The sequence below is a fragment of the Meriones unguiculatus genome, chromosome 8, assembly GCF_030254825.1.
Source record: "Meriones unguiculatus strain TT.TT164.6M chromosome 8, Bangor_MerUng_6.1, whole genome shotgun sequence".
In the NCBI taxonomy this organism is placed as follows: domain Eukaryota; kingdom Metazoa; phylum Chordata; class Mammalia; order Rodentia; family Muridae; genus Meriones; species Meriones unguiculatus.
The window spans coordinates 18464671-18586566 of record NC_083356.1 but is presented as its reverse complement, the minus strand read 5'-3'; the positions used below and the strand labels follow the sequence as shown (position 1 = coordinate 18586566).

Here is a 121896-nt window from a genome sequence, read left to right as displayed (position 1 = left end):
ACCTAGAAACAGTGTTGTTTTACTGTGGTGAGCAAATGACCTCTCCACGGGAAGTCCCTTTGAGAAAGTCATCACCTCTCCCTAGCCTGCCCTCTGCTGGCAGCTGAGGACTGCTCCCTGCCCTACATCTGCGATGTTCCTGTGTGGAAGTCCCTTCTCATTCCCTCAGCTTCCCAGCTGCCTTCAGGGCAGGGCCTCCTCGGGAGCCCCGACCCCCAGCCCCCATCACTTCTCTAAGAACACCAATCTTACCACTGTTGCTTCTCAAAAGCATTCAGTGGCTGCCTAGCACCTACAGAAAGGGTCCAAACTCTTCAGCCAGCCAGCCAGCATCCTTTACCATCTGCCCCCAACCCCACGCCGCCATCTTTTCGAAATGATCCCACACTATTTCCTAGCTTCGCATACTGTTTCTGTTCTCTGTTAGGCAGAGAGCAGAGCTTGGAAAACCAGCTCCCTGCAGAAGCCACCCCACACAGCCCACATCGGAAAGGATGGAACATCCCCTCCGCTCTGGCCTGGAGTCTGGGAAGTCTAAGAGGATGGGCAGCAGGGTCTTAAAAGGTACAGGAAAAAAAAAAAGGCAACTGGGGTTGAGGACTTAGCACATTCAGTATAGTACTTACCATGGAAGCATATGGCCTGAGTTGGAACCACTGACCTCATAGGAAAAATAATGGTGATGGATGCTTACGATACCAGTTCTGGGAAGGTGGAGACAGGCAGATCTCGAGGGCTCTATGGCCAGTCGAGTCTAATGACTGAACTCCAGGCCCCAGTGAGAGACCTGTCTCAAAAACCCAGTAAAGCTCACTGCCAAGCCTGCCGAGCTGGGTTCAGTTCCGGGAACCCACTGGCGGAAGGAGATAATGGACTCCAGAAGGCAGAAGTCCTGCTCCACACAAGCCGCTTGGCATGAGCATGCCTACAGATAAAGTGAATGAAGACAACAAAAGTAGGCTGGAGAGATGGCTCGGCGGTTAAGAGCACTGGCTGCTCTTCCTGGAGGTCCTGAGTCCAATTCCCAGCAACCACATGGTGGCTCACAACCATCTGTAATGAGACCTAGTGCCCTCTTCTGGCTGGCAGGCATACATGCAGATAGAGCACTCACACACATAAACACACACACACACACAACGGTAAATGACTTCTGAAGAAAGACATCTGAGGTTGTTCTCTGGACACACCACACATACACAGACACACACATTCATGCTACAGCAACAATGTTAACGAACACCATTCTCACACTTTTTTTTTTGTTTTTGTTTTCTGAGAGACAGTGTTTTTCCGAGTAGCCCTGGCTGTCCCAGAACTAGCTCTGTAGACCAGGCTAGCCTCGAACTCCCTGCCTGTCTCTGCCTCCCTGAGTGCTGGGATTGAAGGCGTGTGCTACTACCGACAGGCCTGTTCTAGCACTTTTTAACCCAGTGTCTTCCCTTCCTCAGCCATAGGAGGCAGGAGGCTAACTACCATCTGGCAGATGTGGAAGCAAAGCTCAGAGAGGCTTAGTAACTGCCTTGTAGTCACTCAGCAAGGCAGCTAAGCTAGACTCCTGGTCCTGCCACTGAGGAGCCATTAGCACTAAAATCTTGCCCATGTGTCTTTCAGTTCCTAAACTCACACATAGCTAGAGAGTGATAAGAGTCATTTCCACACTCCAGGCTCACGCCCCTGGGCATTGTTCCACTGTTGTGACCAGGTGTTTCCTTGCTGTTACACTCCCTCTCTGCTTTTTCCACTTGAAAGCAGTCTCCTGCCTAGAGCCACTCAGGAAGTCACATGGTACCTTCAATAGCACCTTCTGCCCCTCAGAGGCTGTGTGGCCCGTGAGAAGTCCCCATCATTCTTTGCGTCTGTCTCCTCTTGTCCAGTGAAGGACAAATCTGTGAGGGTTAAGGTGTCTTCTTGGACCCCGTGATGTTCTACCTCTCGGGCTAGCTGCATTTTTTATTAACTCAGTGCCCATAAGGCTTTGAGAAATGGCATCTGTAAAAGTCATTAACCGTAGCCCGGCTCAGTGGGGCATGCCTGTGATCCCAGCACTCAGGGAAGCAGAGTCAGGTTCAGAGTTCCAGGCCAGCCTGGTCTACAAAGTGAGTCCAGGACAGCCAAGAATACACAGAGAAATCCTGTCTCCAAAAGAAAAAAAAAGTCACTGACTGTATCATAGCCCTGTCCAGTGACACTGGGGCCTGTAGGTCCTTACCTCACTATGGAAGGTGGCACAGAGCCCAGGGCTGGCTGCCTTGAGACACTCCCTCACACACCTTTCGTGCACCCCTCCCAGCCCCTGACATACAGGCTGGTCAATCTGTCTACTTGCAAGGTAAGATCAGGCAAAGCTCCCGTCAACCCAGGGAGGGATTCAACCTCTCCTAAAACCCAACTGTGTCCAAACGCCTCATTCCCAGAGACTGAAACTAGGGTGTCTCGGGAGAAGGAGGGACCTACTGTAGGCTTAGAGTAGCTCCAAGAAAGCGTAAAGTTGGGGTTCTGCTCTTGAGTGGTGCTGTGGGTGGCAGGAGGTTCTGGTGGACTGTTAACAACCTTATCCACAGGGCAGGAGCCCAGGCAAGAGGCTGGGGCCTGACTGGTGAGCCAGCTGTGGTCCCTGTCGGCCTAGTTGGGGTGAAATGGGCAACCCATGACTTGGATAGCAGTCACACTGTTCCCTGCTTTAGAATCACTGGATTAGGGGCTGGAGACACGGCTCAGCAGTTAGGAGTGCTAAGCGCTCTTCCAGAGAACCCAGGTCCAGTTTCCAGTACCCGTATGATGGCTCTCAACTGTCTATAACTCTGGCCCCAGGGATCCAATGCTTTCTTCTGGCTTGTGTAGAAAATGCATGAGCCCGGTACACATACATGTATGCAGAACACCTATAAAAATACAGCTTTAAATTAAAACAAACAAACAAACAAAACACAGGACAGTTGGAGAGTGTTCCACAGGTGGTAACCAAAGTCCCAGGACAGCCTTGTTCAACATGACTGACTCCTGGCTCTCAGTGCTTTCTTCTTGGGAACAATGTCAGAGGCCAGGAGCCTCCCACCCATGCCCTCCTCACCTGGAGCAGCCCATGGTGCCCCAAATAGGACCTCTTAGTCTTTCCCTAACACCTGACATTGTTTCAGGCTACTAGGGCCTGAGATCTAGAAAAAAAGGTTGAACAGGACAGGACAGGGTGACAGACAGGAGAGCATTAGAGTGGGAAAAAAAAATCAAGGTAACCTTGCTCCTGGATGGAATTTAGGGGAGGGCATTAAGGTGCCATGAGGCACAGCTGGAGGAAGGTGCCCAGTGGGCTAGGTGACAAGACCCGCCAGCATGGAAATGGCCTGGAGGTTCTGGGCAAGACTGACCTGTTAACAGCTTCCTTTCAGCCTGCCAAGCTCAGGGGGGAAAGCTCCTGCCCATGCCCTCTTCCCATGCTCTCTGTCACCCTGGAGGTCACAGTGCCCTCCACCTCTGCCTACAAACTGCAAGAGTGCCACCAGGTGTCACAGAAGGAGGGGCCTGCCCTGCCTCAGGTGTGCTATTCAGAAGGGAAAGGGTGAGGCTGGAGGGAATGGGAGAGGTGGGACATGGAAATAGACCAATGGGGAGACGGTGACAAAAGGGACAGCATTGGGGTGATACAAATCAAGAACACTTAGTTCCTAGATGGAATTTGGAGGTGTGTGTGTATGAGAGAGAGAAGAGGAGGAGGAGAAGGAAAAAGAGGAGGAGAAGGAAGAGAGGAGAGGAGGTACAGGGGAGCGGAGAAGAGGGGAGACCATTGAGATCCCAGAAACTCAAGGCAAGAGGCACCAATGGACCAGCTGCTGAGAGTGACAGGGTTCCGGAGCGGTGACACCAAGCATGAGCTGTCAGCGTTGGCAGTAGGTGGGCCTATGAGAGAAGATCAACAGTGAACCGCAGCTGACTTCAGACCTACAAGGCAGGGTCAGGGGGAATTAAGCCTGAGAACATATGGACAAACCAGAACAGGCGCCGCGTCCACTGTCTCCTGTTCTTGTTTTGACATGAAGGTTTTTGGTTGTTTTGTTTGTTGTTGTGGTTTGGTTTTTGAGACAGGATTTCTCCTTGGAGACCAGGCTGGCCTCGAACTCACAGAGATCCATCTGCCTCTGCCTCCCAGAGGGCTGACAGTACAAGTGTTGCCGCCACGCCTGGCTTTTTTTTTTTTTGTAAGATCTTAAATTGGTTTTATTTTATATCTAGGGTTAGATAACACTTCATTCCACAAAATAGAATGTGTTCCTGAAGAATGCTGTTTCTAACTTCAAAGCTTTGCAGATACAGTTGAAACTAGGAAGAACGATACAAGAAAAAAGTATTTTCCCACAGGAAAAGCTTCCTAAGCGAGAAAAGGAGAAAAGGGAAACCCCAGGGAGCTGTTACCTCATAGCAGGTCCTGAAAGGTCACAGGGCACTTGGATGACACAGCTCACATTGAGTAACACAGTGAAGAGCTAGGTGTCAGGCCAGGACCCTGTGGCACGGCACTCCAGCTCCACAGCAGACCCAGCCTAGGCTCCACCCCCACCGGACCCCGACATGGCCTGACACGGATGTGAAAGTGTCACGCAGAGGGAGTGTGCTGGTTTATTGGAGAAGGATGGCCCAAAACCCAGGGAGAGAAGAGGTGTGTGAGCCTGAGGGCGATGACATTGTGGAGGGAGCCAGTCAGGCAGGAACCTGGACCAGATGGCCTAGGACTGGCCCAAGCACAGGACGGCAGCAGACCCATATTGGAGAAAAAGGCTGCTGGACAAGGGTAGTCCCAAGACAGATGGTTACTCTAGCAGAGACTTGGGTACCAGACAAGGGAGGCAGAGTAAGGGGGCTGAGGGTCCGGGGGCCACAGCACAGGCACCACAGCAGTCCCTGTGGGCAGACAGTAGGTTAACCCTGGGACAGTTCACATGTATCGTAAGTCATGAAAATAACTAGACACATGGGACCCACTCATCCCAAGGGAGAGTAACAGGACTGTCATCCCGGAGTCCCAAGGAGGATGAGTGCCTGAGCCCTGTGCTGGACAATAAGCAGGACCGTCTCCCAGCTCATGGTTCCTCAAGGGCTGTACCACCACCACACGGCAACGCTTCTTCTGGCAGATGTGAGAAAGAGGATAGCCGGAAGAAGAGTACAGAGAGGGGAGAGAAAGCAGCAGAGTGAACCTGGCCAAGGGGGGATGGGAGGTGGTGAGAGAGGAAGAGAGGAGAGGGCCAAGAGAGAGCGAGCAAGAGAGCAAGCCACACAGAGAGAGAGACACACACACACACACACACACACGCTGGAGGGGTTTAGGGTAGGCACCAGGGTGAGGAGAGCTGAGGAGCCACAGGTACTGAGTGAGCCTGAAGGCCAGGATGTGCTTTTGGTATGCTAACAAGAAGCACAGTTAGCCATTTGTCCTGTCAGGTGCCACCAGGATCTCTTATTCTATATTGTAAGAAACCAAAGATCCAAGAGCCATGGGGACCACACAGATCACAACTAATGAACACAGAGCCAGACCTTAAAGCCCGGGCCCGAGTCTGGTCACCAACACATAGCACTGCACCTAGGTGACACATGACGCCCAGGGTCCTGCGTGACCAGGAAGTCACAGAGAAGAATCGCCGGTCCCTTTTCAGATGCTGGCTGAATGTGCTGTGTGACTGCTCCTCTCATCTTGCATGGCACCAAGCACACTGCAGGGGACCTTTCCTTTATTAGCAATGACACGTTAAAAACACGGACAGGTGTGTAGAGAGACATAGGCACACATGACATGACATGTTGATCAGCACAGCTGGACGCAGGGGTCTTTCAAGACAAATTCCAGGTAGTGACTAGCATACCAGGTGACAGGTGTCGGATGTGACTGTCAGAGAGAGGCTGTCATTAAGAACCCCACTTGTGCCAGGTGGTGGTAGCAGACGCCCTTAATCCCAGCTCTTGGGAGGCAGAGGTCAGCCTGGTCTACAGAGCAAGGTCCAGGACAGCCAGAGAAACCCTGTCTCAAAAGACCAAAAAGAAGCCCACTTGCAAGCGGGGCTTATGTATGTCAGAGCTGGTCCCCCATACTCCTGCGTCACTGATGTCCGGGAGGAGTCCTTGTAAACTGTTGCTGGCTGGCTGCCAGCGGTGACAATAAAGCCAGATGCCTGAGTCATCGCAACCTCCCCTCGGGATCTGTCTGTGCCCACCTGCTTCACTGTGCCAGCCTTGTCTCCAAACCAAAGTGACAGAAACTGGTCCCTCAGCATAGCAGCAGGGGCCTTGTAAAGATAAATGCCTGTCTGCTCTGTGATTAAGCAAGAGGGAAATGAAACAGAATGGCTGTTAGATTAAATTTTTTTTTTCACGGTATCACGGCTCCATGAAACATGTGAAGTTTGTTTAGCCTTTTTTTAAGTGCAAAGTTTAATGAATGTGAACAACTTTTAAGAAGCTCCATCACGGTGCCCGCCTTTAATTCCAGCCCACTCAGGCAGAGGCAGGTGATCTCTGTGAGTTTGAGGCCAGCCTGGTCTACAGAGATCCAGGAGGGCCAAGAATACACAGAGAAACCCTGTGAAGAGGAAGAAGAAGAGGAGGCAGAAAAGGAAGAGGAAGGGAGGGGGAAGAGGAGGGGGACAAGAAAAGGAAGAAGAGGAAGAGGAAGGGGAAAAAGAGGAAGAGAGAGGAGGAAGAAGAGGAAGAGGAGGAAGAAGAAAAGGAAGGGAAGAAGGGAGAGAATAAGAGGGGAAGGAAAAAGGAAAGGGAGGAAGAGAGGAAGGAGAAGAGGAAGAAAGAAGAAGAAGAAGAAGAAGAAGAAGAAGAGGAAGAAGAAGAAGAAGAAGAAAAGAAGCAGCAGCAGCAGCAGCATTATTAGGGGGCAGGAGAGATGGCTCGCATTTACAAACACGTTGCTCTCACAGAGGATCGTAGTTTTGTTCCCCAAATCCACTTTAGAGAGCTATCTGATGCCCTCTACTGGTTTCCTTGAGTACTCTACACGCTCGCGTGCATGCTCGCATGCATGCTCGCATGCATGCACAGATAAACAATAAAGTCAGATGTGGTAGTGTACGCCTTTAATCCCACCACTTGGGAGTCAGAGGCAGGTAGATCTCTGAGAGTTCCAGGCCAGCCTGGTCTACATATCGAGTTCCAGACCAGCCAGGGCTGCCTATCTCAAAAAATAAAAATAATAAGATAATTCTTTAAAAAAAAAGGAAGTCATATCTCACACTGAAGCCGTCGTTTTTATGCGTGTACGTGAGCCCCGATGACCTGGACTCCTCCACCTTTCGGAGTGTCTTTGTTTGCAAGGGCTCGGGAAAGCGCTCTAGAAAAAGGAAGTTCCAAAAAGGGTGATGAGCAGGGTCTGGATGGAGCAGCTGTGGGACAGTCCGAGCCGAGGTCCTTCTCACGGCCGATCACTTCCAGGTTGCGAGGACATTCCTCCCGGAGTCCCTCGAGCGGCCTCCTCTGGCCCCCACTGGCTGGCCCGGGCGGTTTCTGAGGTCTCGATCAACCCCCTCACCCTGGGCCAGCTCCTCATCATACCTGAAACACATCACAAGGAGGTCTTGCTCAGGGGTGGCCGTGACAGAGGGGCCACTGGGCTGCTGCGGAACAAACAGGTCATTGGAAAGAGCTACCTAGCTCCTGATTCTCGGCACCCCCTTTCCTCTCCAGCCCACAAGCCCACAAGGGGGTCCCCCGAACACCGCAAAGGGCCACAGAGCCTGTGCGAGGAATCCGGTGACACTGCCACTGTGGACAGTCCGCCCATCCTAGCCTGATGCCATTCCAGCAGGCCTCCAGAGGAGAGCATGAGGATGCCGGCCACGGTGGGCAGCGAGAGGACTCCTGCCCACAAGCACGTCACACACCATTTCGGGGAGGACCTAACCCCATTTCACACAGGGAACCTGGTACCAGCCGACTGCCAGAAAGGGCCGGGTCAGGCTAAGACTCCTCCATCATGATGTCACTGCTCTGCTACTGTCCTCCCACAGCCTGACTTCCTGCTGGTGACTGTATCTCAGCCCTGCGCGCTGCCGAGGAACGGCCTGGACCTCACATCTGAAGAACCCGATGTAGACCCGTCGCCCATCAGCGGGGCACCTTCCCTGTGGTTCCTGAGAATGCTGAGGACCAGGAGAGATTCCTCAAAGGAGACTGTCTCTCCTCACCATGGCCTCCTACCACCCTCAGGCTCCAGATTCAGATGTGCAGAGGTTAGTGCTGTGCCTCCTGATTGCCTATTCCAAAGCTTCACCCTGAAGCTGAGCTGTGAAAAGAGCACTTTTGGGCATTTAAACTTTTTGAACTGAAGCTTATTTATGAGGGAGGGGTTTATCTATTATATGAAGGTCAAAGAGCAAGTTTCAGGTCTCTCCTTCTGCCAAGTGGGTCCTGAGGACAGAACTTAGGTGGCAGTCACCTTTACATGCTGAGCCATCTTGATGGCCCTTATATATTTTTTTTATTACATTGATCGATCGATTGATTGATTGATTGGTTGACTGAGGGCATGTATGGGCCAGGGTATAGATCGAGTTCAGAGGGCAGTTTGTGGACGTCAGATCTCGCCTTCTACCATGTAGGTTCCAGGGATCAAATTTTGGTTGTCAAACTTGGCAGCAAGTGCCTTTACCTGCTGAGTCATCTTGCCAGCCCTTCTGGTAGCCCTGGCTGCATTGAAACTTGATGTGTAGACCAGGCTGGCCTCGAACTCACAGAGTTCCGCCAACTCTGCCGCTCAAGTGCTGGGATTAAAGGCATTCTCCATTATGTCTGGCTTCTTTCTGGTCATTTTAAAGTGTTTTCTAGCCAGGCATGATGGTGTAGGGCTTTAATCCCAGCGCTCAGGTGGCAGAGGCAGGCGGATCTCTGAGTTCGAGGACAACCTGGTCTACAGAGTGAGTCCCAGGATAGCTGGGGCTTGCTGTTTGGTTTGCTGCTTTTTGCCTGAGGACCCTGAGTTATATGCAGAGGTTTGCGCTAAGCGGGTCCCATGGTGCTCTGCTCTCTGCAGAAGCAGGCTTTTCTTCTCTTTCAGAGTTTCTGGTCCAGAGCCAGACTCTGCGGGTGGTGTGGGGTCTGTACTGGGCCCTCCTCTGATGGATGACCGTTCTGTGAATGGTGCCCAGGGAGCACCAGAGCTAACGTGCCGGCAGCTTTCCTCTCGGCACTGGTGTGGGACTGTCACGATGCATCACTGCTTGGACACGCCTCAGCATTAACCTCACCGTGAGCGCGTAGTCAGTCCCTCTAGTGGAAGGAGGCTGCGCAGAGAGCTCCCCCCCAGGCCTCAGAGCTCCTGCTAGGGAGCAACTCTGGCCCTGCCAGGCTCCAGGAGTCATCCCTGTGCTATCCCGCTCTGACCTGTGCTGTGTCCGTGTCACGGACCGAGGGCGGAGTGATGCGGCTGCCTCTTATGCCAAACTTTTTAAGGGCCATCTTAGCCTCCCACGGCAGGAGCAGATGACACTCTGGTCAACCACTATCTACCCAGGTGGAGCTAGGGTATGAGCCCAGCACTGTGTGCACACTGCTCCTGGCGCCTCAGCGGCCTGCACAGGTGGCAAGCACGGGGCTCAGACCCGGCCCAGCACCTGACATGAAATGCTTCGTAAGTATCGACTACACCGAACAGACCCAAACCACTGTCTCCTCAACAGCTGTCCCTCCCAGCATCAACCAACAGACACGCTGCCCAAGCAAGCTACGACACCCCCTCCCCACCTCCCCCAAATATCCGAAGGGTGCCTCATCACAGCTCAGTCTAGAACACGGGACCTCCAAGGAGCCACAGGCAGACTTACAGGATTTCGTAGTTGCCTAGCACTTCCTTTGGGGGAGACTTGTTCCATTTGCAGTCCGGGATCTCGCCGTTGGGGACCGCGATGTTGAGGGTGTCGTTGATCAGGTTGTACTTGAGGATTCGATCATTGGCGGTGCTGGAGGTCAGGGATGGGGATGCGTTAACCTGCAAGAACACGGGGCCTGCGCTGTGACGTTTGCCCCTGTGGGCTTCGAGGCGCAGGAGCCAGGGTGGGCCATGTGCTCAAGGGGCTGGTTGTCGGTTAACACGGGCCTCGCACACCTGCCAAGCACCTCACACGGGAAGCTGTCACAGTTATGTCCGACACAACCCTAGAGCTGTCGGGTGGCGAAGCGCTCAGACCAGGTTAGCCTGTGGGCATGACGTAGGAGGCCCTTTTTGTGGCTCTGCTCCCACTGTGTGGGTCCTGGAAATCAAGCTCAGGCTGTCAGGCTTGGTGGGCGCTGAGCCAACTTGTTGGCCCCGTGAAGCAGCTTCTTCGTGGAGGACAGCCCGGCCCCGGGTGGGCCTGGACTGTGGAAGAAAGGTAGCTGAGCAAGCCAGTCAGCACTGGTGCTTCATGGTCCCTGCTGCAGTCCCTGCCTTCGCTTCCCTGGGTGATAACGGGCTGGGCCTCGTAAGCCAAGCAAAACCATTCCCCCCAAGGCTGAGTGCTTTTAATTTTTTTAAAGATTTATTGATTTATGCCTATGAATGCTCTGTTGGCATGTGTGCCTGTGGGACAGAAGAGGACATCAGATTCCACTGTGGATGGTTGGGAGCCACCATGCGGTTGCTGGGAACTGAACCTCGTTCCCGTCTCCCATGGCCAAGGTGGCGGGGCCGCTGAGTTACCTCGATCAGCCAGGGCTTCAGCTTGTCGTCGATGATGATGTCGTAGCCATAGCATTCAAAGCAGTGCTTGTCGTTGTTCATCACTGGCTGCGGAGTGACCAGCAGGTTAGAGACGGCATCCTCAGAGAGACCCTCCCATGCTGCTGACTCCCTGTCACACACACACACATAACATACACATACACACACACACACACACACACACACACACACACACACACACCAGCAGGCTGCCTCTTATCCTTCCCAGCCCTGTGAAACCAGGTGCAAACCCAGTGAGAAAAGCAGGCCTATTTTCTTTCATTTCTGGATTTCCCTTATAATTTCCAATTCACCCAAACACACTTTCCTTGTGTGCTGGGCAAGCAAGGGGTGTTGGAGAGACAGCTTAGCTGTTAAGAGCACTTCCTGCCCTTCCAAGGGACCCTAGTTCAGCTCCTGAAACCCACGTCAGCCAGCTCCCAACCATCTGTATCTCTAGCTTCGGGGATCCAGGGCTTCCGGCCTCTGTGGACACCTGCACATACCCACAGGCAGACACAAACACCTACACTCAATTAACACAAAACAATTAACACAAAACAAAACAACCTGCCTACTTAAAAGGCTTGGGAACCACCACCCAATGAAAGGGTCCACAAATGGTACCCGACGGCAGCAGGCTGCCCCGAGGAGCTGAGTGCCAGGACAGAAGCCCCTCTGTGAGGCAACTGTGTGACAGCTCTTCTCAGGGAGGAAGGCCGATGTGACCTGGGAAGCTTGCGTCTGTTTCTCACATGCTCCATGGTGATATGTCACCATTCCATGTCCCCCGGTCCTGTGTCCTCAGTCCTGCACAAGTGGGTGGGTCTGTCAGGGGCCAGCTCACTAGCTGTAGTAGTGGCTTACTAGGGCAGGCCAGCAGGCTAGCCTGCACTGCCCTCAGAGGCTGAGCTGAGGAACTCTGGGGTCCTTTGGGTGACCTCAGGGCAGGCTGGTTGCCTTCCCGTTCCCGCTGATGGAGGGGATGGGAGACAAGGAGACCGGCTTTGGGTCAGGAGCCTTTTCCTTAGCTATGGGGTCAGAGTCCCCATGATCTTGCGAGTTGTATGGGGAGCAAAGACGGCCCAGACACACCATCTGTGGAGTCCTGGAAAGAGGGGGCAGCGCACCAATGCTCATTCCTTCCTATCGCTCAAAAACAGAAGCGCACCTGTGTAAAAGCTGCAAACCACGGAGCAAATCCAAGGTGAGTTTAGGAACCAAGAAGGAGGCTAGTTTCAACCGTAAATACCCATGAAACGGCAACATTAAGCTGCCCGAAGAGAAAGCTGCTGCGAATCCTGCCCCCAGACTATCATCTCATGCCAAAGTACCCACCAAGAAGGGCTGATGGGGGAAACACAGAGGCAGGGGGATCTCTGTGAGCTCCCAACCATCCTGGTCTACAGAGCGGACTCCAGGCCAGCCTGATCCACACAACACTCTCTAGGCCAGCCTGGTCTAATAGAAGATGCCCCCAGGCCAGCCCTGATGACATAGTGAGACCACATCTCAAAAAAAGGAAAAAGGAATGAAAAAAGACGGTGTCCCCACAGAATTAACTAAGCAGGGCTCACGGGGCTCCCAAAGCCTGAAGCGGCAATCATGGAGCCTGCACGGGGCTGCAGGTCCTCTGCATATGTGCTATGGCCATTAGCTTGGCCTGGGACTCCTAACAGTGGGAGCTGGGTCTCTCTGACTCTTTCGCATGCTCTTGGGACCCTTTTTCTCCTCCTGGGTTGAATCATCCAGCCCTGATAGGAAGGTTTGTGCTTAGTCTCATGGCATCTTGTTAGGCCGTGTTTGCTTGCTCTCCCTGGGAGGCCTGCTCTTTTTTTCTGAAGAGAAACAAGAGAGGCAGTGGATGGGGGCGGGGGGATGAGGGGGCTGGGAGGAGTGGAGGGACGGGAAACTGCAGGACGTACTGTGTGTGTGTGTGTGTGTGTGTGTGTGTGTGTGTGTGTGTGTATGAAAGAGAGAGAGGGATGACAGAACAGAAGCACTGTTTGGCTAGCCCAAGGCCCCCCACTAGGCTTCCAGGGCCCACCTAGCCCCGCTCCCTACCTGCCACTCACCGCCACGGCCTTGAGAGACTGGACGATGATCCAGTGGATTTCGTCAAACAGCTTGGTGGTCACCTCTCGGCCTCGGGTGCTCTCCAGGTAGAGCCGCAGGTTGTTGACAGTCCACTTGCCGCCATGGATGTGGTTGTAGTCTTCCTGGCAGGGGGGGGGGTTAGGGGGAGGGCAAGCGGCCTTCAGGGCACAGTCTGGAGGAGCCACTTGCCCTCAAGCGCCTCCTGGGTCCGAAGAGGTACGCAGCAGCAGGGCAGAGGGGAAACCCTGTCCAGGGTGGTCTGTGCCATCTACTCCACACACTGCTAGAGGTTCAACCCCTCCTGGTGTCATAAGTGACTGTTTATACTCAGTGGCCGCCTCCCCAGAAGCTGCTCTAGGTGAATGCTTTTGGTCTCAGTGTTTCATCACAGCAATGGTGACCCTAGCTAGGACAAACGTGAGTGCCGGGAGGCTGAGGCAGGAGGACAGCCTGGGCTGCTTAGCAAGATTCAGTCTCAAAAAGTGAAATAAACACAGCCAGGCATGGTAGTAACTCCTTTCATCCCAGCACTCTGGAGGCAGAGGCAGGCGGATCTCTATGATTTCCAGGCCAGCCTGGTCTACAGAGCAAGTTCCATGACAGCCAATGAAAGACTTTAACTCAAAAACAAAAAAAAAAAACAATAAAAACATTAAAATGTCTAAATCTGTAATGTATGATTTTAAAAACAATTGAGGGATATAGTATTTCCAGCAAGACATCATCTTGCTCAGATGTAGACGCGAAAAGGTCTACATCTCTTGGTTTTCAGGCGCCTCAGAATATCTCATCCCAGCAGTCTGCAAGTGTTGCAGGCCTCAGGCTCAGCTGCCTCTTGCTTCTCTGCCTGCTAAGCCTGTTTCTCACAGGCATTGCCTGATAGTCCTCCCGCCGAGCATGCAGCACAGAGGTTCTTGGGCTTCCGGGACAGCCAGTCCTTGGCCACACCAACTCCTCTCGCCAGGAGAAGGCGTAGCTTTGCAGTGTTCAGGGTAACGACTGTTCCCTTTCTAGTTCTACTGAGGGGCAGTGGGATTATTTCACACAAGGTTCAAGAGGCAGTTTCAGAAAAGGAAGTGCTTTGCCACTCGAAAGCGCTTCGTGAGGCAACACAAACACACACACACACACACACACACACACACACACACACACACACACACACTGTGATGTTCATTGGGTTAGACGAACCGAATACAATTTCCACCTACAGTATTTTCAACTTAAGACATGTTTGGGGCTGGAAAAATGGCTCAGCAGTTAAGAGTACTTGCTGCTCTTCTGGAGGACCCAAGTTTTGGGTCCCAACACTCATGTTAGGTGACTCACCATCACCTGTAACCTGAGTCCCAGTGAATCTGGTGCCCAATTCTGGCCTCTGTGGGCACTTATACACACATGGCTTATGCTCACACATACACATTAAAAAAATAATAGTAATAATAATAGACAGGTTTAAACTGGGCCTGTTGGTGCTAGTCTGTAATCTAGCTACTCAGACATCCAGGCACTGGGAATCACAAGGTCAAGGCCTGGCTGGGCTACAGCGTGAGTTCAGGGCCAGCCTGAGTAACTTAGTGAGATATCATCTCAAAATAAAAGCAAGAAGAGGCTAGGAGGCTTGGTCAGTGGTAGAGGGCTTACCCAACAGGCACCAGTGCACAGCAGGCCCTCAAGGCCAATTTCAGCACAACTAACAGGGAGAAACAGGCTTATGAGGACATTGAACATCTCAGGTTAAGGGCCCCTTCTTTTACTAATGGAGAAATCAAGCCGACTTGCCCACGATCACAGCAGCAGAAAGGTGGGGCTTGAAACCGTTTCTCAAAGCACCACCACCCCTACACCTACCCTATGCAAGCATTCAGGTAATGTGCCCGGGGACAACCATGCCTGCTATTCTAGGACCCTTCAGAGTCTGGGTGGTGAACCGCTCTCCCAGAACTAGCCTGGTCCCGTCTTGTGAGTACCCCACAAAGCCAGGCTAGCCCCTGGAGCGTGAGGGGGAGACACTCACCCCGTGCTTCTGGATGGCTACGTTGGTAAGGTGGACGAACATGTTGTCCAGCTCGCTGGTGCTCGGCGTGTACTTCACTGTGCAGAAGCGGCAGAACCCAAGCTTGTACCTGGCGGGGGGGAACCCACACCGGGTCGTGGGAGAGGAGAGAGAGAACACACCGCCCATTCGACAGGAGGCTGGCTGTGAGCTTCCATAGCTTCGGGTTTCACTGTGTAGCCCAGGCTGTCCTCACAACTCATGACTTTTCCATCTCTACCTCCTGAGTGCTGGGTAATGCACACCACATTCCCACTTATTTCCGATGTCCAAAAAGGCTTAAGGTAGCTTGTAGGCCAACTGCTCTTGAACAAGAGCCACCCGCCTGATAGCCAACCCCGAGCCAGGCCTGGTGCCTCCCGAGTACCCCACGTCACCGAGTCATTGATAATGCTATGAGGTGAGCCTCTTACATGTAACAGCGGAGGGGTCGGTATGTGGACACCAGGACATACAGACGCAGGTCAAACTTCCTCCCGCCGATGAGCAGCGGGTTGTTGATGTAGAGCGAGATCACGTAGGCTTCTTTTGTGGACTGGGACACAAACCTACACACGTCGTAAAAGATGGGAGATTAAAGCCACAACTTGCAAACGAGAGGAGCGACGACTGGCTGGCCCCGGCGATGGCTGGCTTTCTTTTTTTTTTTTTTTTTTCTTTTAATCAATTAACTTATTTAACATGTATGGGTGTTTTGTCTGTATGTGTCTGGGCACCGCAGGCAGGCACTGGAGTTGCAGACAGTTGTGAGCTATCACGTGTCTGGGAAGCAAACCTGGGTCCTCTGGAACAGCAGCCAGTGTTCTAAACAGCGGAGCCACCTGTCCGGCATGGGTAGCTTTATTTGCCAGATTCGCATAACCTAGAATCATCTGGGAAGAGTCTTAATGAGGCCCTCTCTATATGAGGTTGGCCTGCGTGCGTGTCTGTGGGGAATGTCTTTTTTTCTGTGCGCCGCGCACTCGGTCCCCGTGGGGGTCAGAAGAGGTAGCAGATGCCCTGGAACTTATTACACAGTTGTTCTGGGGATGGAGCCCAGGTCCTCTGCGAGAAGAGCAAGTACTCTTAACCATGGAGTCATCTCTCCAGCCCCCTGTGTGTTGGGGGGGGGGCAATCTTAATTAATTATGTGGAAAGACAGCCTACTGTGAGCGGCACCATTCCCTAGGCCAGGGATCCCGAACTGTGGATAGAAAAATAAGCTATTGAGCGCACATACGCAAGACAGCATGTATGTACTAATCTCTCTCCACTCGAGGCTGTGGATGTCAACAGATGTTTCAAGTCCCCGCCCCGATGACTTTTCTGTGATGGAATGTGAGAGCTAAAAATCAACCCTTCCTCCCTCGAGCTTCGTTCTGTCAGTGTGCCCCGGCGACAGAAATCAGACAGGGACATCACTGAAGTTAGAAATCTGCACACAGCTTGGTGTGGCAATACATTCCGCAGCACCCGCCCAAAGAAGCTGAGAACCATCCCACACGAAAGCCTGCAGAGCGACGCCTGAAGCAGCACCAGGCCCGGCTGCCAGGACACGCCAGCAATCGAGGTGGCCGTTGGTAGGTGAGTGGGAAAACTGTCGGACAACAGAACTATTTATTCAGTAACAGAGAAAAATTTGTGAACAAGCCAGATGATGCCATGTATGCCAAGTACTTAGGTAGAGGCCCTTAAAAACACACAGCTTGTTTCACGCCTTCAATCCCAGCACTTGGGGAGGCAGAGGAAGGTAGATCTCTGAGTTTGAGGCCAGCCTGGTCTACAGAGCGAGTTCCAGGACAGCCAGGGCTACACTGAGAAACCCTGTCTTGAAAAACAAAAAACAAACAAACAACAAAAAACCCAAAACACCACACACACAGAGCTAAGTGGCAGAAGCCTACCTAAAAAGACCCCACACTGTGTGATTCTAGCCAGATGACATTCTGAATAAGGGAAAACTAGACAGGTGATAAAGAGATCAGCCATCGCCAGAGCATGGGCTGGGAGGAGTGGGAGGCGAACAGAGGACACTGAGCCTCCATGAATCTGCTCTGTATGACCCTGAGGGGTGGAAACATCACCACACACTGTCTAGAGTCACAGAATGACCAAAGCAAGAGCGAGCCCTGACACAGATGATAAGCCGTGTAAGTGTATGCGTGTGTGTGAGTGTGCGTGCACACACAGAGATAATAAATGTAACAAGAAATAGAAACAGAAGAATGTAATTGGTGGGCTGGAGAGACGGCTCAGAGGTTAAGAGCACTGTCTTCTCTTCCAGAGGTTCTGAGTTCAATTCCCAGCAACCACATGGTAGTTCACAACCATCTATAATGAGATCTGATGCCCTCTTCTGGTGTGCAGGTGTATCTGCAGATAGAGCACTCATCTACATAAAATCAATCTTAAATAAATAAGAATGTAATTGGGCACAAGCTCCCTGTCTCTCTCAAGGTGGGACTAGAGGTGACAAAGGGACCATGGAGGATATCTCAACTAGAAGCCATGGCAAGAATTGCAGGACAGCCCCTAGGAACCCGCCCAAGGAGGATTCTGGGGCAAAGTGTATGCAGATTGAAACCTCCTGCGCAGGAAGGGTCCTCTGTCACTCTGACCACACTGAGGCCTTGCTCCAGGAACTGCCAAGCAGCTAAGGACCCTTCAACAGCAGAGGGTTCACAGGGGTGAACTAGACCCCACCTACCAACCAACTTGCTGCCAGCTCAGGTGCCCCAGCAGGACACTCCTGCTCTCCCTCGAGCTTTAGCCTGGCGACCTGCCATTAGTGTCCCCAGCTCCATTAGACACAGGATCGGAGGTCCCCAGCTCTGAAGCATGTGCCCCCTGCCACACCCGTGCCTGCCTTAACAGGCTTGGGAACCAAATGGCCTGCAAAGCCACTGCCCAGGACCTGTGTCACGTCCCCCGAGGCTTACCATGGGGAGTTCTCTGGTTAATTACGTGTCTTCAGCCACAAGAGCCCTGCTAGGGTACCACATGGCAAGCACACAGATGGAAAGGCAGGCAAGGGCCGCCTAGCCCATGACCAAGGCTACGGGACGGCAGGAAGCAGCTAACCGGAACCCTGCATGCAGTCTGGGGCGTCTCCACTCACGAGGACGTCTTGCTGTCTCGGGACCACTTCTTGATCTGTGAGAGCTTGTTGATGAGGAAGATGCCCTTGCCCTGGGCTTTGCCGCATGGCTTCATGATCCAGGTGCTAGACGGGCTCTTCCGGAACTCCTCCACAAACAGGTTGTAGTCAGCGGGGAGCATGTAGGTGACCGGGACGAAGTCTGAAGGAAAGAGACCCGTTGCCGTAAGTGGCTGCCCACCCGGGGCCAGGGGTAGGAAAACGTCACCGTGGCTCTGGGCTCCTCAGGATGCTGTCACCACGACCCTGAACCTACGTGGCAAGACTGCCGCTTGTCCCGTTCCTGTGTATATTAAGAAGGGACCCTGTTGAGCTGTGTGAGCAGAACTTTACAGGCAGACATCACTGAAACCCCAAGTGAGCTGTCTGCTGGGTGGCAGCTGTCGTTCCCACTCAGCGGATGGGGAAACTGAGGCCAGAGAAGCTGATGATATAATTCTGCCTGGGGCCTGGAGAGATGGCTCAGTAATCAAGAACACCTGGCTGTTCTTGACAAGGACAGGGGTTCTATTCCCAGGACCCACCTGGTGGCTCACAAGTTCCAGGTGATCCAATGCCCTCTTCTGGTCGCCATGGGTACTGCACACAGGTAGTTTGCAGACAAAACACCCATATATGTAAATATGTATTATATATACACATATTATAGTAATAAAATATTGTTATTAAAATAATAATAATAATAAATGAAATCTCAAATTTTTTACATTCTGTCCTGGCATGGGATCCTAAACTGCCAAGCAGCCCAGCTTTAATCCCTAGGTAAACCAAATACACCATCCTTGAGTGTGGCTCAAGAGTGGTGACACTAACCACACTGGTGTCCACACTAGTTCTGTCTCTCAGCAACTCCACGGTCCCAGATACTCAGAGTTCAAACCCAGCTCAGCCCCGCCCACCCACCTGGAGACCCCAGAGGTTAAACAGATGCCCGCAGAACCTGCTCCAACCAATTCATCTGGCAAACCCAGCCACCTCAGTGCCTCGAGTTCCTGAAATGATTAACCTAGGGTCATGCATGGTTTTTGACAGCTTGACACAGACCTAGACATGTCTGGGAAGAGGAAATCTCAAGAAAATGCCTCCATCAGGCTGGCCTGTGTGGAAGTCTGTAGAGCGATTTCTCGGCTGAGGATTGATGTGGGAGAACCCAGCCCGCATGAATGTCATTCCTGGACCATATAAGAAAGCAGGCTAAAAGCTAGGTGGTGGTGGTGCATGCCTTTAATCCTAGCACTTGGGAGGCAGAGGCAGGAGGACCTTTGTGTGTTTGAGGCCATCCTGGTCCATAGAGCAAGTTCCAAGACACCAGGGCTACACAAAGAAACCCTGTCTCAAAAAACCAAAAAGAAAGAAAGAGAGAGAGAGAGAGACAGATAGACAGACAGACAGAGGAAGGCAGGCTGAGCAAACAGTGACAGGAAGCGAGCCAGGAAGTGGTGCTCTTCCACAGCCTCTGCTTCATCTCCGGCCTTGACATCGTGTCCTGACTTCCCTCAGGGATGGAGTGTGACCCAAGAATGGTAAGCTGAAACATACCCCTGTCCTCCCCACGACGCTCTCGGTCATTGATTTCTGTCACAGAAACAGAAACACTCACTAGGACACTGAGGTGACTTAGGACCCGGGTACAAGCGGGGAAGGCACCAACCCAGATAGATGTATTTCCCGTTCTCGTCCTTCTCTGCCAGGGGGCTTCCCTCCTTCTCCAGTTCCTTCCTGTATCGTTTAATGTTCTTCACCATCAGGTCCTTGCGGGTCAGTTCATAGTGGTTGGGGAAGTGGTTGACAATCTGGTCATCCGAGAGACGGTACCCAGTCTCCACGCTGAACACATTGCGAATGGTCTGCACACTCATCCTGAAACAGAGGCACAGAAGGGACGGGTGTGAGTGAGTGTGCGTTCAGAGCCGCGACTGCGTGCACACCTGTCCACAGCCCCGCCAGTCTCCACAGAGCCTTGGTGACTGGTGTGCTCCGTGGCCTGTGACCGGGCTGAACGACAGGGAGGGGTGGCTTTGTCCCTGTGCCTTGACACAGGCATCAGACACCAAGTAAAGCCCGTTTGTGCCCATAGGCTGGCGCCAGGCTCACGGATATATATGCCTGGAGGTCCAAAGAGGCACAGGATCCCCTGAAACTGGAGTTTCAGGTGCTTGTGAGCCACCAGGTGGGTGCTGGGAATCAACCCAGGTCCTCCGGAAGGGCTCTTAATCGCCGGGCCATTGCTCCAGCACCCAGTCAGGCTGATTTTTAACACAGCTGACAGATAAGGTGGGACATACCCTTTCAGAAGCTAATGTCAGGATATTAATTTGTACCCAAATTCAAGCATCTAAACACCAAGATCAACATGGCAACCTGAGCCCCCAAGTCGACATATCTTAGTCTTGGGCTCTTAAGGGCTCAAGAGGAGAGTGATATAGATTCACTCTTTTGTTTTGTTTGTTTGTTTTTGGAGATAGGGGTTCTCTGCATAGCCCTGGCTGTCCTGGAACTGGCTTTGTAGACCAGGCTGGCCTCAAACTCAGATATCCACCTGCCTCTGCCTCCCGAATGCTGGGATTAAAAGTGTGTGCCACCACCGCCTGGCTGGGATCCGTCCTTATTCTATCATTTTTCACACTGTTGGGGATTGAACCCCAGGTACTGCACGTCCCACTGAGCTCTTTGCCCAGCCTAGAAATGGCTGCTCCCTGATCTTCTAACGAAGCCACCGTCCCTGTCAACCTCAGGGACGATATGTGAAGGAAGGCGGTTGGCTCGAACCTAGGAGGGAACCTCTGAATGGCAAATCAGGGCAGCTTGCCACAGGCCTCGTCTGTGGACTCCGTCCTCCTCAATGCCACCCCACCGACACAGCAAGCCGAAAGAGCTGCCCACGGTACCCATGATGACTGACACAGAGCGCCTCTTCAAATGTCCCGTTATAGGAAAGACTAGCCACACAGAACTGTCAAAACCCAAGGCTCAGCTGTCACAGCTGACAGCACAGGGATTGGTCCCCAACTCACTTCCCACGGTTTTCCTTCAGAAGAAAAGTCGTTATAAGAAATTTCCAGATAGGATTTCCCTTTGCCCAGAATATTTCCATCTAACCTTCTCTAGCAGTTAAGGGCTCCTTTTTATTTTTTTTACTAAAAAAAAAGAAAAAAAAATTAAGCAGTATTTCTATATTTGTGCCTATGGGTGTGTGTGGGCGCTCATGTGAAAATTATGAGGACCTGAGTTTGGATCCTCTAGCGTCCACATAAAAGGCCAGGTGAGAGCCGGGTGTGGTGGCACACGCCTGTGATCCCAGCACTCAGGGAGCCAGAGGTAGGCGGATCTCTGTGAGTTCAGGGCCAGCCTGGTCTACAAAGTGAGTCTAGGAAAGCCAAGGCTACAAAGAGAAACCCTGTCTCAGAAAGAAGACAGAGACATAGGTCCCTGGAGTGCTAAATAATTCAGTCTGGCGAAATCAGCGAGCTCCCATTTCAGTCAGAGAATCTGTATCAAAAACTAAGGTGGAGGGTGACAGGGACAGACACCAGACACTGATCTCTGGCCTCCACATACCCTGAAACAGACACATGGAAACCTGAACACAGATACACACGAATATACACACATGCCGGGCAAGATGGCATATGCCTTTAATCCCAGCAGCTATACAGTGAGACCCTGTCTTTAAAAAAAAAAAAAAGTTCTGAAGCCTGTGGTAGCATGCACTTGTGCTCACAGCTATCTGGAGGTTGAGGTAGAAATGAATGAACCCAGAATCTGAAGTACTGAGATCCCTAACCCCTTCCTCTAAAAAGGTAAAATAAAAAGAGCTCCAAAACATTCCTTACCTGAACAAGGAAGGCATTCAATGCCCTCCCCTGGCACTGTGGTTCTAATGAATGACCTCAATGGGTACCCGACAGAGACAGACAGCCCAGCCTCAAGTCACTGCTCAGTTCAGCCCTCTCCCTCAGAGCTCAGGGGGAGAAGCGCTTACTTGAGTGTCCAACTTTTCTGTTTCCGTAACAAAACACCATGACCGGGGCAACTTATAAAACAAGGCATTTAACTGAGGGGTCACCAGAGGGTTAGAGCCCGTGACCATCATGGTGAAGAGCCCTGCAATAGGTAGGTAGGCAGGCAGGCAGGCAGGCAGGCAGGCAGACAGGCAGGCAGGCAGACAGACAGGCAGGCAAGGTTCTGGAGCAGTAGCTGAGAAAGCTCACATCCCTATTCACAAGCAGGAGACAAACAGGAAGAGAGACAGGGACAGCAAGGGCGAGCTGACTGGACTCTGGGTTTTGCCACACCAGCCAAGGAGGAAAAAGCACAGATGCAGACAGTTGGGCAAGAGAATACAAAGACCCAGCAGACACATGTGGGAGAAAGGCCTAAATGAAGCAGCTCAAAGTTTAGGCCAAGCCCAGCAGCCTGGTCCTGCTGGGTGAAGCTGCAGGTGACAGTCTGGAGGAAGCTCCCAGACAACAGCCTGGCCTCTGAGACGCTGACTGGTCACCAGTCCCTGGCCCGGCCAGCCCTTCGAGAAGCTCCTTAGTTAACTGGTTCCAGGCACTGAGCTCCGTTTATTTACACAGAAACACAAAAGGCGGAGATGGCTGAACCGGCTCAACTGACTATATATTTGGAAAACACAAAACCCGGCTTTTTACTCTTACCAGTAGAAATTCCAGTCTTCATTTTCTGTCACTTGGACCCACCCTCTCTTCTCGAAGTTGTTGATTAGTACCGACTTCTCGATGTCAGTCACCCACTTCACCCTTCCGGCCATGATCCTGAAGGAGACCCACGTCATTACACTCGGAAACTTCACCAGCAATCACCTTCCCCCCTAAAACCAAGCGGATCCCCAAAGTAGACATACACAGCCCCCTCTACCCAAGGGACTGCTGGTAATATCTAGAGACATCCTAGTCACCGTCCATGAGAAAGAAGGAGATCCTTAGGACTTCTAGTGTGACAGGGACAATGGTCAATACCCCACATCCATTCCTCCATAACCCCTAGCCCCTATGTCAACCAGGGCTAAAAGAGGTTAATTAGACAGTCACCCACAAGCATCCAGTAGCACCAGGGAGTCAGGCTCCACAGGAGAGGCATGAAGGGGCTACGAGGGCAGGAGGGGCGCTGTCCAGAGCAGATGGGAAAGGCTATTCTGAGATGTGGACCCCTGAGCTGACCTCTGATGGAGTAGCTTGCGTATGCTGGGCATCGTCCTCGATCCTACACTGCTTACCTGCTTGCCTCTCCTTTAGCTTTCTCATTTTTTTTTTTTTTTTTGAGACAGGGTCTCTCTGTATAGCCCTGGCTGTCCTGGAACTCACTCTGTAGACCAGGCTAGCCTCTAGCTCAGAGATCCGCCTGCCTCTGCCTTCCAAGTGCTGGGATTAAAGGCAGGGGTGGTCACCACCACCCAGCTACTTCTCTCATTCCAATCATGCTCTTAAAAAAATAAAAAATAAAAAACTTGTAAGATTTTTATTTATTTTTCTTTTATATGTATGGGCATGGCCACTCACAGAACGCCTGGCACCTATAGATGTGACATACACCCTCATCCTCATCCTGGTGGGCAGGAAGCGAGCCTGGGGCTTGGGAAGCCAGGGCTTCAGGCCCGCCACCCAGTGCTGTTTCCAGACATCATACACACACATTTCCGGTTCCCTGGCCGCCATGGCAGTGTCAGCACTTACCATAGGTCCTTCTGTCGTTCCTGGAGTGCCCAGACTCTCTCAGCGTCACTGACAAAAACACAAGCAACACGGAGCTGATAAGTGACACGTTTATGGAGCAAAAGTTGACCAGCCAAAGAGATACCAGGGGATGGCATCTTGTTTAACAAACGTGCACAGAACAGGCTCTTAAACAATAAAGGTTTTGGAGTAGCCAGCCATGGCGGGTCACAGGTCATCCTAACAGGCGGAGGGCAGAGGCAGGAAAATCCCACAAAAGCTAGAAGTTAGCCTGATCTATATGTAACGTCCCGGCCAGCCAAGGCTGCCTTGTCTCAAAACAAAATACAGCCAGGCGCTTTCAATCCCAGCACTCGGGAGGCAAAGACATGTGGATCACTACAAGTTTGAGGCTGGCCTGATCTACACAGTGTCAGAGGGGCCTACACAGTGAAACCCTATCTCAAAACAAACAAATAAGACCAAAGAACCTCTAAGGTCATGGTACATACACACCCGTATGTTCATAGAGGTACATATGTGCAAATAATAAAAACAAAATCTTAAAACATCTGTGCATCATGACAGCTTAAGTAAAACAAAGCCATCGGAGGTGACCAGCCACAACCAGCCAAGTCTACTGGGCGATTACAGAAGATAAAATAGCACCCACCTGCCCCAGGTGACTGGGGACAGTCTTCACAAGAGGGGGAACAAGGTTTCCCATGGCCACCCACAGCCCAGCTTTTAATCTACCTGCTGGGCAATGATAGTCCCTTGGCCCAGCAGAGAGCTGACTGTGATGGTCCAGTCCCAGAAATGGTGACACACACACATAGGGCAAGGCGCCTTAAGAAACCAGTGACAGTGAGATGGCTCAGCAGTTAGGAGCACTGGCTGCTCTTCCAGAGGTCCTGAGTTCAATTCCCAGCAACCACGTGGAGACTCATGACCAGCTATAAAGGGATCTGATGCCCTCTTCTGGTTTACAGATGTACATGCAGACAGAACAAGAATACATAAGAAAATACATAAACAAACAAACAAACAGACAGACAAACAATACTATGACAAAGCTCAGCTGAGGTCCTGGAGGGGACAAATCAGGTGTCAGCTGTGTCCCAGAAGAGCACCCCTCCCCCAAGCCCATACAGGGCTCTCCATAGGCCCCATAGCTCTGCTGGACGAACACAGCAGGCCTGATGGCCATCCCAGGCCTGGTTCTTAGACACATACATCAAGTGAAGCCACCAGCCATCAACCCTCCAGCGTCTGGGCCATGGTACCCATGATAAGACCAGCAGTCTGCTCATGACCTGCAAGGCATAGCCCTGTCTCCCTTCACCCCTTACTCCTCTCTCTCTCTCTCCAGCTCCCACCTTCCTTCATCTCATGTCCACCAAACTGACTGTCCGGAGCCTGTGTTCTCCCCACGGATCTGGCCCCTTCTCAAATGCCCGCTCCCGAGAGTAAGCTTTTCCTGACTGCCCAGCTTCAATCTTCCCGACAGTGCCATGGTCACTTTACAGCGGTCCCCCTACCGTCCCCAGAGGACGCCCTCCAAGCCCCTGGTTGACGCCTGGAACTCTGGTGAGCACCAAACCCTACAGGAAGTGTTTCTTCCCATCCAGGCACCTATGACAAGCTTGTATATCTCCACCTAAGGGAAGCACTTTCCAAGCAACACTCTGGGGCCTGCTACTAGGAGGAAAAGCACTGTGATAAATCACTAATGTGGATACAGTGGTTGACTACTGAAATGGGAGCTTATGGACAGTGGCTACACCGGACAAAGAATAAAAGTACTGTTTCACTCAGGACAAGGCATTACAGTGTAATACTTTTTAACAGTAGCCACAATCACAACCATTTGCTCAGAAACTCAGTAACCATGTATTTCTTGGGGGTGGAGAGATGGCTCAGTGGTTAAGAACACTGGCAGGTCTTGCAGAAGACCCAGATGGGTTCCCAGGACCCACGCTGCCGCTCAAAACCGTCTGTAACCCCGTCTCAGAGAATCTACACCCTCTTCTGTCCTCCACAAGCACACTGTACGAAAGACACATGTAGGCAAAAACACCCAGTAATTGTAAAAGAACTAACTGTTTATTCCTGGAACCTTCTGAAGTCCTGGAAGGCGAAACCACGGATACGGGGAGTTACTATATTTTCTCTATGGCATGCACGCCATACACTGGTTTAGCCTGGCTCGTACTCATGTTGTGCTCCAGGGGCCATGGATCAGCAACACAGCACTACGTGGTCTGGTCAGAAAAATGGCCTTCAGAGGCTGGGTGGTAGAGTACTTGCCTGGCATGCAGGAGACCCTGGGATTCCTCCCCAGCTCAGGGAAAGGGGACACCAAGGAGGGAAGGAGAGGCAGAAAAAGGACCCAGGGAGCTGGGAGATGATTCTCACACACGCTCAAATGGGAAACCTACTTGTCTACACAGACAAGTCAGCACGGGACTATGACCATGCCATACCTCCTGCCGAATCCCCAGCCCCAGAACAGTGTCCAGTAACAGTCGATACTTAGCAAGTGCCTGATGAATTGTGCCAGGTGCGGTGGCACTCGCCTTTAATCCCAGCGCTTGCGGAGGCAGAGGCAGGTGGAGTTCTACAAGTTCAAGGCCAGCATGGTCTACATAGCGAGTGGGCTGGGAGGATTGGTTAAACAAGTTAAACGGGTGCAAGCCTGGCAACCTGAGCTTCATTCCTGGAAGGCACATGAAGGTGAGAACCCATGAGGCAACATTATCCTCTAATGTCCATGTGGTGGCATCAGAGTATTCACATCCACACATCATACACATAACAATAAATAAATGATAAATAATAAAAGAAATAGAGTCAGGCATGCTGGCTTACACTATCCCAGTGCTTGGGAGGTAGAGTCAGGAGGATCAGAAGTTTAAGGTCATCCTCGGCTACGTAGGGATTTCAAGGCTAGCCTGGGCTACATGAGGCCCTATCTCATAAAACCAAAAAGTAAATTCCCTCTGTATAGGGTCAAATAAGTGCTACTCCAGCCAATCAGTGAAGGAGAGGAAGTCCAGCCCTATAGGGCTGAGAGATCAGCAACAACTGCCCATAAAGACTTCGCTGACCAGGAACATGCAGAATGTGACTAGGGGAAAATCGCCAGCTCAGAACACTTACCTGTTGGAGTATGCCTGCAAGCTCAGGAGGACAGACACAGGCACCAAAGAGCTTCACCACCTGCTGTGATCACAGCCCTGGACAGGCCTCAAGACAGCCTTCCTAGAAACAGCCAACAGAAACTTATCAGTCTCCTCACCGTTCTATGTCCAGTCTCAGAAAACAAGGGCCCTCTCTGCTTTCCACAATTTGACATTTTTACAAATCAGTGTCAGTGACTAAGTCCCAATGACACCAAGATTCCCAGTATATTTTTTTTTTCCAAAAAGCTTTCAATGAATGAATGAGAGAGAGAGAGAGAGAGAGAGAGAAAGCTATCTCTATAAGAAAACAAGAGCTCAGGGGCTGGAGAGATGGCGCAGCTGTCAGAGCAGGTACTGCTCTGGAAGAGAACCTAAGTTTGGTTCCCGGCATTCACGCCGCACGGCATGACAACCTCCTCTAACACCAGCGCCAGGGACTCCCACACACCCTCTTCTGGCCTCCACTGGCACCTGCACTCTCGTGCACACACCCACACGGACACACATACATATACACGTGAGCAAAAATTAAATAATAAACAATACTGCACAGCCATGTCCTGCATCTGTCTCCACACCACCGTTGGCTGCCAGTGCCGAGGTCTACCAATGTCTCCATCCCTTGAGAGAAGAGCAGGGCCTCTCTTTCTGTGCTGTCGCATGCCAGCACTGGAATATGCTCTTTAGAGGTCTCCCGAACAAAGCCTGCTTTACCAACTCCAACTCGGCTTCTAGCGCTATGCTTCCAGCCGAGGACTCAGTCCCTGCAACTCCCCACCACCACCACCTCCCCTGCGCGCTCCAAACAGGACCACAACTCCCGGACCCCTCTCCTAACAAAGATGGCATCACCTCAGCTCCGTGCAGACTTGCTAAGGAGCGAGTGGAGCTGCCCTGAGTTCCCCTCGTAGGTGTGGCGACCTCTGCCCACCCCGCAACAGATGCCACCGCAAACAATATAGGCTGCGGACGCACTGAAAGCCGAGGGGCCCGAGAGCCTGGAGCAGCCCGTAAGAAGGATAAGATGCATTTACGCCAATCGGCCGGCACAAGGCGAGTCTCGGGAGAGGGAAGGACGCTGAGCTGCACAGACCTTGACTAGGAAGCTGGAGCTAAACCGCCCGCATCCTCCACCGTCGCGCCCGCCCGCGCCTGCGCAAGCTCCGCGCGAGGCCACGCCCACGACGCATGGGACCCCGCCCCGTCTCTCTCTACTGCAACCAGTCAGACCCGCACCCTCTCCACTTCCGGACAGGTGTCCTAGCAACAGAGGACGCGACCACTGGCTGCCCGACTGCTTCCGGATCTGGCTTTTCCTGCAGGGTGTCTGAGAAGATTAGGGACTAAGAAGCGCTGGGCAGCTTATCCCTGCACCTTTCAGGCCTCAGAAGTGAGACTTGCAAGGGCTAGAGCCAGCGGGTAAAGGCTCTTTCCACCAAGCCTCAGTTCGATCTCTGGGACCTACCTACGTGATGGGAAAAAAACAAAAAATGAGACACCTGCAAATAGTCCTTTCACCTGAACTTGCGTGCCATGCTGAATGCCCACACACATACAATACATGTAATAAAAACAGTCTGTCTTCCTTCCTTCCTTCCTTCCTTCCTTCCTTCCTTCCTTCCTTCCTTCCTTCCTTCCTTCCTTCCTGGTTTTTTGAGACAGGGATTCTCTGTGTAGCCTTGGCTGGCCTGGACTCCCGAGCTGTAAATCAGCCTGGCCTCGAACTCACAGTGATCTGCGTGCCTCTGCCAATCCCGAGTGCTGGGACTAAAGGCGTGCACCATTGCTCCCGGCTTGTAATAAAATAATAATAATAATAATAATAATAATAATAATAATAATAATGCGTCTGGAGAAATGGTTCAGAGGTTAAGAGCATGCTGTGGACCTGAGTTCAGTTCCTAGCACCCGTGTCAGGCTGCACACAACTACCTGTATGTAATAAACCACTCTGACTCCCTGAGACCCGAAATTGGCGTTCATGTGCATCTGTACACATGTGACACACACATGCATGCGCACACACATATGATTAAAAAGTAAAATTGGGCTGGAGAGAGAGTGCTCTTCCAAAGGACCCCAGTTCGATTCCCAGCACCCACATTGCGACTCACACCCTTCTGTTAACTATGCCTGTGGTGTACTGAAATAACTGTAGCCTAAACACGCACACACATGAAATAAATACAATGAAAATTAAATTTAAAAACGTAAAGACAGGATGCAGGATAGCAGACTGAACCTGGCATCCGGAGGTGAAGGGGCTGGGCAGGGGAGTGATGAACCCAACAGCTATGAGCAACTCCCATGTGCCATGCCAAGGACACTACCCTTTCTAGTTGGATAAGGTCTCGTGGTATAGCTTAGGCCAGCCTGGGACACCCCATCCTCCTGCCTCAGCCTCTCCAGTGCTCATGTCACAGGCAGGCTTTCAACCAACTATGGGCTTATTTATTTATTTTTCTTTTCTATGATCTTCCCCACGTCCTTCATTTCCCACCTGGGCCAGTTTACCTCCATTGTGCAGCTGATACCGACCTTAGTGAAGATGCTTGAATAGAATAAGACATTTTAGCCAGGTGGGATGAGGCGCCCCTGTGATCCCAGCACTCAGGAGACAGAGGCAGGTGGAGCTCTGTGAGGTCGAGGCCAGTCTGTTCACAAAGAGAGTTCCAGGACAGCCAGGACTCTTACACAGAGAAACCTTAACCCTATCTCAAACAAACAAACAAACAAACAAAACACTTTAGTCCAAGCAATTGACTCAAGCAATCCTCCTGACTCAATTACTGGCCTCAGCCCCAACAACGCGTCTATGTAAAAGCTGTTATTCCCTATTTAATGACAAGAAAACTGAGGCCCAGAGAGGTAAAGTGACCTGTTTAAAACCACCTGGTTCTCAGAGCCGATAGATATAGATTCTGCTCCTCCCTCGCTGTTGGGTTGTTTTATTTTTAAATAACTTGTATTATAACCTGGCACAGTGGGGCATGCCTATAATCCTAGCACCTGGGGAGGCAGAGGCAGGAGGATCTCTGAGTTTGAGGCCAGCCTGGTCTACAAAGCAGGTCCAGGACAGCCAAGGCTACACAGAGAAACCCTGTCCGGGGCCAGGGTGGGGTGAGGAGTATCAAGAAGTTTGAGGCCAGATTAGACAGCATGGTAAGACCTGTCTCAAAACAAAATCAAAGCGTATATATACACACAAAAATCAGCAAGAAAAAAAACAATACAAAATAGACACCTGGGCTTGCAAGATGATTCAGTGGGTAAAGGGACTTACTGCCAAGCTTGATGACCTGAGTTCACCAGGCTCCACGTGATGGAGGAAGAAGAACTGACTCCTGAAATTTGCCCTCTGACCTTCATACAAACTGACATGTCCACGTGCCTGAGTGCACACACACACACACACAAACACACACATACAATATATATTCTTTTTTTTTCAGCAGGCAGAGGAGTGGGAAGGTGGCCCAAGGTCAAGAGCACTAGCTGCTCCACTCACAACTGCCTGTAACTCCAGGTCCAGGGGATCTGACACTTTCTCTGGTTTCCATGATTGAGGCACATATGTGGTTCACAGACTTACATAAGCAAAATGCCTGTACACGTTAAAGAACAACAAATCTTTAGATAGCAAAAAAAAACAAACCCTCAAACCTGATCTACTATTGGAACCAAAATCTAATTTTTCTCTCTGTGGGTCTTGTTCTCATTCCTTCCCTCTATCTTTCCCTCACATCTTCCTCATAAAATAGTATAATAGGTGTCTAGGATATGTGTGGTGGTCTGAATAACAATGGCTCCCATAGGCTCAGACCTGTGAATGTTTAGTCCACAGGGAGCTGTACCATTAGGAAGAATACGAAGGACTGCATGGTGCGCCCTTATTGGAGGAAGTATGTCCCTGGGGCTTTGAGGCTTCAAAAGCCCAGGCCAGGCCCAGGCTCACTTTCTGCTTGCAGATCAGGATGTAGAACTCTCAGCTCCTTCTCCAGCACCACGCCTGCCTGCATACCGCCATGCTCCCTGCCATGATAATGGACTAATCTCTGAAACTCTAAGCAAGCCCCCAAGGAAATGCTTTCTTTTATTAGAGTTGCCTTGGTCATGGTGTCTCTTTCCATCAATAGTACAGTGACTACGACAATGTGTGAGACCCGAGGTGGTTACGTAAGAGCCCAGTAACGATGATGATAATAACATTGTGCCACATGTGGGCACAATGGCTCACATGCACTGGCCCGAGCAACCCTTACTGAGTGACTGGCGGAATGAATGAATGAGTAAATGAATCAGAAGCTGAAGGTGGGGTAGTTCAGTGGGGAGAGTATTCACCTAGTATGAATGATGCTCCTCCAGATTCAGTTCAGTGTTAATAATCCCAGCATCTGAGAGGTAGAGTATGGTGGCTTAGAAGTTCAAGGTCAAGCCATGCAGTGCTGGTACACACATTTAATCCCAGCAGACATACCTCTGTGACTTCCAGGACAGCCTGGTCTACACAGAGGAACCCTGTCTAGACAAAAACAAAACAAAAGTTCCAGGTCATCCTTAGCTATTTATTGAGCTTGAGGTTAGCCTGGGCTACCTAAGACCCTCTCTCCAAAGCCACAAACAAGAACAGGAGAGATGGTTCAGGCTCTCACTTTTAAAACCACAAACAGCAAATAGGTGTTATATGAATAACTTAATTAAAATTATTTTTATTTTTAAAGTGTTTATTCATTTTTGTGACAAGGTAATCTCACTATGTCATTCTGGCTGGCCTGGAATTCCCCATATAGAAAAAAAAAAAATCACAGTGATGCAATTGCCTCTCCCTCCCAAGTGCTGAGATTAAAGGCATGTGGCACCATGCCTGGCTAAATATATCTGATTTTAAAAAAACGATCTGAATTGTTACTCGGAATGAAGCTCTTTCTCACCGTTCAGATGTCTAAAGCAAGAAACTAGTCTTCGACTGGAACAGATCTGCTTTTGGATTTGGCTTTCCGCCCGAGTGACCATCTGCTTTAAGTCTATGCCACGACTAGAAAACCAGACAACGTTCCCAACAAACAAAAACACCAAGAAATGCTTGGATGATTGTGGAAATCCCCAATTAGAAATGAGTACAAACACTCAAGAAAAAAAAAAATGAGGTTTCTGTGCAAGCCCTTCTGTGCAAGCCCTTGGATGTTCTCCCCCCCCCATTCGACCCCCTCCCACTTGCAGAAGGGGCTGTGGGAGGGCAGGTAGGTGGAAAGTTGTTTGCTGAGGCAGTCTACAAAGAGAGCAACCAATAATGTCTGACGCTCAGGCAGAAACCTGCAGGGGGGTTAATAGCATTCATAACACTTTAAGGCGGGTAGTTCTCAACCCTCCTGACACTGTGACCCTTTAACACAGGTCCTCGTGTTCTGGTGCTCCCCACCATAAAATTATTTTAATGCTACTTCACAACTGTAATTTTTCTACTGTTATGAATGTTAATATACAGATCTGATATGCGACCCCCAAAGGGATCACCAGTCACAGGTTGAGAACCTCTGCTTCCAGGAAAGCTGGCAATTTTGAGGAAGGCAAAAGAAATGAGCAAGGGCAGTGAGTGCAAGCCCAATGGCGGTGGCACACACCACCATCCCAGCACTTGGGAGGCAGAGGCAGGTGGAGCTCTCAGTTTGAGGCCAGTCTGGGGTACAGAGCAAGTTCCAAGACAGCCTGGGATACACAGAAAACCCCTGTCTTAAAAACAAAATCAAAGAAAAAAACAAAACCAAGCACACAAAAAAACAGGAGTGCAAGCAACACACTGGGCAAGGCAAGCCTGTCACCTGCTCTGCACAGATCACAGACTCATGTTTCGCCATCAGTTTGTTGACAAGGGAACACAACGATTTTAGTGCCTGTTGACCGAATGCGCCCCCTTCCTTCCTGGTCTAGATTCTTCTGCTACTGTGATAAATAATACCCTGACCAAAGGCTGCTTAGGGCAAGAAAGGGTTTATTTAGCTTACAGTTAATTCCCAGTCACGAACCATCATTCAGGAAACAAAGGCAGAAGCCAAATCATGTCACATCCCCTGTCAGCAGTGGAGAAACAGTGGTGTTTTGTTTCGTTTTGTTTAACTGCTTCTACTCTGATCTGAATGTTTCCAGTCTTACCTGGGTCAGGACCCTGCCAAGGGAACGCTGCTGCCCAGAAAAGGCTGGGTCTTTTTGAATGGGTGAACCACACACAGACCTCCAGGGGGGAACTCACAGGCCAAGCTGGAGGGCTCCTCCACGGAGGCTCTTTCTTCTCAGGTGACTTCAGACTGTGGAAAGCTCATGTGAGATTCGACCAGCAGGCTTCCATAGAAAGAACGTCATTCTTGGGCTGGGCTGTAACCCGGTGGTAAAGAAGGGCTTTGGTGACGCAGCTATCTTTGAGTCATTTCTGGTCCTGTTAGCAACCCTAATGAAACCCACGGTTCACAAAGTTAGTCTTTGGTGGTGTCTATGCTTTGGTCTATGGGGTGAACAGACTTGGGTGTAGCATCACCCCAAAAGTGTTATCACACAGCACGTGTTTAGCACATACATTCAAGGTTCTGGGCTTAATCTCTGGGGAAACTGTGGTGGTGGGGTTGTCCATTTGTGTCTCACTGTAAATCTGTGTGACCCACGTTTTGTATTCAATCTCTACTAGGTTTTTTGTTTTGTTTGTTTGTTTGTTTTTTCACCAATAAGAAGGCTGTGAGAGATGGCTCAGCAGCTGAGAGGAGTTACTGCGCTTGCAAAGGATGGGAGTTCGGTTCGGGCGTATATGGCAATTCACAATCACCTGTAACTTCGGTTCAGAGCATCTAATACCCCCTTTTGGCATTACATGGCCATCACACAGAACACCCGTACGCATAAAATAAAAATAAATACATCTTTTAGAAAAACAACAACAAGCAAACAAACAAAAAAACGGAATAGCTGGGCATGGCGGCCCACGCCTGTAATCTCAGGACTAAGCGAGGGTCAGAGACAAACGGATCTCTGTGGGTCCAAAGCCAGCCTGGTCTACAAGGCCAGACCAGGACAGCCAAGGCTACAACACAGAAACCCTGTCTCGGGGGAAAAAAATAGAGGAAGTTGTGGAGTCTGACCATTCCTGCTACAGAGTTTTCTGTCCTTCAGCGAGAGCTGGTGATTTGCCTGCGCTCTTAAATCCCCACCCCCACCCCAGCGCCTTTCCCCTAACTTAACCATTTACCTTTAGCACCATCTAGTGGAACCATTTATTATAACCGACTCGGGGCTCCAGCTTCGGTGTTGGCGGTACACTCCCAGGCCTCGCCCGGCTCCCTGCCTCCTGGAAGGTATTTCATAAGCCTTGCCCCGTGGGTGAGACCTACCGCCGCCGAGGCGCTATCCCAGGACAGGCTGGAGTCCAGAAGTGAACCTTGCCCACGGACAAGCCAGAGAGGCTCAGAATGCTATTGTCATCTCGCCGGGGAGGCCGGCAGGTGGGGAACCGGTCCCTGGGCACAGATCTGGCCGGGAACAGCCGTGGAGGCTGGAAGGCGCGAGTGCAGACCCCAGCTTACAGACCCTGTAGAGACGGGGTGAGTTCTCGAGGGCTGAGGGGCCAAGGGCACGCTTCTTACACGGAAGCGCTGCTGAAGCGCCAGTGGGCAGGTCTTCGCCTGGCGCTCTTCCAGGAGCAGCAGCTGAGAGGGCTGCTTCCCCGGTGTGTGGAGGTGGGGGGGGGGGCTGTCTAATCCCTCCTCCGCTCCCCTCTCCCCTTTCTTCTTCATTTCTGCTCCTCCAGGGGCTCCACCCCTTGTGCCCTCGCGCTGGGATCAGCCCCCTCCTCTTCATCCGGTAAAGCTGAGTAGGTGTTCAGTCCGTGAGGAGGAAGGGAGGATGACAGAAGGGATGGATTTGTACCCTGGAGAGCTGCCGCGAAACCTGTGACTAGACAATGCCTCCCGACAAGGTCCTCTTCTCAAATGGCATAGAAAGGCTCCGTTGGTTATTAATCCAGGAGTAACCTCTTCACGCAAGAGCAATGCTCACGGTTAAGGTTCCCTATGGAGTGAGGATGGGGCAAAGGGTTGGAAGGGGAGTGACCAGAACATATGTCCTCTCTATCAGACTGGGAAACCTGGCCCCACTCCTCACCTTCTAGCCCCCTCCCCACCCTCACTCCGGCTCACTGCCTTAGGGGTAGACAGCAGGAGCCAGGTGTGAGAGATGAAGCAGCTCCTCCCAAGAGCCAGGCCCTGTTCCACCCCTCGCCTACAGTAGGCCCAGGCCTCTTGTTATTTCTTTTCTTTTTTCTTTTTTTCCCCACATTGCCTGGGGGTGGACCACTGTGCAAAACACAGAGAGCAAGCAGGTACCAAGTTAAGCTTAGTAGGGAGGGGGCTCCATGTTTGCTGTGGGGGCAAGTGGACTGTTGATGGTCGGTGAGGCTGAGTGGGGAACACAGACCACAGAGGCGCAGGGAGTCTAAATGTCACCCAGCCTGTGGTGTGGAACCAGCCTGTCACGAGTCTTCTTCCCCGTCCTCCCAGGGTTGTTCGTCTGTGACCCAGAGCGTTACAACAGAAGGCTGTGAAGGACTGAGGGAAGACTGGCCTCCTATCAGGGGTTCACAGGGAGACCATCAGAGTTCCTCCAGTCCCCGGGACCCTCCCAGGACGCAGTGAGACCCTCTCTGAAGACAGTGTCTCAGTCCCAGATCTTCTTTCCTGAACCACATCCTCCAGGATCTTGGGTCCTGGGCTGTCTTGAGGAGGGGGTTGTGTACCTGGCTTTGTGTGCTGTGGAGCAGACAGGCTTTTACGGCTGTAAGCTATGTGCAGTACATGGCCCTGGCTTGTGACAAATCTTGTCCTTCCTTCAACCTCGGTCCTTTTCACACTTCCTTCCTGCGGACAGCACCCCAGGCCCTTAGAGACCAGGCAACTGGACAGACACCAAGCCAGGAGGCCTGGGAGGTAAGTGGGAGATGAGAATGGAGCCTTCCACATTAGACCTCCCCATGGCACTCATGGCTCCACACCCCAGCCCTGTGGAACACAGAAGAACAACCCCATGGTTCCCCACGTTCTCTGAGCCCCACATAATTAGCCCCAGGGTCCTATGGGAGACTTTGGCCAGGGGTTCCAGTTGAGGCGGCCTCTGCTTGGCAGGCTGTATCTCCATTTTGTTTCTTTCAGAACTCTGTTCCAGCCCCACAAGAAGAGGGAGAGTTAAAAAAACAAATCAACCAAACAAACAAACAAATAAAAAGCAAAAAACCACTTACTGCTCTTGCAGATGCCCCAGGGTCAGTTCTTAAGCTCCTACACAGCAGCTCCCAATCATCTGTAACTGCAGTTCCAGGAGAGCCAACACCCTCTTCTGACCTTTGTGGGGCACCATGCACGCGCGCGCACACACACACACACACACACACACACACACACATCAATGATCTAAACATGAAATAAAAAGGAATCTGGCCTCTATACTGGTTGTTGGACTTTACAGTTGCCATTACTCCGCTAGACCAGGAGTTCCCTGGGGATAAAGGTGACAGGCCTCCCATGTGTCCCCAGAGTCACACTGAAGAGGGTCAGGGAGCTCTGAGAATGCTCCGGTGAGGGAGGGATCTAGAAGCTGGGAGTCAAACACTGAGGAGACTTAAGGCGTGATACAGAGAAGGAGAAAGAGCAGTGACACATAGGGCTTTGCAACTGTGCTTGGCATCTATCTGCCAACGTGGGCAGCCTCCAGCCTGTCAGGGCCTGTGTTAGTTAGGGTTTCTTCTGCTGTGATTTTTTTAAAAACAGGGGACAGGGCTGACTTTGACTTACAGCGTATGAGCCCACTACCCAGGGAAGTCAGAACAGGCACTCAAGCCGAACCTGGCGGCAGCAACTGTTGCAGAGGCATTGGAGGGGTGCTTCACTGGCTTGCTTCTCAAGGCCTGCTCAGCCTGCTTTCTCGTAGCCCTCAGGACCAGCAGCCCAAAGGGCGGCGCTGCTCACCGTGAACTGGACCCTTCTACATCAGTCCGGAATCAAGAAAATGCACACATGTCACCCACAAGCCAATCCAATGGGAGTCTTCCAAAATAACTCTTAGCTTGTGTCAAGCTGACGTAAAACCAGACGGTACAGGGTCCCAACACAAGCTTCCTTAGGACTCTCTGCCCAGAACCCAAACTCTACACACACATGCTTGGCCCGGGCCTTCCTGAGGACAGAGAGACTCCGCTTGACAGTGGCTCCCTTCTCAGGCAAAGCACCAGAGCAGCTTCTTCTTTCTTAAAAAAAAAAAAAAAAAAAAATGTGTATATGTGTGTGTGTGTGTGTATGCAGTGGTACATGCCTTTAGTTGCAGAACTCAGAAGGCGGAGGCAGATGGAGCATTCTGAGTTCGAGGCCAGCCTGGTCTACAGAGTGAGTTTCAGGACAGCCAGGGCTACACAGAGAAACCCCACCCCTCTGTGTGTGTGTGTGTGCACATACATGTACATGCATGCACGTCCCCTCAGAGGTATAGGTAGCTGGGTGCCGGGTGGTGAGAGCCACCAGCATCTCCTCTATGAGAGCAGCAGCTCTACCTGCTACATCGTCTCTCCAACCCTGGTGCCCACAGCTGGGATTTCTAACCTTCCTCTTCTTGCCCGAATGACTTCTTCCCAAGTCCTTACCTGAAATAGCTAGTATGATACCGCTAAATGTCAATATTACGTAATTGACAATCAGCCGGGAGACGGGACTCTGGACATGCCTGGAGAGGGTTATCTTCACTAGATTAATGGAGCGGGTGCCATTTCCAGGCCGGGATCCGGGGCTGTATAAATGGAGAATGGCAACTGGACAGCAAAACTGTCTTCATTGCAGTCTTCTTCTTGAGTGCAGTTGCTCTTGCTGTCATGCCTTCCCTGCCTACTGCCATGTCCCCATCCTTGAGCCCAACCCTGCTGACTCTGTCCCTTTCGAACTGTGGGCAACTTTTGTTCCTTAAGTTACTTTTGTCAGATTATTTTATCAAAGACATGAGAAAACTAGAGGTGTTGGCCCTCAACTGTAATCCCAGCACTTGGATAGGCAGAGGCAAGCAGATCTCCACGAGTTCAAGGCCAGCCTGATCTATAAAGCAAGTTTGGGATAGCCAAGGCTACACAGAGAAACTCAGTCTTGAAAAAAACCAAAACAACAACAAAAAGAAAGAAAGAAAAAATAAAGAAGGAAAGAGGAGGAACTAAGATACCCAGGTTAGAAAGCCCAAACATCGAATGTTTTAGATCATCCCTAGCTGCCCTAAATAAACATGGCATCTACACCCCCTTAGAAAACAGGCCATGGTTCTGTCCCATCTTGCCTACCCTGTGTCAACTCACACTGGCTGCTTTTATTTCCATTTCTTGGGACAGGGGAGATGGCTAAATGGGTAAGAGTGCTTGCAAGTTCAGACCCCAACATCCCCACGGGGAGTTGAACACAGTTCCTTGTGCCCTGGAGCCCTGGTGCTATGGTGAGTGGACACAGAAGGAGTTCTGAGGTTTGCTGGTCACCAGCTAGGACTCTGGTTCAGTGAGAGGCCTTCATTGAGCAGTGACTGAGCAGGACATGTGAAATCCCATGGTGGTTTCTATGCACCTGCATGTATGCACACACCACAGAATATATAATAAAGCCTTCTCCACGTTTCTTTCACACTTAAGGCTACTGCAGTAACAACTGCAGAGCTTTGAAGAAAAATGGATCATTTCCTGTGTGAGCAGAAGTCCAGAAATGCTTTTCTCCCCTTTGGGCCTCTTCATCCTTTGAGGCAGGAGAGGCAGCAACAGGAAGACCCAACGGGCCAGGGATGACAAGCTGGTTCCTGCCTCCCGTGGAACTTTGTGTGTGACCTGCCTGACCTGGTGTTCCTCTGTGACAGAGGGATAACATGAAAGTCTCTCCATCGTGAGACAGGTCTCTGTTTCGGGCCCTTTGTGGTTGCAAGAAAGCAAACACTTCCACAGGACCTGCCTTCTAGCCAGAGAGGAGGGAAGAGGAGGGCCAGAAGAGGCCCTTCTCAGGGCACCCCGAGAGCAGACATGTGGCCAGCCCCCACTGTCCATGCTTGCTGAAGGTGCGTGGTGAATTTCTGGGGCTGTAATTGTTTGTGAGAAAACCTGTGCCGATAAGCTGCCTGTCAACGGATGTTATTTCTGGATGGGAGGAGATCTCACAGGGCTGGGGCTTCTTCCTGTCCGCACCCTGTGGGTCCACTGCCTCTCACCAGACCTGACTTGAATGATAACCGGGACATCCACAGCCTGCTGCTCAAGGCCTCCACGGTGCTGCGGGGCCAGCTATCTCAGGACCCAGATTCCTGGAATTGTCTGACAGAGTGGAGGCCTGTTCTCCATCACCTGACAAGCCAGGAGTGCCAAAACAGGTTATTTTGGTCATCCCAGCCACTGGCTCTTGGCCTGACACATGTCTCTATCTAATTGCTGTTAAGAAGGCACAGCACCGAGCTGAGCGAGCTGCATTACCTGTTCTGCCAGGACCGTTTCTGTCACCAAGCTGGCCTTGCCCAGACCACCACGGGCTCAGCTAGCTGAGTTTCCCTGACAGCTGTCAATGTGGACCTTGGTGATGCTCATCTTTGAGTCTGATCTCATCCTTCATGGACCTGATTCTATTTAGCATTGGTTTTTTATTTCCCTACCCAAACACGTGCAGATGGTAAGCATTTGACTCTACATGTAGGACTGTGTGTGTGACAAATGACCTCATCTGTGTCATCCAGCCGCTCTCATGTGCCCCCAGCTCCCATCTCCATTTCTTCCCCCTGTCCATAGATGACCTTTGCCTTGTTTCAGGGTTCATGTAAGTGTAACCATGAGACTAGGGAGACAGCTCAACTGGTAAAGCCATTGCTGAGTTCAGTTCCAGCACCCATGTAAAGACCTGGGTGTGGCTGTGCTGGCTTGAACCCCTGTGTTGGGGAGGCAGGAGCAGAGGGATCCCTGGCTAGCTAGGCAAGCCCCATTGGCGGATGGCCGGTCTACTAAAAAGGTATGCTATGACAGCACTCTGCCAACCAAGGTGTACCCCAGACCTGGTTTCCCTATGTAGCCCAGGCTTGCCTGAAACTCTCAATCCTTCTGCCTCAGTTTATAGAACATGGCTTGCCAGTGCCCCAGCCCCAGATTCTACCAGAATTTGTTAAACAAAGGAATCAAACTCAGCTCAAGACCAAAACTCGACCTGAGGCCAGCACTGTTCCATCCAGTGTCAGCTGGACCATAGATATAAGTGGTCATGGGCAGAGGGCAGTGGGACTATGAGGACCCAGGGGCTGCTGCGGGAAGCACCTCTGGATTAAGGCCTCCAAAGAGAAAAGGGCAAGTCCCTGAGTACGGTGCTCTTGGGTAGCAGGATGCATAGTCTAGTGGCTCTGGGATAGAACATGGGGTCTATGTGGTGAAGGAGAGAAGCGACTCCCAAGGGGTGCCCTCTGAACCTCCACATGTACATTCCCCTCCCCAACAAAATAAATCAATGTTTCAAAAGGATGTGGAAGGCAAGAAGAGGAAGTGCTGAGCCCGGACAGACGGTGGCCGCCTTCGTTATTATTGCTTTTCTTGTTTCTTGTGTCTGACCCAGGACTTTGGGACACACTTTTTTTTTTTTTTTTTTTTTTTTTTTTCAGGGGTGTGGGGCTCTTTGAGAAGGGTTTCTCTGTGGCTGTCCCAGAATTCACTCTGTTGAACAGGCTGGCCTCGAAATCAGAGATCTACCTGCCTCTGCCTCCCGAGTGCTGGGAGCTACGCTCTTATTTGAGTGGTTTTACCCCATTTTCCACCATTTGTCTCTTGTTTTTTTTTAAAAAAATTCATTTTAGACAGGGTCGCATGCACACCTGGCTGGCTTGGCACTCATTGTGTAACTGAGGGTAGCCTTGAACTCTTGACCAACTGTTTCCACTTCCCAGGTCCTGGGAACCACAGGTGTGTATCTTTCTAACTTAAATGGATTCTCGATGGAGGTCTTGCCCAGAACCTATCCAATTTCCCAGCCTCCCCAGATGTAGGGAGTTCAGAGATGGCCACGGACCAGCCCATCCCGCCATTTGATCAGCATGTTGCCTCTGGGATCTTGCAGGCTAAATATTTTCATTCGCCCCCTCCTCTGGGCCCTCCCCATCTGACCTCAAACTGGCTTTCCTCTGCCTGTTCTGCTAATGTTTATGGAACACTTACTATGTGCCTGGCCTTGTGCCTCTAGACGCCCCTGCATGCATCCTCAAACCTGTCTGGTTTTTCTGGCCTGTGAGACCCCTTGTCATTGCTTCCCGTTCTTTGAATCCATTCATCTGCAAAAAGTACTGGCAGAGAGCCCTCAAAGTTCCCCGACCCCCAACTTCAGGCCGGGGCAATCCCCTCGGGCTACCAGCAAAGATCAGGGCTAAATTCCCTACTGGCTTTGGATTCGATGGAAGAACCACAAAACTGTGGAGAGGTCAGAGTGGCAGGTTTAAAAGGCCCCTGAGACTAAAGTCTGCCTAGGACCCTGTAACATAAGGGTAGGGGTGTCTCCGCCGTGTCAGGAGAACATTTAGGGAGCCCCAAGCATCACCTTTCTCCTGATGGGAGAGGGAAGAGCTGAGCCAAATGCCTAGTGAAGCGCCCTGGTAGGAGGCACCTGCCCCAGACCTTGCTAACCCCGGAGGAGCTGACCTGCGGTAAACAAGCTTTGTTGTTGACTAGATAATGGTTACTTTGTAATTCAGTCAAGCCCTCCACCCATTACACACCACCGAGCTCCGGGTCTAGGGAATTGGAGCTTCAACTCCTCCCACTCCGCCTGTAATTCTAGATTTCTCCTTCCACCGATCCCTTTCCGTCACCCAAAGCTTTTGCTGGAGAGGGGAGAAAGGAGAGGGCAGAAGGGGAGGGAGAGGCTGGGAGGTGCCGCGGGAAGCTTGTAGCGAGACGGGGCACAGGGGAGCCACAGGCTTTGGGGCTGGTGTCTGGGAAGAGCTTTGGACATTCGGGAAGATTTAGAGACACCACCGAAAGAGCGCGGTGTTTTGAACATTCGCTTCACGCTCGTCCGTTCTGAGCCTCAGTTTCTAAGTGAGTAAGTGGTCAAGAAAAAAAAAAAAAAAAAAGTCCCGAGCCTTTAGGAGTACTTTAGGAGCACTGTGAGAACCAAGCAGGCAGCCCTTGGTAGGGCTTGGATGCCTCACGCAGACCCGGCCAGGGGCGCTCGCAGAAGAACTGGCTGGAACGCCGGGCAGGCAGGGGAGGGACGTCTGCAAGTTAACGGGCTCTCCCGGCTCTCACCCAGCGGTTCTGCAGCCCCTTAGTGGGGCCTGGGGATGCCCAGACTAGGCGGGAGGGGCGGGGAGGGGAGGGGCGGGCGGGAGCGGCCACCTATCAGGGCCCAGCCCGCCGCTCACCATAACCCGCCTCCAGCCTGCGCCCCCGACTCCGCCGCCGCCGCCTTCCCGGTTGAGAGGCGTTCGGGCAGCTCGCCCACCGCTGACCAACCCAGCCCGGCAGGTAAACCCCGGGCGGCCCCAGGCCAAGTGGCTGAAAGGTTGGGGGACCCGTGTCCAAGTCCCTCGGTGGCCCCCTCGGCGGCTACCACCCCAGAAGGTGCTAGCCGCGTCGGCGGGTCTCGCTGCGCGTCCGTGCAGTGAGGTGGCCCTTGCGCCCTGGTCTCAGGACGTGGCGCCCCTCGCTGTGGCCGTGGGCTGGGTGTTGAAACCTTAGGGGGCGCGGCTCGGGGCTCTGCCCTGTGAGGCTGAGACTAGGGCGCGGCACTGCCATAGTAGGGTGGCCTGGCTCAGCCCGGGCCGCGGGGGGAAGATGGCGTCGGGCACTTGTCCCGGCGAGAACCTGAGACTTGGCATCTGTCCTTCCCTCGGGGATCTGGGATCCGTCCTGTCCCTGCGGCGACCGGGTGGTTCACACCTGTCCCCGACAGAATCCGGGTTTCTAGTCTGTGCCCTCTGGGACCTAGGGGCGCAGGTCTTCGAGGGGCGGCGGAAGGGCCTTCTTGGGAGGCTCGCACCCAGGCGCAGGGGCCCGGCAGGCTGGACACCGTCTGCCGTGGGGCCATGTGGGGAGGGAGGGGACAGGAAGGTTGCCCGAGAGCTTTCCCGAGTACCAGCCGCTACCGCTACCGACACTAGGGACCCAGCTTCTGTCACTTTAGCTGTCCCTCTGCCTTGTGGCCTTGCAGATGCCGGTGGGTTTGTAAACTGGGGCTCCGAAGTGCACTGAGCCACCACCCTGCAAGGTGTTGTTTATTGCTCCTGTTGTCACTGCAGTTGGCAACACTGTTGCTCTGGCCTGGAGCCAGCTGCAGCTCCCTGGAAGGCTGGTCTCCTTCCTACTTTGGGGCCGGTAAGAGGCGCAGTGAACCTTACTCTAGGCTGGAGAATCACGTAATTCCTGGGGAGCCGGAGACCTCATTGCAGATAGGGAAACTGAGGCTTATGTCCCAGCGGTCACCTAGAGCTGGCTAGGTCAAAGCCCTGAGGGCTTTGTTAGTGGCCACACCAGTCTCTACACGTGGGCCACTTCCTGACTCCGTGGCTGTCTAGAGACCACCACCACCACCGTTCTGCAGTTCAATTTGTTGAGTTTGTGAAATGCATCCTGGTTTAGCCTGGTGGGGAGGAACCTGACCCCAGAGGCCACTGAGGTACCCAGCCATGCTATTACCTTGGTTTGCTCTCTATTTTGGCGTGTTTTGCAGTGTGCCCTCCAGTAGCACTTTCTGTGTGTTTATTGTTGATGTACGAGTATCCACTGAAGGCGGTTCTAGGTTGGTTGGCTGGCTTTGGATCCAGTGACCTGCCTACAGCAGGCGTGCACGCTTGACCTCCCAGCCCTACTCCTCCCCATTTTCTTCCCTCCATAGTCCTCCACTCCTCCGGGATTTGAGGCTTTCTTTTTTGTTTGTCTTGAGGCGGTGTCTCATGTAGCCCAGGCTGGCTTCCAGATAGCCAAGGATGGCCTTGAACACCGATTCTCTTACCTTCACCCCCCGAGTCCTAGGATTTCAGGTGCGGTCACTGTGCCCAGTTTATGTGGAGCTGGGGATGGAGCTCAAGGCTCTGTGCGCACCAGGTTCTTGTTTTTGTCTGTCTGTCTTCCCTTCCTTCTTTCTTTCTTTCTCTCTCTCTCTTTCCTTTTTTCTTAAGGAAGGCCTCACTATGTGGTAGAGGCCTTGCTTTCCCAGTCCTCCTGCCTCTGCGTCCTGAGGGTTGACTTTTAGTTTGCTTTCTGTTGCTAATACACCTTAGGTGGAGTTAACGTTATCAAGAATTGAAATTAATTTTGGCTCGTGATTCCTAGTTCATGCGGGGTTGCGGGGCCGTATTGGTTGAAGGCCCTCTTGCTGGCCGACGACACACACTGCTTGTGTGTGTGGCACTTCCTGGTCTCCTTGTAATGGTGCCAGGACGTGCTCACAACCTTGTCTCATTCTAGTCACCTCTCAAAGGCCCTGCCCCTAAACCCCCTTCTAAATACCTCACAACAGGGATTAAATATCAACATTCTAAGCTTTGGAGACCTTCAGGTCACGTCTGCTGTTCACCTTCATCGCTTCAAGGTCACAGAGCTGACATTGACCTTGTCTGCTGTTTCTCCATAGTTCCTCCAGAGTTAGGTTTTTAAAGGTTGCCTTTGATTTTGCTTTATTATATTTTGGAGAAAGGCCAGGCTTTCTTTGAACTCTCGATTCTCCTGCCTCTGACATTCATGGGGCCTATGATACCATGCTCATTCTTTATTTTTCTTAACTCAAATGTGTGCCTTGTGCAGAGGATGCTGGCCTCCAGCCCAAGCTCGAAAATGCAGGGTGGCATTTCCCAACTTGGTGACAAGCTCTTTGAACTTCTCCAAGCTGTCCCTTTCTTAGTATTTTAAGGTCTCCTTTCGTTTTGTTTCCAGTCCTGGGGATGGGAGCCTGAGCTTTGTGTGTTTTAGGCGACACTGCCATTGAGCAACACCCCAGCCACAGCTGACCCTTTTCTGTAGGGACATTTATTTCTTCAAGCACTGGGGGGGTTTATGAGAGATTATCAGAGTGACACAGCCCTGTGCCTGCGGGTGTCCATCTGGTTCTCCATCTTTTGATGTCTTTGCTCCATGGATACCTTCTCTCATGACTCCTCCATGTTGTCATCTTACCGGTCAGTTGCTCTGTCCTAAGGCCTTGACTGTCTGAAACCATCTCCTGTGTTTGTTCCTGTCATGCCATAGGTTCTGTGAGACAGGAACATGAAGTGGTAGGTCCCTGGTGCCTGTCAGAGGCTGGACACTTGAAATGAATCTCTCTCTCTCTCTGGACAGAGGGGTTACCTGCATGCTGAATACTGTAAGGTGGCTGGCACACAGTAATGAAATTATGACTGGATTCACGGAGAGCAAAGAAACCAGAGCGTAGCGTGGAGATGAGGCTCAGCTCAGTTGGGGCTGGATGACACACGCAGATCCTTGGGTCCACTTGCAGCAGGGCATAAACGAGGGATGGTGGTGAACATCTGTGAGGCCAGCACTCGGGAGAAAACAGAAGTTCAAGGTCATTCACTCTTGGCGGCATATTGAGTTGGGTGCCAACCTGGGATACAGGAGGCCCTGCTTTGAAAGAAAAGAGAAGCTAGCCATCCGGTTCCCCTCCCATTACCTCTCTCTTAGTGGCAGGGAGGGACAAATTGGCCAGTGAAACTTCAGGCTGTCCCCCACAGACAGCATTTCCCCCTCTCCCTGGAAAGCATCCTGTTTTGAGTGAGTCAGTTACGTTTAGTGGACATTCGATGGCTCTTGCTTCCCCTGCGGCTGGCCGAGCGGATCCCACGAGAGAGTCACTGTTTTGCTGTCTGCCTAGAACAATTCCGAAGCTAGTTCAAGGAAGCGCTGAAGCATGCCCGGCCTTTGTTGGTAATGGCCACCAGGAAGCCGACAATGGGCCTGGATTAGACATGTGTGGTTGCTTCCTTTCTCCTACCCTTGGTTGGCTGAAGCCGAGCCTTAGAAGAAAAGTGTCAGCAAATACATTCCAGGCCCAAGATTCTTGGCTCCGAGGCAGACGGGCGAGGCCAGGGCACAGGGCGGCACGGAGAGGGCAGCTGATTTACTTAGTGTCAACATTAGGTTGTGACAATACAAAACACCCTCTGGCCACTGCCAAGCAAACCTGTTTTTCTGGAGATGGGAGAAAACTCTGTGCCCAGCTACCCCGCCTGAAAGGAGGCTTGCCATGCCAGGAAGGGCAGTGGAGGAGAGCCCACCTGGCCGTCTGGTGAAAGGCTGTGTGCTGGAGATGGTGAAACTCAGGGTTCTGAGCAAATGAGGAAACATTCATGAGGAGGGGGCTAGACTGGAGAAGCTCCCCCCATATGGGGACCGGGCCAGCTGTTCCAGTACATTGCGACAGTACTGTCCCAGTCTGTTGGGACAGGCAAAGCAGTCCTCAGGTGTAGACAGTGATGCATGGGAAGCAGACCCGGCTGGCAGGAGGCCATCGGTGTGGACGTGACATCCCTCCTGTGGGCCATTAACAAGCACATATTCCTCCCTAGGGCACACCTCCAGTGGGGCCCTCCTCCTGTTCTAACAGGTGACCCCGTGGCCCAGCATGGGTATAGGTCCACTCTAGGGTCCCTCACACAGGGGCGTTGTCCGCCCTGTCCCTATGACCTGCTCGTTTTTTGCTGCTTTGCAGAGAACTCCCTCTGCTGCCCCATGCTGTCATGCCTCTCCCTGTGAGGGCAGACAGGTAAACATTTACTAAGGCCTATAAAGGGCCAAAGGCCCAATTCAGGTCAGCTGACCCAAGGTGCCAGAATGACAGAGTGAGGAGCAGTGGATTTCTGTTCTGGAGACAGGAGGGCTGAAGGGCAAGGCCTACCTGGGGTATGAGATGCTGAAGGCTCCATTAAGTGGTCCTGGTAAGAGCCCACCACCATCAGAAGGAAGGGAGAGGATGGTGTCTGCCTCCCAGAGGAGCCCAGTTGGCTCTGCTGCTTCCTCCTCAGGCTTGAACACTCCAGAGCATATGAAGAGCTTAGAAGCTGAAGCAGGAGATGGTAGCTGGTCACTCTGTCCTTCTCTAATTTAGGACAGAAAAGCAGAGTTCTCTCTCTCTCTCTCTCTCTCTCTCTCTCTCTCTCTCTTTGTGGTGTGTGTGTGTGTGTGTGTGTGTGTGTGTGTGTGTGATTCCAGACTCAGGCAGAACTGTTCCGTCCTTGTACTGGTCAGGTGCTCTACCGTGGCGTTGCAGCTCCAGACTGGAGTATTCTCAGAGAGGGTTGACCAGGCAAACATGCCTCAGAGCCCCTCTTCCCTGATGAAGAATTAGGGGTCCAGGAGGTCTGAGGGAATCCGTCCAAAGTTACACAGAGCCCAGGGATCCAGAGGGCCAGTCTTAACGGGAATTTCCCTCAGAGAAATACATGTTAAAGATGAACGTCCTTAGGTGTCTTCCTGTGATTTTCAGGAGCCAGAGGTGAGGCCACATTAGAGACCTGGAGAATGGCTGGGTGCTATGGTCGGCGATAGCATGCAATTAAAAGCTTTTTGTCAAACATTTAAGCTGGGGAGCCGGGCAGTGGTGGCGAATGCCTGTAATCCCAGCACCTGGGAGGCAGAGGCAGGTGAATCTCTGAGTTGGAGGCCAGCCTGGTCTACAGCATGAGTTCTAGGATAGCCAAGATTACACAGAGAAAACCTGTCTCAAAAAAATAAAAAACAAAACACACACACACACACACATACACACAAAACCCCCTTGGGGCTGAGGATATGGCTCAGTTGGTAGAGTACTTGCCTAGCATCCATGAACCCCTGGGGTCTTTTCCCATTACTGCATAAAACTGGACATGGTTCAGTGTGTCTGGAATCCCAGCACTCAGTAGGCAGAGGCAGGAGGATCAGAAGTTCAAGGTCCTCCTGAGTTCAAGGCCAGCCTTGAAACACAGGGTACTTTGTCTCAAAAAAAAAAAAGTTTACATTGGCTGTGTAAGCTCAGGACTGTTCCTAGGTCCCTGCCACTCTCTTCTGTAAAGTACCATCGCCCCCTTCAAAGGTGTGCTTTGAGATCTCTCTTCCACGAGATCATTTACAGTTAACTATGGATGGCTCTGTAGCCTATGGCCTGCTGTATCCAGAGCAGGCAACCTATTCTAACTAGTTCCGGGGGATCTCATGCCTCTTCTGGCCTGCAAGGCCATTTCGTGGGCAAGGAGCACATACATGCAGGCAAAACACAAGGAATAGAATAAATACACCTAACAGCATCTGTGCTCGGGGACAGCGCTGAGGTTGGTGGTGACATGGGCAGCAAGACTGAGGGGCGGGGCCTGCAGGGTTGCTTCCAGACCACCACTTTCCAAGTTCCTGGACAACACCCACAGACACAAATGTCCCTTTTTATGTCCCTTCCTTTCTCTCTCCTCCTCCCTGTCTTCCTTCCTTTTCCCCGCCCCACCCCACCCCTGGGAAGCTGTTTTGGAGATCTGCATGTTCCTGGGAAGGGGGTCCCAAGTCCAGCTCGAAAAATAACTTTGAGGCAAACGTCTCCCTTTCCCACTGGTCTGAGCCATTAACAAGAATTTTCGTTTCTCTTTGAATTGCTGTTGCCAGCCATAGGCATGGAATCAGACAACAAGCTGGCATCCATGGTAAAAATGCCATGTCCTTCCTATGGCCCATCCTGATACCTCTCCTCCTCCTTTGAGAGATAAGTGTGTGCCTGTAGGTGTATCTGTTTGTGTGTTTATGTGAGTGGGCAGGTGTGAAGGGGAGAAAAGTCAGTGTTGGGGGTCTTCTTCAATCACTCCCCACATTTTGGGGGGACAGAGTGTCTCACTGAACCCGGAGTTCACCAGTTTGGCTAGACTGGCTGGGTGATGAGCCCCAGGAACCCTCCTGTCCCTACTAAGAATCAGGCCAAGCACCATCATCCCAGGCTTGTGTATTTTCCTTTTTTTGTTGTTGTTGTGGTTGGTTTATTGTTTGGAGACAGGGTTTCTCTGTGTAGCCCTGGCTGTCCTGGAACTCTCTGGAGACCAGGCTGGTCTTGAACTCAGAGATCTACTTGCTCTGCCTCCCAAGTGCTGGGATTAAAGCTGTGTGCCGCCACTGCCCGGCTCATACCAGGCTTTCGTATGGATGCCAAGAATTGGAACTCATTGCCCCCTCAGTTTTCCCAGGGCTGCTGGGTGCCTGTGGGGCCACATGGCATACATGTTCCCAACTCAGAATGTGCCTGCATGTAGGCACTCTTTTAAGCTCTATTTTATTTGGGGTTCCTTAAGCCTCTACCTCCCTTCCAACCCCCCAATCCTAGGTAGGAGAGAAAGAAGGCTAGAAGGGAAAGGGGACATAGACCTCTTTACTTCTTCTGACTGGTTAGGGTTGTCAGGTATTTTAGGGGGGACAATACCAATCTCAGTCGTCAGGATATCCAGAAGCCCGGGTAACCAGCAAATCAGCAAATGCAGCAAGCAGTCTTCTTTCTTCTAAGCATTACTGAAGCGGTCTCTTCATCCATCAAGCCATTGTGTGTTCTCTCACTCTGTCTCTCTCATTGTCTTTCTCTTTCTCTTTCTCTCTCTCTCTCTGGGCCCTCATATTTATACTCTCCCAGAGTCCTCAGAACTCTACTAACTCCAGCTGGCAAAGATCATGTGCCTCTCTGAGCCACACGAGACAATCATCAGCTGTGGCCAAACTAAAAGCAGCTCCATATCCCACACTTGGGGTTAAAACAAAACCTGTTTACAAATTATAACAGTTTTTAAAGAAACTAAAACTTCCACTAGACACGTGCAACTCTGGTAGCTGTCGGTTGAGTCCTCCTGAGAGAGGGAACTTGCCTGTTCAGAGTAGAGCCTGGGGGCTCTGGCTACTCGCTGACTGTGTTTCTGGCTGCTTCAGTGGCCCAGCTTTTGGAGGCCTGGGTTGGTGACAGAGAGTGGGCAAAAATGTATGTCTCTGTCTTTCCATCTTCTTAGTAGCCCTGGTCCTGGGCAGGAGACTGTATCAGTTGGGTCCGGAGAGGTTTGGTGACTGGTCTGTGATCAGGAAGCAGGGACAGAGTCGGAACTGGAGCCTGGGTCTGTCTGTCCATAAGTTCAGGGCTTTTCCCAAGTTGGGCATGCTACAGGTGCTTTGTGACATGCCAGCTAAATGGCCCAGGGCCAGCCAAGGTGGTGCCTGGGAATTGCAGCAAGGAGTTCTGATGGTCGAGACCAGGAATGGCATCCCCAGCTGCACCCGTCCAGGTGACTTTGTGGCCCTAGGCTGACCCCATCTGCTCTTGGCTTGAACATCTGTGAGGTGGGCAGCAGGGTCCTTACCCCATAAGGACCATAAGATGTAACATGGGTGAGTCTGCTAGTGTCTGCAGGCCCGAACTGGCCAGATCTGTCTTTGCTCCTGGGAGAGAGTGCCCTGTTTCCCAGATGAGCTTCTAGTCCCACAGCTGAGGGCACAGTGGGTTACCAGACACAGGCTGGCCTGTGGGAGCTCACTGCATTGTCTACCTAGACTGTGGTGTGGGCAGTGCTTGGATCTGCATCCTGACCTCACTGGGTAAAACAGGGCTCCCACCTGGCAGCAACATCTACCATGCATGTGTAGTAAGGTCACTGGGGGCTGTAGCCTGGGTGGAGACATGGGTGCCTATGTTCTCCTCTCACTGAAGGACTCCAGTACTCATCTGTAAACTTGTTGGAGAGGAAAAATAATAAAGAGAGAGAGAGAGATGATGAAAACCAGTGCTGTTTCCTAGAGTCGCACTGGGTCTTCTGGGAATACTCGGCTTTATCCACTCAACAAACACCTGCTCTGTGTCAGGTCCCATGTTGGAAGTGGGACCCAGAGACTAATAGCTGTCCTGTTGTAGCTCTTTACTCTCCACCAGGTCTGTCAACATGGGTTGTATCACTGGGCCCGCATAATTGTATCTCCATCCTAGAAGTGAAAAGACCTGAAGCTCAGACAGGTTTACTAAGCTGCCCAAGGACACCCAGCAGCCTGGGTCCGCACTCTGAACCACGAGGGAAATAGCAGTGTTCAGTACAATTGGGTGGGTGTAAAGGGAGGCAGAGAAGGGCTCCTCCTGTCTGGGAACCCGATGCCTGGCCTGAGGTCTTCTGGACTCATAGGAATTGCCAGTTTCCCGAGCATGCCCAGAGGGTGGATGCTGCCTTTGCAAAGGGCCAGGGACATAGCCTGGCCAAGCTCATGGTTCCCTGGGTTCGGTCAGAGAAGAGGCCAAGGCCGGGGGTGGCTGGCTGGAAGAGAGTGTGATGGTAGCTTGGCATTCAAGGCGGTGGGGAGTCTGCAGGCCCACACACTCCACCCGGGGCTTCTGCCTGGTGGAGGTCTGTTGGAGAAGGTGTGGCAGGGGCGGGGTGGGGGAGGGGCTGGCAGGATGACTGACAGCAGGGTGATGCCATTACACAGACCCTCCCGGTAGGACTCTACCCAGCCCCAGGGCCACATGTGTGTTTGCTTCCTTTTTTAAAATCATTTATTGAATTTTATTTTATTGCATTGACAGGAGGGTGTCAGACCACCTGGAACTAATTACAGACAGTTGTGAACTGCCATGTGGGTGCTGGGAGTTGAACCCTGGGTCCCTTAGGAAGAGCAGACAGTGCTCTTAACCTCTGAGCCATCTCTCTAGCCCTCTGTTCTGATTCTTGACCTTAGGTGGACACCGAGGCTCACAGGAAAGGCTTAGATGAGTTGGTGGTGGAAGAGTTACACTGGACACAGAGGGAGCTAATCCGTAAGCTGAGCTGGGCCTTGCTTACACTCCCAACAGGTTTTAACAAGGGCAAGCCATCTTGCCTTGCAGCAATGTGGCTTCATTATCTCCACTCAATAGCAGGTAGGGGAACTGAGTCCCAGGGATGGGGGCAGGGGAAGGTGAGTTGTTGAGGTTAAGATGGTAACGAGGTGAGAGTGGAGGCTGTCCCATGAAGATGGAAGAGCCTTGGAGTCCAAGAGGGTTCTAAGGAAGGCAGAGACCTTCAGCAGGTCTCGGCATCAGCAGCCATCTGATGCTGGGGATTCTGGGAATTCGGGTCATCGGGGCAAAGGATCAAGGTGAAGGCCAGGTGTCCAGCTTCAGGGCTGAAGCTCCATGCCACTGTGGCCCCTGCCTGGGCTGGGCTGGGGACATGGCTCTGCTCTGAGGTGGGAACAGCCCGGCCTGGAGTTGAAGGCGAAGGGTGGAGGCTGCGGTCTGGGGAGAGGAGGGAGAGAAGGAGGGATACAGATGCAAATTAGGGCCTGGTCTGCTTTCCCAGGGAAATGGCTTTGCATGCTGAGTCACCCCCGGCCTAAGCCTGGGGCACTTAGGTTCTGGATACACTTTTAAAGCCCCCCCCATAAGCGAGCACACCCACCCACAGGCATACACACATAGACACATGCATAAGCACACATTGTGCATGCTGCTTCTAGTCTGTACCATGCCAAGGCACCTTGGTCGTAAGCGCGGCTGTGTCTCTTTATCTGCATCTTTGATGTAATTCATTTATCATCTTATTTTTGGTGTTTTGAGATGGAGCGTCAGGTAGCTCAGGATGTCATCTAGCTTGCTATGTAGACCAGGCTGGCTCTAAACTCTCGCTCCTCCTGCCTCCATCCCTGAGTGTGTGTGTGTGGGGGGGGAGATCACAGCCTGTGCCATAACCCTGCTTCTTTCACATCCTTTATGGAAGAGTTTTAGAGTTTCTATATAAAAATTTTACAAGGTTAATGTGACCCGAAGCTCTCTTTTTCTTTTCTTTCTTTCTTTTTTGTGGTTGTTACTGAAAAAATTTACTCATGTTCAACCTATTTTTTGTTGTTGTTGTTCTTGGTTTTTTGGTTTTGAGAAAGGGTCTCGCTGTGTAGCCCTGGCTGTCCTGGAACTCTCTGTATAGACCAGGCTGGCCGGACCAAACTCAGAGATCCCCCTGCTTCTGCCTCCTGAGTGCTGAGGTTAAAAGTGAGTGCCACTGTGGCTGATCAGGGAAATCATTTTTGCTTGGTGTGTGGAACTAATGACTTTGGCATCTTGGCCTATGTGTGCCAAGTCTGACATTCCACAATACTGTGAGTGGGTGCCTGAAACACTGCATAGACACATACCTGCCGACCTGTTGGAGTCTTAACAGGTCGGAAGGGACCCCCTGGGTGTCCTAATGCTGAGCCTTGACCTTGCCCCAGAGACCCGGGTGTTGGACATACGTGGCTTCCGCCTTCTGGGTGAGCACTGCATTCTCCTCTCTGCCTTTCAGTAAACTGGCAGTACAGTGGCATGGTCCTCACGGACCATCGTCAGGCTGCCCCTGTGCGATGGTGGCACTGGGGGCATTGGGAATGGCTCCTGTGAAATGCAAGTTCATTTCATAGGAACAGGAGAGGGCTTATCAATTATGGTGCATTGGGGCTCCAAGTGGCCTCAAGCCAGGCTAACTAAAGACCTGTTGGCATCCCTATCTTGCAGAGATCCTTAATCTCCCTTTTTTGTATCTTAACTGCTGCCAGGCACTCTCTGGAACAAATGTGTCAAGAGTTTTGAGGTACCTGTGTGAGCAATGGGTGAAGCCACCTTGCCCGGCCCCTTTCGCAGGTCATGGCCTAGCGGTGTGGGGGCCTTGCTCCCACCTTAGAGCTTTGCAGCTCTGTGTGCAGGTGCTTGGAGCAGGCGGAGCCCCCTTGCCTGCTGCTGCAGCCTGCAGCTTCTGCCTCCCGGCAAAGGTGTTGCCTGGCAGGTGCGGCTGCTGTGGCCGTGTTTACGTTTCTCATCCCTGAAGCGAGGCGCCTGTGAGATTTGAGCTTTCGTGGGGGACAGATGTCAACCTCTCCTCTACCTTCCTCTTAGGCGGGGAGACAGCCACCTCTTTGTTGAGACAGAAACTCTGGACGTGTGTTCTTTTTTTTTTTTTTTTTTTTTCACTCCTGGAAGGAAGAACAATGCTGTCCTTATATGGCTTCTCAAAGCCCGGAGCTCACCACGCCCTCGTGCCTGCTGTTGTGGCTGATGATGTCACCTTGGATGCACTCAGCTCCTTGGCCCCACACATTTGAGGTGCACTGCTAGCACCCACCCATCTCATGCCAGCCCTGAGACACCGGAGGGCCCCAGCTTATGTTCTAGTCCCGAGAGTGCCTCGGCCTCCAGCCATCTCTTTCTTTAGTACAGGGGGTAACCAGTGAACGCATGCTAGGGTGTTGGGTCCTCAGGAGGATGGCTTTGTGCGCTGTGCCCACAGTCCATCCACTTTCCGATGGACACTGGTCTGCCTTGGAGAAGGGGTGGGGAGGCTGGGGGTCACTGTCCAGCTTTGGCTCAGCGTGAACTTTTCCAAGACCCAGAGTTCTCTTTGAACAGAAAATCGCTTTCAGGGTGGTTCTGGTGTGTCTCTGTGTGTTGCGGGGGATGGAGTCAGGGTCTTGTGCATGCCAGGCAAGCGCTTTGCCCCTCGCTGGGTTGTTGGGAGGTGAAATAAAGGAATCTTGACGAGCACTCTGGGCACCGCCTGGTGCAGGGTAGAGAGGCAGGCTCAAGCCAGCAGGACCTTTGGACAGTCTTAGGTTAGGTGCCAGGAGTGTGTTGGGCTTAGGATACCAGCTGCTTATGGATATACTGAGATATACTGAGAGCCGGAACTGGAAGATGGCTGTTGCTCTTCTCAGCACCAAAACAGAAAGCCAAGCCTGCAATCCTGGGGCAGGGGCAGCAGAGACAGGGTCCCTGGGGCTTACTGTCCAGCCAGAAGTGACTCCAGGTCTAGGTGAAGGACTCTGTCTCAGAAAAAGTTGGAGACAAGCAAGGAAGACACCAGTGTTGACCTCTTGCCTTTCCTTTTTCTTTCTTTCCTCTTAAAATTTTATTTATTTATTTATTTCAAGACAGGGTTTCTCTGTGTAGCCCTGGCTGTCCTGGACTAGCTTTGTAGACCAGGCTAGCCTCGAACTCACAGAGATCCACCTGCCTCTACCTCCCAAGTGCTGGGATTAAAGGCATATGCCACCATGCCCGGCAGACTTTTAGCCCTTTCATGCATACTGTATACCTCCCCTAATACACACACACACACAAGATATATCATGGGGATGAGGCTGGAGCTTACTCATGGAATTCAGTTACTCTCCTATGCACTGTCACATATGGGCTGAAGGTAATTTATATGGAATATGAAGTAATTGTGTGCATGGTTTAAAGTTCCCACACTCTGAGCCATCAGACACATGGTATGGTATTGGGACTCAGAGTTTTGAATTTGGATTCTTGGGTAGGGCTGTTAAGAGTCCAGGTCCACACCAGCATTGCCTCGATGCCATGGATGGAAGGCAGCCAGGTACCATGTGGGGTGAACTACAGTGAGTCAGTCGCAGCCTGTCTCAGTGGAAGTGGAGCCATTACTGATGTGGGCGCGACCACTGTGGGAGTTCAGGAAGCCTCTGACCACAGGAATTGGAAACTCCGAATGGGAGTCTGAACCCCCTGGGAAGGCCAGGAGTGGCTTAGTGTCTTGCAGTTGCTCTGGCTGGGCTGTCTACTGCCCTTGGCTGGCTGGTAGCTCTGGCCCTCATCCCTGCCTTGACCACAGTCAGGAGGGGAGTCACCTGGGTTCTTTCTTTTTAATCTTTTTCTTTCTTTCTTTCTTTCTTTCTTTCTTTCTTTCTTTCTTTCTTTCTTTCTTTCTTCTTTCTTTCCTTTTTCTTTCTTTTCTTTCTCTCTTTCTTTCCCTTCCTTCCTTTCTTCCTTCTTTCCTTCCTTTCTTTGTTCTACTTCAATTGTCACTTTATTGCAAGATAGTAATATGGCTAACTACAAGCTTGTATTTTAGTCATGCATCAAGTTGCTGCTAATTGCCCATTCAAAAGCGATCACCAGACCATGCGATCTGGTGGAGCAAGGATTAGAAATACCTGCTGACTGGCCAGTGGACTTAAGCCGCTAAATGGACCCCGATCGTTTCTTAGGGAAGGCACACTGTCATTTCAGTAGACAGAAATACAGGAGGAGTTCATTGTCTCATGGACTGGTTCGCATTTAGTTACCTCTCTGCCCGTCTCACTGAGATAGATTTGTTCACGTAAGTGGCTGAGCTTGAGCCTTCTCAAGCTTTGCATCCGCAGTGCGCTTGCCAGTGGTCTCCTTTTCCTGCTGTGCAGAGACTCCTCACCTCCTCTTCTCCACCCAGTCTGCCATGTGCTCTTGCTCCCTGCAAAGCATCATGTCTTGTATGGAAATATGGTAGTCCAGGTACTCTTTACCTCCTTACATGCTCTATGTGGCTGTCCCTGGTAAGTGACCTCCAAGGCCATGACAGTGTTATTCCTCTGACTGCCAAAGAGGTAATGGCGATTCTGATCCAGTGCCTGCTATGCCTTCTCCATGTCACCTGCAACCTGGGTTTGATGGCCGACTGCTGGACTCCTAGCTGAGCAGTTACTAAGTATATCAACAAATTCTCCAATAGAGGTACCATGTTTCTTAACCACGTGGACCTTCCTACTGATATGGAAGAGAAGGTCTCTGGGGTAATTATATACATTTCTTTGGATAGAAAATATAAGATAAGCTCAGTTCCAAACACATAGGGACCTATTACACTAGTTTTAAACTAAAGGATGAAGAATTCCTCAGTTCAAGATGTGCTTTTCCTCCACAGCCAGGAAGAGGTAGTAAAGGCACAAGACATGGCTGTCCTGCGTGAGAGACCCTTGTTAACCTGTAATACTCCAGGTCCCAGGACGCCTGTGTTCTTCAGACATGGGGCCGACATGGTGGCCGCAGAAAGTTCCACTGGGGACAGCATGGTCTGCAAAGGTTCAGGCAGTGGTTTTTGAGCTCCTCTGAGCCTGGCCTTGGCTCCCTTTCTTTCAACCCTGTCTCCAAATTCTCTTGAGACTCACTGGCCACACTTAAGTCACGTGACCAGCGCTGCAAGAGATACTGGGCAAGGGAGTGGGTAGAGGGATGGATGGTGAGAGAGCAAAATGAAGCCTCTGCAGGAGCTCGAGGGAGAGGGGACTATGAAGCACTGTGTTGTGGACTCCCTGGTTTGAAGATGCAGCTATGCTTACAGATGTGTTTAGAGGAAAGTCTGTCCAGCAAGGGAGGGATTGTGGGATTATGGAGGACTCTCATCTTATTTTGCCCGTTTGCCATAATTACTCCAGAGCAATAGCAGACATAAAAGGGGGATGGGGCAGACATAGGGACATACTCCTTTAATCCCAGTACTCGGGAGGCAGAGGCAGGTAGATCTTGAATTCAAAGCTAGCCTGGTCTTCAGAGTGAGTTCCAGGACATCCAGGGCTACACAGAGAAACCCTCTCTCAAAACAGGGTGGGAGAGGGAGTGTTGAGGGCCTGAGAGGTGGGTCGGTGGGTAAGGTGCTTGCTGTGTAAACCTGGCGGCCTGAGTTTGATTGCTGGAACTCGTGTGAAGGTGGGAGGAGAGAACCAACTCCACAGAGTTGTCTTCTGCCATGGGCACAATGTGGTATGTGCCCCCTTCTGTCATATGCCCACACTGAAATTAAGGAAACAATAAATAAACAAGTAAGCAAATGAAGAGCATGAGTCTGGAGGTGTAGCCCAGTGGCAGCGAGCTGTCCTATCTCATCTCCCATGAGGTTCAGGCTCCATTCCTAGCACAGAAACAGCAGAACCCACTAGGTGGACTCTTCATGAAGTCAGGGCTGAGGAGCCGCTCTCCTTGGGAGCATTCCCTTTGTGGGCAGGGGTGCCTGGGCCTTCCTCTGTCCCCAGGGACAGAGCTGGGGACTCATGTACTTAGAGTGGGAAACAGCCAGGCCCTGAGCATCTTCTCACTTCATAGACCCAGGCCTGGGTGACTTTCTGAGGCACACAGCCTGTGTGGAGCAGGACTCTGGAGGAGCTGGGGCGGGAGAGTTGAAGGATGGCTCAGCAGCTCAGCAAGAAGGTTATTCTTCGGTGTGGGGCAGTAGAGTCTGACGTTCCCCCCGTTACAGGGGTCAGAGAGAGGAAAGTGACAGTCACGTTTTTATCTCACGGGAGCCTTCAGTCATGAAGACCTGGAGACATGGGGAACTTTAATGTGTATGCATGTTATGTGTGTGCATGTTTGTACATGTGCGCGTACACACACGGAGGCCAGGAGTCAACATCTGTGTTGTTTCCCGAGGAACATCTTGGGGTCCCCCCCCAAGATTTATATGTAATTGTTTGTGAGGGGGTTGTATGAATATGTGCATGAGAGTGCGGGTACCCTCGGATGGCAAGAGAGGGCTTCCGAGCCCCTGGAACTGGAGTTTATAAGCGGTTGTGAGCTGCCAATGTGTACAGGTGGGAATTGAACTCTGGCCCTCTACGAGAGCAGTCCACACTCTAAATGGCTGAGCGGTGCCACCAGCCCTGACTTGGGTTTCTGAGATGGGATCTGGGGCCGACAGCTCCCTGATGAGGCTGGGCTGGCTGTAAGCCCCAGGGACCCTGTTTCTACCTCCCCCGCACTGGGGTTCCTGGCATGTGGCACTGTGCCCAGCCTTGCGTTCTGGAGATCTTCAGTTAGATCCTCCTGTTCGGATGGTAAAGATGAGCACTTCATGCTCTAAGGTTCTCCCAGCACTTGGAGAAACTTGGTTTGAGGCTCAAGGTCTGGTGACAGGGTGCTGTGTCTCAGAGCTGTGGCTGGGCAAATGGCATCAGCAGGCTCTGTGACAGACTCATTTGAGGCACAGAGGAGGGTCAGGAACACTCATACTCCAAGGCCTTGCAGTCCCCATGTACCCCGCATATCAAGCGCCTATTTTGGTCTCTTGTTCTGTTCCCCAGCAGCCACCATTGCATAGTGCTGGGGAACCCAGCCACACTCGGCCTATTTTATCCCACAGAAGACATGTCGGAGGCGAGACTCACGGCCACAGACCTCAAGACTCTCCTGCATGAGCAAGGCCCCCAACCTCCAGTGGCCTCTGGGGCTCCCAGCTTGAAGGAGACCGGAGGGGGAGAAAGTGTCAGTCCTATGAGAGACTTGGACCTCGAGGAGTGCCTGGAGGGCAGGTAGGGCCCCTGCTGACTAGCTAGCGCCCTCCTCCAGATATAGGTTGGAACAGCACCCTCTATAGAGAGGCGTGGGACAGGGGTGAGGGAGGAGGGTGGGAGAGAACAGTTTCCTGGAGGTGCTCCCCACCCCCACAGGGCCTGTATCTTTCCTGGGTGTCAGAACCAGCGCACTGCAGCCCGAACCTGGACTGTCTGGTTTCACTCGCAAGGGGCCATGTGTGTTGTTGTCTCTCTGTCCAGACAGGGTGGGCAAGGTCCCTCCCTCCCTCTCAGGCTCGCTCACTTCCCAGCAGAAGGATCTGTCTGCACACAGGCAGGTCAGCCCAGGCTCTCCACATGCAGCCCTCAGGGTATCTGTCACTCCGGCATGGGATTAGGATGTGGCTATTTGGATGTCTGTCTTCTCACTTTCTGCTCCATTCCTGAGTAAAGGGAAACCTGGGACAGTGTTTTCCTGGGGGTCTCCCAGGGTATAGGTGGGACCAAAACCTCTCAACCCGGTTGCCAGACAACCTTCAAGGATCCTGTCACCATCAGGAATAGACCCAGGATGCTAGGTGGGTGGTGCAGGTGGCCCTGAGATCCCCTGTGCAGGGACTTTCCGGTGAGCTCCTGAGTCACGGGAGTGGAATGTGTGGGCAAACCCCAGAAAGGGCTTAGCCAGGCTGGTTTCGGTGTGTGTGTGTGTGTGTGTGTGTGTGTGTGTGTACATTCGCCACACACGGGCGTATCTCCTGTTTCCCTGGAGAATTTGTCCTTTTTAAAAGAAGATTTGTTTTGTGTGCCTGCATGTATGTGTGTGCGCTGTGCACATACCTGGTACCTGCAGAACTCAGAAGAGGGTGTTGGATCCCCTGGAACTGGAGCTGATGGTCACAAACCATCGTGAATTCTGCAAGAGCGACAAGCGCTTTCAACTGCTGAGCCCTCTCTCCAGCCCCTGAGATTTTTCTTTCAATGGAAGGCAGGCACCACCACGCCAGGCTCATTTGGGAATTTGGTTTCACAAGTGTGGCTGGGCAAGGTCCTGGTTAGCTCCTCTCCCACCTGGAGAAGGTGCAGACACAAGTGTTTCAGGACTGGGAACCAGGGGCAGGTCTTGGAGAGGGAGGATAGACTGAGAGCCTGTAGGAAGTCAGCTGAGGGGGCCTCAGAGCATCCCCACCTGCTCCCCCCCCATCCAAAGCCCACCGGGTAGACCCCTCACAAGATTCTCTAGGGGAAAGTTTGGGTGCTGAAGTTTCCCTGGAGTGAGCTGCCCTTGACTTCCAGACACTGCTCGTACTAACGTGTCTGACTTCACAAGGCACAGGCTGGGACAGGTCCCCGTTGGCCTCTCTGCCTAATGTCTCAGCAGCCTGTGGCCTGCCCTGCAGGGGCATATCTGAAATGGCTGTATTCCAAAGTGTACCCATGGATGAGAGGGACACCAGGAAGGTTTGCTGCTGGCACCCAGTATCCCACTGTGCTTCTCTCTCTCAGGGTCCCGAGTCCCATAGGAACTGGGCTGGGTGGGTGGTCTGGCCTCCCCAGCAGACACACCAAAGTGCCCTGTGCCTTCCTGCAGAAACCGGGTGGCCCTGAGGCTGGCCTGCATCGGTGATGAGATGGACCTATGTCTGCGGAGCCCCCGTCTGGCCCAGCTGCCAGGGATTGCCATGCACAGGTAACCAGCTGCCCCGCTGGAGCCAGAACCAGCACAGGCCTGGGCCCCAAGGGAGCCGTGCAAACCTAGGAAGAGTGTGGGAGCTCCCAGGCAAGTTTGAAACCCCTTGCTTCCGAGCCTCCACTTGGGTCCCCCAACCCTCCCTTGGGCTTTAGCAATAGGTCAGGCACCACCCAGGGCCTTTCTATTGCTCCCATCGAGCTGGGCAGTCCTGGAGATCCCAACTCACAAGGCAGTGTGGGCTTGGCCCCAGAGGCAGGCCCTCCGTTGGTCTTCCAGGGGCACAGGTAGAGGGCTTGCTCAGGGGCCTTCGGAGTCAGGGATGTTCCTGTGGCTGGCTCTGGGCAGAGATCTAGAAGGCAGCCTGGAACAAGTGGAGAGGGCAACGTGCCAGAGAGGCACAGAGACTCTGTGGGCCATGCTGTGATGGGCACACATGTAGGCTTCTAGTGCCTGCTGCTACAGTAACTACCTTGCTCGTTTTCTGTCTTACAGACTCACTGTCACCTACAGCCAAATGGGTGTCAGGGGTATTTTCCGAAGCTTGACTCGTGGCCTCACCAACCTTAGGGAAAACATCTGGGCCTGGAGGGTCCTGACTCCCGGAGCCCGGGTAAGAGCCTTGGGGCCCCTTGTCTTCGTGTCATCCTTCCCATAGGGCAGCCAGCAGCTCCTTAGCCATGCTGTTTTGCCACGTCTCTACCCCTCTATAGCTTCTTCCCCACCTCTTTCTGCACCTTCCCCATCCCAGCAGCCTTAGTGTATGCTTGACTGGCTGCTGAACTCAGGAAGGTCAAGTGCACACTCAGCAGTGCCTTCCGGCCCTTCCTGCAGGGCCTCCCTCTGGCAGAGAGGACCCTTTCAGCCGCGGTCTCACGGTGGCCTCCCCTACTCCCCCCACTGGCTGAATGCCCATGTCCCCCACTTGTGCACAGCAGCTTGTCCCCAGGAGTCGACTCCTCACCCTGGGCAGTCCCTGGGCCTCACTCTCCCCCTCTTCTTGGTCCCACAGGTGTCGCCCGACCAGGACCGCGGGCAGCTGTTTCCCATGGTGCTGCTGGTCCTCTTGCTGCTGGGTGAGGCCTGGCATCTGCAGCTTCAGTGAGGTCCAGCGGGGGCAGGGCTGGCCCCTGCCCCTCAACTACCCCCTAGAGGTGCCGGCACCCTAACTGTGGTGTTTTCTGACTACCCCCCCCCCTTTTTTTTATATTTAACTCAGGATAGTGCTGAGATTTCATACAGGTTTTCTGGGTTTTTGTAAGGCAAATGAATTCACCTCAGGGACATTACTGGCTAAAAGCCCCTGAGGCCTGGCTGGCCCCTCTCTCTTGACCCCTGCCTGCCTTCCTCCCTGCAGGCTGGTCCTGTGGCCATCAGTGGGGGAGTGCTGGACACACCCCTGTCTGTGAAGCCTTGAGGCACAGAATCTACTGGACTAGATTCCTTTGCGGTGCAGAGTTCAATAAAGTGCTGTTTCTAGGAGAGTTGAATAAAGTGTTGTTTCTGGATGGCCTCCCCTTAGGCCCTCTGTGGGGCTGTCGCAACACTGGATGTAGATGGTGGAAGGAGGAAAGAGTGACCTCTGCCCCTAGTCCTGTGTATCCTGCACACCCAAGGGCCCTAAGCAATCCTCCTGCTCCTCCCTCCCCCTGGGGTTTCTCTGCGTAGCCCTGGCTGTCCTGGAACTCACCATGCAGATCTGCCTGCCTGTGCATCTGTGCTGCCATGCCCAGCTCCACTATCTTGTCCCCTTCTGCTTGTCGTCCTGGTGGGGAAGTGTGTCCATCTCCTTTGTGTGCAGGTACAGCTCTTGTGAAAAGCTGTGGCGGGGTGAACTCAGGCACACATTCAACACTGCCCCAAGGAGCACCAAGGGCCTCCACCTGGAGCTTTGCTTTCTCTGCCATTAGACACCAAAACGGTGTGTCTTCCCACAGAGCTACCAGTGGCTGTGACCACTTTCTCTGGCCCCCTCCCAAGTGCCCCTCATGGTGCGGCCTTGAATTGTCCCATACTTACCAGTTCTGGGTTAAGCTTTGTTGAATCCCGGACTTGTGCTCCCTTTTCTACCTTGGCCTTACCTGGTAGCCCCGGCGTCTCTTCCCACAATGGGACCATGAAGCAAATGATTTCCTGAGAAGAGCCAGTTTCAGAGATGGGGCAACCTGGCATCAAGAGCAAGGGTCAGGAGACTGGTGAGACCTCAGCCTGAAGGGCTGTGACCAGGGTTGGCTGATACAGGTTGGCCACCAGAGCTGGCTCATTCCCTGGGACAGGAGCTAACTCACTGTGGCTGTGAGTCCTCCAGGGGGCTGGGGAGATGGTAGCAGCAGGCTCTGCTCTAGAGATGGGAGGAAAGGGCCTTCCTGGCCCTGGGCAAGGGTAGCTGTCACTCAGTGCTTGTGGCCCACCTGTTTCCCACAGAACCACCATCAGCCCTGCAAGCCTCCTACCCACTTGGACACAGGCTGTAGGCCCTCTCTTCAGCAAGACAGCTGTGCCCCTCATTCCAGGCAGTGGGACGCTGAGAGCGTACTTAGAGCACCAGGCACTCCCTTCTCAGGGTGCAGGTTGGAGCCAGCTTCTCTGGGCTCTTTCCTCCGTTTGTAAGCCTTGGCTATCTCTGAACTGGCATCAGCACAGGAGGTGTCACCTCCCATCCTCTCGCAGCTGCTCCAGGCCTCATAGGGTCGCCACCTGCTTTGGGCACAGAACTAAACACCAGAGCCCACAGCAAGCTGCTTAACCAGGTTCCTAGTCTTCTGTGAGACCAGCCCTCGTTAACAGCAGCACTACGGTTGCTCCGTACTGCTCAAGACTGGGGACAAAGACTTGTCACATTTGTCAGAGCAGCTTCAGCTGACTTGAGGTGTGGCTGGGATGGAGGTTCTGGGATAGTGGGGCAACGCCCCTCAGGTGACAAGGCTGTGGGAGTGTCTGGGCCCTGGATGGCTCATACGGATGGACTGACCACCTTGCTGTGTGCTGTCATGAGATGCCATGGTTCAGGTCTACAAGACAAGTTGACGTCATGTTGGGCTCAGGAGAGGCAAGCCCAAGCTTCTGAGAAGGCAGAGCCTGATCCACAGACAGACAGGCCCAGGTGCTCCAGACCCAGGGCCCATGGAGGAGCCAGTCCTCTGCAGGCAAATGCTGACAACTTTCCAGAATCCTCATTTTCACTGCCTGCTTGGGGCCAAGCCTCAAGCTGAGGAGTTAAAGCCTCAGCTGAGCAGAGGTGCTCACTCAGAGCAGTGCAATCTGGAGGTCACAAGGCCTGTAAATACCACAGCCAGGACCAAGGACAGTTGCACAAGCATGGAGCAGTTAGGCCGTAGGACAGGTCCTGTCCAGAGGCTGACACCCCTGCTGAACACTATCCAGCTTAGCAAAGGCCTCCCAACAACAAACAGGTTCATGGGCTTCGTTCCCGAGACTCGTCCTCATCCCTGAAGGAGAAAGCCAGCCAGGCAGCTTAGAATGGCTCACGTTTATTATGTGTCTCCCCAGAAGCCTCACTCCTCTCCAGCTGTGGAGCAGGCTGTGTTCCCAGGGAAGCCATAGACGCAGCTGAGAACACAGTGACCACTGTCCCATGGACGACTTGGTGGTGGTGGGGTCAGTGTAGATGAACTGGGGCTGGCCTAGGGAGGTCAGGGTCCTCAGGCAGCCTTCCTGCCCAGACACAATACCACACCTTACACTGAGCTCCAAGTTCTTCTACAAGGGACCACGCAGTGCAGGGCATACAGCAGGCACTTAATATGTGCTTCTTGGATATGTTCGGCACATGAGACTCAATCACCCCACTGTAAAGTGAGGAGAGGACAAAGTGGCTGCCAAAGACACCAAACAAACTCAAGGCCAAAGGAGCTAAGGTCTTGGCCCAGGATGAGCATGTCATAGGACGCTGCAACAGGCCTGGCGAGAAGCCAAGTCATGTGTCCACAGCACCCACAGGGCAGGTGTGAGGCTGCTCCAGGCTAGCCATCCCTGTCGTCACGGAGAGGCACGGCTGGGTGTAGAGGCGGAGCAGCGTGCTGGCTGGGCAGACAGTCTGCTCAGGAACTCTTTCCCCAGCAGCCGGATATCTTGTCAGGTGGAAGACGGCTCAGCCACAACACTGGCACTCAAGGGCTATGCCCTGAGGGAAGCCTTAGCCACAACCGAGACGGCAGTGACCAATGTTGAGCCTGAGGAAAAGAGGCAGGCACAGGGGCTCACACCTGGGGGCCATTCCACCCAAGCTCCGAGTGGTCAGGATCTGTGCTGCTCTGCATCACATCCACGTGGTTGTAGGACTTCCACGCCTGCCTGTTGCAGTTCTTCAGGATGCTTCCCAGCTGCCGCCCGGGGCCCAGCTCAAAGGTGCTGGGGAACTCCGTGCCCTTCTTCCGCTCATAGATAGCGTGCATCGTCTGCTCCCACTTCACTGGAGACACCACCTGCTGCCCCAACAGCTTCCGGATGTGTCCGGGATGCATGTATTTATGCCCACTGACGTTGGCATGGACAGAGACCAGCGGCTTCTTGATGTCGATCATGCCTAGAATTTTCACCAGGGGCTCCACGGCTGGCTCCATGAGGCAGGTATGGAAGCCTCCACTCACCGGCAGCATCTTGGTGCGCCTGAAGTAATACTTAGCAGAATTCTTCCGGAGAAACTGCAGGGCCTGGAGGGAAAAACAAGAGGGATCTCTCTGAAGCAAAGGTTCCAGCTGTTGCTGGCATCCTCATGCTATGCACATCTATGTGTGTATGTCACTGGGACAGAACCCATGGTCTGTGTGTACATGTGAGTATGCGTGTGTGTCACTGGGATGGAACCCAGGGGTCTGTGTATGCAAAGCAAGACTTCTACTGAGTTCCATCCTCAGCCCTTGGCTTTTTGAGACAAGGCCATGGTACAGAGCCCAGGCTAGCTTTGCACTCACAGTCCTCCTGTCTCAGCTTCCCGAGTGCTGGGATTACAAGGTGTGAATCACCACATGTGGCCCACAAGTCCTTCAGCTCTAATCTGAGTTCACTCAATTCTAGTTAAGCTGGGTGTACAGTCAGTGTCCCACAGTCTGTCTCTTCTTTCTTTTTTTAGATTTCCTTATTTTATGTGCATGAGTGTTTACCTGTACGGGAGTCACATGCACACCTGGTGCCCAAGGACAACAGAAGAGGGCACTGGATTCCCTAGACCCGGAGTTAGGATGCTTGTAAACCATATGGTTCTGAAAACCGAATGTGGGGCTCCTGCAAACACACGTGCTCCTACCTCTGCACTGTCATCTCTCCAGTCCCCTGGCGGTCTCTTTGTAGGGGCTCATGCTCCCCTGCCCCAGCTGAGCAGTGGCCATATATGAGGAGGAATATAGTCTGTCTTGGCCTCCAACTGGCCAGTGTGGTGGCTCTCACCCTCCTCATCACCCCTGAAAAGGCCCAAGTTCATTGGCTCCACACGGCTGCTGGAAAGTGGCATTCAACTATGATGCAGAGACGGGCTGGAGTGATAGCTCATCAGCTAAGAGTACACAGCACTCTTGCAAAGGACCTGAATTCGGTTCTGAACACCCATGTCTGGCAACTCCAGCTTCAGGGGATTCATCACCGTCTCTGGCTTTCACTCAAATGCCCATACCCACATCTAGACACATGGACATGCACACAACTCAGAGGAAGTACTCTGTTTGTTTGCCTGCTCCACGCCCACGCCCCTCTCTATACTGCCTGCTCCCTCTATACTGCCTGCTCCACGCCCACGCCCACGCCCCTCTATACTGCCTGCTCCCTCTATACTGCCTGCTCCACGCCCACGCCCCTCTATACTGCCTGCTCCACATCCACGCCCCTCTCTATACTGCCTGCAGGACAGGACCTCACAGAAAGACCCAAGCCCACTTCACCAGATCCTTGCCCTTAGGGTCCCAGGTGCTGGTGTCTGCTTTGAGGCTCTCCACAGAAGAGGACTTCCCATCAGCCAAAAGCCTTGCCTGAGAGCCCCTCAGTTTAAAGCTTAAAGCCCTTCAGGGGCCAACCACAGTCTGCAAAGATGTTTCAACAGGGGATGTCCTTCTGTGGCCCTGGGACACAGCTGGGCCTACCAAGCGGCTTTCGGACAGGAGGACTACCCACTCTGCGGGCCCAGTTCCCAACAGCGTCCCAAGCCTGTTCAGAGGCAGTCAGGACGGCCCCTGACTTTACCTCTGTGCCTCAGTTTCCTCGTCTATGAATGTGAAAACAGTTACCCACAGGCTATGATGAGAGCTGTGCTTGGCACAGAGGGTCGACGATCAGGTCAGAGATCCTGAGGCTCTCACACCACACCACCCACTGTAATGACACTGAAGCCACCTATCATTCAGAGTTTAAGAGGTGCTGCTTTTGGCTGCTTGTCCCTCTAAACCCTATCACCTGACAAATGTACACTGCTCACCCGGGCATGGTAATGGGACCATTCTAACCACTGAACACCAACCTCCTTCTTGTCTTTAGTCCAGCAGTCAGCCACAGGGTGAGGATCCAAGCCACAGAGCCTGGCAGGGCAGCTGTGTGCTCTGTGCCATGAGAGGTCAGGGTTCTGTTTCCAGTCCCTTTTCACCCCGGTGCTTCCACACCTACTGAGGACACACCTCAGGACTGGGAGACTCCCTGACTCTGGAACACCAACCTTCCCACCAGGCATGAATCTGACCTCATGCACAGATGCTCGGTGACACTTCCTACGGTATGTGGTCCCCAAGTGCTTCTCAGGGAGGGTTCTGGGCTGATCAATGGCAGAGCCCTGGCAGCAAGGCCAGTCTCTAGATCCAGAAGGCTCCTCTATAAAGCCCTAGTTCTACATAATGCCAAAGGCCAAGGAGCTTTTCCCATAGCAGTTGATGGAAACGAGGCTCCATGTTCGGTGGAACGCCAGCCTCCACCTGGGCTTTTTGGGGTAGCACTACCAAGGCCACCTGAGTAGTCCTTGGCTTCTTAGCCAGGGTCCCCCAAGTGTAATATGCAGACTGGATGTGATGGAACAGAGTTCTGCCTGCCTGGAGCCTCCTGAGCCACTTTCTACACTATTCATGGGGTGAGTACGGTGACCCTCGACCTTGTCAAGTTAGTCACCAAGGGGCTATGGTGGTCACAGGTGTAGAGGTGGTATTTGACTACACCTGCAAAGGGGACCCAAACAGTAGGGACAAAACGACTGGCCAAGTGAGGGAACCACTGACAAACCACTGTGTGAAGTTTTGTTTATTTTTGAGATAAGGTCTCACCATGTAGTTCTGGCTGGCCTGGAACTATGTAGACCAGACTGTCCTTGAACTCAAAGGGATCCTCCTGCCTCTACCTCCCAAGTACTGAGATTAAAGAGGTTCACCACCACACCAGGTTATATGCTGTTGTTTTTGAGAAAGGTTGTAGGTAGTCCAGGCCAGCCTTGAACTTATTAAGTAGTCAAAGCTGTCCTTGAATGCCAAATCCTTTTGTTTTCACCTCCCAAATGCTGGGTTTACAGGTATGTGCTTTCAGCCCAGCTGCTGGACTTCAAATTTAGCCTTCAGTGGCAAATGCTTGAGGTAGAGTGACTGTGAGCATAGGCTGTGAGCACAGTGACTGTAGCACACGCTACACAGAAAGACTCTCACACTTCTGGCTTTTGTTTCTCCATCTGCGCTCCCTTTTGTGTGAAATGGGTTAACGATGCCTAGGTGGCGGACTGGCAGTGAGGGAGCTAAGACACATGACAATTCGCCCTTATATGGCTTCTGGCTGTGCTTTCTTGGTACCTCAAGGTAATACTAGGTCCTCAGCTGCTGCTTCCACAGGGCTCCCGCCCCTCCACTCCGGCCCTTAACCCTTGATCTGCCCCTTACTGTGTTCCTGGACTGGTGTGGTCTTGTCACACTGCTCCTCCTTTTACAACAGGAACTCTAACGGGTCTGTGTCCCTAGTGCTAGTACACCGAAGATCCTGATAAACGACACTTGGAGGAGAGGACTGAGCACTCCAGAGCAAGATCAGATGTTTAAGAAGCTAGGCAAAAAAAAAAAAAAAAAGGCCAGGCCAAACCATCAAAAACAGCTCCTCTCTCAAAGCAAGCAGCCAAACTGCACGCTTTTAAGAAGCCAGAACATAGCACGGAGAGCCCTGGACATGGAGTGGCCTGGCCCTTTGACCTCACCCATGAGCCAGGTGACTGGTTCAGAAATTCCCTGTCTGCAGGGGAGCAGGCAACATCCTGGCTTCTGCTTCCCTCTGCTGCACTCACTCTGCCACACACGCCGTCAGCCCTCAGACCATGCGCAGAAAGGAGCCCACTCTACCACTGGGACCTCACAGGTGTGCAGAGACTCCCTGCTGCGCAATGGACTGGAGCCTGTGAGGGGGGCTCCCATCAACACTAACCTCAAGGTGTCCTGAGATGACCCTGCAGTCAGGAAAGAGGTAGTTGGACACCTGGCACACCGGGTTCTCTATGCCCAAAGATTTGCAGTGCTCCCGGGCTTCCATGCAGGCAAAGGAGAAGTTGGACTGACGCTGGCCGAGGACTGACAGCATCCCACTGGGAACAGCTTCAGATGCCTCTTGCATAGCTTCAGCTCGGACCTTCACTGCATACAGACCTGTCCAGATAGAAGTGCGTTTGGAAGTCTAATGTGAAGTGGAGGTTGAGCCATCATCAAGGGAAACCTGACAGTGGTGATGACTGCCAGTGCCAGGGACACAGTTCTAGTTCTTTCTCTGCTGTGCTGAGAGGTCACATCCAGCACAGAAGAACATGTACTGCACAGGGTGGACCTGAGCTGGCATGGAAAGCCACGTATGGCTGTCAGTCTACAACCCCGCAGAGTGGAGGGTGGGCAGAGGAAGCCCTGTTCCAGGTTCAGGGAGAGAACGTGTCTCAATGGAATGAGGGATTAGGCACATAGTGTTCTTCTCTAGGCTCCGTCACTGCATACACACAGGTATGCGTACCTGCACACAAACATGTGCACACAGCCACAGAGAGAAGTGGGGAGGAAGAGGGAATTAGAAAACAAAAAGTGAAAAGCAGGGTGACCACTATATTAACTTGGGCTGGAAAACTGCCTTGGCATTAAGAGTGCTTATGTTCTTGCAGAGGACTGGGGTTCTGGTCCCATTACCCACACGTGCTATCTCACAACTGCTTGCAACTCCAGTTCCAGGGAATCCAGGGCCCTACGGACTACACACACATGGTACACATAAACTCATGCAAACACACATAGATACGTATAGATAAATCTTTAACTCAAGGAGCTTCCAGCCTAGGGCAGGACTGAAGACTCTTTTTGGTTGTAACAACTGTGAGAAATTCTGTTGACAGTGAGGGGCAGAGACCAGATGCTATAAGGAGATCCCTACAATGTTCAGAAAAGCCCCTAAAACAATAGTCTCCTGGTCCCAAATACCAGTGTGGCTGCTATGGAGTCCGGGGGCGGGGGGGCAGAGAAATGGACTTGGAGCCACATCCTCAGGTTCAATTTTCAGCTAGTAATCCAGACAGTGGCATCCACTCTGCCTGGGCTGTTACAGAAAATGGGAGTTGTTATTTGGGAGAGACTGAAAAGGAACAATAAAGACCACCAGACACACAGGTGGCTGTAAAACTACATACAAGTACACAGACTCCATAAAGCAGACTGTCATAAACCAGGCAGGAGTAATGCACGCAGAACATGAGACTCCAACACTGCCATGGCAGGAGGGTAGAAATGAGCTCAGGTAAAGAGTGATGACAGGGTTGCACCCAGGCAGGCAGCTTCAAGGCTGAGACAAGGGGAAGGGCCATGACAGCACTCCTGTCCTCCCCACTGTCCTTGGGCAGGATAGGCTGACAGGAACAAGGAGAGACACAGGCACTGCCTGGGGCTTGACAGGAGATAGAGAACCTAAGGGGCCAGGCTCATACCTTTCTCTGTATACACCACTCACTCACACATGTAGAACTGTGACAGGAAGCAGGAGAAAACACATTGCAAGGAAGAGAGAGAGTATGTGTGGACATCTCCATGTGAGTGGTAAGTGATTATGACACATGCCACACGAAGACATTTAGCACACACCTGTGAATGCAAACTGCACACAAAACTACAAAGCTAGTACTTTCAGCAGGACATGGAAACACTGCTATCCCTTCCATGATAGTAATATGCTTTTAAAAACACCACTGGGGCTGGAGATGCAGCTCAGGGGCAGAGTGCTTGCCTAGCATGCCTGAGGCCATAGGTTCAATGCCCAGTGCCACTCACTCAAGAAGACCTCATTCCCATTTCTTCTTCCTTCAACACCGGTGGGCTCTAATCTGCCACTGGATTCATGTCCTGTGGACACGTCATATTACAGTTTAACTCCACGGTGGCTCTCCTATTTACATTCCCAGAAACAGAAACCCGGGCTGATCTCTAGACACCCTCAATCTTCATCTCCCACAGGGTATGAAGTGCAGTCATATGGGCTGTCATTCATTTCCCTACTGTCGTTGTCTCGACTCTCTAGAAATGTGCGTTCAAGTCTCTCCTTTGAATTGAACCATTCATCAGACTTTAAACCAATGGACCAACCAGTCAAGCAGGCACTTGTGTGCGTTCTCTCTCTGTGTATCTATTTCTGCCCCTCCCCCCCATACCCTCTCTCACACATAATGTTACCTAGGCTAGACTTGAACTCAAATATCCTCCCCCCTTGAGAAAGGGTCTCACTATGTAGCCCTGGTGGATCTAGAACATGCTAAGTGGGCCAGGCTGGCCTTGAGCTCACCTGGACCCACCTGCCTCTTTCTCATTCTCCAAATACAGGGATTAAGGGCACAAGCCCCAAGCTCAGCTCAAGTCATCTTCTTACCACAGCCTCCTGAGGAGTTGAGACTATAAGCATATGCTCCAGTGCCCAGCTTCAGCAAAACACACATTAAGAAACAGGGCTGGAGAGATGGCTCATCAGTTAAGAGTACTAACTGCTCTTATACAGGACCCAAATTCAGTTCCCTGCACTCATGCTGGGTGTTGAAAATGGCCTTCACAAACACTAGGCAATATTCAAAGTATTCATTTACTCTTTTCACCATAACCCTTATGAGCATCTTCCAAGTGTGACAGCTACAGATGAATGCCTTAAGACTGAAAAGGGCTGGGAGGCAGTAGGGCACACCTTTAATCCCAGCACTCGGGAGGCAGAGGCGTCTACAGAGTTCATCCAGAACAGCCAAGGCTACACAGAGAAACTGTCTCAAAACAACAAACAAACAAACAAACAAAAACCTCAACTAAAAATAAATAAGCAAATAAACAAAAATAAAAGACTACAAAGGAGGGCCAGCAACAGGGCTCAGTGGTTAGAGATGCCTAGGGCCAAACCTAACCTAATCTGAGTTCAATCCTGGAAATCCATACGCTGGAAGGAAGGATAGACTAAATCCTAAAAATTGTCCTGACATCCTCACATACACGGAGGCACATGCATGCATGTACACACACAATTTTATTTCATGTAAGTAAAAAAAGAATGTAGGAGGCAGTGAAGGAAGGCAGCCAAGGGAACAGACCTCATGAGATTACGCACGGAAAGAAAACCTACGGGCTTATCGGGGGGATGCAGAATGAATAAAGTGTAATTGATGAAAAATTAAAAAAAAACAAAACAAAAAAACCTGCACTGACCCCTTCAGACTTCAAAGTGGATCAGTGGAATCTGGTCCTTGAGCTCCAGTGTCACCTGTGGCCTGTGCTCCCTTCCCGAAAACCTTGGAGTGGGTCCAGCACCACTGTCCACAGAGCCCCCTGTCCCCACTGAGCCCAGCAAAAACACAACCTGCACAAGCCACACTCCTTGTGTACCTTCAGAGAACTCCATGGCTCCAGCAAACACGAGGGCTGCAAACTCTCCCACGCTGAATCCAGCTGCAGCAACGCAGTTCTCGATGACCTGCGGAGACAGAGCAGAGCATGAGGCTGAGTCCTCAGGAAGAACTCACTCCTGGGATGTGCACCCTGGAATTGGCAGGGCAGTTAAGCATCATCTTGAGCTGATTCTACAGCTCTCATTCTCCCTTTTACTGATGAGGACCTTCCTTAGCAAGGCAGGCTAAAGTTGATCCTAGCCACACCACGGGCCTGAGTTCTGGATCCTCTTGCCTCTGCCCAGAGTGGCTTCTTGGGCATGTGAGGTACACAAGTTACATGCACACTGCCCATGGCCACTCATGACTGTAAACACAGTACTGGGGGAGGCTGAAGTGAAAGGGTTATAAATTCAATGCTAACACAGCTACATTCACAGTTAACCTTTCCATGCTAAACACCAGTTAACATGTATTGTCCTGGAACTACTCTATTTTAACAGCAAGTGAAATCACGTGCTCTTAGTATCTAGTATCTGCTACTGACTGTGGAACTCAGACAGATATGCCTGCTCTGCCTCCTGAGTGTTGAGATTAAAGGTGTTCACCTCTAAGCCTGGCACCTTCTGTTAACTTTTTTTTTTTTCTTTTAAGATTGTATTTGTGTTTGTGTGTGTGCTTGCCAATGGAAGCCAGAAGAGGGCAAAGGATCTCTTGGAGCTTGAGTTACAGGCGTTTGTGAGCCAGGATCCTCACAAAGCGGACTGAAACTGACTTCTAAAAGAGCAGCAAACACTCCTAAAGGCCAAGCCATCTCTGGGGCCCTCATGTGAGGGACTAAGAATCCCTTTCATTTATGGAAGTCATCTTTTAAAAACATTTTTAAAGGGCTAGAGAGATAAGCTGGTTCAGCAGTTAAGAGCAATGGCTGCTCTTCCAGAGAACCCAGGCTTGATTCTCAGCACACATAGGATAGGTACAAACTGTCTCTAACTTCAAGTCCAGAGGATCCAGTGTCCTCTTGTGGCCCCTGAGGCCGCCAGACACCCATGTGGTACACAGACATGCCTATGAAACACCCACATATAAAACAGATCCTTAAAACATTTAAAAATTACTCTCACTCAAGCTCACCTAAAATCACATGCCCTTACCCCAGTGTGTACTTCTTTCTCTGACACACATCTTTAAAAATAAAAATATTTTTAATCAATTTTTATGTGCATTGGTGTTTTGCTTACATGTACTGTGCGAGGGTGCCAGATCTCCTGGAAATGGAGTTACAGACAGTTGTGAGGTGCCGTGTGGGTGCTGGCACTTGAACCAGGGTCCTGTGGAAGAACAGCTAGTGCTCTTAACCACTAAGCCATCTCTCCAGCCCCTCAAAAACAAAACAAAACAAAAAAAGATTTATGTGTATGGCCAGGTGTGGTGGTGTACGCCTTTAGTCCCAGTACTCAGGAAGGAGAGGGAAACTCTGTGAGTTTGAGGCCAGCCTGGTCTACAAAGCAAGTTGCAGGGTAGCCACGACTGTTACACAGAGAAATCCTGTCTTGGGGAAAAAATAAAAAGATTTATGTGTATGAATGTTTTGTCCGACTGTATGTTATGTGCACGTGGCGCACGTACCTGATACCTGCAGAAGCTATAAAATTGTGTGGGATCCCATGAGAGTGGCGTTATGAATGGTTGCGAACCACCACGTGGGGCTAGGCACCGAACCCGGGTCCTCTTAACTTCTGAGCCATCTCTCAGCCCAATACATTTACCTTTAACATACTATGTTAGCTCGGTGCATTAAGTGTGAACTGAGGGACAGAATGGGGGCCAATAAGAACCAGATTGAGGACCCCGAGACCCAGCAGGCGGGGTCCGGTGCTCTCTCCTCGGCTCACCGCCGGCTGCAGGTGATGTAGCTTCTCCACGGCAGCCAGCGAAGCCACGAAGACGGCGGGCTGGCAATGCACCGTGCGGTCCAGGTCCTCCTGAGGCCCGTGGAGACACAGCTCCAGCAGGTTGTAGCCCAGCACCCGGTGTGCGGCCTCGTAGAGCTGGCGCACGCGCGGGAAGCGGAGCAGGCCGCCACCCATGCCGACCGCCTGGCAGCCCTGGCCCGGAAAGAGGAGCACGGAGCAGCGCGCGGGCGGCCGCCGCGCCACCGCCTCCGGGGCTCCCTGCTCGGCCGTGCTGGCGTCCCGCAGCAGCTCCGCCACGTCCACGGCGTCCGGCGGCGGCTCCCGGAGGGTCGAGGCGGCGCGGCGGCCCCAGGAGCCCCATGACCACCCGGCCCGAGCTACCCGGGCGCCCATAGCGAGACGCAAAGCCGGTGTTCGTTAGCGCGGCGGCTGAGATGCACTGCGGCTGCGCAGCGGTGGGGTCCTCCGCGAATTTCCTGTCGGGTCGCGTAGGTAGCTAGAAAAAAAAGTTCCTATGTTACAGATCCACCCCAGCGTGTGGTCCTGAAGTAGTGTGTGAGCTTCCTTAAACCTTTCCAGCCAGGAACCACAGACAGCATTCCACAATGAGCCTTCAATAGGCAAACTGTGCAACGCTGCCCAGGGGAACGTGAAAGAGTACTGCGAGACCCTGCACATCCTTTCCTTTCTTTCCCTCCCCTTTCCCTTCCCTTTCCTTTCCCTTTCCTCTTTTCTTTTCTGCCAATGATTTTGCCAACCGTGCTATAAGCAAGCAGTTCTCTCGCTGCCTACAAAGCACAACTGGATGCCCAGCTCATAATAAGAAGCCAATAAATCTCCGTGCCATCAAACCAAGTCCAGAATCTGACCCAAGTCAGGCTCACTTTTTGAAATTTTTCAAATTTAGGGGCTGGAGAGATGGCCCCGCAGTTAAGAGCACTGGCTGCTCTTCCAGAGGATCCGGGTTCAATATCCAGCACCCAGATGGCAGCTCACAACTGTCTGTAACTTCTGTTAGTGGGGATCCAACACCCTCAAACAGACACACATGCAGGCAAAACACCAATGTACATAAACAAACATAAAGGAATAAAAATTGAATTCTTCTATTCACAGCCAAGCAGTGTTGGTGCATGCTTTTAACACCAGCACTCTAGAGGCAAAGGCAGGGGGATCTCTGAGTTCGAGGCCAGCCTAGTCTGCTGAGGAAGTTCCAGGACAGCCAGGGCTACACAGAGAAACTCTGTTGCACGATTAGTGACAGAGCAGGACCTGGAAGCCGTGCTTTTGCGGCCTCTGAAAGTTCTTTCAAGTATGGGTCAGACCGACCCTGACCTCATCCCTGAATCACATTTGCAGAACTCTGATCTGTTTTCATTTCCTACCAATCTCTGCTAAGGCACCCAGAACACACACACACACACACACACACACACACAGCACTTTTTAATGAGATCTATGTGGAGGTATGTCCCAGTGTGCTCTAGCTGGCATACAAATGCCGTAGACTTAAAAACCTAAGTAATGGAAATTATATCTCAGGGTCCCAGGTCAAGCAAGACTTGCAGATCCAATGTCTAGGAAGAGTCTGTTTTCTGGACTGCAGATGGCAAGCTTTTCATATCTCACATGATAGATGGGGTCTATCTTCTTATAAGGGTATTAATCTAATCTAATTCATGAAGATTCTACCTCATGATCTAATCACTCTGACTCTCTAGGGTCCTACCTCTAAATACCTTCACCCTGGGGATTAAGGTTTCATATAAGAATTTTATTTTATGTTTTCCTGTGTGTGTATGAGATAGATAGAAACATAGATAGACACATAGATAGATAGATAGATAGATAGATAGATAGATAACTTCACTATGTACCCAGCCTGGATCTCACAATGTAGACTAAGTTGGCCTCCAAATCATAGAGATCTGCCTGCCTCTGCCTCCTGAGTGCTGGGATTAAGGGTGTGTGCCTTCACACATGGCTATTTTTAATTTTTAATTACCTGTGTATGTGTGCGTGGGAGCTTGTGGAGTCCAGAAGAGGGTGTTGAATCCTCTGGATCTGAAGTTACAGGTGGTTTTGAGCCACTTGATGTGGGTGCTGAGAATGAAATCCAGGTCCTCTGCAAAAGCAATATGTACTCTTAATTGAGGAATCATCTTTCTCTAGCCAGAGGGAGGTGGATCTTTGTGAGTTCAAGGCCAGCCTGATCTACAAAGTGAGTTTCACAACAGCCAGGGCTGTTACAGAGAAAAGCCCTGTCTTGAAAAAAAAAAAAAAGAAAGAAAGAAAGAAAGCTGGAAAAACACAAACAAGAAAGATATAAATTCCACAGAAAGAAAGAAGATAGAAACCCCAGTAACTGGATGTCTAGAAAATGAAAAGAGGATAAGCTGTGTTCCCTGTCCTGGCTGACCCCGGACTCTCGCTAGACAAGGAGAAAGCTGAAGAACAGGTCTCCCAGGTGGTCGCTCACACCTTTGATTCCAGAGGAGGCAGGTGGATTTCTGAGTTTGAGGTCAGCCTGGTCTACAGAACAAGTTCCAGGGCAGCCAGGGCTACACAGAGAGACCTTGTCTCAAAAAATCAAACCAAACCAAACAAAAAAACAAAAAACAAAACAAAAAAACAGGACTCGTTCCTTCCACAGCATCCTCAAGTTTAGCTATGCCCAGTAGCAGCTGCTTCTAGAAGCAGAAGAAAGAAATCTCAAAGACCTATTTGAGAATATCTTTGAAAAATGGTTAGATCCTAGAACCTTTACCTCTTCCCAGCCACTGGCCCTCGTTTCCAGAATCATCTGAGCTTCAGTCTGGAAAAGGTCAATGAAAGGATGGGGGCATGAATTCCGGGGTTCCTCTGGAACAGGCTGACTTAGCGACCCACTCCAGTGCTCTGCTGTAGTGAACTCCCAGAACCTTAAAGTCAGTCCCTTATCCTCCAAGTAAGGGACTGGAGAGGCTGGCAGATGCTAACTATTCCAAAAGGAAAACCCTGAAGTTATTAACATTCCAGAAACAGTGAGCCTAAACTACTGAGCTGTCACCAACAGGCTTATTTTGTTCATTTTTTCTCCTTTTTCTTTTCTCTTCTCTTCTTCTTCTTCTTCTTCTTCTTCTTCTTCTTCTTCTTCTTCTTCTTCTTCTTCTTCTTCTTGCCTTTTCAAGACAGGGTTTCTCTGTGTAGCCCTGGCTGTCCTGGAACTGGCTTTGTAGACCAGGCTGGCCTTGAACTCAGAGATCTTCAGCCTGCCTCTGTCTCCTGACACCCAGAATTTGTTCGTTTCTTTTATTGTGAGGAGACACCCAAGGTTCCCATGCATCTGAGGAAAGCCTCTTATGGACAGAAAAAAAAGCCAACATAGAGAATTTGGAAACCAAGGAAAGAAGAAAGCTGTCGCTTTTAAATATTAACTTTATGGCCAGTGAGATGGCTCTGTGGGTCAGGGTGCTTGCTACAGAGCCTGAAAACCTGAATTGGGTCCCCGGAACCCACATGATGCTAGGAGAGAACCGAGTTTAGCAAACTAACTTCATATATAAAATAAATAAATGTAAAAAATTTTATAAATGATCATTGACTTCTATAGAAGGTAGGACAGCACACGTATAAGATAGAAATAATATAATAGTGTGAACAGAAAACAAACAGCAAAGCAGAACTGAAACATTCAGTGAAGTCCAAAAGAAACCACTGGGGAAGGGAGGGAAATAAAAAGGTGAAACATAAGAACTAAGCAAGAACAGAAAGTGAGAAGATCAGCACAGGAAGTCCAGGGCTCTGAGTGGCAGGCATTCCAGAAAGAGAAGTGAGGAAACAGAGGACAGGAATCAGTTAAAAAAATAAAAAGGCAATTCAATTTTGAAAGGTAACAAACAGGTCTTTCCACACTGATAGGGGTGTTGAAACCAGGCATGGTGGTGCACACCTGTAGCCCCAATCACTTGAGAGGATCGTGAGTTCAAGGCCTGCCTGGATTGCACAGGACGCTCCAAAGCAAAGATTAAAAAAATGAGGGCTGGAGAAATGGATTAGAGGTTAAGAACACTGACCTATCTGTTCTTCCAAAGATCCTGAGTTCAATTCCCAGCAACCACATGGTGGCTCATAACCATCTATAATGAACTCTAGTACCCTCTTCTGGCATGCAGGCAGAAAACTGTATAAATAATAAATAAATCTTTTAAAAAATGAGGGCTGGGCTTGGTGACACACACCTGTAATCCCAGCACTCAGTGGGGCAGAGGCAGCCAGATCTCTGTGGGTTTGAGGCCAGCCTGGTATACAAACTGGAGTCCAGGACAGCCAAGGCTACACAGAGAAACCCTGTCTCGAAAAACAAAACAAGAAAGGGGGAGGGGGGTGCTGGAGAGATGACTCACAGGTTAAGAGCACTGGCTGCTCTTCCAGAGGACCTGGGTTCAATTCTCACAGCCATCTCTTAACTTCAGTCCTAGGATGTCCAATGCCATCTTCTGGCCTTCTGGCCTCTGTGGGTACCAGGCACAGACATGATGCACACACGTACATGTGGCAAGATACCATTCACATGAAAGAAAGAGAGAGAGAGAGAGAGAGAGAGAGAGAGAGAGAGAGAGAGAGAGCAGGCCCTTTGAGAGCTGCTGGCTCAATGGTCTAATCTTAAACTCACATAGAAGGTTGTACTGGTAAAATTTCAAAACTTTGCAGCCTAAAGTTAAACTTTTCCAGAAAGAACCAGACAGACTGCATCCAAAGGCTGTAGCAACAAGGTGGCATCAACAGCTGAGTGGATCAGTGACCTGTACAGTTGCATACAGGACAAGGCCACTAGACCACAAGACACCTTCAGGGTTCTGAAGGACAGTGGACTTCTTAGAGAGACATCAGTCCACCATGGGGGGAGGGAACAGGTTTGTAAGGTCACTTCCAGGCACTCTGGCAAGAGCTCTAGGAAGACTGGCTCAACCTAGACAAAATGGAACCGCTAAGAGGGAAGACGCTTTGGTCCATTTTTGGTTGCTATCGCCGAACGCCACAGAGACCTGGGCCGCTTATATAGAGTGGAAGTTTATTCCGCGTACAGTCCTCAGGGTTGGAAAGTTCTAGGTCAGAAGCTGCATCCGACAAGGGCCTCTTTGCTGGTGGGGTCCCTCTGCAGAATACAAGGGACGCAGGGCATCAGCTGGCAAGAGGGCCACAGCAAAGAAGCAGCACTGGCTGGCTTTGATAACACTCAAGGACAACGGATGCATCTCTTCCTACACGGATCACGACTGGAGGGGCCCCACAGTGACTCCTCGGGACCTAATCGCTTCTTCATCCACCCGGCCCCATCTCTTGATTCTTCACCTCAGGGACTAAACTTCCACCAGAGTTTCCCCCCAGGGGGCATTCAAGCCTTGGCAAATACACAGCAGGGCACCAAACCCATCCAGGAAGGACACAGGATATCCCAGAAGGGTACAGACTTACTGAAAGACGATGGGCATGTACCGGGCACATACAGCCATTGCCCCAGGGATTGGCAGGACTCCAGAGGTGTGCGGAGAGACGTCACAACCAGACCCCTTCGGCTGCTGCGCCCCGGCTCCCGAAGAGGAAGCACTGGACTGGGACGGCGCCTTAGGGCGTCAAATGCTCGCCAAGTAACCACCATTATCTGAGTTTCATTCACCGAACCTGTGTAAAAACGCCGGGTGTGGCGGGGCACGGTGTTAATCTCAGGGCCTAGAAAGTTGAACCAGGCGGATGGGTGGAGCTCCCCAGCCCGCCAGCCAGTTTCTTATAATCGACTCCCTGGAAGAGGTTGAGCACTGCCAGCAAGTGGGTGTGGCCAGGCATAGCGCTCAGGGCCTTATACGCCAGAAAACGGCAGAAAGTGGTTAGTTTTCTTTCGTTTTGAGTAGTGCTAGGGATTGAACTCTAGGGCCCCTTGTGTGCAAAGAAAGCACTCCACAATGGAACTATATCCCCAGTGCCTCATTAAAGAAATTGGAATATATATATATATATATATATATATATATATTATATAATACGCAGCCCGGAGTGGCAGCGAGCTCACTGTCCTCCTCCTGTCCCAGCCTCCCGGGGTGGGATCACGAGCACGTGCCACCATTCCCTGGCATTCCTTGTCTGCAGAACAGTGGCCTGTGGGGGATGCTCGGAGCAGGGATCTCTCCCCTCTGTATCCAGGGAAAGAAGAGAGGGATGCCTGGCCAAGGGCGGGCCTGGGGAACCAGGGTGCCTCGGGGTGCGTCGCAGGGCGGGGCGGGGCGGGGTCAACCGCCACCAACCTCTGTGCGCAGTACTCTTCACGGAGCCGCCAGCGATCGTGTAAGTGGGGCTGCTGGCGGGTGAGGCCCGGACAGCGGGGAGCTAAAAGGGAAACTGAGGCCAGGATCGAGCGGGCGGAACTCCTCCCGAGAGTGTGCTGTTGAGGGGGGGGGGGGTTGGCACCTTGGGGACAGCGGCCAGGGTCCTGCGCCTCGGCGGGGCCGAGAGAGAGAAAGAGAGAGAGACAGAGAGACAGAGAGACAGAGGCAGAGAGGAGGGAGGGAGCCTCTGGCTGCTGGGAATACTGCTTTCCTTGCAGGAGAGTGTTGGGACCCGTGGGAAAGGCAAAGTGTAGTTGGCGGGGCTCGCGGCCCTGCTGTCTGAGAGCAAAGCCTGCTTCTCCTGCACTTGTGGTGCGGAGAGAGGCGTGCACTCGGGCACTGCGTGTGTGTATCTGTGCCTGGCCGGGGCTGGACTGAGACCCCCCCCCTTCCAGAAACTCCTGACAGTGGGTACCTGAGGGGGACGGGGGAGGTGCGGGGGACAGACAGCAAGCTAACTTTCTACTCTGTGCTTTAGCCTTTCTCTGCCGGGTCTTTTCGGCTTCTTCTGTTCGTGTTCCGCTTGCTAGGGGTTGTGCAAGCGGCGGCTCCTGAAAGCCAGCTTTGTTTGAAAGAGTTGCCACTCCGCAACGCCATTTCCCCACACTCCTGACCTCTTCATTACCAGTTCCTGCCGGTCTTAACCGACCTGTTCCTGGCACTGTGATAACTTTCAGAATGAGAAAGGCTGGCAAGAGGTAAAAGGTATAAGGAGGATTTGCAGGTTCTTTACGAGCAAAAAGTTCTAAACTGCCCCGGGGCAGCAATGGATCGCAGCCGAAAGAAAAGCTCAAGGATTTGGGAGGAGCTTCTTGCAGCGGAAGGAAAAGGGCCAGGCGGGCTCCTTTCTGTTTCTGGGTCACAGTCTCTCGGGAGGTCCCAGGCCCACAGGCTCCGTCCTAGCGTCACAGACTGGGACGCCCCAGTAGGAGAAGGTGTGAGGTTGTCTAGCTAGGTGAAGCAGTACAGACGCTACAGCCTCCGCGACGGAGGGCTCGAGCATCTTATCTGCTGTCCTACGAAGAGATGGGGCCCGAGGCTCCATGGAGCTGAGTGATAGCCCCAAGTATGGACAGGGTGATGCTGTTGGCCAGAAACCCTTCGGACACTGGGAAGAGAGTAGTGGCAAACTGTGGACCCGATCTTTGCCCAAGTCACTGTATCCCAAGGAGAGGTGATGGAGGTATCCGAGAGTGTGTCATTATGGGTGTTAGAGACACAGACCTGGATGGACCCTTCTACAGCCTTCTGACCCTCAGTTTCTTCACCTGGAAAGCGGCACTAGCAAATGAGTGACCCTTGGCTCCTCCCCCTGAGGTCCTGTGGTATTGAAAGTGGAGAAAGCCTACAACCCTGTTCTGCTGTGTGGTCCTACTCCCTCTATCCAAGGTGCTCTCCAGAGGTGGAGAGGTAGCCGCTTCCTCCCCTAGAGGAAGCAGATGTAAGTGGTCCCCACACTGATCGCCATGGCCCTATGTGGAGTCTTCCAGGGAGATCTTGGTGTCCTGTCCTTCCTTCCTGGGACAGCCCAAGGACGCTTAGCAAACCGGTAGCAGGGTAAAGCTTTGGATGTTATGTGCCTTCTGAGACAGAAATCAAGGGTGGGCAGGCAGCATTGCCCCCTCTCAGTATCCTGGCCCTGCCCTCTGTACCATCCTGGGACTCCACCTCGAACTGATGTCCTGCCCAGCTCAGCCTAGCCCAGGGTGACTCAGCTTTGTGGGCCCCACCCCTGCCTGTCTAGCAACCCTCCATGTGGGTGACTCAGGAACTGGGCAGTCTCCAAAAGGCCCCTGGCCCAACTCTGCCCTGCGGTTTCCAGTGGGGCTGGTGACTGTCCTGTTTTGTGACTTTTGATGGGAAGAGGGGTCCTCCCTCCGAACCTCAGTGCAGCAGAGCATAAGCACAGCCTTTTCGGGGCAGCTGGAGTCTGGGGTTCAGTGTCCTGCCGCTAGATCCTGTCCTCACGGTGTGTCCTTGGGACAGCTACCACCCTTTTTTTATTTAGTAAATGTATAATGAGAGACTTGACGGACTCTGAAACCCATCAACAGAGACATTTGATGTCCTGTTTGGCCCTGCTTGGGGACTTCCTAGGTACAGAGTATGGGCCTGACTCCCTCCTCCCCCTACCCCCCCCCCCCCCGTGCTGGGTGCTGTGACAGGAGCGCTTTTTTTTTTTTGTCCTTTTTTTTTTTGTGACAGGGTTTCTCTGTGTAGCCTTGGCTGTCCTGGGCTCACTCTGTAGACCAGGCTGGCCTTGAACTCACAGAGATCCACCTGCCTCTGCCTCCCAACAGCAACACTTTTGCCTGCAGAGTAATGGGGAGAGGGAAGAGGTACTGACTACCCTGGCGGTTAAGGGAGGCAAACCTCTAAGGCAGGGCTGGCAGGAAGGGGGCCAGCTACACAGGCTCCAGCCTGCTAGGGAATGTTAAGAGAAGGGCAGATGCTGAGGGACCCCAGGGGCTTGCTGGTTGTGGGGAGGGGCAGGGCTGAGTTGGAGCAAGAATCCACTGCCATCAGGCACCGGTTTTGTGTGTGTGTGAAATGGGCATGTTTGGAACTTGGTGAAGCACGCCGCCAGCAGCGGCGGTGCTTGCCCTGTGATCTAAGTGCGTGGGAGGCTGAGGCAGGAGGGCTTACTCTCAGTTTGAGGCAAATCTGGGCTATATCATGAGTAGCTTTGTGTCTTATTAGAAGAGAGGAGAGGAGGCAACACTATAAGCTGGGCCACAGCTGCGCAGGCCTGTAATTGGAACACTTAGGAGCTGGGAGGCTGATGGAGGAGCCTCGTGCATTCAAGGTTTAGCCAAAGCTATAGAGCGAGCTCCAGGCTAGCTTGGGCTCCTGTCGTAAACAAACAAAACGAACAACAAAACCAACAGAAAACCCTGACAGGCGTCGCTCTGGTCTTAGAGTGGGAGTGATACTGTGAAGGGGACTTGGCAACAGGAGGAGCAGTGACCTTGTTAGGGACAGTGAGCTCTTTCCTCCTTCCTCCCTCACCCCTTCTTATTAAGGCAAAGTCTCTGTGTATCCCATGCTGGCCTAGAACTCACAATCATCCTGCCTGAGAGGATTACAGGATGTGCTATGTTGCTTGGAGGGACAGTGCAGTTTCTTGTCTAAACTTTGGCAAATGCACAGATGCAGAACAAACGGCCCCCACAGGCCCCACCCCTCTCCTTTCCCCAGAGAGTTTCTCAGACTCCAGCTACTCCTCCCCATTCAGCTTCTCAGACCCTCAGGTACCCCCCCCCCATTCAGCTTCTTAGGCCCCTCAGCTACTCCCCATACAGCTTCTCCACCAGGTTTAACCTCCAGAACTTGCTGCCTTTCCACACAGGGCCCAGTAGGCCCACCTTGCTTCCCGTCACTCATCTTCTGCAGTTACGATCCTCTCCCTCCATCTTTCTTTACTCTTTGGGACCTGATGCATTCAAGGGACACTGAGCACTGTCAGTCTGTACGAGACTCCTCCTGAGGTTCCTTCTGGCCCAGGATCGCAGTTTGGCAAGACCGCTAAATGTGTCCAAGGGGCCTGTGATGGCCATGCCTCCCGTAGTGGTGGCGTGATCCTGATCATCTGTGGAAGGGGCTCTTCTGAGAGCAAGAGGGCAAACTGATCATATTCGGGGTACTCACTGCACAGCCCCCCAGTCTGCCTCTGGGCCTCAGTTTCTCATGGTGTGGCATGGGGCCTCCTGCTTGCTCTGACCATGCTGATCCAGGGATAGCCATGCCCATACACATGGCTCCCTCTGGCTCCCTGGATTCCACACTGCTGTGGCATTTATTAGAAAGGCAGGGCATGTCCCCATTGCAGAGATGAGCAGCCCCTGAGGTGGCCCAGGCTTGCCTGAAGTGATACAAGCCTGAGCTAAGTCTTGGGCAGATGTTCCCCGTATCCCTTGCTTTCTCAAGGGGGGTGAGACCTGTGATTCGCCACTTGGTAATGATGGAAGAAAATGCTGTTGAGCTCCTTGTCTGTGCTGGGAGCACCTCCCCCCACCCCCACCAATGTTTTGTTCTGCCTTAAGGTTAAGTTGAAAACAGCTGGGTGGTGGTGGCACCTGCCTTCAATCCCAGCACTCAGGAGGCAGAGGCAAGAGGATCTCTGAGTTCAAGGCCAGCCTGGTCTACAGAGTGAGTTCCAGGATGGCCAGGGCTACACAGAGAAACCCTGTCTCCACCCTTCCCCCATGAAAAAGGTCATGCCAGAAACAGTTTTCAACTCATTAAACATGTCCTCTAAACCACCAGTGGATGCTGTAGGCTGGTCATCCCAGCTTCACAGAAGCTTGACGAAGGAAGTTTTCAAGTGCAAGGTCTGGGCGACAGAGTGAGTTGAAAACCAGCTTTACTAGTCTAGTTTGCTTTCCATTGCAGTGATAAGATAAAGCACCCCGACCGAAGCGGCTTGTGGAGGAAAGGGTTCATTTAGCCTACAGGTTATGCCTACAGGTTATGCCTCGTCGCCGAGGGAAGTCAGCAGGAAGCTGGAGGCAGGAACTGACGCAGAGGCCATGGAGGGGTGCTGTGTACCTGTTTGTTCCCTTGCTCGGCCTGCTTTCTTATACCTCCCAGGTCCACCATCTGCCCCGGGGTGGCACCACCCACAGTGCGCTAGACTCTCCCCCAGCAGGAGAATGCCCCACAGAATTACTATAACCCAGTCTAATGGAGGCCCTTTCTCACGTTGACATCTCTTCCCAGACGACTCAAGCTTGTATCAAGTTGACAAAAATCTAACCAGGACACTTAGTGAGACCTTGTCTCAGAATAAAAGGTCAAACAAACAAGCAAACAAACAAACAAAAACAGCTGGGCATGTAACTCAGTGGCAAAATGATTGTCTGGTATGAATGAGGCTCAGGTTCAGTGTCCTCAGAACCAGTTAAAAAAAAAAAAGACAAGTCTGGGAATTGAACTCAGGACATCTGGAAGAACAGCCAGTGCTCTTAACCTCTGAACCATCTCTCCAGCCTCCAAATAAATGAATCTTAAAAAAAGAAGGAGGAGGAGGAGGAAGAGTTTAGAGGAGCGAGTCCATCATAGCGGGTAGCCATGGCAGCAGGCAAGCATAGTGGATGGAGCAGGAAGCTAAGAGCTCTCATCTTCAAACGCGAGCATGAAGTAGGCAAGGCATTTGGCTTTCAAGGCCCCATGATCACCTCCTCCAGCAAGACCATACCTCCTAAGCCTCCCCACACAGCACCACCAACCAGGAACCAAATAGTCAACTATCTGAGCCTATGGGGGACATTTCCATTCAAACCACCACAGACAGTGAGGGGGTTTTTGTCACACCGTAGACTGTAGGGCCTTGTTAATGAAGCTGTCTGACCACCTACCACTGAGCTGCGTCTCCAGTCCATAAAATTTGGATGTGGGAGGTTATCCTCTCCTCCACCCCCTGTGTGTGTGTGTGTGCATTTTAAACTTTTTATTTATTTATTATTTATACAGTACTCTTTCTGCATGCATGCTTGCACACCGGAAGAGGGCACCAGAGTTCATTATAGGTGGTTATGAGCCACCATGTGGTTACTGGGAATTGAACTCAGGACCTTTGGAAGAGCAGACAGTGCCCTTAACCACTGAGCCATCTCTCCAGCCCGTGCGTGTGCATGTGTGATTGTGTGTGTGACACACGCTTGTGTACAGGCATGGAGGCCAGAGGTTGACATCAGGCAGCTTCCTCAATGGCTGTCCCCTTTATTTACTGATGTAGAATCTCTTGCTGAGGCCTGAGGTTGCCAATTCCAGCTCATCTAGCTGGCATGCTCTGGGGAATCCCCCGTCTGTGCCTCCACAGTGCTGGAAGCACAGGTGGGTCACCACAGCCACCCAGCATTCATATGGATTACTGGGGGTCCAAACTCCATTTTCCACACCCACACAGCAAATAATTTACCCAGTAGAGCCACTTCCCCAGCACAGCCTCCTATCTAATGCAAGCAGACACACACCCCCGATTATCCAGCTACTGACAGTGTGTGTTAGCAGGAACCAGTTTTAAAAATGATTTATTTCTTTTTATATGCATTGGTGTTTTGCCTGCATGTATGCCTGTGCGAGGGTGTCAGATCCCCTTGGATTGGAGTTACAGACAGTTGTGAGCTGCCATGCAGGTACTGGGTTTGAACCCAGGTCTTCTGGAAGAATAGCCAGTGTTCTTAACTGCTGGGCCATCCTTCTAGCCTAGAAACCTTTTTCCCCCCTTTTTGGATGGGGAAACTGAGCCAGGGCATTGACTGGCTTAGTTAGCACTACTATAGCAAGCAGAGGCAGAGCTGGCCCTGGACTTCTACACCAGCTAGGGTGTCCCATTCTCAAGCTCACAGGGCCATGACTTCAGCCCAGAGATTGGCTGCAAAGGGTCTTGACCATTTTTCCTGCGCGTCCACGTGTGGGTAACTTTGTGACCATGGCAGAGCCTGGCCTCGAGCGCGCAGTGACACTGGGCAGGCTGCCCTCCCTCTCTGGTGCACCGGGTGGACCTCTGAGGTAGATACCTGAGTATAATGATACTCCATGCTGCCCACAGGGGACGCTAAAGTAGGCAGTGTCAATATTCTGCACTGGTGGAAACTGAGGCAGGAGGATTGAAGTGACTTCTTTGAGGTCATGGTAGGTGAGCATGAAAAACGGTTTTGAGGAAGCTAAGCTTTGCCAGCTGCCAGTCACCAAGAGTATTAATGAATAAATGAATGAATGATGGGCTATCACCCTGCAAAACCATGTACAGACCTCCCAGAACCCCTGAGTGACACTGGCCTGAGGTGCAGCGGGGCTGAGAGCCTTCCTAACAGAGGGGCAGAGACCAAAGGTGAGGTGAATGAATAGGTGCCCGCAGTAGGGGTAGAACCCAAGGTGGGGTGGAGCCCCAGTGGTGCCTCCAGGCAGGGGCGTGAGTGGAGTGGGGTGTGGACTCTGCTCTCCTGCCTCACTCACCAGGAATAGGTCGATCCTGGGGGACAGGACCTCAGAGGAGACGGCCGTGACGGATATTTCGAACTCTCACTCTAGCCTGTGTTCTCTCTCAGCTCTTTCCAGAACAGCAGCTGCAGCAGCTATGTCTTCATCCTGGGTGCCCGCTGTGGGCCTCACCCTGGTGCCCAGCCTGGGAGGCTTCATGGGCTCCTACTTCGTGCGCGGTGAGGGCCTTCGCTGGTATGCTGGCCTGCAGAAACCCTCCTGGCATCCTCCTCGCTGGACACTGGCTCCCATCTGGGGCACGCTGTATTCGGCCATGGGGTAGGTGGTTGCCGGTGCTAACTTGCAGTGCCTAGTTCCCCAGGGAATCAGGCTAGCCACTGAGCTGCTTTGCAGAGGGAGGCCCCGGGACAGAGTGGCACCATCTCCCCATTGGGAAACGGAGGGTGGCGAGGCTGCCAACCTATGCATTGCAAGTTTGAACTTTTTCCTGCTTGCCTCTGGGAACTCTGCCTGGGCTTAAACTACCAAGGCCGTCCATGTGTAAAGGTTAGTGTGGACAAGAGCAACAAGTGCCAAGACAAACATGGGGCAGCCACAGTCTCTCGGTTGTACTGTACAGCACCAGGCCCTCTTGTGGTTCATTCCCAGCAGCCCACCGCAGCTGTTGCCTCATGACCCCGACAGCCTGCGTGATCAACTTGTCACTTGCTTGTCCCCTCACCCCTGGAACTACATGCTGACTCAGATCCTTAACACAAATATCTGTAGCAATCTTAGAAGAAACAAAGGCCCAGAGGGGGTGAGCAGCTTTTCTAAGATCACACAGAACTCTGGACAAATGGGAGTCATCGCTGTGTGGTCTCAGAGGAGGGTAATGTTCTTGGCCTTGCCCTGCGATGTCCTGACTGGTTGTCTGTTTTAGGTATGGCTCCTACATAGTCTGGAAGGAGCTAGGAGGTTTCACAGAGGAGGCTATGGTTCCCTTGGGCCTCTACACTGGTCAGCTGGCTCTGAACTGGGCGTGGCCCCCCATCTTCTTTGGTGCCCGGCAGATGGGCTGGGTAAGTGTGGTTGTAACTTGACTCTTGGGTCACTGGAGATGGCCCTGGGAGAGCGGGTGACATCACATCCCAGATGGGGTCAGGTGGCAGGGAGGCCTGTGGCTCACAGCCTTTCAGAAGTTCCGGTAGTCAGGTTCAGTGGGGTCCCTGTCATCCAGCTCTTGGGAGGCTGATATGGGATGATTGGCTGAGCCTAGGAGAGGGCCAGGCCAACGTAGGTGACAATGACCTGTGCACTAAGGCCCTCTCAGCCCATCTTCCCTCCATGAAGTAAGTCTGGAGGGCCAGGTTGAAGCGGGTGGGGCTGCGATCTTGGGTTCAGAAGAATGATGAGAGGCGCCAGCCTTACATCTGGTGCTGTGCATGTGACATGTGGGGACAGAACCTCTCCTTGAAAATATTCTTGCTCAGCTTTGGTGATGCATGCCTGGCCTGTAGTCCCAGCAGAGGCAGGAAGATCGCTGTAAGTCTGACAGCCTGGTCTACAAAGCTGGTTCAAAGTCAGCTAAGACTATACATTGAGAACAGCCTTAAAAAAAAAAAAAAAAAAAAAAAGCTATGCTGAGCCTGAGTTGTGCATACCATAACAGTTTGGCCCCACACTGGCCTCTTGGGTCAGTACTTGACACATTGCATTTTCAGGTCAGAGGCCTTGAAGGTCCCTTCTTTGACATGCTGTGTTCCTGGGGAGCTGTCATGCATACTCTGTACAGGCAGGCAGGGACTAGCAGCCAAGGAAACTGAGGCCGAGAACAGAGGCAAGCCTCATGCCATAAGGGTGCAGGAGGGCTAAGTGAGGATTCCGGCTTGTAGACTCAGCAGGGACTTAGCCTCTTCCTCATGTCTTGTCTCTGCAGGCTTTGGCGGACCTCCTGCTCATCAGTGGGGTGGCGACCGCTACGACCGTGGCTTGGCACCGAGTGAGCCCACCGGCCGCCCGCCTGCTCTACCCCTACCTGGCCTGGCTGGCCTTTGCCACCATGCTCAACTACTCCATATGGCGTGATAACTCTGGCCGGCGAGGGGGCCCAAGGCTCCCAGAGTGAGAGCACCTAAGCCATCAGGACTACAGCACTGCCAGCCAGGCACCGTGGTGGTGGCTGTCAATCATGCTTTCATGACCACTGGGTCTGCTTGTCTGCCTGAGTCTTGGCCCAGGAAGCCACCAGGTAGGTCAAGGTGGTCAGTGCCAAGTCCCATGCAGGGACAGTTGTATCTGCCTTTCTTCATTGCTCCAGAATATGCCCGAGGAGCACAGGCTTTTAAAGCTAAATAAAGTCTTTAATTTCACCTGTGGTAGACTCTGCGCTTACTGGGACATCTGGCCTGCAGGTCAGGCATACTGTCGTCATGCAGGATGGCTCTATTGCCGAGGCTGGGCCAGTCTGGGCTGTACCATCCAGATTCTGCACCCAGGGGGGCCCTGGCAGGAAGTGGGTGTTGAGTGTCAACACTGGTGGACAAAGCCATCTTGCTGACCCAGACATCTGGCCCTGGAGGGGCCACCTAGCCCTACCCTGGGTGACCTATAACCTCTTTAGGCCAACAGCCGGCAGAAGGACGTGTCTGTCACACGGTCACTACCTCAGCCACCCTCCTGCTTCAAGATGCCACAAGCACCCCATGGCACAGGCTCCCATGCCGGGCACTTTTAGGGACAGTGCACCCAAGGTCGGAGGGGCAGTGCACAGTTTCAGCGATGCCCCGCAGTATTCTGCTGAGGGTCATTTGCCACCTACAAATGTGTTTCCTCCGCCCACCACCAGGAGCACCATCTATTCTGTTATCGGCTGTTAGGACAGGAGCTTTTGCCTGCTCACTTAGAACACTCTGGTCTGTGCTTATTCCCACAGTTAAGGGCCTCCAACCTTTACATTCATGTCTCCGGCCAACTGGCTACGAAGGAGCTGGTTGGCCAATGTTCAGCATGGCAGCCATGTTGACTCAGGCTAGGAGGGGGCTGTCAAACACTTCAGTTTGTGGTCAGCCACCAGCATTTCCCTGGAGCCTGAGCCAGGGCCTCCAGAGCTCTGCCTCCCACTTCCTTCTTCAGCAGCTATCGCATGACTGCCAGCTATCTCCAACCAACTCCGCATACCTAAGGCGGGCACGTGGTGGCGTTTGATGACCTCTTAAACGGAGGAAGGGATCAGCGTGCGGATGAAAACCAGGATTTGTCAGCGATAGAACCAGTGGATGGGTCTTTTCAGCTGGCAGATGGCCAAGCCTGAGGGATGCTGGGCCAGCGGGACCATGTTAAGCAGCTGCTTTAGAAAGGGCGTAAATTACATTTTTCTGTGTACACGCATGCCCGTGAGGACAAGCTGGGGGTTGGTTCTCCGCAGCATGTGGAGGACCCTCTCCAGGGAGGTCTTTAGGCAGCAGGTGCTACTGACGAGCCATCTTGCTGGTCCTGTTCAACATCAGCACAGGATTGAACACATGTCCTGGCATCTCAAGCACTGGTCCTGAAGGGGACACGGGACCCCTTAGAGGGTGGCTGCTCAGAAACAACGTGGCCCTGGCCCTAGCCTTGTTCCAGGGCCAGTTCTGCCTTGTTTCAACATGGTTGCACTCAGTAGGGCCTGTGTCCTCCATCAGACCCCATACCCTCTTGAGTTATGGCCCCTCATCTCCACCCCATCAAGTGGATGGCACAGAGAAAGCCATTTCCCAAGGTCACAAGTGAGGCCAAGCTCAGGCCCTGTGAAACGAAAAGTCCTTGTGGGTTGGTGGTGTAGACAGCCCAGGTCACAGCAGCTCTTACTCAGCATGGAACTGCGACTCTGTCATTTCTCAAGGCACAATGGTGACATGTTTGGATCTGCCTGCAACAGGGGGAACACATCTGCTATGCCAGCCCAGGCCTGTGCCTCCAAAGCCCCAAAGAGAAAAGACCAGGTGAAAAGAAGGCATATTTTATTGCGGTATAAAAGGGCAGCGAGGCCAGCAGCTCCCCAGGGACAGGACCGCAAGTGTCTGCCCTGCCCCTGGTGGTGGCTGGATGCAACATGTTGGTCAGGGAGAACCATGTCCAGTTATGCCAAGAGGAGGGTCACTTTCAAAGTGCAATAGCCACCACAGTGCTCCACCCAAGCAGTAGGACACTCTGGAAGCGCTCCTGCCCTCTCTAACCAGACCCACTTCCTAGATGGCTGCAGAGGCCAGCACGCATCAGTTACAGAAACAAAGGGACTTCAGATTCCAGCAACAAAATTAGGAACTAGATGTTACATTGTCTTCACCTTTTGACTCTAGGCCTTGGCAAGAGGCAGCTTCACTTCCGCAAGAAGCTCTCCTCAGGGTCAGCTTAGCAGCCTTGGCATTTCTACTGTCACCCCTGCCTGGATTCGGCCATGGAGCCTCAGAGCCCTAGAGCACCCTAGCACTCTGACCACCTCAAGACGACAGTGGGACTCGGTGAGCTGCCGGCCCGCAGGAGACCATGGGACGGTCTGGCTCCGCAGAGGGAGGGAGATGCGAGGGGCAGGCATGGCTGTAAAGTCTTGCTGGTGAAGGCTCTATAGAGGGTGCCGAGGCGTAAGGCTGGGCTGGCAAATGTTTTCCCCTGGCTGTTCTGGGGCCTGTGGGTACAACACAGGGCGCTGAAATCCTGCTTGCGGCAGCCATGGCCCTGCTGGATACTGGGTTCCGAAATGCTTCCCTGTGGAACCCTGTATCGGTGGAACCTCTTTGTGCGAACTCCCTTGGCTGAGCTCTAGACTCGTCAGGGAGGAGAGGGTGTCAGGAGGTGTGACGAGTGCCTGGGGCAGTACCCAGTTCTTTGGAACACCACTCAACCGTCCAGCCCTGCCATATGGTATGGACCTGACGTCCCACTTACGAAGCAGGAACGGGGCTCCAGAAGGCAGAGAGCCTTGCTTAGGCCAAGGCTCTGACTGGCGAGGAAGGAGGGAGGAGGGAAAGGGAGAAGGCTGGGGCTGCAGCTGAGAAGCAGCTCCATCAGCAGAGAGGCTGGGACCAGCTTCCGGGACGGGCAGGAGGGCTCTGGGCACCTAGATGATGCGGGTGACGTGGCAGTCGCTGGTCTCGTCCAGGAACAGGGTGCTGAAGACGTCGTTGAAGAACGAGGGGTGGTACCTGCAGGCTCGCTCGCAGTCGGGGTTGAAGTTCACCTCCAGGATCTGGGGCTGCATCACCCGCTTTCCTGGTGGAGAAATGGGGGTTGGAGAGAAAGACCATGATGGCAGCAAGGTGCGGGCACCCATCTGTCTTGAGAGGACAGGCTGGCCCCAACTCCCAGTGCATGATCAGAACGTGGATTTCTTGAGACCTGTTCTCTGGAGAGAGGCTGGTGCCAGCCAGCCCTAACCCGAGAACAGTGAGGGTACAGCGCTTCAAGCATCTGTGACCGGTTTGGTCAAAGCGAGCAGCGTGGCTCTGGCTCTCCTGTCGAGGGAGTTGTCAGTCTGCCTTTCCCCCTGCACTAAGCAGCTGCTTTCAGATCCTCAGGCTGGGCCACCTGGCTGGTTTATCCAGCGAAACATGGGGCCGGAGAGATGGATGAGCAACGAGAGCTCCTGCTATCTTTGCAGAAAACCTGGATTCAGTTCCTAGAACCCACATGGTGGCTTACAACCACTCTTAACTCCTGTTCCAGGGGGTCCTCTTCTGACTTCTGGGGGTACCAGGCATGTGCATGTACACACACACACGCGCACACACACACACACAGAGAGCTCTCAAATATATAAAAGCAAGCAAGCAAACAAACAAAAGACCCTCAGAAAAACAACAAACCAACCCTACCACAGCCGTCCCAGGTGCTGCTTGGCAGGGCGTGTGTGGTCTGTGGAGGGCTCTGGTGTGGATAGTTCCCTTACCATCAGGACGGCTGTCCCACTTGAGCATGAGGTCAACAGCATATACGGCCCGAGATGACGGGTAGTCGCACAGGCCCATGGGTGGTGGCTTGGCACATGCCACTCGGAACAGCTCTGCGAAGGCCTTGAAGATTTCAGCCTGGGGACAAGCAATGTTCTGTCTCGGGGTGTCCTCAACCCCGACTTTGGGACTAACGAGGCCTGGTCATGTTTCCCCAGTTCATCACTCCTCCATTCTTTATGTCTCTAGGCTTGGCCAGGTGGCCATGTGTGCCAGTCCCCACACGCCCAGAGTCCGTTTCTGCTCTGCACCGAGGAAGGAGCCCAGAGCCTCGTGCGTTCTAGGCAAGCACGCCATCACTGAACCAAGCCCTGGCTCAGGAGTCCACCTCCAGCAAACCTGCAGACTTCCTGTCCTATGAGCATCCCCCTGCCAGCCCCTGTGGCCCTGCTGGGCTTGGACTCCTGGAGCTGGTGGAGCCTATTGCTCTTGGGCTACCTCAGGATGCCCCTAATTCCCTCCTTCCCGATGAGGAACACTCTATAAAGAGTCGTCAGAACGGCCACACACAGGCCCCAGAGTGCAGGGGGAGGGAAGGTCTCAGAACCCCCTCTGCCTGTAAGGGAAGGGAGCAGCTTCTACAGCCCCGGCCTGGCAGAGGCCAAGACTCACCTGGACACCACTCCAGGAAAACTCTGGGTACTGCTTCTCGAACTGGGGGATGAACTCATGATAGTGCACCTGCAACAGAGGACAGCCAGTTACCATGGTGACAGCAGCTGTTCTAGGATGGAAGGCTCAAGCAGGGATCAGTCCTGCTGCACAGGGTTTGGCCCAGCTCCGCTCCTCGGGGTACACAGGAGGATGGGAGACCAAGGTTAGGTTCCAGGCAGACAGAATGACCAGCCTGAGCCTCAGTTTCCTCTCCTGCTCATCTCACTGACTCCGCAGGGCTGCTGCGAGGCTCCAGGGCTCAGGAGGCTGCTAGGCCGTTCCGTCATGCCCAGCTCAGCATAGCTCACTGACAGCAGAGCCCAGTCCCACTCAGCAGGGCTTCCCAGAAGCACCCAGGACAAGATTCCCTAGACCAAGAGTTTACCAAAATATCTGAATAAGCAGGCCTAGAGGCTAAGTGGGGGTGGTGCATGCCTGTAATCCCAGCACTCAGAAGGCAGAGGCAGGCAGGTCGCTGTTGAGTTCGAGGCCAGCCTGGTCTACAAAGCGAGTCTAGGACAGTCAGGGCTACACAGAGAAACCCTGTCTCAAAAAACCAAACCAAATCAAAGAACAATGAGGACCCACATGCATGTCCCACGGGACACAAGTTCCTGAAGAAAAGACCTCTCAAGTAACACAATCACCAGGTAGAGCAAGAGAGCTCAGCACCCTTAGGGCTGGCTTCCAATGATGCCAGGGGCCTTGACGGGCGATCTGGGTCCTGGCTTTCAATCCAATCAAAGGTAAGAGGGACAAGAAGCAACAGGGCCACTTAGGCCCACAGGAGTGAACCAGCACAGCCTCTCTGCTGTGGCGGCTCCTTTCTCACAAACCCACTTAGAAGATGGTTGGGCAGGCCACAGAGAGGCGCCTCAGAGAGCCAGTAGCCATGGAATCCAGGCTACTATGAGGTCTACCGGCCTCTGCACCCAGTGCTCACAAGTGAGGCTGAGAAAAAAACTGAGAGTTCAAGGCCAGCCGGGGCTACAGGAGCCCATGTCTCAAAAATACCAAAATAAACAACTTGAAAAAAAACAAAAAAAAAACCCAAACCAAAACAAAAACCAGGGAGGTGTGCCTGCAGAGGAAAAACACACATTCTGGGGAGGAAGGGGAGCGAGGCTCAGCGTGGTGCTTTCCTGGTCTCCTGTCAGGCAGGAGGAGCAGGGATTCTGTGCTCACACTTAGCCAGGACAGAGGACTTCGATGTAATACACCCAGCAGTCTCGCTAGCTCCCCTTTCCTCCCCATACCCAGAGCCAGGACCTGGTGCCTGCACCCTCCTGTCCCAGGGGAGCTGCTGGCCTGCTTTGTGCCCCGCTGCCTTCAGCCCGGGCATGCAAATGGCACCGCCACCTCACTGCGCCCGTTGTGTGGCAGCGATCCCTCACGGAGACCTCACTCCACTGACTCGGCTTAGGAACGCTGGGCGCTCTTTAACACCATGGGAAGGACCTTCCTGAAGGGACACAGAACCTCGCTGTGATAACCAGAACCCGGACTTGCCCTTGGGCCCCAGCAGACCCTACCTGCTTCAGCACCATATTCGGCTCGTAGTTCATGACGGTGAAATGCTTCTCATAGTCGTCCAAGTCGTTGAGCGCAAAGGGCCTGAAAGAGAAGTGGAGGGACGAGCGTGGGCTCCCAGCTCCGTGCAGAGCAGACACACACTGCTGGGGGCTGGGGTACACTGCTCCCCTTGTCCGCAGCTGGGACAGCCCCTCGGCCTGAGTTGGGGTCAAGACCAGTGATGTGCTGTGTGTGGAGATTCTCCGTAAGCCGCAATGTTACGCCACCAGGACTCTGTGATGATATCCAGTTCGTTACAACAGTGACGTCACTCAGTATTTGAGCAGCTGTGGGCTGGGTGGTGCAGTGGATGAGGTCCAGGGCAGGCTTCCTGGCTCCACGGTGAAGGATGGGTTCCCTTGTCCGGCCCCTTCCCTACCTAGCCCGAGGCAGGCACCAGTCTTCCCCACTTACCGGTTGGAGAAGCGCAGCCAGAACACGTCATACACAAACAGCCTCAGCGGCCTCACGGAGCGCAGCAGCACGATGTAACGGATGTCAAACTTGACGCTCCCCACGTCTTCCCGGAGGAACAAGACGGGACTTTCAATGTACTTGGACACAACCTGGAGGACAGATGTGAACTCGCCAGTAGCTCCCACCTCACTTGGGCAGGACAGAGTATCGGGGCACTCCTGTACCCGAGACCCATGATGATGGGGGGTGGGTCTCTTTCACCTGTGTCCACAGAAGGACTCTGCATGCAACGCCATCACAGCCAGCGATGGCTGCCCCGGCTCCTCCTGCGCTTTCAAACTCTAACCAAGTCATCACAAATTCTTTACGTTCACCCCTATTTTATATTATAAAAGATTTATTAGATCTATTAAAGTAAGAGTGCTGGGAACAGGACCTGCGTCCTCTGCAAGAGTAGCAAGCGTTCTTACCCACGGATCCATCTCACCAATAGCTCCACCCACTCCCATCTGCTGCCTCGAATCCCTACAGTGACCGACAGTCCTCAAGGCTCATTTCCTTCCGGCTTGTGCCGTCAACGTGCCCCACTACTGTAGCCACGGCCCAGGAGAACCCTATGTCCTGAAACAGCTTCCCAGCGCAGCCACAGGACGCCCCACTCCTACAGGCTCATTACCACAGACCCGGGGGCTCTGTGGGTGATCAGCCCACGTGCTGCAGCGCTATGATTTGATCCTCACAAGCCGGGTGACCCTAAGTCTACAACCGACTCGCCCGAGCCACAGAGCGAGGCCTACTTTCTTTAATGTCTCTGCCTGTGTTTGGAGCACCCAGGTGTGGTGAGCTGTGTGCCCACCTTGGGGGTGCTCTCTCGGTGGCGAATGATGCTGTGGAGGTTGTTGGTGACGTGAGTGTCCAGGCTGCGGGCCAGGTTCCAGGGCTTGCAGATCCAGTGGTTGTCTTCACCCCTGGGGGAAGACATCAGTTGGGCCATCCCTGCCTTTCGGACGTGTCCCGAGGCTCTAGAGGCAGGTTGGCTAAGCCAGGGTCTTTTAGGAATGTCACAGAAGCACTGTGTTTTATCAAGAGGCGTTTGATGGAACCTGAGGAGTATTAACGGGGAGGAAGCCCCCTACCCATTCCCAAATGCAACACGAGAGGCTTAGGCGCTCGGCTAAGAAGCAGGCTGGGCATGGCGTAAGGATGGGGCAGAATGGCAGCATTATAATGGAAGTGCCTAGGAGTGTCTGTTCGCCCCGCCTCCAGCCCAGGGGACTTACCGTCTCTCCCGGTGCTGGAAATAGCTGACAAACTGGGGTAGCTCAGTGAGCAGGTTGAAGGTTCGGGGCAGCCAGGGGGGACCCTCAGGACCGCCAGCCCGGCGAGCAATGGAGGCCAGACAGTCCTTAACAGTCAGCAGGTTTTCGCAGGGGAACTGGTTGAGCAGCACCTGTGGCCTCTCTTCGCTGAGCTTCCTACGGGTGGAGACGGGCACTTAGAGGCCACTCAGCGTACAGGAGAGCGGAGTGGCGAGCTTAAGCGAAGGCTTGAGGTCCTGGGGACAGTGGTGGGCAGCCTGAGGCACCGGGTGGGAGGCCTGGAGGGCCGCGAGGCACCCACCTGTAGTCCTTGAAGTGTGAGAAGTGGTAGAGGACGTCGGCATCAGCCTCGCTTTCGGTAAAGACGAAACGTGGGTGGGTGAGGTGGCGGAGGACCTGCTGCATGTCGGAGTGGACTCTGTGGAGACACGCGGGTGAGCGGCGGCCCAGCTGTGAGCAGGAGCCCCCACCTGCCCCAGTTCTGCGTCGGCTAGTCCCAAGGAATTCCCGGTGCTGGCAATTCCTCTGCCCAGCTGTAGAAGACACTCACGATCCCAGTTTCCCCAGAGAAGCCGGGACCACAGCGTTTGCGTCACATCTGCCTCAAAGGATGGCAGGATGGATTAGATGGACTGCGGGTGCCGGTTTCTCATGGGAAAATAGGATAGATATGAGGCAGCAAGCGTAGCGGGAGCTTAGCTTCCAGAACTCCACACGGCTTGGGCTAGATCCACTCCACTCTGAACAGTGAACAATGGGGCAAACCTCTCCTCCCAACCATGACGCCAAAAGCGGGCAGTTTCTATTCAAAAGGTACATCCCGGGAGGAGGGAAAACCTGGCCTGAGCTGGCTTAGGGTGTGAGGGCAGTAAGGCAAAACTGTCCTCAAGTGAACTTTCAGGGAGAATCCCTCCTTTATTCACCACCTTGTGTCCGTGATTAGCAGAAACACGTATGATCAGGGTCAGATGCATTATGGGAATGGCCATGCACGGTGAGTAAAGGGATAGGAAATCTAAGCGTCTTAATCAAAACGGAGACGTCAGATGTCTCCAGACGCCTTTAGTCCCAGCACTAGGGAGGCAGAGGCAGGAGGAGCTCTAAGTTCAAGGCCAGCATGGTCTGTAGAGCAAGTTCCAGGACTGCCAGAGCTACACAGAGAAACACCAACCAACACCCCCTCCCCAACTTATACCCCTGGGAACTTTGTCTTGAACCCCATCCAAGGAAATCCCAAACAACAATTGGGACCCTTGAGTGTCTTCAGTCTGTGGGCCACTCTATCGGCCTAGACAGTGTGCTTCTCTGCTCCTCTCTAACCGGCGTGAACTTTCCTATCTTCCTTACATTTACTTATTTGTGTGTGTTTGTGTACGTGTGCCCGAAGAGGTCAGAAGACAACCTGAGGTAGGCAACTGGTTCTCTCCCTCCACCATGGGAGTCCCAGGAATGAGGTTGTCGGGAATGCTGGCCAACCCAGCTCGCTGGCCCTTTTATTTCGTTCTTGAATAAGAGGCTAGGGACCTGGAAACATGGCAATGACTGTGGTCAGGCTGACACCACCAACTCTCCCTATCCTGCTTGCTCTCAAGCGAGGAGAGCTAGCGCCCCCAGTGGGCTCTCCTGGATCTGCAGGCCTCCTGTGTCCCGGGACTTCAAACCCAGAAGTGAGGATGGGGCCTGGAGGAGGCTTTATTTCTGAAGGGACAGAGTGTGAAGACAAAGAGGCCACAGAGCATCAGGGTGAGGTAGGGAGTGGCTGGGGAGGATGCTGCATTGGGAGGGCTTCAAGCGAGGCACAGCCTGCTGGGAGAGTGAGTGTCAGCTGCTGCAAGCAGGACGCTGACTGGGGCCCCACCTAGTCCATTCCAGAGGGGAAAGGGTGTGTGTGTGGGAGGAGTGGGGTTCACGGCCAGATCTTTATCTCAGGACGTACCCTCTGCTTGGGCTAGGGCTCTGGATTCAAGCAGGAGGAGGAGCCTGTAGAGCTACCCGCCCCCCCAGGACCTGGTGGAACTGGGCAGAGCGAAACATACGGCCCAATTCTACCTGGACCAAGTTTGAGCAGGCATGGGTATGGCATCCGGAGACCTGTGGAGAGGGCTCCTGGAAAGGCAGAGGCCCTGCTCAACACTAGGGCGTGGCTCTGTGCCCAGGCCCCATGGCATGGAAGTATGGCCGTGTCTGCTCCCATCACTGCCCAAACCCTCACACTCCTTAGACAGGCTCTCCTGGCAATACCGGTGCCTTCTTCCTTTACTGACATAGGGTCTCACCCTGTAGCCCAGGATGGCCAAGAACCTGTGGTAATCCTCCTGCCTCTGTCTCTCACACTGGGATTACAGGAATGTCACCGGGCCTGGCAGTTTCTAACTTTCCAGGTCAAGTTCAACAGCTGCCCCCTCCAGGCAGCCCCGCCCGCCTTCTCACATTCCTCCAAGGTTCTACAAACTCTGGTACCATTGCCAGCATGCCAAGATTCCAAGCCTCCAGGACAGAGCCACTGACTTGGGGTCCAGAAAGGCCTTGCTCTGGGGCCTGGGAGTGGCTGTGATGGAAGTTAAGTTTCAGTGACAGCAGCTGTGTACCTGAAGATGTGGCCCTGGGGACGTGACACTGGGCTAATGGCGAGCGGCAGCTGCTCCTTGTTTTCCTCCAAAATGGCCTAGAATCAGGCAGAAACAGACCTCAACGAAGGGAGCAAAGGACTCTGAGCTTCCTCAACCCTGCAGGCCAGGCCCCACCCTTCACATCCTCAGGTCAGGGTTACCGGACCTGAGGCTCTGGGCTCGGGCCTCTCAGGTCCCCCAAGAGTCCATGTTAGGCAAAGAACAAGACACACATTGTTCTCTTTTTCCATGCTGCGCTCCAGACACAGGCAGTAACCTGTGCTGAGAGGCACCCCTGAGGGCTGTTCCTGGCCTAAGCTGGCTAACAGTTTAAGACATGTCCATATGCTCTGGCACTCCTTTGAAAGGCAGGGCCTAGTCCATCCTAGGACCCAAGGAGCTACTTCTAATGAGCAGCAGAGAGAGGAGCAACAGGTCTGAGCCCAGATCACAGGACCCTCACATCCCTCCTGCTTGGTCCTGGATCCCTCGCTCAAAGAAAAGTCAGCTACTGTACCCTGGGGACACTCAGAAGCCCACAGAGAGGCACCTGCATGCAGACACCAAGGCATCTAGCAGCCAGCTTGATTCACCAAGCCTCTCAGCTCCAGGAAGGCTCAGATTCCTCAGCTTTGGGGGACAATGTGTCCGCCCAGAAACCCTGAACCAGAAGCACATGCTTAGCACTGTCTCCAGTTCCTGTTCCCCAGAAACTGGGGGAGCCAAAAATATTTATTGTCCTAATTTGTCACCAGCATAGGTCACCCCACGGCAACCAGATCTCAGCCTGGATCCATGGTCTTGTGCAAACAAAGTTTCAGGTCAGGAGTGTCTGCCCTCCTGCCCCCTTTTCCCTTCCTGCATTGGCTTCCCAAGGAGATTGCCAAGTCCTCATGATCCACCGACATGGAAGCTGGAGGACAGTGGCACCTTCCCTAGCCACCCTTGAACCTCACCTTGGTTGCCCAATTCCATGTTCAACCAACCCTGACTAGACACGAGCACTCAGGAGGTCGCGAGACCAGCTCTGAACCCCCAGCCTGAGGCACAGCATCTCCTCCTACTCAGCAAGGCGCCATGAGACCACGACTGCAGCACGCCCCTGCCGACCAGCAACCGGCAGAGCCTCCGTTACAACCTGAGTTGTTAACTTCCTTAATCCTTCTACAACTTTTGCAGGTGCTCGGTGGGCATCAGAGGTCTGCGTGCCAGGGTAGACTCAAACACAGGACGCTCAGGGTTGTAGCTTGAGGAGTTTTGGACTCTACCTTTTCACACCCCAATTTATTTACCATCAATGGAACTGCGAACACAGGGCAGCCCATGCCAGGCACTGGTTCCCGCGTGTAGAGATTTGAGGACAAGAGGGGAGGTTCTTGTAAGGGCCGAGTTTCATCCCCTTAAAGATGGGTTTTTCTGAGTGTTCACCTGCATGTGCATTTGTGTGTCAAGTGTGTGCAGTGTCCATGGAGGCCAGAAAAGGATGTTGGGTACCATGAACTTGATGACAGATGGCTGTGAAGCACCTGACCTGGGTGCTGGGACCTGAACACAGGTCCTCTGCAGTAGCAGCTCATGCTCTTACCTGTAGGCTATCTGTCCAGGCAGGGGCTGTGTTTCTGATGGGTATTGGCCTCTGCATGACCTCATCATAGCTAGGCACTCCTGAGTGAACCTGCAGGGTCCTGACCTACAGGCTTCCCACTGACAGCAAGGACTCCCTGAGAGCCTGCTGTGTTGTGAAGTGGACAACAGGACTGGCCCTCCCAGTCTATGGGCTCTGCTACTTCAGAGTCAACCAACAGTGAGTCAAAGTGTGTTTGGACTTCTTTCTCTGTCATCGTCCCCAAAACACATGACTGTCCACAGAGCACCGCCACTGTGCTGAGAAATTGTAGACAATCCAGGGAAGATACTGGATCCTGGAGGCTGTGCTGGCAGCTTTACGGGAGAAACCTGAGTACCCACAGATTTTCATATCCCTGCAGTCCTGAGAAACCTGAGCACCCACAGATTTTCATACCCCTTCAAGCTTGAGCAACCTCAATACCCACAGATTTTAGTGTCTGTGAGGTGCAACCCATCCCCATGGACACCAAGGGACAACTGGTGTCTTCCTGCTCCCCACGAGGGAGCATCATGAGAAAAGGAGGGATAGAGGAGTATGTACAGACAGATCTAGCTACACAGGCCTCTTCCCCTTCGCAAACCCAGGCCACCTGGGATCTCTATCAGGACGGATGGCCGCACTGTGTGGCCACAGGAGCTGGTGTCCGGTAAGGTTCCTATCTCTCAGGCGCTCCTTGAATGATTCCACCCCGCAGTAGCCAGTGTGGAGCCCGGAACCCAGCTGACACTTAAACATTTGGTAAATGGATAGAGAACATTCCAGAAACCACCAAACACTAGGCCCAGGGCCACACCTGATAGTACTTGGCAGGAGGCTCAGGCGTGGCGGAGCTGAGGTCCAGCATGTCAGCGGGGGCCCAGGGCAGCAGCATGCATTTCCGGATCAGAGGGTCTGCCTCTCCGTAGGCAAAGTCCCGGGTCACCTCCTCTGCGCCAAGACACGCATGCCCATCAGTGGGGGTGGCAGGAGGCCCAACCGAGGCCCCTCCTCTGTGGTATGCAGGCCCCTGACTTACCGCCTGTGTCAACGTCCCTCAGGGGCCACAGCAGCGTGTAGGCCACCTGCTGAGGCATGTAGAAGAAGGGAGCGGTGGCGAAGCTGGGCACATCCGCGTGCTGGATTCTTGAGCCAAACTCGTCCATGATGTACCACACCGGCACCTTCTCCTCAGCTGTCTGTGGACGGGATGCAACAGTCTGTGGCCGCGTGGCCACCCACCCGCCGTCTCCCCAACCCGTGCACCCAACATCAACCACTGTCCGCCTCCGCCCACTTCTGAGCTTGGAGGTTCCCCCGGATGAACAGGCCCAGCCTGTGAGAACAAGGCAGCAGTAGGGCCCAGTTAAGGGCAGGGAGGAAGCCCATGTGAGGTGTGCTGAGGTGGGGAAGGCTCAAGGAGCTAGACCGTAAGAATCAGGCATGGCTTCCCCCCGGGTTAGAGTGGGGAGGGGCTCGAGCCTGGGGGATGAGCCTAGAAGCCTGGCAGTGCGGGGGTGTAGGCCTGAAGGTGTGTCAAAGTATTCTGCTCTCCTCTCAAGGGTGGCGAGAACCACAGAGGACAACGTATCTGGAAGGGGCAGCTGAGTCACTGGAGGCCAGGTTAAGAGGTCTGAGGGAGGCCTGTATCCTATAAGAGCAAAGGCAGAGTAAGTACCTTGGTTCCCAGTGTTGGCTGGTGCCAGGTACCAAGATAAGGTCTTGTATTAGCTCTGGCTGGCCTAAAATTGGGTAGACTAGGCTGGCCTTGAACTCAGAGATCCACCTGCCTCTTTCTCCTCGAGGAAAGGGGAGTACCTCCCTGTCTGGCTGTAACTTGCTTGGTTTTATTATTGGTGACCCACTTCTGATAAAGGCCCCGGGGACCAAGCAGGGCTTCCCCCAGGCCCGGGAGAAAGGTGAGCGTACTCACCCCATGGGCTAGCTGATAGGTCTGGTTGAACTTCCACATCTCCTCCAGCACCAGAGCCACAGCCTCCGGGCTGGGCACCTCACTGTGGAACTCGATGCCCATCAGGTTGGCCATCCGGTGCAGGAGTCCGGGCACCTGCTGTAGCTGTCTACGCGCATGCTCCACACGGCATGTCCAGGCATGGTCGATGAGGAAGATGCTGCAGAGGCACAGGCCACACGTGAGCCAATAAGCCGGCGGCTCTCACCCTTCCTGACGCTGCGAGCCTTTAGTACGGGTCTTCGTGTAGTTGTGACCCCCAATTAGAAAATTATTTTCATGGCTACTTCATACAAGCATTCTGCCTGCATGTGTCTGCACACCAGAAGAGGGCACCAGATCTCGCCACAAATGGTTATGAGCCACCATGTGGCTGCTGGGAATTGAACTCAGGACCTCTGGAAGGGCAGCCAGCACTCTTAACCTCTGAGCCATCTCTCCAGCCCTTATCGCTACTTTGTAACTGTAATTTTACTATGCCATGACATGAATCATGGCGTAGATGTCTTTGTTTGCCAGTGGTCTTAGGCGAGCTCTGTGAAAGGGTCATCTGACACCCAATGGGGTCTCGACCCACAGGCTGAGAACCGCTGCGCTAAGCAGTCACGGCAAGAAGGAAAAGAGGGAAAAGAGCAGGAGGAAGAAATCTGGCCCCTAGCACCTCAGTTATGGCACCCTGGCCCAATGCCGCTGATCTGCCACCTGCCTCAGAGTGACCCTGAGAAGCTAGGTCTCCCCCTCGAAGCTCTGAAGCAGGACAAGGGGAGGCCGCCATCCCCCACCCCATGAGGGACTGGAGCCTCACATGGAACAAATACGGCCATGCTGACCGCAACCACCAGGTGAGTGTCAGAGCCTGGCTGCAGGTACAGGGCGGAGGCTCCCACTGCCACCATTCTAACTACAGACTCAGCAGTGACCGGCATTCGACACAAGCAAAGGCTCTACCCAGCGGCAGCGCCATCAGGCCAAGTGACAAGGAGCTGGAGCCCGCCACAAGCACAGGTATGCACACCCCAGGATCGACAACTTCCTATCGGAGAGGTCTGTCCTGTCTAACTCTGGCCTCCGGCAAGCTTTCCTGGATCCATACATACAGGTGCCCAGTGAACACGGGGGCCCCTCCCCTGAGCACACAGCCCCCGTGTGAACAGTAATGTTCCAGGGCATCCGTGGAGGTCAAGTTCAGAAATATATTACCAGGCTCTTTGTTCCCCAGTCTGTTTGCATGCCCTGAAACAAGGCTGGTTTATTCCTGCACAGTATAGTATGTGACACACCTCAGGGGCGTGCAGCTCGGGGTGATTGTGAAGTGTGACAATCGTCATGCCCAGGTAGGCTCGAGGTAGAGAGGACGGAGGAGTTCTGAAGCCTGGCAGATGCGGAATATTCAGAGGGACAGTCCTTAGGGCAGAGGGGACGAAAGGACATGTGTGCCTTTTTGAGGGTCAGAGCTGTCAACCTGACAGGATGGAGTGTCAGCCAGGACGTGGGGCTCTGGGCACGCCTGTGAGGGACTGTCTTGATTACGTGACTTGGTATGGGGAGACATCTTAGTTTCGGGAGGGGCCGTCCCTTGGACAGGGGATCCTGTAGAAAACCAGCTGAGTACCAACAATGCACTCATGGTTCCCTTTCCAGGTTGCAGATACGGATGAAAGATGACTTCAAGCTCCTGCTGGCGGACCACCCCCTGCACCCACCCCTACCTGCCACGAAAGACGGCTTTAAGCTCTTGCTGCTGGGCGCGCCTGCACCATCCCCACCCTTCGTGATGAGCTGTGTCTTACACTGTGAGGCGGAATAAACCCTTTCTCCCTTAGCTGACCTGGTTCGGGTAATTTTATCACACCAATAGGAAAAGTGAGTAAGGCAGGTTCCAACCAGTGTGTGTGTGTGTGTGTGTGTGTGTGTGTGTGTCCATCCCCAGGCACTACCGACAGTGCTGAGGTGTGGGACAGCTTCGGGCTGAGTGAGGCTCAAGCTTCTGGAGCAGGGCTGGACCTTAAGACACCTGTGGGTAGATGTGAGTAGCAGGCGAAGGTGCTATGGCCCTGGCTCACTCAGGGGCTGGTGAAGGGGAAGACAAGAGCTCGGTCCAAGCCGCTAGATGCCAGGGAAGCTCATGAGGTGACTTCCTTGAGCTCTGACAAAGCCTCTGGCCCACCCAGGTTCCCAGGAGATAGGACACCCCAAGTCTCTCGACAACGCCAGGTCTGGTCTAGGTCTCAAGTGTTCCTGCTCCCTGGGAACCGCCCCCAGGCCTGAGTCAGCAGGCTTTGGGGAGAGGGGGCAAAGGTCCTCAGCAGAGCCAGGCTCAGTTAGGTTTATCTGGGTTCAGCAGCCACATCCTTAGCTAACTGACAAGCTCGTGCAAGTCTGTCCTTCCCCTGGGGTTATCATAGCACCCTGGTGACCACCATGGCTGTGAGGTCACGGGATGCGCTTTCAAGGGGCATCAAGCGTTGCTTCCTGGGAGACTGTCAGCAGCACAGGTTCATACACTATCCCAAAGCCCGTGGGAATGCCACGGGCCACACCCATCACAGGGGAAGAGTCTGGATGGACTCTAAAAACACCACTGCCCAGACTCAGGTCCTACCTGTTGGGGTCGTCGGCCTGGACACCGCTCTCGCTGGTCACGATGACCTTGTAGCACAGCTCGCTCCCAGGATTGGGCTGCTTCCTCTGAGCCTCCCTGGTGGCCTCGTCCTCAGCCTCCTCCACCTCCTCCACTTGCATTATCCCAAACCTCTCCCCGGCATCGAAAACCTAAGGCCAGAGCACAGTGAATCAGGGGATATGGTAGGAGACCCCAGCCCTGAGTGCTTCACCCACCAGGAACATGCTAGCCCAATTTATTTATTTAGGTTTTTGAGACAGGGTTTCTCCGTGTAGCGTAGGCTGTCCCGGACTCAGTCTGCAGACCAGGCTGGCCTGGAACTCACAGAGATCCTCTTGCCTTTGCCTCCCAGAGTGCTGGGATTACCAGTGTGTGCCACTGCGCTCAGCATTAGCTCTGTTTATCACAGAGCCTCTTAACATCTAACAGAAGAACCGAGACCGCTCTAGGAAGACCCCAGGGTCAAATCTATGCCATGCTCTCCTGTGTCACCACCCACAGGACACCACACTTTGGGAAAGGCCCAAGGTACTCACTCACAATGAAATCATCTGTCATGCCCCCCCCCCCATGCTTTACAAGGGGAATGAGACCTAGGATGCTGGAGACAGATGGGCATTCAGGATGGTGGTTGGCTGGGGAGCACCCTGATTTTCTTTTCACCAAAGCTACTTTGATAGCAGGACAGTTGAGGTAGCCCACGGGTGCCTCCCCACATTAGCGCAGCAGAAAGTGTGGCCGGAGGACTCTGGGCCGACTGTCAGGACAGAGTGGGAACTGTAAGACGTGGGCTTGGATTTCCCAGGCCAAGAACAACCGGGAGTCAAGGACAGCTGAAGAAGCCACAAGTCTTTCTCCTCTCCCACGGTCCCTCCCAGTTCCCATCAGGCACACACCTCAGGCCTGTCAGGAGCCATAGAGGGGTGGGGGTGGGGGTGGGGGAGAAACTCCAGAATCTGAGGCCCACTTGTGAGGTTTGGATCTTAGCTTTACCACGGTCTTACATAAGTAACAAGGTTACCCAAAACCCTCGGTGATTCAGTTTCCCCATCTGTATTACAGGGAAGTCTGGGGTTGTTGAGAAGTCAGTTACTAACACAAAGAAAGGCACAGAACAGGGCCTGGGCTCTGGCAAGGGTCTCACAAGCCAGGCTCCACTATCATACTTCAAGACTCAGTTTCCTCACTCATGGAAGGGGTTATCATGCTCTCTGTAGGACATCTGCAGAAATCAGATAAAATGGAACGGAACAGGCAAATTCTTCCCTCAAACCTCTCCCACACTCCGGGGCAGCTACAATCCACTACTTACTTGGGAACGGACAAGTTTTGTAAGAGGCAGGAAGAAAGGGACTCTGCTGGTGTACGCACACACACACTCACTCTAAATGTATGGGGAAATGTGTGTGGGGAGCAGGGAGGTTACCATACTCCAGGGTGGAGACTGGCAGGCCAACCAGAAAGTGAGGGGAAGCTGGCTTTCGAGAAAGCCCTACCTTAGGTGGTTAGGGGAGGCCTGCCCTCATTTAAAACTAGGGGCTCTGGGACCCATGACTCAGGTATCACCAGTCCTCCAAATACCCCAGCCTTTCACCCCTTCTAGAAGACAAGCAGGCCCAACCTGATGATGCCTGACTTGGCCTTTCCTCTGCTGGGGCATGGAGGGACCAAGCCCAACCTGTTTAGCTGTAGCCCCCAGGGTGAGGCGGCCAGTGATGTTCCTGCCAGTGGGAGGGAGGATTTTTTTTTTTAAACAAAACAAAACAACAAAAACCACCTCCCGTCTTTTCTGTGGAACTGATCAAGGTAAGGAATCGGGACTGCCTGCCTTGTGGGGGAGGGGGCCCTCGGCAGGCAGGTGAGCAGCCCGGCTGTTCCCTCCAGGGCTGGTGGCAGGTCTCTGTGGTGACTCAGCTCTGTCTGGAAAGGCTCAGGAGGGCCGGGTGAAAACAATGCCCGCCCCTGGCCACCCCACAGCAGCCCAAGGGAGAAGGGACAGGACAGGTGCTGGAGTTCCTGTCTCCTGTCATCATCCACCCCCTCCCCACCCCCTCCCCAACCCCCGGGGAGCCAGGTGCTTGTGTTTTTCCATCCCTGCTTTCCACGGCTTAGGTGGGGAATCACCTGACCAAGTGTGGGCGCCCCAGGAGGCCGGCTGAGTGGGATCGGGGCATTCCACAACAGTCCAGCAGCAACATGGGTACCCTTTCATCCCCACTAATGGTGGGGGTGGGGGTCCAGTTTCACCTCAGCATTTGCCTAGGATCAGGGCAGAAAGTGGCAGCACAGGGGAGGGCCCTCCACTTGAGCGGTGGGAACCCAATTATAGGAGGTAACCCCTCTGTAAGGAGGTGCCGCTGACGGAGGAGCCCCGATCTAGGCTGTGGTAATGTCTGATAATCACACCAAAGTAGAAAAAGCATTTAACACCCCAACCTACCACATGAGACACCGCAGAGGCTTGCCCTGTGGGCTAACAAGGAGCTGTAGCCGCAGGGCACCGCTCGGGACCATCTATATAGTGTCGCTGGCACAACCAATGCTCCTCTGCACCTCCCTTCCCATAGGGTAGGGATGGAGGCCCTCCACCCCCACCCCCGAGAGCACTCTTAACAGTGAGCACAGTCCTACCTACAGGCTTTAAGCAGGAACAACCCGGCCCCTGAGGAGTGTCAGCCCCATAGCAAGGCTCAGGGGACCCCTAGTTCTTGGCCTCTACTGGTCACCTGCAGCCTTAGTGGATCTCAGTGTACGATGGTATCTGTCCTGAGGGAAGCCACGCTCTAGCTTCGCAAAAGATCCTCTGCCCCGCCCAGCACCTGCTGGGTCTTCAGTACCCAAACCCACGGCCCAGTTCGGAAGCGGCACAAGCCAGACACCCCGCGGAGGCCTACCTCCGGTGAAAGATGGAGCCGTTCCCTCAAAGACGGATGGAGAACACCTTTCACCCTCTCTTGGAGTCTTCTCCACCTTCCAGGGCCTACACAGTCTACACAGGGAGTGACTTGACACTCACGCCGTGGGAAACAACTCCACAGAGTTCTACGGACCAAGCCGAGCTGCATGCAGAGCAGGCTGAACTGATTGATGCTGGCGGGGCCTGAATCTAACAGGAGCTGTTGCCTCCGCCAGAACCTCACTTTCCTCATCCGTAAGTGGAGTCGAGAGTCCTCCTCCTTACACGCCAGCCGAGGTGCTGGGATGCCGCGAGCCAAGCGCATGTCAGTTTGCAGGTACCAGCGCACCCTCGGCGGGCCCAGACCCCGCAGGATAGCGGCCGGGGCGCATCTCTCGGCCGCTCCCCCTCTGGCCCCCAGGCACACCCCGCTCCAGAGCCTGAAAGTGGTTCCCCTTCGGAGCCGGTGTGCCGCGCGCGCCCCACTCGTCCGCAGAGCCCTCCCGCAGCCCGCGCAAGCCACGCACCTCGTGTTCCAGCTTGTGCAGAAGGCGGCCCCACAGCCTCTCCGGGACGCCCGAGGCGCGCAGCGCGGGGCCGTGCAGCGCCACGAACTCGTCCAGCATCCGCTCGTTCAGCTTCTCGGCGCGGCCCGGGCTGCCATGCTGCGGCCCGGGCTGGACCTCCATGGTGCTCGGATGTGCACGGCACCGCCCACCGCCGGATTTAAGGGTCCTGCGCGCACGCGCCTGCGACCGGGGCTGCTAGGTTCCGAGTGTGCGCACGCGCGCTGGGGGCGTGTCTTTTCCATTCATCCCGGGTCTGCCGCGGGGGGTGCTGGGAATGCTGCTTAGAGCTCCCCAAGTGGTCAGAACCGGAAAAAATCGTCCTCAAGGGGCAGGTGAGGCTGAGATGGGCCTGGGACAGGGGCAAATGAAAGGGTCATTGGAAAGAATAGTCCTCCTCGCGCTGGCTACAATTTTGTTTTGCTTGAATTTTTTTTTGTTTTAGTTTTTAAAAATTTATCGTTTTTTTATTTTATGTATGTGAGTGCCTACTTGTATGTATGTGCAAAGCTCCTGGAGGTCAGAAGAGGGCATCAGGTCCCTTGGAAATGGAATAACACATGGGATGCTGGGATCCGAACCCAAGTCTTCTGCAAGAGCAGTTAACTACTAAACCATTTTTCCAGCTTTATCTGTTTGTTTGTTTGGGAGTGTGTGGTGTGTGTGTGTCACAGTGCACTTGAGGAGAGAAAAGAACAGAACGTTGTGGAGTCTTCTCTTTCCACTTTTAGGTGGGTCCCAGAGATCAAATTCAAGTAATCAATATTGCATGGCAAATGCTTTACCGCTGAGCCATCTCCCAGGGCTTGGTTATCATCATCACCATGATCATTTTGCCACAGGGTCTCACTCGGCTCAGACAGACCTGACCGACAAACTCGCTTCGTATCAGAGGCTTGCCTTGAGCCCTTGATCCTCCTCCCAAGCTTTGGGAGCTTGAAGGCTTACAGAGCCTTCCATGGGTGGGTCAGAATGGTGCCTCTAACACAGACGAGTCTTCTTACTGTTCGGAATGCCTCACTGAATTCAGAGGTTTCGATATCTTGGTGTGATAACTTGATGTGCCATCAAAAGGTTATTCCACAAGTACGGAGATCTGCTTGTCTCTGCCTCCCGAGTGTTGGGATTAGAGTCCTGAGCCACCCCCACCCCACTCTCAGCTCCCCGTTTCTGGCTTCACGCTAGCCAGGAAAATAGGAGCCCTAGGTTCAGAGGAAGACTGCCTCAAAGGAGTAAGCAGACAACTGGCAGGTCAGGTGTGGAGAGCTGCTTGTTTGTCAAGCTGCTTGGTTACTGAGTATTCGGAGAAAAACATGTTTTCACCCTGGCCTTCACCTTGAGACAGAGGATATTTCACCAAGTTCCTTAAAACTTGTTTGTGTGATCTTGGACTCTATCTGCTGGTTTAAGAAACAAGTTTGGCCGTTCCCGTGAACTTCTTTCTTGTATTGATGTGACTTGGTTTTACTTTGCCTATAAAAGGAAATTGTGGAATAAACTTGCGGCTGGAGTGTTTACTGACGGTCCTCTCGAGCTGATCCCATGTGACTCATGTTATTTATTTTAATCCTCACTCCCCACTCAGGCACTGTTAGACTTGGCCGATGGGCTCCGGCAGTGAGGATGCTCAGTGCCTTCCAGCATTTATGTGCACAGGGAGCATAGACTCACATACCCACATGACCCCCCAACAATCCATCAATGACTGCGTTTGTCTTGTTCTCATATAATTTGCTAGGTGGAAATGGGATAAAAGGTAGTTTAAAACTTTTTCAATAGATTTGTGTGTATGAGTATTTTGACTGAATGTGTGTATGTGTACCCTGTGTGTGCCTGGTGCCCCAGACCTTAGCACAACTGACACCATGTTTGAGGCACCATTCTGACCTTAAAGCCCAGCCTGGTGGGCATCAACAGCTGCCCAAAGGGAACAAAGACTTAATCCATCAAACACTTGATGCATAGTTCCAGGATCCAGGAAAATCCCTGAATGTTCTAACCTAGTTTCCTGGCTTCTTGCTAATTGAAGTATGTTGACTAGGATGTGGGTTTTGTGCATAAAAGAGAAAACAAACTGTGAGGATTGGGGCTGCATGATTTGGGCAAGTTTCCCACGCAGCTGCCAGCCATCAGTACAGACTTTCTGTTTAGCTTTAAGAGTGTCTGTGACACCAGGCATGGTGGCGCACACCTTTGTACCCTGCACTCAAGAGGCAGAGGATGAAGTGGGCAGATATGTGAGTTTGAAACCAGCCTGGTCTACAAACTGAGTCCAGGATTGCCAGAGCTGCACAGAGCGTCTCTGTGTGTGTTCTCTGGTGGAATTATCTCGCAACAGCGGAGGTTAGGAGAAGGAGAAGTTCCAGGTGTCAGATTGCCTGGAACTGGAGTTATGGATATTTGTGAACCATGATGTGGATGCTGGGAACCGAACCCCAGTCCTCTGCAAGAGCGGTTAGAACCCTTAACCATTGAGCCACCTCTCCAGCCCCCAGCCCCCTTTAAGGTGTTAATCTGGTGCCTTCTCTGATTGCTGGCTCTCTAAATAAAGCATGATTTAGAAGATTCAGTCCGTGTCCCTGGTGACTGCTTCTGAGTGGCAGGTATTACAAACTCTGGTGCTCCAGTTACATTGCCTAATGTTGGCTGTCTGGCCCCCTCCGGAGTTGGGAGGAACCATTCTGGGCTGGAAACCAGCAGCTGCCTCTTTCTGGTTCCTGGAGAACCCTCCCTCAGTTTTACCTAGCAAATTGAATCGATTTGCATTTAGGCTCGATTCTAGCTTAAGGTTTGTTTATACTTTTTTTTTTTCTTCCTGAAAGGTATATAGCTCTAGCCATCTTGAAACTCACTATGTAGAGCAGGTTGGCCTGGAACTCACAGAGACTCATTTGCCTCTGCCTCCTAAGTGTTGAGATTAAAGTTGTGAGCCATTAAACCCCGCTGGACTGTGGTATTTATTTATTTGTTTGCTTGTTTATGGATTTTTTTTTTTTTTTTGAGGCAGGGTTTCTCTCTGTAGCTCTGGCTGTCTGGGAACTTGCTCTGTGGACCAGGCTGGCCTCAAACTCAGAGATCTACCTGCCTCTGCCTCCTGAGTGCTGGGGTTAATGGTGTGTATCACCACCACCAGGATTGGACTATGATTTTTAAACACTTCCTGTTCTAGTCTGTTCTTATTCCGAGATTATGGTGTTATGGGATGTCCACCCAGAGAAGACTACTGGCACATGGGTTTAAACCAATAGAAAGTCTGTAATAGAAAGACTGGGTGGTTGGGATCACAGTGCAGCCTCAGGCCTTTCTCGGGGTGAGCTTTTAAGCACAAAAACCATATCCTGGGTTGACATAACTTCAGTTAGCAAGAACAGGTAGCCAGATGAAGAACCACAGAGGCCAAAATGCAAGGTTAGTATGTCAGGAGCCTTTCCCAGAACTATGAATTTTGACGGAGTAGATCTTTTTGCTTTTTGTTTTTTGTTTTGTTTGGTTTGGTTTAGGCAGATGGTGATGTCTAGTGCTGAGTTTTATGGACTGAAAGGTACTTCTATCATTGTAATGAGCCTGGGGGTCTTGTTACAATGGCTTGATTGGCCTCTACTCTAAAAGTTCCTTCCTGTTTTGTTCTGCCCTGTCAGATCTCTGAGAGAGGAGGTGCAGTTCCTGATAACTGTCCCCTGGGCCATGTTCCGAAAGTCTACTGTCCTTGTGTCTCTGAACAAAATAAGGAAGGCCCAGGTGCTCTCCTCTTCAGGGAGGCAATGCCTTTTGTATCATACACATATCTTTTTGTCTCTATATTTTTCTCCTGTCTGCTTTGTATGAGGCTTGCAGTCCAAGGTCATTGGAAATTTTGTTACCTTGGCCAGCTCTTGCTACAGTGTAGCACTGAAACTCCCGTATATTTGTGAGACAAAGAATATAATGTGTGAAAGATTTCTTTTAAAACTCTAAGCAACAGTAAAGTCTGCCCAAGATCTATCACATACAGGGAGGTTCTTCAACCAATGTGGCCATGCCACCTTAATTTGTTATCTTACAAATGTGGTTTGTGCTCAACTGACTCATAATTAATTGCTGAGCTTATTATGCTGCATATATATATATATATATATAATTTTAATCTATGGTTGGCCAAATGGAAAAGTAAAGGTGAGAACAAAATTTGGACCTAAGCATGTCATAGAAGGTCCAAGCCAAACCTTATTTAATTTGGTTCCTATTTACAGCGATTCATGTGTTGCCAGAGAATACCACGGTGGGAACTCACGAGGAGGGTGATGGATGTTGGGTAATAGCCTCAGGTCATGAGGAATTGGGTCAGGCTGTATTAGGCAATAACCCCTAACCATAAAGAATCACCCTAGCTTGATAATTCTGCTCCACGTAGAGAAACAATATGCCTGGGAATAAAAAAAACCTATCCTGCTCCCAGTCAAACCACAAAAATAGCTCTAGCTTCCTGGTAGCTATGTGTGTGCATGTGTGTATATGTGTATGTGTGTGTGTGCGTCCCGAAAGGCAGTGACTATCAAAGGATTGTTGGTAGTATTCCTCAGAATTCCTGCCGAAAGGATCCACTTGCATTATCATCCCTTGCCTTTGGCTCTCTATCAACATATATCTCTGGTTACCTATCAAAGCCCATGCTGACTCCCAAGGCTCCTCTGGCCTCTCCTAACATGGATCTCTTAAGGGTATGAGTCCTCTCACAGTAGCCTCCTGGACTTTCTCATTTCCCCACTGGGCTGGTTCCCATGCTGTTCTAGCTTCCAGCTCACGGGCTTTCACAGCCACACTTTTTCCTCTCTGCGGCTGTGGCTGTGGCCAGTCTACTCTCCTCCCTCCACTCCTCCCCCAGAGGTAGCCATTGGCTACTCTGGACCCTTCCAAGATGCCTCCAGCTGGACTTTCTCTCACGTCTACAATAAAAACATTCTGCTACCCATAGAGCGGTCATTTCGGTGGTTTCACTTTAACCTCTTCCGTGCTCAGCTTTCATCCCTCGGAAAGGTCAGGGCCCCTCGATATCCCAGTAAGGTAGCCTCGAGCTGGCCTCACTTTTCTGACAGAGGAGGCCTGTCATGGCCGCACATGACCTCCCCTGCTTTGCGAGCTCTTGCCCTGTGCCATCTCCAGCTTCCCGGTCACTCTGTGCCTTCAGTGCTCAGCCCTCCCCCACCGGCCTTTGGCTGCAGACACTGATCCTGCTGCTGCTCTCTACCGAGGGCTCCTGTCCACCACACCTGCCTGCTTCTCGTCACTCCTCAGGCTCAGTTCACGTGTCGCCTCCTGAGAGAAGGGGGTGGGCGCTAATAAAGGCTCTTTCATTGTGAACATCAGAAACTCAGAACCGTGGTTTTTGGTCCCTGAAGAAGTCGTGTGTGCTGCGAGCCGTGGCACTGAGGTGCAGGTAGGGAAGGGGCGTCTCACGCACCACAGAGCCCTGCGCAGGAGGATTCCGCCCACATCTCATCCAGAGAGCAGAGAGACAGCAGTCTGCGGGCAGGAGAAGCCATAACATTTCCACACACTTAAACTAACAAAACAAAACAAAACAAAACAAAACAAAACAAAAGTCCAGCCAGGTACAGTGGCGCACACCTTTAATCCCAGCACTCAGGAGGCAGAGACAGGCATATCTCTGAGTTTGAGGCCTTTCTGGCCTACAGAACAAGGACACCAGGGCTACACAGAGAAACCGTGTCTGGGGAAAAATAAATCCTCTTATGGCCCTCCTTTCTCTCTCTTCTCTTGTTCTCTTTCTTTCTTTTATGGATTCCAGTTACTTTTTCCAAATCCTCTAAAGAAAATGAAAAAAATGGGGGGGGGGGCGAGGAGCTGGAGAGATGGCTCAGTGGTTAAGAGCACTGGCTGCTTTTCCAGAGGTCCTGAGTTCAATTCCCAGCAACCATATGGTGGCTTACAACCATCTATACGGGGATCTGTTGCCCTCTTCTGGCCTGCAGGTGTACATGCAGCTAGAGCACTCATACATAAAATAAACAAACAAATCTTTAAAAGAAAATGAGAAACGAACAGTACTTAGGCTCATTTCCTGTTTATTATTAAAGTGATTTTCCACAAGTGTTTAATTACATGCATAGGGGGAAAAGGTGGTAGAGAAAAGCTTTGAATACTGAGGCAGCTGGAAGGCAAATGTGGTAATGGGGATATTGGTCACTGTGCATTAGGACTGCCACCCAGTGTCTGGACAGACTGCATATGTGTGGGGGCCAGAGCAGGGGCCAGGGTGAAGGGTGGGGTGCAGGAGTGCAGCCATCTCTTGAGCAGTGTGGATGGCTTCTGGGTGCTCCTGGCTCTGACCTTGGAAAAGCTTGTATTTTCTGACAAATCCGCCCTCTGCTTCCCTGTTTGTGCTGATAGGCACTGGGGCGTCTCCCTCATGTGCAGGGCTGAGGGTCTACACAGGTATGGTGGGGGGTGGTGACAATTCATGTCTGGATGGTGAGGACCCTGATCCCCACCCAAGGGATGCCTAGTCCATCCTTGCTCTGAGTGTGTGTTAGAAAGGGCGGGGTGTCACCAAGGTCATCACTAATGCTTCTAGTGTCTCACTCCTTTTGGGCATATTAACTTGGTCTCAGAGTCAAGGCCTGAACCATGGGTTCAGCCTCACCCATGTCACAGGGCTGCGGGGGGGCTTGGCAGAAAGGGTTTACCTTAGTGCTTGGCATGAGACTGAAGGACTATGACAGCCCCCCCCGTCTTTGTTGCTTCCTGTTGAGTCACGGGAATGCAGACTTTCAGAGTGTCCAACCAAGGTCTTTGCCAACTGGTATGGCTGGGTGCAAGCTGGTGAGACCACAGCCAGCAAAAAGCCCACTGTTGGAAGCTGTCTCAACGGGGTGCTGGGGGAGAGCACAGGCTATGCCAACCTGGGCTCTGAAGAGTCCCCCACCTGACACCTTGACAAAAGTTTTGACAGGTTAAGTAGGGTGAGACCCAGCTCTGTCCTGCCCCAGAGAGGAGCTTTTTGTGCTGTTGCTGTGCTTTCGCTTTCGCTCCCAAGTCCTTCAGCCTTCAGTCTGAATGGCATCGGCCGGGCACTGCCTGCTTGTTGAGCAGAAGGGCTGAGCTACCCCTCTGTGCATCTTTGGTGAAGTAAAGCTGTACAGTGTTTGCCAGGTCAGTCTGACTTCCCAGGCTTGCCCTAGGGCAAGGAGAAAGCCCTGGTCCTCCTGTGATCTGGGTCAGGTAGTGGATTGGCAGGGATGGAGCAAGGCTGCTGTCCCGGATAGGTTGTTATGTCCGCGTTGTTCCTTAGTCAATCTCTCTAGGAGTCTGGCACACAGCAGGTCTTCAGTAAATGTTTGCTGAATGACCTAACTCATTGTAGGCCCTTAATTTTTTTGCTGAGGGACGGGGTGAGAAGGGGCCGGGTAAGACGCTCAGTTTCCACATGTCAATGTAGGACCCACCCAAGCCTGACCAGCCAGGGCCTCCTTCTGTAGAAGCCATGGTGGGGGGGGGTGAGCAGGCTCCCTGATAAAGCTCTTGAACCAGGACCTTTGGGGCTGTAGTTTGGTTCCATTTCATCTGTCTGTTCCAAATTAAGAGACGACAGGGAGGGAAAGGCGGTCAAGGTGTCCACCTTGGGCTGTGCACCTGAGTATCGTGACCACTCAAAGCAGAGAAGGAGCTAGGAAAGACTGTCTTGGGGAGCCAGAGTTTGGGAAAGTGGTCACCACCGGTAGCCACTGTGCCAGGAGTTGGGGGCCACTAGTACCTGCTGATTGTGCTGCCTGAGAGTTGGGGACAGAGCCAGGGTGAGAAGGCTGGTGTGGGCACAGCCACAAGGCTCTGTAACCAGTACTAGTGACCAGGACAATTAAAAGGCCCATTCAGAGTGGCAGGTGCCACGACCCACGGTTGCCACCCACAAGTGGAGGGCTGTGCTGACCACTGACCCTTGGGGCAAATTGCTCTCCTTCCTCATGCAGGTGCTTCCAAGATAAGTGCCAGGAGGTGCCAGGAACACAAGTCAGGAAGGCTTTCTGGGTGCTCTGCTGAGGTGTCCCATATGATGACCATCTTCTGAAAACCTGGGGACAGCTTGGTTTTCCTCTATAGATGTCTTCAGGTTGCCTACCAGGAGCAGGATTGAGCACAATGGAAGCTGGAGGGACACAGGCCCCCTCAGCCTCTGCCAGGCGCCCAGGCTCTCGGGGAGGGGGAATACATATAAAAGGACTTGACCGTGACACCGAGGGGCCTGGCCTGAATTGCACCTGCTTCTATCCAGGGGACACTGGGCATGATGTGGCCACAGTAGGGATGGGCATTCCGGAGAGAGGACGTAGTTGGGTGTGTGAATGGGCACATGGGTGGTAACTGCTGGAAGCCACTCGGGAGTTGTAGGTAGGACCCGAGAACTCTCTCTGAAGCCTTTAAGTGGGCTGGTTAACCGGAGCTGTCAATTTAACTGGGTGGGTCTGAGCCCCCAAATACTTCCTGTGGTGTGGCAGGACAGTAGTAGTGGTGTCCCCCGGAAGAGATTTATGAGCATATGGATCAGGAGCTAGAGAAGAGCTCTACCCTCTCCTAAGTTGGTGGCATCATTCAGTAAGCGGGAAGCAATGTTGGCGTGAGGGCAAATTCACTCCTGAGCCTGGGACAGCCAACCAACGCAGCGCTCCTGGCTCAGGCCTTCAGACGGGCCATACCCATGCTCAGAGTCTCTGCTTCAAATGCTGCCAGTTTCCCTGCTTCTCCAGCTTGCAGACGACGCCTTGTAGAACTTCTCCGTCACTGTAATTTTTGGGGCTGATTCTCATAACTCCCTCCTAGAGTGTCTCCAATGTGCCCTTGTTTGTTTCACTTCCTGGAAAGGGTAAGTGTTGCCGGGTTCATTCTGGGGGGACTTTGGTCTCTCTGAGGATGGCTAGTGGCCCCAACAGAAGGACGAGGGAGCTTCTTCCCAGTACGGCTGAGCTGCAGGGTTTGTAAACTGCAGAAAGGCAGTAGGCCCCAACCCTGACCAAGTGCAGGAAGTCCACCTGCCACTCTCCATGAGAGAGAGAGAGACGGCCACTGGTGAGCCCTTCTGCTTTGTGGACCCATGTGGTGGCAGTAGCTTGTCCCTGAGTTCCAAGCCCGCGTTCAGATGTATTGTGCCCAGTCATCAAGCTGTGGTTTTTCCAGGTCCTGCTCGACTACCCACTCGTCTTCAACAGTCTTCAAAGAGCCACGTGTGTTTTTATGAAACAGCTCCCTTCCGTCATCACTTGAGAGGGGGACCAGGAAACCTTAGAGTTCATTTTGAGACTTCCCCCATGTTCCTCCAAGTTCTAATAGCCGCCAATATGAAAAATACAGACCGGTTTCTGTGTGTCTCTGACAGCTGGCAGCAAGTGATCTGAGGCTCAGGCAAGGTCTCTCCCTGTGTGTGAGGGGGTGACTCCCCGGCCCATGGGATGCCATGCAGCATGGCCACACAAGGGCTCCTCTCTTTAAGAGACTGAGAAGCACTGGGGAGGCTCCCGAAAGCCTCTGCTTTGGATGCCTCCTCTCCCGGGGCCTTGCTTTCTCCTCCCGTTGCAGTAAAGAGTGGGAGCTGCTCTCTGAGCACAGCCTGCACATCCCTGAGGAAGGCCTTGTTTCTGGTGACCTGTAGGCACAGTTCAGAGTCAGTGAGTGCCAGCACCCATGGGGAGAGGGCTGCTTTCCACGGTGTTCTGTCCAGGACGGTGATGCCACTTGTGAACCCCTTCCCCCCATCCCCAGTCAGTGCTTTACCAGAACACCTAGTCCGGTCCCCATCAAGACACACTGCTCACTGGGCTGGGGGGAGGGGCTGCTTGGCCTCCCCCCCACAGGGGTGGCAAGCGCTTGGGGGGTGGTGCAGTCTAATCACTGGGGAAGGCTGGCAACAGTGGTTAGTATTACAGCTGCTGAAGAGAACCCTCCTAAGGTACCCACCCACACAGACAAGTAGATAATATTTAATATTTATATACGTATATAGAACTTCTTTAGATGTTCTATTAAGGCGAAGCACAAGCCCATGGATTCCTCTCCTGGAGGTCCTGTTCCATCTCTCACAGAGTCCCTTGAGCTCCATGACCTGGCTTGGTGTCCCGTGCGTGCCTGTGGCTGGAGGGGCAGGGTGTGGTGGTTCTGCAGGCACTGGCACAGGCTTATCTGCCCCCCAGATGGCACCTCCACACAGCCTTCCTGCCCTGGCCTGGCCCTGTGTGGGTGACAGTGGCCCATGTTTTCCAGAGCCTGCAGGGCGCTGGCCACACTCCTCTCTCCCAATACATCAGGCCAAGGGCACAGTGGTCCTGTTCCCCATATGGTGGTACATGTGTCCTGGCCCAGGTAGGCCTCGTGGGGGTGGCTCGGGAGGGGAGACTCTAAGTGTCCTGGGAAATAGAGGCAAAGGGTGGGTGGAGGCTTTGTGAGGCGGTGTTTGTTTCCACACGGGGGTGGAAGACCCACCAAGGGCTCTGGGCTGGGTCTAGGCCTTTCATGGGGTTGGTACAGGCTGGATGGTTTTGCCAGAGGCAGGTATCAAGGGTTTCCCAAGGCAGCCTGGAAGCCCATGAAGCCCCCTTTCAGCTCCCGCTGTGGAGGGAGGGCATGCTCCCCTCCCCTCTGGTTCCCACTATCCCCAAGCAGGACAGCTGGATGGTTATTTGTAGGGCCGCAGGAATCGAGACACTTTGGAACGCAGCAGTTTGATAAAGGACCGAGGGAACATCTCCTTGGATTCCTGGGCTGTGTATTTGAAGTAGTTCTGTGGGTGTGCCAGCACATCGAAGAGGGCCTTGATCAGCTTCTTGTCCTGCAAGACATGGAGACAACTGTAGGACAGGGTGCGGGCAGGGGGCCTGGTGTCTGCCTCAAACAAATGGCAGCTCCAGGAGGAACCAGAGCTTGAGGACAGCTGGCCAACCTGGTGCCTGTTAAACCATCGCCGCACCCCAGCGCCCCCTGGCGTCCTATGTCAGGACCCTTGACACAACACCCTCCTCCCATCCCTCTTCCAGGGGTCAGGAGTCAGGACAAGGGCAGGGATGGCCGCCCCCCGACCATTCTCCCAGATTTACAGGGAGTCCCTTAAAAAAAAAAAAAACCCAAAACTCACTTTCAAAATTTCCTGATGATTCTCCGAGGCGTACAAGCGCCCGTCGCGCACAATGTCTTCTATGAGCTGCTGGTAGTCCTCTGGGAGCCAGCCAGCAGGGAGAGGGAAGGTGGAGGGGGCTTGAGACCACCCCTCCCTCCTCTGCCCTCCCCAGCTCCCCGGACCCGCCTTGGACAGCTGGCGGTGGCTGGACGTAGCTCTGTCTTGTAGCCTTTGCTTCTGGGGTCCCCTGCACCTGCTTTGTCTCTCCTTAGCTGCCCCCTATTTAACCCTGCAAACCCTGGCTGGGCGGGACCTTCCGTGAAGCCCACAGACAGTGGGCTCTACTGTACCTCTACCCCGCCCCCCACCCCACAGCCCTTGGGTTTTCACATTGGCTAGCCCTCAGTTCTGTCTCTGTGTTTGTGCCCTGCCATTCACAGCTCATTTCTGAGTCCCCGGGCCAGGCTTCAGCTGACACAAGAGCGGACTGTGACAAGGTGGTGGTGCCTTACCGTCATAGGTGACGTAGGGCACTTGAAACCCTTTGCCGCTGTTGGCTTCGTTGGATTTGAACTGGATCCAGAGCTTGCGGGAGCGGGAGGTAAAGGCGATGGGCCGCTCGTAGGTCTGGCATGTCTCGTAGGTGGTGACTGATGTGGGTGAGGCTGTAGGGACGCAGGCCTTTGCAGCTCACAGGCTCACAGCTCACTGCCTCAGGCCACTCCCCTCCCCCACCTCATCGGCCTCGGAGGTCAGAACACCCAGCTCCTCCTCTCCTTGCCCCAGCCACATTCCTGTTGCTCTTTTGAACTGCCCCCTCACAGCCTCCCTGGTAGCTCCTCCATGACAGGGAGAGGAGATGGCTTAAGTAGATGAGCCAGCTTGGACCAAGGCCACCCAAAACTCAGGTTTAGAAAGTCCTCTCACCTGGGGCTGAGTGACAACTCTGAGCTGCCTCCCTGGTGCTGAAAGGAGATTTGC

At 52.7% G+C, this 121896-nt stretch overlaps 6 protein-coding genes, 2 long non-coding RNA genes and 1 pseudogene across 22 annotated transcripts in view; 3 read left to right on the top strand and 6 right to left on the bottom strand.

Moving 5' to 3' along the window:
• Window positions 1-7061: 7061 nt before the first annotated feature.
• On the bottom strand, window positions 7062-28028 carry Ttll1 (TTL family tubulin polyglutamylase complex subunit L1). 3 transcript variants are annotated; one of them, XM_060388934.1, is made up of 12 exons: window positions 27936-28028; window positions 26820-26921; window positions 23679-23726; window positions 22644-22760; window positions 19634-19842; window positions 17944-18124; window positions 15260-15394; window positions 14808-14916; window positions 12769-12912; window positions 10673-10759; window positions 9819-9982; window positions 7062-7551 (listed from the first exon to the last, which is right to left on the bottom strand). In XM_060388934.1, the coding sequence occupies exons 4-12, from the start codon at window positions 22754-22756 to the stop codon at window positions 7422-7424; spliced, it is 1272 nt and encodes a 423-aa protein (XP_060244917.1). In that variant the 5' UTR covers window positions 22757-22760; window positions 23679-23726; window positions 26820-26921; window positions 27936-28028; the 3' UTR covers window positions 7062-7421. The 3 variants fall into 3 exon arrangements, with proteins under 3 accessions (XP_060244917.1, XP_060244918.1, XP_060244919.1); XM_060388935.1 differs by having other exon boundaries at window positions 27877-27984; XM_060388936.1 differs by lacking the exon at window positions 27936-28028 and adding an exon at window positions 27818-27867.
• Window positions 28029-34117: 6089 nt separating this feature from the next.
• LOC132655781 (uncharacterized) lies at window positions 34118-36111 on the top strand. 3 transcript variants are annotated; one of them, XR_009593622.1, is made up of 3 exons: window positions 34118-34425; window positions 35380-35805; window positions 36028-36111. It is a non-coding gene; the product is annotated as an uncharacterized LOC132655781 (long non-coding RNA). The 3 variants fall into 3 exon arrangements; XR_009593623.1 differs by adding an exon at window positions 34632-34799 and having other exon boundaries at window positions 35380-36111; XR_009593621.1 differs by having other exon boundaries at window positions 35380-36111.
• Window positions 36112-41807: 5696 nt separating this feature from the next.
• Window positions 41808-62040, top strand: Bik (BCL2 interacting killer). Of its 6 annotated transcripts, none has more exons than XM_060388933.1 (5): window positions 41808-41936; window positions 58721-58889; window positions 60460-60558; window positions 61054-61171; window positions 61571-62040. In XM_060388933.1, the coding sequence occupies exons 2-5, from the start codon at window positions 58726-58728 to the stop codon at window positions 61661-61663; spliced, it is 474 nt and encodes a 157-aa protein (XP_060244916.1). In that variant the 5' UTR covers window positions 41808-41936; window positions 58721-58725; the 3' UTR covers window positions 61664-62040. The 6 variants fall into 6 exon arrangements, with proteins under 6 accessions (XP_060244916.1, XP_021498820.1, XP_060244913.1 ...); XM_021643145.2 differs by lacking the exon at window positions 41808-41936 and adding an exon at window positions 42233-42365; XM_060388930.1 differs by lacking the exon at window positions 41808-41936 and adding an exon at window positions 42272-42365 and having other exon boundaries at window positions 58662-58889.
• On the bottom strand, window positions 44864-46985 carry LOC132655780 (uncharacterized). Its single transcript, XR_009593620.1, has 3 exons — window positions 46732-46985; window positions 45183-45378; window positions 44864-45086 (listed from the first exon to the last, which is right to left on the bottom strand). It is a non-coding gene; the product is annotated as an uncharacterized LOC132655780 (long non-coding RNA).
• LOC110552081 (ATP synthase F(0) complex subunit B1, mitochondrial-like) lies at window positions 55533-60462 on the bottom strand (annotated as a pseudogene).
• Window positions 62041-64033: 1993 nt separating the features above from the next.
• On the bottom strand, window positions 64034-80012 carry Mcat (malonyl-CoA-acyl carrier protein transacylase). Of its 3 annotated transcripts, XM_060388927.1 has the most exons (6): window positions 79771-80011; window positions 76319-76438; window positions 74293-74809; window positions 72396-72483; window positions 68944-69161; window positions 64034-65231 (listed from the first exon to the last, which is right to left on the bottom strand). In XM_060388927.1, exons 3-6 carry the CDS (start codon window positions 74704-74706, stop codon window positions 64779-64781), a joined length of 1173 nt encoding a protein of 390 aa, XP_060244910.1. In that variant the 5' UTR covers window positions 74707-74809; window positions 76319-76438; window positions 79771-80011; the 3' UTR covers window positions 64034-64778. The 3 variants fall into 3 exon arrangements, with proteins under 3 accessions (XP_060244910.1, XP_021498816.2, XP_060244911.1); XM_021643141.2 differs by lacking the exon at window positions 76319-76438 and having other exon boundaries at window positions 79771-80012; XM_060388928.1 differs by lacking the exons at window positions 74293-74809; window positions 76319-76438; window positions 79771-80011 and adding an exon at window positions 73639-74236.
• A 465-nt stretch (window positions 80013-80477) lies between these two features.
• Window positions 80478-89971, top strand: Tspo (translocator protein). 2 transcript variants are annotated; one of them, XM_021643172.2, is made up of 4 exons: window positions 80478-80634; window positions 87728-87938; window positions 88543-88681; window positions 89539-89971. In XM_021643172.2, the coding sequence occupies exons 2-4, from the start codon at window positions 87757-87759 to the stop codon at window positions 89725-89727; spliced, it is 510 nt and encodes a 169-aa protein (XP_021498847.1). In that variant the 5' UTR covers window positions 80478-80634; window positions 87728-87756; the 3' UTR covers window positions 89728-89971. The 2 variants fall into 2 exon arrangements, with proteins under 2 accessions (XP_021498847.1, XP_060244909.1); XM_060388926.1 differs by lacking the exon at window positions 80478-80634 and adding an exon at window positions 87494-87510.
• Window positions 89972-91583: 1612 nt separating this feature from the next.
• On the bottom strand, window positions 91584-110025 carry Ttll12 (tubulin tyrosine ligase like 12). Its single transcript, XM_021643167.2, has 14 exons — window positions 109782-110025; window positions 106338-106507; window positions 103697-103895; window positions 102803-102962; window positions 102581-102714; window positions 100137-100213; window positions 97850-97966; window positions 97510-97704; window positions 97086-97197; window positions 96227-96378; window positions 95773-95854; window positions 94199-94267; window positions 93526-93664; window positions 91584-92849 (listed from the first exon to the last, which is right to left on the bottom strand). Exons 1-14 carry the CDS (start codon window positions 109941-109943, stop codon window positions 92698-92700), a joined length of 1920 nt encoding a protein of 639 aa, XP_021498842.1. The 5' UTR covers window positions 109944-110025; the 3' UTR covers window positions 91584-92697.
• A 5840-nt stretch (window positions 110026-115865) lies between these two features.
• The window catches only part of Scube1 (signal peptide, CUB domain and EGF like domain containing 1), a 118743-nt gene continuing 112712 nt past the window's right edge, over window positions 115866-121896 (bottom strand). For all 3 annotated transcript variants that reach the window (XM_060388925.1, XM_060388923.1, XM_060388924.1), the window contains 3 exons: window positions 121428-121580; window positions 120934-121013; window positions 115866-120630 (listed from right to left, as the gene is read on the bottom strand). In XM_060388925.1, coding sequence (XP_060244908.1) covers window positions 120478-120630; window positions 120934-121013; window positions 121428-121580 — 386 coding nt within the window. In that variant the 3' untranslated portion in view covers window positions 115866-120477. The remainder of the gene's footprint in view (window positions 120631-120933; window positions 121014-121427; window positions 121581-121896) is intronic.

Bases quoted from the DNA above. Each gene is read 5' to 3' on its own strand.
- Mcat (XM_021643141.2), bottom strand. From the start codon at position 74,706: ATGGGCGCCCGGGTAGCTCGGGCCGGGTGGTCATGGGGCTCCTGGGGC. The intron at 72,484-74,292 runs GTGAGCCGAGGA...CTGTCTCCGCAG, and splicing joins TACATCACCTGCAGCCGGCG to GTCATCGAGAACTGCGTTGC. The intron at 69,162-72,395 runs GTACACAAGGAG...CTATCTGGACAG, and splicing joins AGCCATGGAGTTCTCTGAAG to GTCTGTATGCAGTGAAGGTC.
- Ttll1 (XM_060388934.1), bottom strand. From the start codon at position 22,756: ATGGCCGGAAGGGTGAAGTGGGTGACTGACATCGAGAAGTCGGTACTA. The intron at 14,917-15,259 runs GTAAGAGGCTCA...CCCCCCCGCCAG, and splicing joins CGACCCCTCCGCTGTTACAT to GTACAAGCTTGGGTTCTGCC. The intron at 10,760-12,768 runs GTGAGTGGCAGG...GTCACTCCGCAG, and splicing joins AGTCTCTCAAGGCCGTGGCG to CCAGTGATGAACAACGACAA.
- Ttll12 (XM_021643167.2), bottom strand. From the start codon at position 109,943: ATGGAGGTCCAGCCCGGGCCGCAGCATGGCAGCCCGGGCCGCGCCGAG. The intron at 95,855-96,226 runs GTAAGTGGGGAA...CTTCTCTTTCAG, and splicing joins TGGCTGCGCTTCTCCAACCG to GCCCTTTGCGCTCAACGACT. The intron at 93,665-94,198 runs GTGAGTCTTGGC...GCTTGTCCCCAG, and splicing joins TTTCCTGGAGTGGTGTCCAG to GCTGAAATCTTCAAGGCCTT.
- Bik (XM_060388929.1), top strand. From the start codon at position 46,744: ATGCTGAAGGCTCCATTAAGTGGTCCTG. The intron at 46,772-58,720 runs GTAAGAGCCCAC...TTTATCCCACAG, and splicing joins GGCTCCATTAAGTGGTCCTG to AAGACATGTCGGAGGCGAGA. The intron at 61,172-61,570 runs GTAAGAGCCTTG...TTGGTCCCACAG, and splicing joins TCCTGACTCCCGGAGCCCGG to GTGTCGCCCGACCAGGACCG.
- Tspo (XM_021643172.2), top strand. From the start codon at position 87,757: ATGTCTTCATCCTGGGTGCCCGCTGTGGGCCTCACCCTGGTGCCCAGC. The intron at 87,939-88,542 runs GTAGGTGGTTGC...TGTCTGTTTTAG, and splicing joins ACGCTGTATTCGGCCATGGG to GTATGGCTCCTACATAGTCT. The intron at 88,682-89,538 runs GTAAGTGTGGTT...TTGTCTCTGCAG, and splicing joins GTGCCCGGCAGATGGGCTGG to GCTTTGGCGGACCTCCTGCT.